The sequence below is a fragment of the Prionailurus bengalensis genome, chromosome C1, assembly GCF_016509475.1.
Source record: "Prionailurus bengalensis isolate Pbe53 chromosome C1, Fcat_Pben_1.1_paternal_pri, whole genome shotgun sequence".
In the NCBI taxonomy this organism is placed as follows: Eukaryota; Metazoa; Chordata; class Mammalia; order Carnivora; family Felidae; genus Prionailurus; species Prionailurus bengalensis.
The window spans coordinates 17582325-17721146 of record NC_057345.1 but is presented as its reverse complement, the minus strand read 5'-3'; the positions used below and the strand labels follow the sequence as shown (position 1 = coordinate 17721146).

The 138822-nt window shown below is 48.5% G+C and overlaps 7 protein-coding genes, 1 non-coding gene and 1 pseudogene across 13 annotated transcripts; 5 read left to right on the top strand and 4 right to left on the bottom strand.

Annotated features, from left to right (window-relative positions):
- Positions 1-19933: 19933 nt before the first annotated feature.
- Positions 19934-29776, top strand: CNR2 (cannabinoid receptor 2). Its single transcript, XM_043578576.1, has 2 exons — positions 19934-20320; positions 27452-29776. The coding sequence occupies exon 2, from the start codon at positions 27497-27499 to the stop codon at positions 28577-28579; it is 1083 nt and encodes a 360-aa protein (XP_043434511.1). The 5' UTR covers positions 19934-20320; positions 27452-27496; the 3' UTR covers positions 28580-29776.
- A 3687-nt stretch (positions 29777-33463) lies between these two features.
- On the top strand, positions 33464-46786 carry FUCA1 (alpha-L-fucosidase 1). The gene is made up of 8 exons (XM_043578575.1): positions 33464-33908; positions 35788-35922; positions 38043-38180; positions 40096-40201; positions 42698-42898; positions 44374-44564; positions 45705-45804; positions 46027-46786. Exons 1-8 carry the CDS (start codon positions 33535-33537, stop codon positions 46165-46167), a joined length of 1386 nt encoding a protein of 461 aa, XP_043434510.1. The 5' UTR covers positions 33464-33534; the 3' UTR covers positions 46168-46786.
- A 446-nt stretch (positions 46787-47232) lies between these two features.
- LOC122482194 lies at positions 47233-47382 on the top strand (annotated as a pseudogene).
- A 15232-nt stretch (positions 47383-62614) lies between these two features.
- Positions 62615-79701, top strand: HMGCL (3-hydroxy-3-methylglutaryl-CoA lyase). The gene is made up of 9 exons (XM_043578569.1): positions 62615-62747; positions 66764-66847; positions 69257-69364; positions 70033-70128; positions 71616-71764; positions 74679-74742; positions 76157-76345; positions 77679-77804; positions 79061-79701. Exons 1-9 carry the CDS (start codon positions 62688-62690, stop codon positions 79160-79162), a joined length of 978 nt encoding a protein of 325 aa, XP_043434504.1. The 5' UTR covers positions 62615-62687; the 3' UTR covers positions 79163-79701.
- Positions 77693-85333, top strand: GALE (UDP-galactose-4-epimerase). Of its 4 annotated transcripts, none has more exons than XM_043578568.1 (11): positions 77693-77804; positions 82416-82541; positions 82736-82851; positions 82936-83049; positions 83316-83492; positions 83789-83902; positions 84000-84066; positions 84168-84253; positions 84352-84429; positions 84614-84728; positions 84979-85333. In XM_043578568.1, exons 2-11 carry the CDS (start codon positions 82421-82423, stop codon positions 85035-85037), a joined length of 1047 nt encoding a protein of 348 aa, XP_043434503.1. In that variant the 5' UTR covers positions 77693-77804; positions 82416-82420; the 3' UTR covers positions 85038-85333. The 4 variants fall into 4 exon arrangements, with proteins under 4 accessions (XP_043434503.1, XP_043434500.1, XP_043434501.1 ...); XM_043578565.1 differs by lacking the exon at positions 77693-77804 and adding an exon at positions 80642-80736; XM_043578566.1 differs by lacking the exon at positions 77693-77804 and adding an exon at positions 80809-81064.
- A 52-nt stretch (positions 85334-85385) lies between these two features.
- LYPLA2 (lysophospholipase 2) lies at positions 85386-89875 on the bottom strand. Of its 2 annotated transcripts, XM_043578570.1 has the most exons (10): positions 89741-89875; positions 88193-88296; positions 87889-87920; positions 87696-87761; positions 87195-87242; positions 87034-87104; positions 86815-86888; positions 86638-86739; positions 86362-86535; positions 85386-86277 (listed from the first exon to the last, which is right to left on the bottom strand). In XM_043578570.1, the coding sequence occupies exons 1-10, from the start codon at positions 89862-89864 to the stop codon at positions 86227-86229; spliced, it is 846 nt and encodes a 281-aa protein (XP_043434505.1). In that variant the 5' UTR covers positions 89865-89875; the 3' UTR covers positions 85386-86226. The 2 variants fall into 2 exon arrangements, with proteins under 2 accessions (XP_043434505.1, XP_043434507.1); XM_043578572.1 differs by lacking the exon at positions 86815-86888.
- A 2139-nt stretch (positions 89876-92014) lies between these two features.
- PITHD1 (PITH domain containing 1) lies at positions 92015-98690 on the bottom strand. Of its 2 annotated transcripts, XM_043578573.1 has the most exons (6): positions 98346-98690; positions 97605-97648; positions 97169-97246; positions 94517-94621; positions 93710-93818; positions 92015-92950 (listed from the first exon to the last, which is right to left on the bottom strand). In XM_043578573.1, the coding sequence occupies exons 1-6, from the start codon at positions 98541-98543 to the stop codon at positions 92849-92851; spliced, it is 636 nt and encodes a 211-aa protein (XP_043434508.1). In that variant the 5' UTR covers positions 98544-98690; the 3' UTR covers positions 92015-92848. The 2 variants fall into 2 exon arrangements, with proteins under 2 accessions (XP_043434508.1, XP_043434509.1); XM_043578574.1 differs by lacking the exon at positions 97169-97246 and having other exon boundaries at positions 98346-98613.
- Positions 98691-108114: 9424 nt separating this feature from the next.
- ELOA (elongin A) lies at positions 108115-124882 on the bottom strand. The gene is made up of 11 exons (XM_043578564.1): positions 124673-124882; positions 119827-119883; positions 118879-118985; positions 116262-117447; positions 115764-115878; positions 114850-115005; positions 114660-114757; positions 113316-113496; positions 112868-112979; positions 111979-112154; positions 108115-110728 (listed from the first exon to the last, which is right to left on the bottom strand). Exons 1-11 carry the CDS (start codon positions 124823-124825, stop codon positions 110667-110669), a joined length of 2403 nt encoding a protein of 800 aa, XP_043434499.1. The 5' UTR covers positions 124826-124882; the 3' UTR covers positions 108115-110666.
- Positions 119366-119511, bottom strand: LOC122482200. Its single transcript, XR_006297010.1, has one exon. It is a non-coding gene; the product is annotated as a U4 spliceosomal RNA (small nuclear RNA).
- Positions 124883-138822: the final 13940 nt, after the last annotated feature.

The window sequence follows — 138822 nt, the reverse complement described above, 5'->3', positions numbered from 1 at the left end:
AACCCAACGGTCTCATTTTCTAGAGGAGACCAAGACCCAGAGAGGGGAAAGGACTCGCCCAAGGTCTTGAGGAGCTTGAGGACAGCCTTGCCCAAGGATTAACATTATGCTCACTAAGTCTACCCCTGATTCCCACGTGCTTCCCAACTAACACTGGAGTGACCTCACCAAGGTCTACTCGTGCACAGATTTTTCTCGAGCGTTATGTATGTGCCAGGCACTACAGCCAGTTGCAGAGGCTACAACAGTGAATACAGTAGATGGATCTGTGATGCGATGCGGTTTATAGTCTTCAGACAGGGAAGGGCAAGAGTTATAAATATAAGAACTGCTTACAACAGTGGGGCTTAACCTTGCTTGGGTAGTCAGGGAGGGCTTCTCACGGGAGGCAATGGCATTGCGGCTGACGTCTGAACAATGAATTAGGAGGGAAGAGCTTTCTGGTTGAGGGAACAGCATTGAACGCCCTGAGGTTGGAGGACGTGTGGGATCTTTGAGAAACTAAAATAAGGACCCATGCCCCAGTGGCTCAAATGTAGAGGGGAGAGGGGTAGAGGCCGATCCCCCCACCCCCAATCCCCACCTCCAGCCCCTGCCCCTGTTGAGCACGTCGTCATATATTTAACAAGTGGATATCAGCTCATAACATCCAAGCCTTTTGCTTTTTTTTTCCTCTTAATTTATATTGTGAGCATTTTCCAAAGTCATTTGTTTTGTTTTGTTTTTTTTTTTGAAAGCTTCATTGCTGGGGCATCTGGACGGCTCAGTCGGTTAAGCGTCCGACTTCAGCTCAGGTCATGATCTCACGGTTCATGGGTTCGAGGCCCGCATCGGGCTCTGTGCTGACAGCTCAGAGCCTGGAGCCCGCTTCAGATCCTCTGTCCCCCTCTCTCTCTGCCCCTCCCCCCCCTCTCTCTCTCTCAAAAAATAAACATTAAAAAAAAAGACAGCTTCATTTCTAATAGCTGTATTACCTTCCAACGCATGGATGTACCATAATTTATTAAATAATTCCTCTATTATCAGATGTTTAGAATGCCTCCTGGTTCTCACCATCATAAATAATACCAATGTAACATCGTTGATCATGTGATTAGTTTCTTAAAATAAGTTTCCACTTGGGGCGCCTGGGTGGCGCAGTCGGTTAAGCGTCCGACTTCAGCCAGGTCACGATCTCGCGGTCCGTGAGTTCGAGCCCTGCGTCAGGCTCTGGGCTGATGGCTCAGAGCCTGGAGCCTGTTTCCGATTCTGTGTCTCCCTCTCTCTCTGCCCCTCCCCCGTTCATGCTCTGTCTCTCTCTGTCCCCCAAAAAATAAATAAACGTTGAAAAAAAAATTAAAAAAAAAATAAGTTTCCACAAGTTAATTACTGTTTCAAATGCTCTCTGTGGGCGTGTTTGAGATTCACGAGAGGAGCCACAACTTTGTGCAGGACCGCCTCACATACTACCTGCGATCACCCTTTGGAGATTCCCAGGTGAGGAAGCTAAGGCTTGCAGGGGGCTTCACCAGGGTGTCACATAGGTGACAAGGGAGCTGGTTAAGACAGGTGTACTGTCGGGCCCACTTGCACCTGTCGAAGGAGTATCTCTGTGCCTCGAACTCTTCCAGCCCTTCTGGTGATCTGATGAAGTCGGACAAACATCGGCCGGCTCCCAGTTGCTCATTTCAAAGGCTGAAGAAATTAAGAAAGTGCTTTGACCAACACAGTATGTTCCCCCCAGGCTAGAATTCCCTAGGTCTAGCCCAGGTCCAGGGCCGCGCTCAAACCTCTATTAGCCCACACTGCAAAACCCGGAGCCGGCTTCCTTCCAGGCCACACGCCCACTGTGTCTGTCTCACTGCCTGCTTGCCAGCGTCGCTATTGGTTTGGGTTTTTTCTTAGTTTGATACACGAATCACCACATTTTAAACACGCCTTATGCAGCCACCTAAAAGAGTACCTGCGGGGGCGCCTGGGTGACTCAGTCGGTTAAGCAGACGACTTCAGCTCAGGTCACGATCTCGCGGTCCGTGAGTTCGAGCCCCGCGTCGGGCTCTGTGCTGACAGCTCGGAGCCTGGAGCCTGTTTCGGATTCTGTGTCTTCCTCTCTCTCTGCCCCTCCCCTGTTCATGCTCTGTCTCTCTCTGTCTCAAAAATAAATAAAGGCTAAAAAAAAAAATTTTTTTTTTTAAATACATAAAAAAAAAAAATTAAAAAAGAGTACCTGTGGTAAAGACTCGTACAGATACACAACCCTTTCCCATATAAATATCACCAGCATTTGCACTTAGTGAATTCAGATCACTGGTGTTGGGTTTTCAGAAGCTTCGAGGCATAACAGTTTGGTGAAAACTGCTACCCCACAGACTTGCAACTGCATTTTGTTTTCATTTTCCTAGGTTAATCCAGGCTCCCACATCCATACCGGAAACTGAGTCATCTGAAGGGGTCAGAAGGCCCAGACCTGACAAAGTCTGCTTCCCTGGGGCCCGCTGGGAGATATGTCACCCCTGAATGTTCCTCCTTCAATCAGGTCCTAAATGTAGCGCCATGAGAGGCCCGGCACGGGCTAGATGCATCCAGTAGAGGGCAGAATCTCACTGTGCGCGGGCTGGTGAGGCTGGCTGTCCAGAGGGGAAAGCCAGCTGGAGAAAACCAGCTCCTGGACCCTTCCCTGCCGATGCACCTAGCCCTCTCTGGGGAAAAAAAGAGAACAGACCTCCTTAGCGGGCCCCATCAGCCCTGCCCAGGGCACCCAGGAAACTTGGGGATCCTGGACTGCCCCAGCAAGAAGGTCTCCTATCCGTCATTTCCTTCAGGCTCCCCAAAGTGTGTCCAAGGACCAACAGCATCACCTGGGAACTTGTTAAGAATGCAGATTCTCAGGCCTCCCCCCAGAATACTTCAGTCAGAAACCTGGGGTGGAAGGGACAGCAATCTGTGTTTTAACAAGCCTTCTGGGCGATTCAGATGCATGCGGAAGTTATAGAAACACCAATTAGCTCCAACTTCCTCATTTTAGGAATGGGGAAATGGATACTACACAAGGGAAGTAACGTCACGCGGCCAGGAAGTAGCCAAGACCACACTAGAACCCAGATTCCCAGTGTTCTTCCTACCTTAACCTTGAAAATTCTTTTTATATATATATTTTTTTAATGTTTGACCATTTTTGAGAGAAAGAGACAGAGCACGAGCGGGGGAGGGCAGAGAGAGAGGAAGACGCAGAATCCGAAGCAGGCTCCGGGCTCCCAGCTGTCAGCACAGAGCCTGATGCGGGGCTTGAACTCACGGAGCGTGAGATCATGACCTGAGCCGAAGTCGGACGCTCAACCGACTGAGCCACCCAGGCGCCCCGCCATCCTACATTCTTACTTGCTGAGTCCGGCACCTCTGCCTCAGGGGCACGATCTCCCTTCCTGAGAACCACCGGCCTAGATCCATCCGTTGGGGTCTGGAAAGTGGGGGTAGTAAGTAAAAATATCTAATGAGATAATCAAATGCCATTCATCTAGGAAGGCAGGAACTTTACCGCACTCATCTCTGTATCCCTAGGTAGGAGTAGATCTCATTAAATATTCTATCTGATAAGCCATAAAACAGACCCTTAACTATAGAGAACAAACTGAGGGTTGCTAGAGGCGAGGTGGGTGGGGGATGGGCCAGATAGGTGCTGGAGATTAAGGAGGGCCCTTGTTGGGATGAGCACTGGGTGTTGTATGTAAATCGGGAATCACTAAATTCTACTCCGGAAACTAATATTACACTGTATGTTAACTGGAATTTAGATTAAAACTTGAAACAATACATAAATACATAAACATTCTATCTGATAACAGGTATGAAAACACCCAGGACTGGGCATGAGGGACACAATCCCTGCCTTCAGGGAGCCCACGATCTAGCAAACGTGAGCGGAAAATGGTGTTGGTTTGACCCACAGAGCATTTCTAAAATATGTGACTTTGTGGTCAACATTCTAAAATTGGAAGCCATTACATAAAGGTCAGGATTTCTATTATCTCTTAGAAAAAGGGGAACATGTTCCAAATGTTTGGGACAGCTGGCAGCCGGGGTCTGCACTCCCATGCAGCAGGGCTTGGCTGGAGCTGAGATGCCAGCCCCCTCTGACTGGGTCATGTGTCTCCACTCCCCCACGGTCCCCGAGACTCTCTCTTGCCCCATACCAGCACCCTTCACCCATTTGTGTTATCTGGCGGGTGCCGACGGGCATTGGATTTCAAAGCTCTGATCTGACAGGCAAGAGGGATTGATTGGAACGGAATGTCCTTTGAGGTGATCTGTGTAAGGCTGGTGCATTATCTCCATTTTGCAGATGAAAAAAAAACTAAGGTTTGGGAAGGTTAAAGCGAATTGCTCAAGGTCATGAACGCGATGTTGGATTAGAACCCAAGTCCCTTGGCTCCAGGGCCTACACCCGTGCCCTACGCTGGCCCGAGTTCCTTGTGAGAAACAGCTCAGCTACAGGGACAAGAATGCTGTGGCAGTGGGGTCCCAGAGGGGAAGTGGTGACAGGGACGGAAGGCCAGGCCTCCCCACACTCACTCATCTGTGAGAAAGAGCGAAAGCAAGTGAAAGCTGTTTGGGGTGGCTGTTCAACAGGGGCTCTGACTGGGACCCAGACCCACCACCTAGACACGACTGCCAGGACTCCTCAGCGCCCAGCAGGATCAGGGAGCTCAGCCACAGATCACCGTGAGTAGCTGTCTGCAGCTGTTTTCTTTGGGGCCTCTTCCTCATTTCGGAAAACTGTGTTCTGTGGGGCGCCGGTGGCCTAGCGGTTAGTTAGTATATAGCTGCCTTCCAGAAAACCTGTGCTCTTACTTCACCCCTTCCCTCCAGGGATCTAAGGAGCTGGTAGGGGGAGGACTGCCTGGGGCCGGGAAATTGCTGCCGTGTGAGCGGGACTCCTGAGGTTTTTGAAGACCAGTCACAGGAAGGCTCAGGGCTGGTGCCGCCCTCCCCTTTGGACAGGACCACCAAGGTCAGGACAGAAGGAGACACTCACCGACACACAGAGAGCCTTACTGCATGCAGGGCTTGACTTAGTTAACCCTCGCATCTGTCTGCAGTCAGGACTGTTATCCCTCCCCGCCCCACAGATGGGGGGAAGTGACTTACCTAATGTCACATTCAGTGAGACACTGGCTTGAACTCAGACTCTCTGCTCCACAGTCACCCTTTCACCACCGGGGTGTCCTGCCTTACAAGGTCAGGCCTAATGAGCAGACAGTGGGCCCAGAAAGAACCCCAATAGATCGGCTGGAAGAGGCCTTAGAGGTCATCTGGTGAGTACAGGGCCCCTCTGCTGGACGGGGGGGCTGGGGGGGGGGCAAGGCTGAGGCTCAGGGAGCACAGCTTCCCTGTCTGGGGTAGTTCCGCAGCGTTAGAGCCACACTAGACTCAGGAGGCCAGGGGTCCGCTCCATGGAGGTTCCACTTAGCAGGACAGTCGTGTTTACGAGTGTGCCCTGGACCAGCACCCAGGTGAATCTCAGCACTGGTAGGTAACCCCACGGCCTCAGGAAAATCGGTCCCCTTCCTTCCCACGTGGCTCCCTCTTCTGCAAATGTTGGGCCCGACGCCAGCACTCGTGGGCCTGTGGTGAGGGCGGGCTGGGTGATGCTGACGCCAGGCGGGTACCTGGGTCAGCAAATGACTACAGTGGAGAGACTCTGATCTTCATCCATCGGCTCTTGCTATGGAGTAGAGATAAGGACGTCATGGCTGCAGGCTGTTTTTCTCTCCAATGGGTGGCAGGTAGATGCCTTGAGGACGCAAAGGCCAGGACTAGGGCAGAGGAGGGGCCGTGGAGGAATCCGGGGAGTCCCTGGGAGTCAGCACCCTAACGACTCTGGCCCTAGCATTAATTTCTACCAATGAAGCATGTCCTTTACCTTTGGGAGGGCTAAGACCATGTGGTTAAGGTGGGCAAAATGGGAGCACGGCCCAGCCGAGCAGAGCCCTCCAGTGTATCTCTTCTGTTCCCTCCTCATCTTGGTGCACCTGTTAATCTTACTTACCCTGTGCTCTCAAACGTGCACAGAATGTTCTTTTATTCATTCTTATTAAAGCATGTTCAGTAGGACTCTGAGCTCTCACCCTACTGAGCTGGTCAGCGATGGGGTCTCGGTGTGTAGCGAGTTTCTCTCACCTTCCAGCAATGCACATGGCGTCCTAGGGTCTCATACAGCGCACAGAACGAGGGAGGCGCCCGGCCTTGGTGCCACCCTGGTTCCTCCTGTGATAGATGCCCATTGTCCAAAGGGGTTTGATTTCCCTGAAGTCCAGCCCTGTCCACTTCCCTGGCAGGCCTGGAGTCCAGATTCTTTGCCAGGATTTGAAACCACTGTGCTTTGGATTCATCTTCAGGGTGAGCCACCCAGTAACTTCTCCCAGAGGCCCCACCATCTCCCCAAGACAGCAGAGCCCAGGATGTCAACACTCAAGGGACCCGTGACCTCTGGTCCCTTCTTAGCCCAGGGCCATCTGTCCTGTGTCCTTGGCTTTGGGTCACAGATGTAGGCTCTTCTCCCCACCCTCCTGGGACACCCACTTAACCGCACCGCACTCAGATTTTCACAAAGGACAGGAAGAAAGTCTGTCTTCAGACAGCTTCTGCTTTCTACCCCAACCCCTGCAAAAAGGCCCTGAGCCAGGAGAAACCAAGGATACTCTTTGAAGGGAGACAGGCAGCCTGTGAGACAAGGCTCACAGGCAATGGTGACTCATTCAAGGTTGACCTTGAATTCAAGGCCAAGGAAGAGTGTCAAGTCCAGCTCTCTGGGCTCCAAAGCCTGTGCTATCAATCGCTGAATCCTGTGGAAGACACAAGTCCCCCTCACCAATGAGTCAGATGGCCTCGGGGGAGTCACATCACCTTTCTAACCTACAGTTTCTCCAACTCCAAAAATGAAGCAAAGCCTTACCAATCTGCCGCAAAGGGGAGCCCCTTTCCTTAAGTTAACATTTAGTGAGATTTCACTACCTGCTGGAACTCTGCCAGCACGGCTGCCTCACCTTGTCCAGTGCTCACGACAGCCTGTGAGGGAGACACAGGCTCTCACCACCCACATCTGAGAGGTGAGAAACTAAAGCTCACCCAGGACTAAGACCTAGCCCAAGGTCACACAGCGGGTGGCACACGGCAAAGCCGGGACTCAAACCTGGGTCTGTCTGAAGCCAGAACCGGCTGCACTGTAGTGAGACCCAAAGAGAACAGGTGTGGAGAGTACCTTGCGAGCACTGAGGTGTCATGCAGGCTTGAAGAACCATCAGCCCTCTTCCAGCCGAGCTCGGAAAAGGAAATTGAAGACCATAATTCCCTCTTCCCTCCATCTCCTGAGGAATGATAGGGTCCACAGAACATGGGGTGTATCCTGCCCCACCCCCATCCAGGGGAGACCCCCCAAATGCCAAGGAAAGAAAATGGCAGAGAAAGGCAGATCATCAATAGGGTAGATCAGAAGGGGAGGAGGCCCCCAGTGTCATTAAAGCCAAGCTTGGGGGAGGGTGCCTGGGTGGCTCCGTCGGTTAAGCGCCCGACTTCGGCTCAGGTCAGGATCTGGCGGTTTGTGAGTTCGAGCCCCGTGTGGGGCTCTGTGCTGACAGCTCGGAGCCTGGAGCCTGCTTCGGATTCTGTGTCTCTCCGTCTCTCGGCCCCTCCCCTGCTCATGCTCTGTGTCTCTCTGTCTCTCAATAATAAATAAACATTAAAAAAACATTTTTTTTAAAAGCCAAGCTTGGGAAGGAAGGCTGCTGAGGTCCCATCCAAATCAGAAGAATGTTGGGGAGACCTCCGGACAGAAGTGGGTTGGGCCGAGTGTCCTATGGGCTTTGCTGCCTCCCTTCTCCTCCCCCCACCTGCTCCTACCCCTCCAGAGGAGGCCCCCAATCTTCTGCTGCACAGTGAGTCAGAGGCAGCCCCTCCCACTACAGCTACCACCCCCTCCTCCGCCCTCCTCTCCCTGGGGGGTTGGGGCCACCCCGAAGTTCCTCCGAGAACCACAGCTGCGTTCACGGTGTTGCCTCTGCTGGACAGCGAATCGTCCTCTGTGGGTCTCCGTGGATCTGCCTGGGTCCTGGGAAATCTGACGGAGCTGAGGGGGGGGGTGGGAGCCTGCTGAGAACCGGGCGGGGGTGCAGGGTGTCTCACGGACCTTCTCGAAGACGTCACACGAGTCCTATCTTAATAATATCCACTTGGCAGATGAGGTCACCAAGGCCCAGTCAGAGCGGGCAAACGGTAGAGACCAGAGTCAAGCTCAGCTCTGTGTTTTCCATTCCTTTCCACGAGGTTTTCCCAACAAGGAGGAAGGTATTCCAGAAGGTTCACACACTAGAAGTTCATGGTGCTTGGTTCCATTTTTTAAAAAAAATTAGCGAACAATTATTTTTGCTATTTAGAAGATTGTTTTTATTCAGACTGAGAGCTTCTTAAAATAAAAAGAATCAAAAGCAGAAGTCAGGTCATGAGCTCATGGTTGTGGGTTCGAGTTCTGCGTCGGGCTCTGTGCTGACAGCTCAGAGCCAGGAGCCTACTTCAGATTCTGTGTCTCCCTCGCTCTCTGCCCCTCACACTCTGTCTCTGTCTCTGTCTCCCTCAAAAATAAACATCAAGAAAGTAATAAAATTTTAAAAAATAACAAAATAAAGCCATGAGGGATTTAAAAAAATTTTTTTAAGTACAAATTGGCTATTTAAGCATTGAATGCAAGAATTCAAACCCTCAGGGTACTTGGGTGGCTCAGTCGTTAAGCATCCAACTTCAAACTCAGGTTATGATCTCCCTGTTCTTGAGTTGAAGCCCCGTGTCGGACCCTGTGCTAACAGCTCAGAGCCTGGAGCTCTGGATTCTGTGTGTGTGTGCTCTCTCTCTGCCCCTGTTTCCCCCCCTCCTCAAAAATAAATCAACATTAGAAAAAAAAAAAAAAAAGAATTCAAACCCTCAGGTCATGAAAGTGATTCCCATCCTCTTGTTACATTGCAGCCTATTGTAATGTCCATTTGGTCCCAATATATATATATTTTTTTAAAGGACGGTGTTATTGGAACCTGGGACTTTTCAACGTTTTTTATTTTATTTTTGGGACAGAGAGAGACAGAGCATGAACGGGGGAGGGGCAGAGAGAGAGGGAGACACAGAATCGGAAATAGGCTCCAGGCTCTGAGCCATCAGCCCAGAGCCCGACGCGGGGCTCGAACTCCTGGACCACGAGATCATGACCTGGCTGAAGTCGGACGCTTAACCGACTGCGCCACCCAGGCGCCCCATTTGGTCCCAATATTAACATTCCCTCAAAATGTGTTCACTAACCAGGCATCTTCTTCTGTTGTGACTGCAAAGCAGAAAGGAGCATACATGCCCCTTGGAAGGTGGGGAGAAGTCAAAAGTTATCTTCACACATCATGCATATAATTTAAAGGGTTTAAAATAAACCTTAGGGAAAATTCTGAAATGATACACGTATTGAAAATACTACGTTTAACTTAAAATCGCTTCCTTTTTCACAAGCCATACACGATTACAAAATGGCTCAAATAATTCCTATTGGGGTTTCTAACATTATATATTACAGTGAAACAGCTCCCAAGTCGGAAGAGATTGGAGATTATTCTAGTCTGACGCCCTCACTCTGTTTTATTTTACTCTTTCAGTTTTGGCCATGACCCTTAGATAACCTGGCACACAGACAGACGACCTTAATTGAGGGTAGAGTAAGGTACTGAGCTATGCATCCGCTACATGCCCCCTGCCCCATATACTCCTCACAACAGCCCTGAGTACTTTCATTATCCCCATTTTACAGATGAGGACACTGAGGCTCAGGGAGGTGAGGCAATCTGCCCAAGACACAACGGACCTAATAAGAGGCAGAATCAGAACTCACAACCGTGACTTGGGGCGGCCTCTTAAACCTCTGTCTGTAGGGGCGCCTGGGTGGCTCAGTGGGTTAAGCGTCTGACTCTTGATGTCGGCTCAGGTCATGATCTCACGGTTTGTGAGATCGAGGCCCATGTTGGGCTCTGTGCTGACAGCACAGAGCTTGCTTGTAAATTTCCTTCTTATTCTCAGTCGATCCTTTTCTGTTGACCACCTCTCCTTCCGGAAGCAGGAGATGGAACTCCAGGCCTCCTTGCGAGTTGGTGTACGGAGGGAATCAGTGTGCTAGGTCTGATCCCAAATTCTAGGCCAGAAGTGGTGACATGCTTTCGTCCTCACTGCCCCAGGGCCCAAAGCAAACAGCGCCACCGGGGCACATTAATTCGCTCTGTAGAAAGCAGTGGGTGGAGTGTGCGTGAGGGTCACCTCCCCAGATGTCTGGCCCATCTCTGGCTTCTCCGCATCTCTCCATGGCCTGACTGCCCACAGCAGGTTTCATTCATTCATCAGCCTGCATCCAGCTGTCCCCGCGGCCCTCTAGCCACTTTGTCACCCCAGATGTTAGGGGCCCAAAGTCTTATGAATCAGCCCCTCTGCTGATGCCAGTTTCCTCGATTATGAAATGGGAATGCTACCAGTCCCCTCGTTGGCTTGTCGTGCAGAATATATGAATTACTGCGCAAAGGGCATAGAATGGTCTGGCACACAGTATACAGTAAGCGCTCATTCAGTGTTACTTTCCATTATTGTCGTGATCACCACTGTGTTCCATGGCTCTGTCGCCCCACCGCTCCCAGCTCCGTCTGGAGAACTGGTCTGAATTGCAACCCCCACGGTGCAACTAGAAACAACCAGAATCAAGGTTAGAGCAGGGACCACACCCTTTGGGATCTGGGCAAGCCAGGAAGAAGCAGAGGAACCTGGGGGAAGCTGCAGGTGATTCAGAATATCCACCACTTAATTAGCCCTTGCCTACTCTCTGCTGTATACAGAAGCCACCACGAAAAGTCCCCATCATCACACCTCTCTGCCCCCTGGTTATAAGGCCTTGTTTGCCCTATAAGCACTTCATGGTCAGAAGGGGTGACCAGCCGCTATACACACACGCACACACACACACACACACACTTCCCAATGACCAATGACCAAGCTTCGCCCTCAGGGTCAGGGAGATCCATGCACTGTTATCAGTCATGCAGACTTTAACGTGACTGAGTTTCCAAAATTTTCTGTAGCAGGTTTTCTTTGAAAGAGAGGTATAGGCCTTTTGTAAATCCCTGTTACAGAGATAAAGGTAAAAGGCAGGGAATCAGAGCAACGGGCCCTGAATCACAGGGGGGCTCCCTGCTAGGGCAAAACTAAGACACCTGTCATCAGACACCCCATCCTGAGACCCTGAACCCTGGGATCTGGTAAAGCAGGAAACAGGGGACCTTATGCTACTTCCAGAATATCAAGAAGCGCCCCCGCCCCCTCCTCAGAAAGGACAGAGGTCCTCAGGAGAAAGCTGCAGGGACCCACTGAGCAACTGGGAGGAGAGGTCCCATGATTACGGGCCAAGCCTGGGTTTGAATTGGGCTCTGCCCTTTCGTATGACCTCAGGCAAGTCACCTCGTGTCCGTCTGCAAAAGGGAACCGATGATAATAGTACCGTCCTTCCCTGATTATCGTGCAGATTAACTGAGTTCGCACGCGAAGCCAAGCTTGGCGCACAGGAAGCTGTTAGCATTTAGGTTCGATCCCCTAAGACCCCACCCTCTCCTGCACATTTCAGCAGGGCAGGGGAATCTCCTAAAGGCTTGTCCTAAGTGCTCTTGTCGAAGATCCTTTGAGAATCACTTCTGAAACGTCAAGCCCGGCATGTTCTTCCTGCTGATATACATTCCATCAGCCCCTTTTCCCTCCCTATACATTTTTTAAAAATGTTTTTACTTATTTTTGAGAGAAAGAGAGATAGAGTGTGAATGGAGGAGGGGCAGAGAGAGAGGGAGACACAGAATCCGAAGCAGGCTCCAAGCTCTGAGCCGTCAGCACAGAGCCCGACGTGGGGCTCGAACTCACAAACCTGAGATCAGGACCTGAGCCGAAGTCGGCCCCTTAACTGAGCTACCCAGGCGCCCCTCTGTAAATAGATCAGTTGTGTCCCCTTTGAAAATCACCCTCCTTGAGGATTTTCACAAGTGTCAGAGAGAAGCCCTTCAGCCGATTCATTCGGAAAACATATAATTGGGCAGCTCCCGTGTGCCAGGCACTTGAGACACAGCAGTGAACAAAACAGACGATGAACACCTGCTCTCTTGGAGCTGAGATTCTACCGCCCTCGCAGCTAAGGGTGGTGCTAGAGGCCCTGGTTGGAGCAAAGAGTCCAAAGAGGAAAGGATGAAAAGGAAAGGGAAGAGATTGTCGCCCCGAGTGCGTCCCTCCCGCGGACAGGGTCCGCCACGCGCGTAGCCACCCAAACCCGAGTTCTGACTCTGCCACCTGCAAGTCGTGTGACCTGGGGCAGATCCATCCAGCTGGGCCCCAGCACCGTCATCTTAAAATAGGGAAAATAAGACAATCCACCCACAAGTGCGGTTCGCAGGATAAAGGAAACAATGCAGGTAAAAAGCCTCTCGGAGAGCCTGCCACAAAGGAAGTAGTAAACGGTGGTGACAAATTCATTTTCCTCACATACTTTAACCACAATGACCTATGACAATAGGCTGAATGCAGAAGCAGAGATGAGAATCCGGCTGCCAGATAATTAAGAGACTTCCTTTCGCCCAAAACTATTTTCATTAAAAATAGGCTATTTCTGGGGCGCCTGGGTGGCGCAGTCGGTTAAGCGTCCGACTTCGGCTCAGGTCATGAGCTCACGGTCTGTGAGTTCGAGCCCCGGGTCGGCCTCTGTGCTGACAGCTCGGAGCCTGGAGCCTGCTTCGGATTCTGTGTCTCCCTCTCTCTCTGACCCTCCCCTGTTCATGCTCTGTCTCTCTCTGTCTCAAAAATAAATAAACGTTAAAAAATTAAAAAAAAAAATAGGCTATTTCTAGGGGCACCTGGGTGGCTCAGTCAGTTGAGCGTCCAACTTTGGCAGAGATCATGACCTCGTAGTTTGTGGGTTCGAGCCCCACATCTGGCTCGCTGCTATCAGCCTGTCAGCGCAGAGCCTGCTTCAGATCCCCTGTCCCCCGCCTCTTAGGTCCCCTCCCCGCTTATGCTCTCCCCCAAATAAATAAATATTTTTAAAAAATAGGTTATTGCTATTAACATGTAATATAGTTTCACTAAACATATTTTTTAAGTTGCCAGGTTTATTTTCTAATACAGTAAAGAGTGAGAGATGTAACCTACATCAATGAAAGCCCTCTAGGGTCTGGTGATTTTTTAAGATAGTAAAGGGGTGCAGAGAGCCCAGAGTTTGAGATCTGCTGCTCCAGGCTTTCCTAAGCTGACTTTCTCATGCCCAGCTCTTCTGCAAGTGAACAACAACCCCCCTGCCCCATGTGGTTAATTGCACAACTTCAAGTTGGAAAGAAGGACCCTTTGAGATGTCATCGAAAACCCCTTCCTGGTACAGATGGGCACACTGAGAAGAAGACTGTTTTGCCTGAGGTTACCCGGCCATCATTTCCACCCCAAGCTGGAACCAGAAACCTGTCTCCTTGGCCCAGGGCTCTTGTCCCAGTTGCAGGCTGGCAGGTGCTGACTGCTTTACCCCAGCCTGGTTAATAATCCATCAGGCTCCCGGCACATCCTCAGCTTCCGGTTCACTCAATTCCTAACATCCTGAATGGAAACAGGATCTTCTCCCTCTGCAACCCTAACACTGTCCCACTCTCCATCCTGCCTCTCAACTGCTCTGTTCTCCTAGACCCCCCTCCACCAGCCCAAGGGCAAGACAGAAATGACATTGTCACTCGGTGTCACTTAGCAAAGAATTTGGGGAAGTGAGGAGAAAACTGTAATATGTACACATATTGTGTATGTGTGTACATATATATATAGTCTCTACAATATATATATATATTATAGATAGATAGATAGATAGATAGAATCTGCCATCCACGGAGGGCTTACTGTGTGCCAGGCACTGTATTAAGCATGATGCTGTCTCAATTAATTCTCATGCTTCACCACCACCGGTGAAGTATGTACTATTTGTTATTCCCATTTTATGGATGAGGAAACAGAGGAAAAGAAGTGAATGAAGCGACATTTTTAGTGTTTATTTTTGAGAAAGACAGCGTGAGGGGGGAGGGGCAGAGACTGGGAGTGGGTTGGGGGGGGACAAAGAATCCGAAGCGAGCTCTGCCTTGACAGCTCAAAAACCCATGAACCGGGAGATCATGACCTAAGCCAAAGTCGGACCCTGAACCGACTGAGACACCCGAGCACCCCCAGAAGTGACTTTATCTGAGGGCACAAAGCTAACACTTGGCTGTGCCAGTTCTGGAAGTCGGGTCTGTCTGACTCCAAAGCCCCAAGAGCCTGACTGGCAAATCCTTGGGGGTGAGGAGGTCAGGACTCCATCCGGTTGGCGGGGATAAGACTAAAATCTAGATCAGTTAATGTAAGCAAGGGAGGCATTGCTGAGTGAAATTGGTCCAAAAAGGAAAAAGCCAGAAAGAGAAACGATGCAATTTGCCCCTGGGGCTAAAGGACAAAGATCGCCTATTTGCTGTTGTTAGGGCCCCTCGCCCCCGGGGCAAGGTCATGCATTGGATCCTGTCCCTTTACCAACCTGACTTTGTCGGAGCACTGGGGCTCAAGTCCTAGCTTTGCCTGGCACTTGCTGTGAACTTTGGGTAAGTGACTTGCCCTCTCTGCATCCATTTGCTCAAGACATGCTACCTGCCTCAGATACGATCGTGAGCCCTCCCCACTGTGCAAACTGTCAAATATGATATGGATGTGGGCACCATTGGTTCATTCTCTGAAAGGGAAGTTGCAGGAACATAAGGTAGTTGAAAAAAAGGAAGAAAAGATCTGAAAAGACTCAACCATCCTGTCCCGTGGGAAGATTTCAGATCAGTCAGTTAATTACCAAGAATTAAGGAACAGAAACCAACAGGACGGGACCCTGCGTCTTCAGAGGAATGAACGCGTGCCCGGTGCCCCCAGCACGTTTCTTACATCCATCCCTGGACCCCGCTTTCCTCATCTGGAAAATGTGGAAAATGTACACCAGCCTTGCAGGGTTGTTTTGAGGTTTCAGTGAGATAATGTGTGGAGGGCGCTAGTACAATGCCAAGCCCTGGTCATCATGATCCTTCGATCTTCTCCTCAGATGGCAGCACTGGGGACAGGGAGGGAAAGTGACTTCTCCATAGCACCAACTGGTGCCAGAGCCAGGCTCAAACCCTGAGCATCCGCGGCTCAGCGTGAGACCCTTTTCTTTCCGCCACATCACACACCAACACGCTATAGTCCATTCAGGCCCCCACGCGACTGCTTGTTTTAAATCGTTACTTAATCTGCACGTCAAGAATGCAGGTAGTAGGGGCGCCTGGGTGGCGCAGTCGGTTAAGCGTCCGACTTCAGCTCAGGTCACGATCTCGCGGTCCGGGAGTTCGAGCCCCGCGTCGGGCTCTGGGCTGATGGCTCGGAGCCTGGAGCCTGTTTCCGATTCTGTGTCTCCCTCTCTCTCTGCCCCTCCCCCGTTCATGCTCTGTCTCTCTCTGTCCCAAAAATAAATAAACGTTGGAAAAAAAAAATTAAAAAAAAAAAAAAAAAAAGAATGCAGGTAGTAATAGTTTCCCCAGTCACAGATGAAGAAACTGAGGCTCGGAGAGTTTGAGTAACTCGCCCTCAGGTCACACAGCCCACCAATGGCAGAGCTGGGATTTGAAGCCGGCAATGTTTCATTCCAAAGCTTTGGCCCTTTAACCTTTGCTACGGTGGAGAGAGGCCTCAGACACCGTTTAGCTTAATTCCTCCCAGGAGGGAGGCTGGAGACGATACAGAAAGACGAGGAAGGAAGGTCCAGGGAGAACAAGTGTCCAGACAGCAGGTAGTGATCCCACAGGCCCCTGGTGGGAGCGATGAGCAGCGAGTGGACAGCAGACAGGACGGAAACTTCCAGCCCCACAGGGCAGACTCATGGGGAGTGAGATTTTTTTGCCAACCGTTAGATGTTTGAGAAAGGCCTTCATGGTGATCCTTTGCGCCAATTCTATAAATTAAAAATCCTTCCCTTAAAGAACTGGAGGAGGTCTATCTTATTATGAATTAGGGCAGTGGAAATAAAAGCAAAGCATTAGAAACCACTAAAAGAGAGAAGAAATGAATCAGGAACCAACCTTGAACGAACCAGGACTGCAGGCTTGCATCGTGTTTAGCTCTGAACCTCCTGGCAGCGGAGGGAAAAGAAAATACAAAGTCTCTCTGAAGAAGCCTGCTTTTTTCCCAATAGGACATTTGTTCGTTCGTTCATTCAACGTGTTGATTTTAAAATATTTAAGTGCCTACTTTATGCCAGGCCTTGTGCTCAAGTGCTGGAAATCCCAGGAAAAGTGTATGAAAGAAATCAGTTTGAGGCGCCTGGGTGGCTCAGTCAGTCAAGCGTCGGACTCCTGATTTCAGCTCAGGCCATGATCCCAGGGTTGGGGGACCCAGTCCGGCTTCAGGCTCTGCTCTGAGTATGCAGCCTGCTTGGGCTTCTTTCTATCTCTTCCTCTGTCCCTCTCCCCTCTTGCTCGTTCTCTCTCTCCCTCTCAAATAAAAAAAAAAATTAATTAAAAAAAATAGAAGAAATCGGTCTGCTCAGCCCTTTGTATCCCTTCCCTAGGACAATTTCCATATTTTGCCTCACATCCATAAGCTTCTCCTAGGGCTTATATCACTGGAGAGATTTCTTTTTAGTTTTTTTTAATGTTTATTTATTTTTGAGAGAGAGAGAGAGAGACAGAGCACAAGCAGGGGAGGGGAAGAGAGAGAGCAAGACACAGAATCCAAAGCAGGCTCCAGGCTCTGAGCTGTCAACACAGAGCCCGATGCAGGGCTCAAACTCACAGATCGTGAGATCATGACCTGAGCCAAAGTCAGACGCTTAACCCACTGAGCCACCCAGGCGTCCACATCACTGGAGAGATTTTTAAGTTCCTTCACTCACAATCTGTCCCACCTCCTCTGGGATGACTACCGTAGCGGTCTATTTACAAGGTCAAAAAGAGCCTGGACAGTTGGCAACCTTTTAGTTCACTTTCTGCCTTAGACCTGCTGTTTGTGGTTCCCATCTCTTTCTAGAAGGCTGGTTCCCTGGATAAAGGGCACTAGGGTGAGGCTCAGGATGAGGGGGAATCGGGGCCGATGGGCACTGTCTGTCATGGCTTGGGAACAGGGGGTGGTGGCTCGGGGCCACCTAATTGTCTTGCTTACCTGGGCTGAGTTCCACCTCCATGAGGGCTGCTGAGCCTAGCTCAGAACCCCTCATTACAAGAACTTCGTTTCATTGTAAAGGGAACTAAAATACAGAGATGTCTTCCCTCCCTGACCCCCAGATTCAACTCTCAAAACTAGAAGCTCACAATCCAGGAAGCAAGAGGAGACAAATATTACTGATACAAATAACAGAAGGTAGATGGGGATCCATACAGCAGGACTCAATGAGTTTCAACCACCTGGAAGGGTTACGGGAAACCAGAGAATGCTTCCTGGAGAAGGTGGCCTTGCTACAGGACCTGAAAAAAATAGATAAGATTTGGGTAAAGGACAATAGCCTACAGCCCCAAATCCCAGAGAACTTCCTTGCAACTTGTAGCCAAGGGCTATCAAGCACAGAAGGGAAGTGGGAGAAGAAATGTGGAAGGAAGGCCCCGTGACTCCCTTCCTACAGCTGGACATAGCGCCAAGAGCCCAGACTGCTGGGAAGCAGGCCAAGAAGGTCATGTGGGTCAAACAGGGTTTTAAAAATGTGATGGTTTGGCCTTCATGGTGATAAAGTGTCAGCTAAGAACGAGCAGAGATCTTTCTATTTGCCTCAGCTCTCAGAGGAAGGTCAGACAAGCCTTGAGCACAGAATCCTGTAAGAATTCTAACTCAACTGAGTTCTTTCCTGCCTTTTATTGGACACGTACTGTCAGCCAGGCACAGCACCACGAATTTAGGAAACGTCGGTTACTTAATCGGTACAGCAATGCCATGTGGGTGGTATTTCTCACCGGGTCACAGCTGGATGAGACACAGGGGAGGTAACTTGCCCAGTGTCACACAGCCCGCGAAATGGAGAGCTGGGTTCGAATCCAAGGAGGTCTGGGATTCAACATGGTGAATTTCCAGGAGGAGACCTAAGAAATCACCCACTCTACCCACCTGCTTTAAAGATGCAAAAAGAAAGACCCAGAAAGGAGAAGGGAGCTGCCCAATGACGATCAGTAGCAGAACAGGGACTAGAACCCAGGCCTCCGCACTCCCAGTCAGAGAGACTTGCAATTGTCTCTTGACCGCTCTTGACCTCCAATCTCAGCTTTTCACTTGCAGGTGTAGCAGCGACATTCAAAGGGTTACGATCCTCGTCCCTGGTGCCCTCAGGCTTTAACGTGGGGGCAGCTGTGACCGTGGAGCTCATTCTTTCACTTCACACTTTCAGTTCAGGTAGGAAACCCCCCCAGAGGCACCCACCCGCCACCACCGCCCCCCCACATCCCCCTGCCTGAAGGTTCCCCTCCCAGACACTCAGCATGGGGGCTCTGGGACTGCAGGCCCTGCCAACCCACCACAGCACGGACATGCGTCTGAGAAGAGTATCAGGCAGTTTGAGGACTTTGACATGTTTCTTAGGTGGGGATAGCACTTGCCTGGTTCTTTTTTGTTTTGTTTTGTTTTGTTTTGTTTTGTTTTGTTTTGTTTTGTTTAGAGAGAGAGACAGGGAGGTGGGGAGAGGGGCAGAGGGAGAGAGGGAGAGGGAGAATCTCAAGCAGGCTCCACGCTCAGCACAGAGCCCCATGCAGGGCTCGATCCCATGACCCTGGAATCCTGACCGGAGCCAAAATCGAGAGTCAGAGGCTCAACCAACTGAGCCACCCAGGTGTCCCTGGTTGGTTCTCTTTTTTAAAAAAAATTTTTTTTTAACGTTTATTCATTTTTAAGAGACAGAGAGAGACAGAGTATGAGCGGGGAAGGGGCAGAGAGAGAGGGAGACACAGAATCCGAAGCAGGCTCCAGGCTCCGAGCTGTCGGCACAGAGCCCGACGCGGGGCTCGAACTCACGAACCGTGAGATCATGCCCTGAGCCAAAGCAGGCCACTTAACCGACTGAGCCACCCAGGAGCCCCAAGGTTGGTTCCCTTTTCATCCTGCATTGTACAGAGTCGGCCACAAAATGGTTTTGTATGACTTGGTGCTTCTTACTATTGGGAACTTCATTGACACAGTGATATATATATATATATATATATATATATATATGGGGGCGCCTGGGTAGCTCAGTCGGTTGAGCATCCGACTTCAGCTCAGGTCATGATCTCACAGTTTGTGGGTTCGAGCCCCGCGTCGGGCTCTCTGCCGACAGCTCGGAGCCTGGAGCCTGCTCCGGATTCTGTGTCTCCCTCTCTCTCTGCCCCTCCCCTGCTCCTGCTGTCTCTCTCTGTCTCTCAAAAATAAATAAATGCAAAAAAATAAATTTTTTTTTAAATATGAACACTTTCCCCTAAAAAATGTACAGACATAAAGTCTTACACACACTTTGAAAAGATGGCTACCCCCATCACAGCTCACTGGCTTCAACAGCCATGGTGGAGGTCATCAACCAATTGGTTTTTCCAAGGAGAATGGGACAGGTATTGTCACTGCCGTTTCATAAATGAGAAAAGGGGATGGGGGCGCCTGGGAGACTCAGTCGGTGGAGCGGCCGACTCTTGATGACGGCTCAGGTCATGGTCTCACGGGCTCGTGGGCTCGAGCTCTGCACTGACATCGCAGAGCCTGCTTGGGATTCTCTCTCTTCCTCTCTCTCTCTGCCCCTTCCCCTGCCCTCTGTCTCGCTCGCTCTCTCTCAAAATAAGTAAGTAAACATTCAAGAAAATAAGTAACTGAGAAAAGGGGCTCAGAAAGTCGAAGGGACTTGCCCGGAGTCACATGATGAGACAAGGCAGAGGTGGAACGTTTCCACCTCTGTCGCGCAGCGCATGCTGGGTCTCTCCCCGTGCCGGGCATTCAGACCAGTCCTCGCCCTGGAAGCAGGCCCGTCCGGGAGCCAGATGCTCTGACTCCAGAAGGTATTTCTATCCGCCCACAGGGAAACCAGACAGGGAGCTGGGCTTCCTGTTGCTTTGTGCATCCTGTTGCCGTCGGATGTTGTCTTGTCAGGCCCTCCCTCCAAGGGCCTGCGTTTCCTGACCTTGCCGAATTTGGACACCACCACAGGTCAGTGGCCACGCCAGACCTGGGGGCAGCACAGAATGCCGGCAGCCACCTCTCTGGCATCCCTCTTCTAGGCTGGACGCTGCGTGGGGTAAGCCATGCTCTGGTGGGAAGGGGACCGTTTTCCCAGGGAAATTCAGGGAGAGGGGAGTTTGGCTGGGGCCGCAGGGTGCAGGGAGGAAGCTTCCAGAAGTGACAGGGTGGGGACGTGGGAACCGAGAAAGGTTTGCACTGTCTGTCACTCATTCATGACCAGGGCTGAGAACTCGGCCGGCACCATTTCCTGTCTCAGCTCAGATGTGACTTTGGCGACATTCAGCAAACCGTACGTCTCAGGGAAACACTTCTGTCGGTAGGGTCACCTCTGTGCCTACAGAACAAGAGTCTTGTCTTGTGATTGGGGGGGATGTGAGGTCTAGTTTCCGACGTTCCTCGGGTTGCCTTGAAGAGAGGCTACCAGTGACGTGAGCTCAGATTTTACCTGACTTACGAATAGGGGTTCCATCAATTGTAAAAATTATTCTGCCGTCTTAAAATTTTCGAAGCCCTGGCGGCGCCTGGGTGGCTCAGTCAGATGAGCGTCTGACTTCGGCTCAGGTCATGATCTCAGAGTTCACGAGTTCAAGTCCCGTGTCCGGCTCTGTGCTGACAGCTCAGAGCCCGAAACTGTTTCAGATTCTGTGTCTCCCTCTCTCTCTGCTTTCTTCATCTCGCGCTCTGTCTCTCTCTCAAAAATAAATACAAATTAAAAAAAAATTTTTTAACCTGGATTATGATAAGGGTTAGCGTTTATCACGCTCTCGTGATGTGCCAAGCATGTTATTATTTTTTTTTAAGTTTATTTATTTATTTTGGAGAGAGAGAGACGTGGGAAGGGCGGAGAGAGAGAGGGAGAGAGAGAGAATCCCAAGCAGGCTCTGCACCATCGGCACAGAGCCCGATGCAGGGCTCGAACTCATGAACTGTGAGATCATGACTTGAGCGGAAACCAAGAGTCCGACGCTCAACTAACTGACTGAGCCACCCAGGCGCCCCCTGGCATGTTATTCTTAAGAACCTCATGGAGTAGGTGAGTTATCCCCATTGGAAGATGCTCATCATCATCAGCAGCAGCAGCAGCACTTTCAGATAGTATATTAATGTACTTAAAGCCTCACAAAACCCATTTTACAGATGAGAAATGGGAAGACTGAGGCATTCGGTATCTTCAACAAGGCCACCCTGCTGGAATTTTAACCTACAGGATGTGCTCCCCTCCCCCTCACATTCTTACTTGGGGTCCACTGCACTTGAGGCAAATGGGGTTCATTCATTAGGGAGTTTTTGAGCACCTACTGTGTAGATGGCAGGCGTTGTGCAAGGCACTAAAAGACCCAGAAATAACGAAAGCCCAGTCCCTGACCTTGCCAAGCTGTGGGACCTCCGCCAAGTGGTTTAACATCTCTGAGCCCACGTTATCTATGCAAGAACAATAGCCATAATCTTTATATTGTCAAGTTGTATGAAGTAGACGGTGGCAAATTACTTTGTAGAATTTCAGTCCCGTACAAATGTTGGTTAGTGAGGTTATTCCTCCGGTGGGAGAAAAGCCTAGTGCAGAACTGGTTACAACATAAGCAGAGTAAGACTGGGAGCTTCCAGGGTAACGGGGGATCGAGGAAGCCTTCACTGGGCGAAAGATGAGTCCAGAAGGAAGGAAAAGAAGGAAGGTGAGCCAGAAAAAGGAACCCTGGGGCGAAGGTATGGGCAGAGGTGCAAGAAAGCAGAGCTATCTGGGAACCAGTGGGGCATCTGGTGGAGCAGCTGAGCCCGATAGGACTGCCAGCCGTGGCTTCTGGGCGCTGTGCCCTGCCCTGCCTGGCCGTCCACACGCAGCACAGCATGCTGGCGTGGGCCAGCGCCATCCCGCGAAGGCTTCATGTGAGCCACATGTCATTTAAAAAATAAGTAAGGGGGCTCCTGGATGGCTCAGTGGGTGGAGCATCCAACTTTGGCTCATGATCTCACAGCTCGTGAGTTCGAGCCCTGCCTCGGGCTCTGTGCTGACAGCTCGGAGCCTGGAACCTGCTTCAGATTCTGTGTTTCCCCCTCTCTCTGCCCCTCCCCTGCTTGCTCTCTCCCTCTCTCTCTCTGTCTCTCTCAAAAACAAACATTAACATTTTTTTTAAATAAATAAATAAATAGAAACAGGAGAGTTAAGTAAACAACCTTGTTGCTGTCTCCTCGGTCACACGTGTCGGTGTCCCTCAGGAGCATATTCCCGGGAGAGAAACTGGTGCATTCAAGGGCAGGGGCACATCAACTTTGCCAGATTTTGCCAAACTGCTCTCCACAGTGGTTGTGTCAACTTACACCCCCGTCGCAGTGCTGAAAATTCTTGTTGGTCTGCGCCTTCTCCAACGCTCAGTATCATCAGGTTTAATGTTTTTTTAAGTTTATTTATTTATTTTGAGAGAGAGCGATAGACAGAGAGAGCATGCAAGTGGGGGAAGGGCAGAGAGAGAAAGAGAGAGAGAGAGAGAATCCCAAGCTGGCTCCGCACTGTCAGTGCAGAGCAAGTTTCAGGACTCGATCTCACGAACTGGGGTCGTGACCTGAGCCACCCAGGCGCCCCTCTCAGGTTTAAGTTTTTACCAACCTGATTGGAGCGAAACTGACATTTCTGTGGACGTTATCGAGGTTAAACATCTTTTCAAAGGATCATTGACCAAAAACAATAGCAACAACGTCAACAACAAAGGATCATTGACCATTTCTCTTTCACACCATTATTTTTCTCTCCTTTTTTCTTCAGAAATCTTTCCTGAAGGGGCACCTGGGTGGCTCAGGCAAGGTTAAGTGTCTGACTTCGCCTCAGGTCACGATCTCACAGTTCGTGAGTTTGCGCCCCATATAGGGCTCTGTGCTGTCAGCACGGAGCTCACTTGGGATCTTCCTCCCCCTTCTTTCTCTGCCCCTTCCCCACTTGTGCTCTCTCTCTCTCAAAAATAAAAAAATAAAATAAACATTAAAAAAAAAATCTTTCCTGAGGGTTGCCTATTTTATCACCTTTTCAAAAAACTAGCCTCAGTCTTTTCCAGTCTCCATTAGTTTCCTATGTAATTAATTTCTGCTCTTCTGATTTCTGTCTTCTGCCTTCTTTGTATTTATGCTGTTGTCCCTTTTCTAATTTTGTGATGGTTAGCACATTTTTTTCCCTTTTCCGCTATGAGCATGTGGGGCTATAGATTTCCTTTTCGGTGCTGCTCAGATGCATCCGACGAATTTTAATGTTACAATTCTAAGTATTTTCGGACTCCCTTTATGATTTCTTGACCCAAGAATTATTCAGAAGTGGGTTTTTTTTTAACATTTATTTATTTTTGAGACAGAGAGAGACAGAGCATGAACGGGGGAGGGTCAGAGAGAGAGGGAGACACAGAATCTGAAACAGGCCCCAGGTTCTGAGCTGTCAGCACAGAGCCCGACGCGGGGCTTGAACTCACTAACCGCAAGATCATGACCTGAGCCAAAGTTGGACGCTTAACCGACTGAGCCACCCAGGCGCCCCTTCAGAAGTGTTTTTAAAGCTTCGTACTATGAAGTTTGTTGGTTATATTTTTTTAAGTTCTTAATAAATTGCACTATGGTCAGAGAACATGGTTTGTATGTTACAGATTATTTTAAATTTGTTAAAATTTACTTTTCACCTAAGACTTATCCAGTTTTGGTAAATTGCTTGAGAACAGTGTGTATTCTCTAATTCTTGGGTGCTGAGTTTCATATATGACTATTTTTTAAATTTTATTTTTAAGTAATCTCTACACCCAAAGTGGGGCTTGAACTCACAACCCTGAGATCAAGAGTCGCATGTACTACCAACTGAGACAGCCGGGTGCCCATCCATATTAACTATTGGATCAAGGTTGTTCATTGAATGTTCAAATATTATACATTCTATTAATTACTATGTTGTCAACTTAATCTATCAATTTCTGAGAAAGGAATGCTAAAGTCAGTCATTATTCAATTTCACTTCACTTCAAGTCCACAATATTTATTCAGTTCCTATTATGTACCAGATACTATTCTAAGACCTTATATGAGTGAACAAAATAGCTCCTTGACCTCATGGAGCTTAAATTCTAGTGGAACAACAGACAATAAAAAATAAAACATAATACATAGATAAGTTATGTAGGGTAAAGTGTATGTTAGAAAGTGATAAGTGATATGGGAAAAAATAAAACATAGAGCAGAGGGAGGGGGACCAGAAGAGCAGGAGGTTGGTGTGAGTTACAGTATTAAATAGAGTGGTAAGAAAGATGTCGCTGAAAAGGTAAAACTCGAGCCAAGACTTGAAGAAGGTGAGCGACTAAGTCAAGCATATATCTAGGGAAAGTGTGCTCAGATAGAGGGAACGGCCAGTGCAAACGTCCTGTGGCAGGAGGTTAGACACCTCAGGCATCCAGTGTGGCTAAAGCTGGTTGACCAAGGAAAGCATGATATTAGAGATAATAGGGCCAGAACACATAAAGCCCTTTAGGCCATTGTAAGTACCTTGGCTCTTACACCAAATGGAATGGGTCCTTATACAAAGTTTCAGACAATGAGTAGCACCCTCTGACATATTTTAAAAGGATCACTCCAGAAGCCCAGTTAGTAAACTATCAAAGTCAACCAGGTAGGAGATGATGCTTGATTTTTAAAATCCTGAAGTAGATCAATGCCTTTACTCACTTCCTAAATAAAGCTTCCACTCTTTCTCTTTCTTGGCTTGTGTTACTGTCATTCACAATTTTGCTTCCATTTTTTTCTTTATGCCCTCCAAACTGATCATCAGCATTCTTATTAGTGTCGTACACAAACTGTTGTTTTTATTTACATATACATTTAGCGATTTCTTTGTTCACAGTTCCTTCTTGCCTTCCTATTCTTTCCTCTATGAAAAATTTCTTTCTGGTGATGGCACATCGTTTAAATGTTCTTTCGGTAAAGGTCTGTTACTAGATACGTCTACTTCTATTTATTTATTTTGAGTTGTACTTTAGTTACCTCCCTCCCACCTCTTTCTTCTGGCATCTACTGTTGCTTTTGGAAAATCAGCTTTTAAACTTAATTATGATTCATTTGCAGGTAGTGTGTCCTTTCCCTCTGATTGCTTTTAATTTTTTCTCTGTCTTTGGTGTTCGGAAGTTTAATTATGGTATATGTGAACGTTCAATTAGTTTGTTTTTAAAATTATGCTGGGGGGGGGGTGCAGGGGAACCTGGGTGGCTCAGTCAGTTAAGCATCCAATTTCGGCTCAGGTGATGACCTCATGGTTTGTGAGTTTGAGCCTAGGGCTCAGTGCTGACAGTGCAGAGCCTGCCTGGGGTTCTCTCTCTCCCTCTCTCTGCCCCTCTCCCACCTGCATGCACGCGCAAAGTCTCTCTCTCTCTCAACATAAATAAATAAACGTTAAAAAAAATACTTATAGCCTGGGTGGCGCAGTCGGTTAAGCATCCGACTTCAGCCAGGTCACGATCTCGCGGTCCGTGAGTTCGAGCCCCGCGTCGGGCTCTGGGCTGATGGCTCAGAGCCTGGAGCCTGTTTCCGATTCTGTGTCTCCCTCTCTCTCTGACCCTCCCCCATTCATGCTCTGTCTCTCTCTGTCCCAAAAATAAATAAACGTTGAAAAAAAATTTTTCAAAAAAAAAAAAATACTTATAAAATAAAATAAATAAAATAAAATTCTGCTCAGAGTTCACTGTGATTTCTGAATCTGAGGAGAATTCTGGACAATTCTCCACCATCCGCCTCCCTCTTTGGCCTCCCCAATGCCTACCCTCAATTCTATTTTTCCCTTCTGAAACTCCAATTAGATATATTATAGGACTTTTCATTCAATCCTTCATGCCTCTTAACCTCCCTTTTATCTGTCCCATCTCTTTGTCTCTTTGTGCTACGTTTCAAGAAATCTCTTCAGCTCTACCTTCGGGGTTCAGTGCTTTCCAACGAATCTGTTCTGGTGTTTTTTTTTTTTTTTTTAATGTTTTTTATTTATTTTTGAGACAGAGAGAGACAGAGCATGAACGGGGGAGGGTCAGAGAGAGAGGGAGACACAGAATCGGAAGCAGGCTCTAGGCTCTGAGCCATCAGCCCAGAGCCCGACGCGGGGCTCGAACTCACGGACCGCGAGATCGTGACCTGAGCCGAAGTCGGACGCTTAACCGACTGAGCCACCCAGGCGCCCCTGTTCTGTTTTTTTAACCTGCCTTTAAGAGTTTCTTTTTTCAAAGACTTTATTTTTCAGTTCCAGAAATTCTACTTGATTCGTTTTTAAATCTGCCTAGACAGTCTCCCATTATGTACTCATGTTTTTGAGCCCTTATTGTTTAATTATAGTAAACATATTCCCAAGAATGACACAAAGTCCTGGGAAGTCTCATTCCACTGTCTGACATTTCTGTTAACTCTTGTCCATAGATTCTTAAGTATTTTGTAATTTTGCATTGTGAGCTCAAATACCATGGGCTTCTCCATGTGGGAATCTTGGATTACCTGGCTAGAAAGTGCATCTCTCTAGAGAAATTTCCAGTCTGCTTTCTAATAATATCTAATGATGTCCCCTATAATATTTGGGAGCCCTGGTTCGGTTTTCCTCAATATTTAGAATACTTACACTAAAAAATGATTCATTATCTGACATTCAGGTTTATCTGGATTCCTATATTTTATCTGGCAACCCTACTGGCGTGAGGCCAAAGACTCATCTTTGTTGTTAAAACTTCAGCATCTTATTTACCGAAACCGACAAACAAAACAAAACCCAACAAAACGCCGATGGAAAAAATCCCCTCCCGCCTTACCACTCTGGATTCCATTTTTTTCTTGGTTTTGATTTCCTCTCAGTTTTTGACGCTTGGAGATTTCTTTTACTTTCAAAGGGAAGTCTCAGGATTGGTCTTTTTGAAAACAAAAGACCCAAAACCTTGCAGGCCCCTTCTGCTTCTTGAATTCCCACATACCTCTCCTAAAGCAAAGCGACCAGTACAGACCTAGTGACCCAGTGGGATGGAGCCAGGGCAAAATACAGGGGAACAAAACACAAATTTTTTTCAAAAGCTGAAAGGTCTAAATCGCTATGGCAACGCAAGACCCATCCACACAGGTAAAGGGTGTGGCTAGAGCCGGTGATTGTGTGAAGTCGTTATTGTGCTAATTGAAAAAAGACTCATTTCTTCCCCTCATTATACTACAGCAAAGGCTTCTTGGCAAGCCCGGCAGGAGCCAAGGGACCCACCTCATGGAGAGACGCTGGGTGATGGAGGCGGCCAATGGCTGCAAGGACGGCTTGGATTTCAACCCCATGAAAGAGTACATGGTCCTGAACGCTTCCCAGAGGATCGCTATCGCGGTGCTGTGCACCTCCCTGGCCCTGCTAAGCGCCCTGGAGAACCTGGCCGTGCTCTACCTGATCCTGTCCTCCCACCGGCTCCGCAGGAAGCCTTCGTATCTGTTCATTAGCAGCTTGGCTGTGGCTGACTTCCTGGCCAGCGTGATCTTTGCTTGCAACTTTGTCAATTTCCACGTCTTCCACGGCGTGGACTCTCAGGCTGTCTTCCTGCTGAAGATTGGCAGCGTGACCATTACCTTCACAGCCTCTGTAGGCAGCCTACTGCTGACCGCCATTGACCGCTACCTCTGTCTGTGCTACCCACCCACATACAAAGCCCTACTCACCCGTGGGAGGGCGCTGGCAACCCTGGGCATCATGTGGGTCCTCTCAGCATTTGTCTCCTACCTGCCCCTTATGGGATGGACCTGCTGTCCCAGTCCCTGCTCTGAGCTTTTCCCCCTGATTCCCAATAACTATCTGCTGGGCTGGCTCCTGTTCATTGCCTTCCTCTTCTTTGGCATCATCTACACTTACGGGCATGTCCTCTGGAAGGCCCATCAGCATGTAGCCAGCTTGGCTGAACACCAGGACAGGCAGGTGCCAGGAATGGCACGGATGAGGCTGGATGTGAGGTTGGCCAAGACCCTGGGGGTGGTGCTGGCTGTGCTTTTCATCTGCTGGTTCCCGGTGCTGGCCCTCATGGTCTACAGCCTGACCGCCACCCTAAGCGACCAGGTCAAGAAGGTCTTCGCCTTCTGCTCCTTGCTCTGCCTTGTCAACTCCATGGTCAACCCCATTATCTATGCCCTGAGGAGTGGGGAGATCCGCTCCTCTGCCCACCGCTGCCTGGCCCACTGGAGGAAGCATCTGAGGAGACGTGGGCTTGAAGGAAGCAAAGAAGTCCCGAGGTCCTCAGTTACTGAGACAGAGGCTGATGTGAAAATCACCCCGTGGCCAGATTCCAGAGGACTATACTGCTCTGATTGCTGATGAGGCCTCTCACAGTTCAACAAGCTGAGCCAATCATTTCACTCCCTGGAGGAGAGAGAGCGACCTTGACCCTATTGTCTTACTTGAGCCAGCCCCAGGGGCCTGGACACTTACCCCTTTTCACTGATGACTGATGGCACCCACCCTTGGCAGGTAGCCTGGCCACGCCTATTTGCACACAGACTGTTGGAGAGCTGGGCCCTGTGAGGAGTGGCAACGTGGGCAAGAGGCCTGGGCAGGCTCAGTGCTCGTCAGGTTAGGAGAACCTCCCCAACAAGATGGCTTAGTGCTTGCGTCCTCCAGAGACCACAGAGACCGCAGCCAGATGGAGCCTTCAGGCTCAGCAACAAGGGACTTGGAGGACATCTGGGAAGAAGAATGGATTCTTTTCCTGGGATCTCAAAAGTATCGGATGGGATGGCTGGCCAACCCTGTCCTTGCTTAATTGTCAGGGCCTCCTTGGCTCTAAGGCTATGAAAGACCCCACTTTCTGGTCATCCTTTCCTATTGAGGACGAAAAACTTTGATATGATGAGGCTCAAGGGGGTTGATCCACCTCTTTCATAGGTAATTGACAAGCCTCCAGCTCAGGGAATCTTGCTATTAGTGCAATGGCCCCACTTGACATCCTGAGAATCTCCACTCACAGCCACTGTGACCTAGGTCCCGGGGATACAGGGAGGGCTGGCACTGTGCAAGACACAGAATTTTCAGAGCATTTTATTGACCCTGTGAAGTCCTATTTGATGCTTTGGTTCCCCTGGAGGCAAGCAGTGCCCCAATCTAATACAGCTCCAAGAAAAAGAAAGACATTCGCTAGGATTTCATAAACTCCCAAATTGCTCTCCGCTGTCCCTCAATTCAGCCCCTTTGTCTCTTCCACACCCCTACGGCAAAAAATAAACAGGGCAAGTGAGAGGAGGGGGAAATTCCCTTCCTATGTGCCAGGCATGGGACTGACATCCCCCAGTCTGTTATCGCCAGCAAGAACACAGCCCCATGCTTCCGAAGATTCCAGGACACCCATATCTTACATATCAGGGAAGCTGCGTTCCTACCAAAGAAGCTTAAAACAGGCAAGAGAAATTGTTGTTGGTGGGGAAGATTACAGAGGCATTCTAATGCAGTTATGTGGGACCACAGACAGAGTAAAAGGCAAGATATTGTTCAAACATGTCTTCGTTTAATGTTTACAAGACAAGGTGTCCACTATTCATTCATTCATTCATTCATTCATGCACCCATCTCACAAACACTTGCCAGGCTTCATGCTAGGTCCCGTGTGCAGCCATAAATGAGACTCTGCCCCCACCTAAAAGGACTTACATTTTACATTCTGGTGGGAAAGACAGCCACTAACGAAGATAAGTACTGGTGGTACAATAAAGGAACTCATTAGTCACGGGAAAGGGACTAACTGAGACAACTTTAGGTTGGTCATAAATGTCAGCTGGTTTTTATTGAGGCTTTACTATGTGCCACACACCAGGATGAGTGCTTTCAAATGAGGTATTTCATGTAGTCCTCATAATAACCTGACCACGAGGGTCTTAAGATCCTTGTTTTACGGATAAGGAACTATCGAAGAGGCAAAATCACTTGCCTGAGGTCACATTGGCGATACGTACCCCAAACTGGGGTTTCCAACCCTTTCCCACTAACCTTTTGGCTTAGTTCAGCCAAATTCTGTCAATGAGGAATAATACTCGATTTCTTTTTTTTTTTCTTTTTTTTTTTTTTTTTCAACGTTTATTTATTTTTGGGACAGAGAGAGACAGAGCGTGAATGGGGGAGGGGCAGAGAGAGAGGGAGACACAGAATCGGAAACAGGCTCCAGGCTCTGAGCCATCAGCCCAGAGCCCAACGCGGGGCTCGAACTCGCCAACCACGAGATCGTGACCTGGCTGAAGCCGGACGCTTAACCGACTGCGCCACCCAGGCGCCCCAATACTCGATTTCTGTAACATCAGATTGTTGCTCTCTTAACTCACCACTATTTCTCACTGCACTTCATTGTATGTCCTGTGTTAATTTCCGGTAACAATTTTCCACAAACTGAGTGGCTTAAAACAACAGAAATTCATTATTTCACAGTTCCGGAAGCTACAGTCCAAAATCAAGGCGTCAGCAGGGCCATGTTCCTTCCAGAGGTTCAAGGACAGTATCCTTCCTGGCTTCTTCCCACTTCTGGGAGTTCCTGATGTTCTTTGGCTTGTGGCAACAGAACTCCAGTCTCTGCCTCCGTCTTCATATGGCCCTCCCCTCCCCACCTCTCCTGGCATCTTCTTTTAAGGACACCAATCACTGAATTAAAGGCACATCCTAATCCAGTATGACTTCATCATAATTTAACAAATGACATCTACAAAGGCTATTTTCAAATAAGGAAACATTCACTGGTTCCGAGTGTACATGAAGTTTGGGGGTGACCATTATTCATTTCAGTACAACCCCCAAGGACAAATCCTACCCCTCTGTTACAGCCCAGATATAATGGGCTGTGTTAAATGGCAGTCACTGGCTAGTCTCCCCCCATGAGATGAGCTACACGTTCACCTCCTGGTCCCCAGTGCTCCCTGACAACCCAGCATAGAGTCTTAAGAGGGCTGGTCAATACTTGTGGAACTAAACTGCTCCTGAAAACCATTTTGGAAAATCAAACTTTCTTTTAACCCAGATGCCTATCTTTTTGTAAGGCAAAGACATGGAATGATTTTTTTTTAATTTTTAAAAAATGTTTATTTATTTTTGAGAGAGAGAGAGACAGAGCACGAGTGGGGGAGGGGCAGAGAGAGTGAGAGAGAGAGAGAGAGGGGGGGGGGAAGAATCCAAAGCAGGCTCCAGGCTCTGAGCCAGCAGCACAGAGCCCAAGGTGGGGCTCGAACTCACGAACTGTGAGCTCATGACCTGAGCTGAAGTCAGATGCTTAACCGACTGAACCATCCAGGCATCCTGGCATGATTTTTTTAAGGTGAACTTGTGATTCCTTAAGGTTTGGGCATGCCTTTCTTTAATCATTCGTGGGGTCTGCTCTCATTTTAGCAAAGAAAATGCCCCAAGTGCCTGGCATAAATTGACACTCAGCAAATATTTATTGTTTAACAAATGAAACTGGAGTTTAAAAATCATTTGCACGTCCACACTTCCTACCTCTCTCTTTTCACATTCACACTCAATTTCTGCTCTAAGTAAAGAACTCGAGTTTATGGAGGAGGAGAGCAAGTGGGGAAAGCGGTCCGTGGATTTCACTGAGAACTCTCCTTATTATTTAGATGAGGGAACGGACCTAGACAGTGGACGAGACTTGCCCAGGAAGAGCCAACAAGGTGATACCCAGTGCCAAAAATGCTGGTCTCCCAACTTCCGGTTTTATCCACACCGTCATCATGCCTCTCACCTACCTGTCCCTGCAGATTTACATTTTGGTGAGGAGAATAAGGAGACGTGAAGGTCACAGTGTTCCATTTTACCTTCCCCAAGATAAGTTCCATAACGTCAGAGCCCATTACTCACTCTGATCACTAGAAGATGTGTGCAAATGGGTTGGGTTAGGTTTTTCGAGGTGGTCCATGCTTACTGTTCTGGGCACTATGTTAACATAATCTTGCAGAGAAAGAAACACAGAAGATAAACTAGCCGTTCAATCAGCAACACCACTGTATTTCCTTATCAGTCCTTGAATGAGGAAGTGCTTGGTTTTGTCAACATAGGCTCCAACCCCTCCCAGAAAGATGCAGCCTGTAGAGGAGAGGCACAGATTCCACATCTGGAGACCTGGATTCTGGTCCCACCTCCGGCTCAAACTAGCCTCGTGATCCGAGGGCAACTCCAATCCCCTCTCTGGCTCTCAGTTTCCTCCTCCATAAGTAGGGAAGCGGATAGTGTCCAGGATCTCCAAAGTCCCTTCAAACTCTGATGTGCCTCAGCTCTCTCACTGATACGTGGGGACTGGCTGTGCCACATGGGGTCATTGGGCTTCCCCCACCTGATGGCCTCACCTGTTTGAGCACACAGCGTGTAAAAGGGTAGAGGAGCTGGTGACATCCCTGAGAGACAAAGTTGACACAGGCACTCCTTGGGCCTGGGGCTCTCAATTTGCTCACTCTGCTCTTCTAAAAACGTTCCATAGTGGCGGCCTGTGCCCGGGTCTTGTTTTTTTGTTTGGTTTTGTTTCATTTGTTTATTTTTAATTTACATCCAAGTTAGTTAGCATATAGAGCAATAATGATTTCAGGGGTAGATTCCAGTGACTCATCCCCTATGTATAACACCCAGTGCTCATCCCAACAAATGTCTTCCTCAATGCCCCTTGACCGTTTAGCCCATCCCCCCCACCCACAGCCCCTCCAGCCACCCTCGGTTTGTTCTCTAGGGTCTCATTTTTCCAATTAGATATTACACTCTTTGAATTGCCTCAGCATGCCCAAAGCAAGTTCAGTAAATATTAGACGGGCACAGTGACCACAGAGGCTCTTCCTCTCTCGGTGCCCACTCTTCCCCCTCTTCTTCCCTGGCAATGCCTCCACCATCCCTCTAGCCCGCATTTCTGCCTGGGCCGTCACTATGCCCTTCCATCTGGTATTCCTGCCTCCAGCCTGGCTCTTCTCTACTAACGTTCGAAAAGTCCTCTATGGCTCCCAATGACAAAATGCACTAGTCCCAGCTCTCAGCACTCGCCAGGCCTTCCTCACCCCCACGATTTAACCCAGCTGTGACTTCCTCATCCCTCAGGGATCACGGTCAACGACCCTTTGCGTTTTTCCCCTTTTGAGCGCCAGAGGGCGCTGCAGGAAAAGCCGCGGCGGAGAGGAACACAGTCGCCAAGCCGCCTAGGTTGACACGCCCCTTTTCCCCTCCGAGCCAATCATTAGTTAGAGTAGGCGGAACCGGGCGGCCCGCACCTGCGCGTTAAGAAGCGGAGAGGAGGCTCGGAGTCCGCCACTCGGTTCTCCGAGATGAAGTCGCGGGCGGTGGGCGCCGGGCTGGTGCTGCTGCTGCTGGTGCTGCTCCGAGCCGCATACGTGCGCGGGTTCCGGCCTCAGCCCCGTTATACCCCGGACTGGCAGAGTCTGGACTCCCGGCCGCTGCCGGAGTGGTTCGACAAGGCCAAGTTCGGGGTGTTCGTGCACTGGGGCGTGTTCTCGGTGCCGGCCTGGGGCAGCGAGTGGTTCTGGTGGCACTGGAAGGGCGAGGGGCTGCCGCAGTACGAGCAGTTCATGAGGGACAACTACCCGCCCGGCTTCAGCTACGCCGACTTCGGGCCGCAATTCACCGCGCGCTTCTTCAACCCGGACAGCTGGGCCGATCTCTTCCAGGCGGCCGGGGCCAAGTGAGTGTCGCCGCGGGGACCGGCGGAGCTCGCGTTCCCGGCTCGGGCTGACGTTGGGCAGGTGGGAACGGAGTAGGGGCGGGGCGGGGGGGGTGGGGGTGGGAGGCGAGGCCGCTGTCCCCGGGTCGCACGGCTGCCCGGCTGACTTAAGGTCCCCCCGGAGCCTGTGATTTGCCTCCTGAAGGATGCAGAACTGAATGTAGCACTCCTGATCAGGAGAAGGCGCGTCTGCTGGGGGGTTCGAAGAAAATAAAGCTTTCAGGGAGGTGGTGGGCTGGAAAGCCCCCTTGTCTACACCTGTTGATCGAGACGATTGAGCTCTGATACTTAATGTCCTTCCAGGTCAACAAGACAATCAGGATTCCACAATTTTAATCCAGTGGTCTGGAGTTTTGTTACCTCCCTGCAGCCTCCTTCCATGGTGATGGAAAGGGGTGTATTTAGTTCGTTTCAGCCTGAATATCTCCCAGGGGAAGAGGGAGGGGAGGGGAGTTCTGGTGTGCAGTCCATTTGGACAACAGTACCAGTTCTCACTCACCTGCTCTTCTCAGTGCCCTGCACACAGAATGTGCTCAAGAAATGTCTGAACTGTTTTGATAACTGTTGGAGCTTGAGTGTGGTCGGTGCAGAGAACTGAGAGTGTGGCATGCTGAAATGGGGAAGGGAGAGGCTGTTAAAGGCTGGGGCCGATCCTGAAGGACCAATCCATGAGGGCAGTGTGTGAAGTCAGGTGTGAAGTGAGGGGACGGTTCCCTTCAGCTTCTGGAAGAATCAGCTTGGCGGCCGGGAGGGAAGCAGGTTGGAAGAGGGTAAGAATGGAGGCAGGGAGGTTTCTGGGCTCCTGGCTTAGAGTGGCCTTCCACCCTTACCTTGTCTTCTCAGTCATTTTCTGGGTTTTAGTTTCTCTAGGATAAGTTCTTTTGTCCTAAAAAAAAAAAAATTACAGCTGACTCTTACTAGTGTTTGCCAATAAATATGTGGGAACATAAGGCTTGACCAAATGGAGGTGGTGGTCACTGTCTAATGGGAGCCTTAGAGATCCATACGTTACAAATGGCAAAAAAATTAAAATCTGGGAGACATCCTTTGTCCAGACCCCTTATGTTGTAGCCCAGGTGACTAGCCCAGACAGAGGAAGGGAACTAATGTCCTGCATCCAAATCTCATGACTCCAAGGCGAAGGTTCTTTCCACCACACCAGGGGTCTGCATACTGTGGCCCGAGAGATGGGTCCCCTCCGCCTGTTTCTATAAGTTCCATGAGATGAGAATGGTTTTTACATTTTAAAGGGTTTAAAAAAGAAAAAGGATATGCTACGGGGAGGAGTGGGGGCCACAAAGGCTGAAGTACTATCTATCTGGCCTTTCAAGTCTTAGAGCTCCCTGCTACAGCCAGTGATTAAATTATCACGCGCAGGCTTCCTCTGTTTTTCTGCCATTAAAGCAAATGAGATGTTGAGTGATTTGGTTGTTATTTCGACGTTTTTCTCCCCAGTTCTTTTGGTCTTTTGTCACCTCTGTAAGTGAGAGGCAATCCAGGTGACCTTTGCCTTTACTTTTCTATCATCTGCTGTTTCCAGAACCGGAGAGCTGAGGTGCACTTCTTTTCCCTTATCTACTCCTCCCTTCCCTCTGGGCGTCCTCCTTGGCTGGGGACTAAAGAATTGTCCTCCTTAAGTTTGCTTCCATTCCTAAAACTCCCCATGGGGGTTTGTGACTGCAGCAGCTCCCTGGGTGTCGCTAATGCAGTTACCCATGCAAGTACGGTTTCTGTAATCAAGTTCTCCGGACCATTTTTAAAACCCTCAGGCATGCTGGGTAAGTTCACGCTTGTGGCCCGCCGCCTGCTTCCTTTGCTCATGTAGTTTTGATGTCCACAGATACGTAGTCCTGACAACAAAGCATCACGAAGGCTTCACAAACTGGCCAAGTCCTGTGTCTTGGAACTGGAACTCCAAGGATGTGGGTCCCCATCGCGATTTGGTTGGTGAGTTGGGAAAAGCTGTTCAGAAGAGGTAGGTATCTACAGATGGTTACTCTCTCATGTCTTTTGATGCACCATTTCTCTCCGATCTTACGGGTCGTCTAAGTTTACGTTCAGCGAGTAGCCTGGCCTCTGAATTAGCGGGCTCTGATGCCCAGCACTTTTCATGCCTGAACTTTTCACGATACCGTGAGAGAAGGTCATGGCCTTGTTTAGGTGAAGGATACCCAGAGTAGCCCACAATGCCTCATTTGCACTCTGTGAAGGATTCTTTCTGGAAGGCCTTGCAACCCAAGGCCTTTTCTAGTGGCTGATGAAGGACTGGGTCTGTCCTTTTTGTGTCCCCCTTAGCTGTCAACATACAGCTTTGCAGGCATTCGGAGAAAGTTTGGATGAATGGTAGATCCAGAGGGAACTGAAAAGGGCAGTTAGAGCAGCCCAAAAGTGAGGTAAGGAGCCGCTTGGTTGATTCTAATTAATGCTTCCTAATGTTTATCGACTTAATAAGAAGTAACTTTCCCAAGGGGCGCCTGGGGGGCTCAGTCAGTTAAGCATCGGACTCTCGATTTTCGGCTCAGGTCATGCTCTCACTGTTCCTGGGATGGAGCCCCCCCCAACATCAGGCTCTGTGCCGAGAGCTCGGAGCCTACTTGGGATTTTCTCTCCTTCTCTCTGCTGGTGCGCTCGCTCGCTCTCTCTCTCTCTCTCAAATAAACGTTAAACATTAAAAAAAAAAAAAAAAGTAACTTCCCAAGATCAAAGAGCTAGGAAATGGTAGAAGTGGGCTTTGAACCCCATTATCCTGGTTTTGTGCCCTACAATTCTAGGTATGTTTGCCTGTGGAGAGGAAAAGTAGTATTTGTCCCCTGCCCAATCCCGCTCTTTTGTGATTTGGTAAACTTGCTGCCCTGTTTCAGGGATAGGCCAGCTGCCTGTTTGTATAAATAAAGTTTGATTGGAACACAGTTACGTCCACTCATTTATAGGTTATGTCTGGGGCTGCTTCAGGCTGCAACTTCAGAGTTGTGATAGAGACCGTGAGGCCCACAAAGTCTAAAATGCTATGTGGCCATAAAGAAAGCATTTACTGACTCTGGTCACCTGTTCAATATTCAGTCTCCCAATGCTGTGCTTGGCTCACAGTCCTGCTGTAAAACTCTGAGATGTCGATGAGATCTGGATTTTACCATCCTCGATTTTTACCTTCTTTGTACCTGGTTAGGCCCCAGGTCTATGATGAAACACTTAACTCTAATGCTTTCTGCCTTATCTGTGTGGTTGCAATGTTATCCTTACTTCTTACTGAGTGTAGCATTTCTGTGACACTCACCACTTAGAACTCAAAACAAGTTTTATTGTGTACAAAAATAGGTCACTTTGACCCTTTTTCATTTTGGCTAAGAATTCTTAACATTTCAATGTTAAGAACTATTAGTAAATCTTAGGTAAATGAAACAATAAACCTGTATTCATAAATTTCAACTAAATAGAAAATGTTACTAATGATCACTTCTGAGAGATAAGATTTTGGATATTCTTTATATTTTTTTCTATTTCCCAGTATCTTTACAATATGTATTCTTTCTTATGACTGACAGAGAAAAACAGTTCTTTTTTTTTTTTTAATGTTTTTTTTTAATGTTTATTTGTTTTTGAGACAGAGAGAGACAGAGCATGAACAGGGGAGGGTCAGAGAGAGGGAGACACAGAATCTGAAACAGGCTCCAGGCTCTGAGCTGTCAGCACAGAACCCGACGCCGGGCTCGAACTCACGGACCGCGAGATCATGACCTGAGCCGAAGTCGGCTGCTTAACCGACTGAGCCACCCAGGCGCCCCGAAAAACAGTTCATAAAAAAGAACTATGTGTCATTACTGAGATAATGGACATAGATAAAATATGGTTTAAATAACATTTGGTGTTAAGATAGTTATGTATAAAAAGTAGTCATGTGTATTATCAAAAACCCAATCATCTTGTTTAAGTTAATGATAAGACATAATTTAAGGAAATGGTTTGGGATCCCACTGCCCTGCATACCCTTACGGGTGAGTTTCACTGAGATGTAACATGCTGTCACTGATTTTTCTTAAACTAAGTTATTTTTTTCTTTGCTTACTGGACAGGTACTGTTCTGTTTTTCTTTTTCAGGAACATGCGTTATGGACTCTATCACTCACTGTTAGAATGGTTCCACCCACTCTACCAACTTGATAAGAAAAATGGCTTCAAAACACAGCATTTTGTCCATGCAAAAACAATGCCAGAACTGTACGACCTTGTTTACAGGTAAAAAAAAAAAAAAAAAAAAAATTCTTTTTGGTCTTACGACTTTTACCAGTGAAATTAGAGCTTCCTATAGAATACTGTTAAGTTGGGGGGAAGGGGAAAGGAAGGACTATGGAAAAAAATCTACAAGACATCAAAATAAGAATGGTGGTTTGTATTAAGACAGAATATATTTTTTTCCTCCTCTCCTTCTCAAAACTCCCATAATGTGGTCATAATTGTCTTTATAGGTTAAAATGAACAAAACCAAGGATGGTGGTTAAGTCAAAACTTCAGTCCCTCTTTTCATGTAGTTTTCTCTGTCGGGACCTTGCAGAGGGGCAGCAAGGCCCAAAGAACCCTGCGTAGGATTTGGCATCCGGCAGATTTGCGTTTGAACCCTGGCTCTTGTTACAAGCCTTAAATGAGTACCCTTCTGAGCCTCAGATTCTCACCGTGTAAAGTAGGGAAATAATGCCTTTTACATAGGGCTCAGAACGATATGTGAGAAGTATCTGTCACCTGGCCTGTACAGAAAAAGGGTGGCGTTATCATTATTATCATTAAAGCGATCACTTTCGCATTGGGGTTCATCACTAGTCTTCACCATGTTTTATTTCTAGTTAGCCCTTCTCGCACCTGGGCGTGCCACCTCGTGGAGGATGGTGAACCTTTAAGACTCTAGCGGCAGCCATCTCTGCCCGGACTCTCATTTTAGACCAAAACAAAAACAAAACTCCTTGCGTCCAGATGCCTTCCCTAAGGAAATAGTACGGTTGTAAGAGACCCGCAGAGGTTCGGAGTCCCGACAGAACTGGATCTGAAACCCGGTTCTTTTTCTTGCTGGCTGTATGGCCTTGAACAAACTCCTTAGTCTGTCTAGATCTCAGTTTCTTTACCTGAGAAAGGAGGTTAATAGACACTGCAGGGCTGTTGTGAAAACTAATGAGGTAATGATGAGTATAAAGTGCCTAGTACAGTTTCTCATACACGGTACCACACAGGCCACCTGCGTTATATCTTGCCTCAGACAGGCAATCTTTTTCCTGAAGTCCACTTGCTGTCCTGCTTACAGAGCACAGCACAGGGTCAGGATCGGGTAAATTTGCACATGAGTTTCAGCTCCTATTACTTACAGGCTTTGCCACCTAAAACACACTGCCCTGCTGAGCATCAGGTTCTTGCTCTCTAAATGGGAATAATCGTGCTTACCTCATAGGTGCGTGTGCTCACGCCGCATAGAGCTCAGAGTGTCAATATGTGAAAGGTGCAGCTGTGGCTCAAGTGGACTCAGAAGATCCTTCATAGTTGAAGCTATGGCAGTTGTCCAAAAACAGTGCATTTGGTGGAATAGTTGAAGCTTTTTTTTTTTTTAACAGTCATTTTTGAGAGACCGTGTGAGTGGGGGAGGGGCAGAGAGAGAGGGAGACACAGAATCCGAAGCGGGCTCCAGGCTCTGAGCTGTCAGCACAGAGCCTGATGCGGGACTAGAACTCACAGACCAGGAGATCATGACCTGAGCTGAAGTCAGACGCTTAACCGACTGAGCCACCCAGGTGCCCCGAAGCGCTTAATACATCCTAAAAGCAGACACCTTAATCCTACAGTTCTGGAGCACCACTCTTGATCAGAAGCAGTTGCTGGAAGGAAATCAAATTGTATATATACTGATTACGACTCTTTTTTCGGAAGACATTGAAAAAAGATTAGGAGGGAATGTACCAAAATATTGTGTATTAAACAGCGGTTATATGAGGAACCATAACAGTTAACAGCTGTTGTTTTTGTCTCTTTAGTTTTCCACATTCTCTGCACCATGTAATTTTTTGGTACTTTCAAAACGGGAGAAATTTTTATATTTGTTGCAAAATAGATCCGTAAGACCTTACTGCGAACAGATTCAGATGATAAACTTTCCTAATTGTGTATCTTTCAGGTATGAACCTGACTTGATTTGGTCTGATGGAGAGTGGGAATGTCCTGATACTTACTGGAACTCTACAGAGTTTCTTTCTTGGCTCTACAATGATAGCCCAGTCAAGGCATGTGATTGTATGACTTCTCTCTTATTTGTCTGTTATGAGAAAAGAAAGAGTAAGGAGCCAAGATCTGGAGTAATAACAGTGACAACAGCAACAATAATAAATACTAATAGCAATTTGGAGGTGGTAGGGACCAGGGGACTTCATGGATAGTAAGGGTTTCTCCTTTTCCCCCCTTCCTTAGAGTATAAGCTTTTCTTTTTCTTCTTTAATTCTTGATTTAATTTTTTTTTTTTTTTTTAATATTTACTTGTTCTTGAGAGACAGAGCATGAATGGGAGAGGAGCAGAGAGAGAGGGAGACAGAATCCGAAGCAGGCTCCAGGCCCTGAGCTGTCAGCACAGAGCCCGACGCGGGGCTCGAACTCACAGATCGTGAGATCATGACCTGAGCTGAAGTTGGACGCTCAATGGACTGAGCCACCTTTGATTCTTTTTTTTTTTTTTTTTTAATATATGAAATTTATTGTCAAATTGGTTTCCATACAACACCCAGTGCTCATCCCAAAAGGCCACCTTTGATTCTTGACTTTGACAACAGAGGTTTATATCTTGTTAAATTTAAGGAGTATAATAGAAGCAGTATGTAGAAATCCCAGAGACTTAGAGAAAGTAAAATATACTATTAAGCACATGAACATTATAAATGAAAAAAAAAAACAAAAACAAAACACCAGCCCTCCCCCCCAAATTAATAGACAAAACGTAAAAATTAAATGATGGGAATGAGATGTACATATTTATGACTGTACCTAATCTGTGTTGGTCATGTGGTTTAACTCTCGAGGAAATTTCCTTTCCCTTCTATCCAAATTCTTGACGGAACTTTGCCTCCTTCCCCTCCCCCTCCTCCTCCCCCCTGCTACATACTCAGCACTATGACACTGTATAGCTGCCCATTTCTGGTTTGTATTTCCGTACGCTTACAAAGTCACAGAAGCCTGGGTCTTCACCGCACAAAAATTTGACAATTCTGCATATTCTGGATTTGTTGTGGATTTTCAAGAAAAACCCAAGTATGGCACCAGGTTGTACTGAGCTATCTTGGTAGATTCATAAACCTCCTAAGGAGCTTATTGGGTAACTGTTACTAAATTCAGGAAGTAAAAAGGGAAAAACCGATGTGACAACTAGAAATTAAGAGTGGTTTTCTGGGATTTGCCAAGTGTGGAGGGACTCGGGGGCACAGCTTAAAACAGGCTTTCCCCAAGGTGCTCACCCTGGACCGGCTCCGATGTGCACCCTCGGGTGGGACGCTGCAGGTGCTGTTCTGCACGCTCTTGTTCTATGCTTTCTCGTGCGTTAGGAAGGAGGGTTATTTCGGAGCTATGCTCATCTTGGGAAAGTGCTTTTAGGAGAAGTCCCTTTTCCTTACTGTTCCTTCTGTCCGTAATTCCCACATGGCTCCCTCCTGTGCTTCCTCCAGTCTTCCCCCAGAGCTCATCTGGTTCGTGCAGCCTTCCTAGTCCCCCTGTCTGAAACTGCAGCATGCCCCTGTCTCCCTGCTGGCTTTTTCCCTTAGCACTACCTGGCTTAACATTTTTCAGATGTCACTTGCCTTGTTTCTTAACTCTCTCTCACTAAAGGGTCAGCTTTCTGAGGGCAAGGTTTTGGGTCTATTCATTGCTACATCCCCAACCCCAAGAACAGTACTTAGCCAGTTAGGCACCTAATAAGTATTAGTTAAATGTTAACTAAATCTGGCTCCTGACAATTCATATTCTTTGCCAGAATTAAGAAACACTCCCGGATTAGTGTTTCCCTTTAAGTTAGGTGATTAACTCTGCTGTGCTGTCATATTGTCCACACGTCTGTCTCCTCAGCCAGTCTCTGCTGGATCTCGAAGGACAAAAACTGTTTTATTCACCTTAGATATGCCAGCACGAGCATAATGGTAGTATTAATCATTAACATTGAGATAATCTGCGTAATTTCTCAGAGTTCAGCAAAGATTTGAAGGAAGGAAAAGAATATTTGCTGACTTTTCTTTACCTAGGAAAAGGAAGTCAGGGCTATATGGTGGAAAGCATCTTGGGCTGGGTTCACCTACCAGCTTCACAATCCCAGCTTCCTGAAACTCTGCCCAGGGATGTGACCTTGGGCAAGGCTTCTCTCCATTCCTCCTTTATAGAAGAAGTGGTTTACCAGGTGGTCTTTAAAACAGGCTCTCCCAGCTCTGACGTCACCTATGGGCCTAGCAGGGTTTCTCAGCCTAGCACTGTAGACATTTGGGGCTGGATGTTTTGTTGTGAGACATTTAACAGCATCCCTGGCCTCTACCCATAGATAACAATAGCACCACCCCAACTGTGGCAACCAAAAATGTCTCTAGACTTTGCCAAAAGTCTCCAGAGTAAAACAGCCCCCAAATGAGAACCACTGTTGTAGACCAAGTCTGTTCCTTCTGTCCAGATACATGCTTAATTTACCAAACAGCATTACATAAGGAAGCTAGGTGGTTTTACCTCTGGTGACCCAGTATTCTTTCTTCCTTTAGGACAAGGTAGTGGTAAATGACCGATGGGGTCAGAACTGTTCCTGTCACCATGGAGGATACTACAACTGTCAGGATAAATTCAAGCCAGAGAGCTTGCCAACTCACAAGTGGGAAATGTGTAGCTCCATAGACAAGGTCTCCTGGGGCTATCGTCGCAACATGGTGCTATCTGACGTCGCAACTGAGTGTGAAATCATTTCGGTAAGAACGCTTACGAGTTAGGTGTTTGTTAACTACTATCTCCAACTAGCTTTCTAACTAAGAGTGGTGGGAGCATTCTGGGATGGAAGTGCAGGTCGACCTATCGACCCACTGGGGTCGTTGAACATACCCACAGAAACCTGTCCTAAGGAAATCATTGTAATTACAGAAGAAGGTTTTACATACAGAGATGTTCTTCCCAGGATTATCTGCAGTTGGACATGTGGGTTGTGTTCATTTCTGGCAGCCATAAGGGGATATTTAAGTAGATTTGGGGATTTTCCTTGACTATTAAAAAGTTTATGAATGTAATATTGGGTCAGTGCCTGGGGATTGCGTGAAAAAATAAGTTATGAATTACCACAGCTATATAAAATCTATTTCCACTGCATTGGAAAAAGACCAGAAGGGAGTATCAAAAGTTGGTGGTGTAGTGTCTTTGGGATACTGTAACAAATTCTCCTTTTTAAAATTTTATGAGTGTAACCATAATTTTTCTGGGCCTCCTTGAAGTGCACCTGTTTGAGGTCATAGTAAATACACACACACACACACACACACACACACACACACCCCACTCCAGAAGCCTTGAAGAATATATTTCTTTACAGCATCTTTTCCCAGAGAGGCAGCATATACATTTATGTAACCCATTTCTTTTTTTTTTTTTTAATGTTTATTTATTTATTTTTGAGAGAGGGAGAGAGAGCACGAGTGGGGGAGGGGCAGAGAGAGAGGGAGACATAGAATCCCAAGCAGGCTCCAGGCTCCGAGCTGTCAGCACAGAGCCCGACGCGGGGCTCGAACCCACAAACTATAAGATCGCGACCTGAGCCAAAGGCAGACGGACACTTAACCGACTGAGCCACCCAGGCTACATAGCCCATTTCATACAGAGCGTCCCTAATTCTGCAGATCTCGTCCATGTCCCCAAAGTGCCCCTAGCACCCCCCTCAAAATCTCTCTTGTCTTATCCCCATATTCTCTCTATGTGGCTCCATGGGATTACATCACAGCAAAGTGTTTTGTCCTCCCCTTCCCTGCTTACCCTTTCCTCTTCTGACACATGACCTTCCCAGTGCGTGCCACACCGTGGGAAGTGCAGGCTGACACGGAAGCACCCATGATCACTTCCTGGAATTCAAGTTAATCTATTTCTCCACTCTGTGGCAGGATTTTTTCAGTTTTCTCATATAGGCCCGTCCTGCTTTCATAATGACAAAAAATATATGGCATTTTCAAAAGGGTAAAGGCTATTCACCAAAGGAGATTCTTTTTCGTAATACCTATGTGTTTCAGATTCTGTGTCTCCCTCTCTCTCTGACCCTCCCCCGTTCATGCTCGCTCTGTCTCAAAAATAAATAAACGTTAAAAAAAAAATTTTTTTTTTTTAATAAAAAAAATACCTATGTGTTCTCAGCATCATGCTGGGCTTGGCACTCGTAGCTATGGTTTCACTGTTCTGCTCTCTCCAGGAACTGGTTCAGACAGTGAGCTTGGGAGGCAACTACCTTCTCAACATTGGACCAACTAAAGACGGGCTGATAGTTCCCATCTTCCAAGAAAGGCTTCTTGCTGTTGGGAAGTGGCTGAGCATCAATGGGGAGGCCATCTATTCCTCTAAACCGTGGAGGAAGCAACTGGAGAAGAACATGACGTCTGTGTGGTGAGCTTGTCCTTCGTTGCGGGCGGGAGCAGGACGGCGGCCCGTCCCAAACTGGCGTCTCCTCGGGTCCGCAGTGTTAGCAGCCAGGCTGGAAGCCATCTTGATTGAGGAAACCCGGAGCCGTTCTTTTGCCGTTAAATTTGTACCCCAATTTATGTCTGAAGCCACCAGGATATCTTTGACTCGTGAGAGGGGTGGTGGGCTTCGTGGAGGAAGGAGCCACGAGGCATCTGTTAACATACTTGACCTTGTTACCCTATCTCTAAAAATAGTAATAGCCAATACTTGCACAGCACCTACAGTGTGTTAGGCTCCAATCCAAATTCTTCCCATTCACGTAATCCCTTCAGTAGCCCCACCAAGCGGACACTGTTATCATCCCCATGTTGCAAGTGAGAAGGGGACCCAGGGCAGTTCTATACAGTTCCTAACCCTAGGACCACAAAGCTAACTAGTGGAGAAGTTGTGATCGAAACTTGGAATTTCGAATCTAGTTATTTGACCCGGGGCCTGTGTTTTTCAAGTGCGAAGCAGGGCACAGATACTTAACTTCCCGGAGTCGTTGTGATGGTTAAGTGCGATAACTTAGGTAAAGCGCCCGAGAGCATGCCCAGCGTATACAAAGTGCTCAGTGAAAGGTATCTGCAGGTGTTACACCATAGCACATAGGTCTTTGGATCAGGGGAAACCCGTTCATCCTTCCGTTTCGAGTGAATTTCTATTTAGTGATTTTCGTCCTCTTCTCTAAGCCTGGTGAACTCTCAGAACAAATGCGTCTTTATTGTACATCTTGCCCTTGTTAGATCCTCTGCTGTTCTCCCACGGATTTGGGGTTGAAAAAAGATTTGAATAATAAGGGAAGTGGCTTCAATGTGAAATAACTAGTATAAGTGTTAAAATTTTTTAAAGAAAATTTCTAGCCCAGTAGAGCAGGAAAATGGAAGAGATCACCAAAAAGAGCCTTCCAAGGCTGTTTTCTTTCCTTCCTGCAGACCTGGTATCCAAGTAAGCATCACTTCCTAGCAGCAGTGACAGACTCAAGGTCTTGGAGTTGGTAGATAACTGAAAGGGAGATGTATAAGGTTATGTGTCAGGGTCACAAGCCAGGTATTTCTGACAACGGTGTTTCTTTTTTCCCAGGTATACCTCAAGGGAAACAACTGTGTATGCCATTTTCCTGCAGTGGCCAGAAAATGGAGTCTTAAGCCTCGGATCCCCCATAACTACCTCGACTACACAGGTAAGGAGCCTCTCAGTCTGTCCTTTCTGAGAGGTAACTTTTTTTAAAGGAATGGGAGGTCATCTCTGTTTCTTCCCTTTGGCCCCAGTTTTTCCCCCGTTTTGATTCCCCTTTTAGACTGTCTGCCTTGCCCTGGCCCGGTGTGGCTGTGTCCCATCATGTTCAAGCCGTATTCTGTACTCAGTGCACTGATGTGTGATCATTCCCTTTTACTTTCTGCAGATAACGATGCTGGGGGTCCAAAAAGATCTGAAATGGTCTGCAGATCCAGAAGGAGGTCTACTCATTTATCTGCCCCAGTTACCACTCCTTACTCTCCCAGTTGACTTTGGTTGGACTATAAAGCTGGTAGGAGTGGAGTGACCACTGGAGCTCAGGCAGAACTGTCTTCTCTTTGCTGTTTTGATTTTCCTCTTATAGCACCATCGTTGTAATAAACTACTTCTCTACTTGGAGCTGGATTTTCCAACACATTTTAATCAAAGGAACTGAGTGTCTGTACTGATGTCTCTGTGGATCAGCGATCTGAGATCCATGGCTAGCATGTCTCTCTCTGAGCAGAAGGAACTAATCGGTCAAGCTCTGAGTTCACCCTTCTCTTCCTAACTCGGGAAATTCTCTACCCTGGAAACGCCCCTCCATTCTCTGTGTTCGAAACCTGTTTCCTTACTCAGTGACTTCAGGTAAAGAATAAGCCAGTCACCCTATTGCCTCTGGAAGGAGGCGAAAAAGGTTTAGCAAGCTCAACCACATGCTGTTTACCTAGTGTCATTTGTCATCCCCACCCTTCCAAGAGGTGGAGAGCCTGGAAGGGAAAGAAGAGGCTTGCTAGGCTGCTGGTGGTCAGCTCTTTGAAAGTTTCCAAAGCAAACTAGGGACTCAGAAGTCCAGTTTGTTTCCAGAGATATTATGAAGGAAATGAATGTGATTCTGCCTTGCTTTTGAAAATACGATCAAATGAATAAATTTTTATGTCAAATCATTTCTACCAAAAAGCATGTTGTAGTCTTCTTCTCCCAGTTTCTATATGGACTGCTTATAAAAAGCTTTATATTTCTGTAAAAAGAAAAAAAAAAAAAAGACTCGCCAAGTCTCCTTAATGCAGAACAGAGAACATAATTCCTTGGTTTTTTTGCTTCTCTAATACTGCTTCTTTTGAGTTGGCTACCAGTTCAGCCCCCACCCCCCTTTAATTATAGATCTAATCAGATTTTCCATTTCTTTTTTATTTGGTAGATATATTTAGACATCTTAACACGACGTTTAAGGAATCTTTGTTTTCTCAAGCACACGGAATATTTATAAATATAAATACCAAAAGAGCACTATCATACAGATGCCTGCAACGTAATTAAAGGACCATAAAAAAATAAAAACCTGGAGGAAAAAAGCCTATAGGTTTGGAAATTTTAAAACATACTTTAAAATAGCTTTGCACAGTGGCAGTATCATAGCCAATGAGGTTTATCCGAGGCATGATTATTGCTAATTAAAACATACTTTAAAATAACTCACTGATCAAAGAAGGCACCATACAGGGAATGAGAAAATGCTTAGAATAATATTGAGAACACTATGTACTGAACCTTGTGAGATGGAATGAAGTCTTTAGAGAGGATGCTGGGAAGATGGCAGAGAGGAGGCACCAGGAATCTATCTCCAGACCTGGACAACAATTGCACTGGCAGAATTTGATGCAACTTTTGTAGAACTGTGGAGTCTACCAAGGCTCCAACTTCCAGAGGAAGATTTGGATGGTAAATTGTGGTTAATGTTGGTCAACTTAGCTGCCTATCCCCCACCCCCAGCCACGGAACAGGCAGCTATGAATGTGTTCCTAGAACAACTTGCACACAGCTCATGGGAGCCCAAGAGGGCAAAAAGGACCCTGCCCTCCAAATACCTGGGATTTGAGCTTGGATCTCTGATGGCTGCTTCTGGTCGCAGAGGTGGGCAGCCATTGTTGTGCCTCCCCCAGTGTTGCAAGCCCCTCCTCCTCGGGCTAAAGTGACTTCCAGTGGATTTAAAGGGCTAGTGCCCTCCCCTCTCCCATTCAAATATTACCCATTTGGAGAGCCAGACATTAAAAACTAGGATATTCAAAAGCAACTGCATGTATGAGGAAAATTAGAAAGTGGCCGTGCATGCCCAGGGAAAGGCTCAGAAAAGACCTGAGGAGACCTTAAGTTTATACCTCTGGATTATCCTCAGCATAGAAACAGCCTACAATAATCAAAATACAAAAACAATAACAACAAAACCCCAGCAAACCCAGGAGGGTAGTAACTAATTTCCAGAGTTAATGACATTATTAGATTCCAACGTCCAGTTTTAAACAAATCACCAGGCATGCAAAGAGACAGGGAAACATGTCCCTTCAAAAGAAAAAAGTGAATCAACAGAAACTTAAAAAAAAAGTCTCTGTAAAAGACCTGATGGCAGATAAATTAGACCTTAAAACAGCTGCCTTAAAGACACTCAAAAAACTAAAGGAAGCTGTGGGAGAAATTCGAGAAAATGATGTATGAATGAAACACATGTCAATAGATAGCTAGATAACGTAAGAAACCACACACGCACAAAATTCTGGAGCTGAAAAGTACAATAACTAAAATGAGAAATTCACCAGAGGGATTCAAAGGCAGATTTGACTAAGCAGAAGAAAGGATACCGCACTTGAAGACAGGACAATGGAAATTATTGAGCCTGAGGAACTGAAAGAACAAAGATTGAAGAAAAGACCATATGTTAGAGCAGAGATCAACAGAATAGAGAACCAAAAACAATAGAGAAGATAAATGAAACAATTGTTTTTTCAGGGCGCTTGGGTGGCTCAGTCAGTTGAGCATCCAACTCTTGATTTCACCTCAGGTCATGATCCCAGGGTTATGGGATTGAGCCCTGTGTCAGGCTCTGCACTGAGTGTGGAGCCTGCTTAAGATTTTCTCTCTCTGAGCCAAAGCATAAGAGACTCTTAAAAACTGAGGGTTGATGGGGGGTGGGAGGGAGGGGAGGGTGGGTGATGGGTATTGAGGAGGGCATCTTTTGGGATGAGCACTGGGTGTTGTATGGAAACCAATTTGACAATAAACATATATTGAAAAAAAATTTTTTTTAATTAAAAAAAAAAAGATTTTCTCTCTCCGCCCCCCTCTCCTACTTGCATGTGAGCTGTCTCTCTCTAAAAAAACCTTTTTTTAAAGTTCATTTTTTGAAAAGATCAGCAAAATGACAAGCCCGTAGCTATGATGAAAAAAGATTCAAATTACTAAAATAAAAATGAAAATGGGGACATTAGTACTAATTCTATAGAAATAAAAAGGACTATAAGAGAAAACTAATGAGCAGTTGTACTCCAACAAACTGGATAACCTAGATGAAGTGGGAAATTTCCTAAAAACAAAACCTACCAAGACTGCATCACAAAGAAATAGAAAACCTGAATAGACTTATAACTAGTAAGGAGATTGAATCAATAGTTTTAAAATCTCCTGTCAAAGAAAATCCCTGGACCCAATAGCTTCTTGACAAATTCTACCGTTTAAAGAACTAACTTTTCCAAAAAATTAAAGAGAGAAAACTTCCTAACTTACTCTGCGAGACCAGCATTAAACTCATATCATACCCAGACAAAGACACTACCAGAAGACTACAGACCAATATCCCTATGATCATTGATGCAAAACTCTTCAACAAAATACTAGCAAACCCAAATCAGTAAAATATTCAAAGTATCACACACCATCACCAAGTGGAATTTATTCATGGAATGCAAGGATGGTTCAAGATACAGAAATCAATCATTATAATACACCACATTAACAAAGTGAAGGGGAAAAAACATCATCTCAACTGATGAAAGCATTTGACAAAATCCAACACTTTTTTGTGAAAAATACACTCGAGAAACTAGGACTAAAAGCAAACTACCTCGACATAATAAAAGCCATATAAAAAACCTATACCAAACATCATAATGGTGAAAGACTGAAAGCTTTTCCTCTAGGACCGCGCACAAGACATGGATTCCTGCGTTTACCACTTCTATTTGGAAGTCCTAGCCAGAGCAGCTAGTCAAGAAAAAGAAATAAAAGGTATCCAAATTAAAAAGGAATAAGTAAAATACTCTGTTTGCAGATGATATAATCTGATATTAGAAAACCCTGAAGATTACACACACACACACACACACACACACACACTGTTAGTTACTAAGTAACCAAACAGCATGGTACTGGCATAAAGCAGACATAAAGTAGATAAATGGATTAGAATAGAGAAACTCAAATCCTTGCACATGTGGTCAAATTATTTTTGAAAACGGTGCCAAGACATTCACTGGGGGAAAAAAACAGTCTTTTCGACAAATGGTGCTGGGAAAACTAGATATCTATGTACAAAAGAATGAAGTTAGACCCTTATCTGATATCATACAAAGTTAACTCAAAATGGATCAAATACCTACACGTAAGGCCCAAAAACAATAAAACTCTTGGAAGACAGATGACATAGGACAAGAGTTCATGATACTGGATTTGGTAGTGATTTTGTGGGTACACCAAAGGCACAGAAAACAAAAAGAAATAGACAAATGGACTTAATGAAAATTTTTAAAATTTGTGCATCCAAAGGCACCATCAACAGGATTTATAGAGCAAACCTCAGTTAAAAAAAAAAAAAAAAAAGAATGCGGGGCGCCTGGGTGGCTCAGTCGGTTAAGCATCCAACTTCGGCTCAGGTCATGATCTCGCGGTTTGTGAGTTCAAGCCCCGTGTCGGGCTCTGTGCTGACAGCTCAGAGCCTGGAGCCTGTTTCCGATTCTGTGTGTATCTCTCTCTCTCTCTGACCCTCCCCCGTTTATGCTCTGTCTCTCTCTGTCTCAAAAATAAATGAACATTTAAAAAAAATAAAAAAAAAAAGAATGCATACCTCAGAATGGGAGAAAATATTTGCAAATAATATATCTGATAATATTAAATATTTAATATTATTTTTAATATTAATAAAATATTGATTTTATTTAATATTCTGATTAAAATCCAGAATATAAAGTAGTAGACTCCTAAAACTCAACTAACGAAGGACAGCCCAATTTAAAAATGGAAAAAGACTTCAACATATATTTTTCCAAAGAAAATATACAAATGGACATTAAGAATAAAAAGATGATCAGAATCACTAATCACTAGGGAAGTAGAAATCAAAACCCCGAGACGCCACTTTACAACCATCAGAATAGCTTTATCAAAAAACAAAAAGACAAACCAGAAAATAAGTGTTGGCAAGGATGAGGAGAAATTGGAACCCTTGTGCATTGCTGGTGGGAATGTAAAATGGTGCAACTTTTGTGAAAAACAATGTAGCACTTCCTGAAAAAAATTAGACGTAGACTTACCATATGGTCCAGCAATTCCACTTTGGGGTGTATACCCCAAAGAACTGAAAACAGAGTCTCAAAAAGAGTATTTGTACACCTATGTTGATACCAGCATTGTTCACAATCATCGAAACATGGAAGTAACCCAAGTGTCTGTTGACAGATGAATGGATAAGCAAACTGAAATATACTTACATACGTGTTTGCTTTTCAATTTATTTCACCTGTATATTGCACAGTTTGCTTAGCCACATATATGTTACTCAATGTCAAAAAGGAAGGAAATTCTGGGGCGCCTGGGTGGCTCAGTCAGTTGAGCATCCGACTTCGGCTCAGGTCATGATCTCACAGTCTGTGAGTTCGAGCCCCGCATCGGGCTCTGTGCTGATGGCTCAGAGCCTGGAGCCTGCTTCCGATTCTGTGTCTCCCTCTCTCTCTGCCCCTTCCCTGCTCATGCTCTGTCTCTCTCTGTCTCAAAAATAAGTATAAAACATTAATAAAAATTTTTTTAAAAAAAGGAAGGAAATTCTGCAATATGATACAACATGGATAACCCTTGAGAACATTAAATGAAATCAGCCAGTCACAAGAAGATTCCACTTCTCTGAGATACTTAGCACAGTTCAAATCACAGAGACATAAAGTAGAGTGGTGGGTACCGGCTGTAGAATTTCAGTTTTACAAGATGAAATCAGTTATGGTGATGGATGACAGTGATGGTTGTACATTATGAATATTTCATACCACTGAACTGTACACTGAAAAATGATTAAGATGATAAATCGTATGTTATATGTATTTTACCACAATAAAAAATGGGAAAAAATGGAAAAGTGTACTTAAAGGAAATGTATAGCCTTAAATTTATATTGGGAAAAATGAAAGGCTGAGATTTAATAAGTTATGGAATATCATTGTAAAAAAATCAGGAAGCAGGGTTGGGGGGTGGAAACGGAGTACCAACTCAAAGAAAATAATATTTAAGTGATGAAATTGAAAGCAGAAACTCGGGGCGCCTGGGTGGCTCAGTCGGTTAAGCGTCTGACTTCGGCTCAGGTCATGATCTCACGGTCTGTGGGTTCGAGCCCCGTGTCGGGCTCTGTGCTGACAGCTCAGAGCCTGGAGCCCGTTTCAGATTCTGTGTCTCCTCTCTCTCTCTGCCCCTCCCCTGTTCATGCTCTGTCTCTGTCTCAAAAATAAAAAAAATAAACAGTAAAAAAATTTTTAAAAAAATTTAAAAATAAAAGCAGAAACTCAAGAAGCAGAATACAATAATGATCAATAGGGCCAATAGTTTATTCTTTGAAATACTAACAATAAACAGAAAAAAGAAAAGAAAAGGCACAAATAAACAATCTTAGGAATGAAAACACACTACACAGCAAGATTAAAAAGAGAATAGGGGTGCCTGGGTGGCTCGGTCATTAAGTGTACGACTCTTGATTTCAGCTCCAGTCATGATCTCAGGGTTTGTGAGATCGAGCCCCAAGTTGGGCTCTGTGCTGACAGCATGGAGCCTGCTTGGGATTCCCTCTATCCTCTCTCTCTCTCTCTCTGCCCCTCCCCTTGCTCTCTTTCTCTTAAAAATAAAAAAATAAGAAATTTAATTTTAATGTTTATTTATTTTTGAGACAGAGAGACAGAGCATGAACAGGGGAGGGTCAGAGAGGGAGACACAGAATCTGAAACAGGCTCCAGGCTCTGAGCTGTCAGCACAGAGCCGGACGCGGGGCTTGAACTCACAAACCGTGAGATCATGACCTGAGCCGAAGTCAGACATTTAACTGACTAAGCCACCCAGGTGCCCCCCAAAATTTAAATATTTTAAAGAGAATAAGATGGATGATTTTGTACCAATAAAATTTGAAACAAATAAAATGAAAACATTCCTTGAAAAAAAGCACTAAGCCAAATGACTTAAGGAGAAATAGAAACCTTGAAAGTCCTCTAACATTTAAAGAAACCGAATCAGTACTGCACGATCCTCCCGTAAAGAAAACACCAGACCCAGGTGGTTTTACAGTTGAGTCACGCAAAACTTCCAAAGAGGTTGGAAGTCTTTCTGTTTTTCAGACAATGGAAACAGGGAACACACCTCGTGCCATTCATAACACTACCATAATTTTGACACCATAATTAGAGGAAAATAGTAAAATATTAGGATAGCTCTATCCACTCATAAATAAAGATCCAAAAAAATCTTTTTTTAAATTTTTTTATGCTTTTATTTTTGAGACAGAAAGCATGAGCTGGGGAGAGGCAGAGAGAGAGGGAGACAGGAACCGAGCAGGCTCTGCACTGACCAAGCTGTGAGATCATGACCTGAGCAGAAATCAGACGCTTAACCAGCTGAACCACCCAGACACCCCCCAAAAATTCTTTCTAAAAAAATTTTTTAAGTTTATTTATTTTGAGAGAGAGAGAGAGAGAGAGAGAGAGAGAGAGAGCATGTGGGGGCAGGGAGAGGCAGAGAGAGAAGGAGAGAGAGAATCCCAATCAGGCTCTGCCCCGCCATTGCAGAGCCCGACTTGGGGCTCATTCACATCAACCATGAGATGATGACCTGAGCCAAAATCAAGAGTCAGACACTCAACCGACTGAGCCACCCATTCACCCCCAAAGATGCAAAAAATCCTAAGCAAAATATCACAAACTGAATCCAGGTAACAGTCATAAAAGTATGACAACACTTGTTGAAATTGGTTGTATAGCAGGAATTTAAGGTTGCCTTTAATATCAGAAAAAAATGCCAGTGAATTCAACACATTAACAGAGTAAAGCTAGATGATCTCAATAGTTTCAGAAATATTTTTTGATAAGTCACATTTGTTTTTTGTTTTTTTGTAGTTTTTTTAAGTAGGCTCCACACCCAACATTGAGCTTGAACTCATGACCCTGGGATCAAGAGTTGCATGCTCTGCCAACTGAGCCAGCCGGGTACCACCCCTGATACACCACATTTGTAATTCAGAGTAACAACAACAACAAACCTATGTGAAAAGCAGGACCAGAAGTGGGCATACGCTAACAGTTTACAGCAAACATTATACCTAAAAGGGGGTGTTGAGAAGCAAGCCTTTTAAAGCAGGAGTGAGCTGGGGTGCCCAGTATCACTGTGCTAAGTGCTATTTGGGAGGTCCTAACCCATGCAGTAAAACAGGTAAAAGAAATAAGGGACATCAGAATTCGCAAGGAAGAAACCAAGCTGTCGCTGTTCTCAGATTGTGTGATTGTCCACATACAAAACCTCAAAGAATATACAAATGAATTCTTAGGAGTAACCTGATATGTTAGCAGGTTGTTGGATCCGTAGATAAAAATCAGTTGCATTTCTACGGTCCAGAAACTAGAAAACAATGAAAAACTTCCTTCTTCTGTAACAATGAAAGATACAAGATACCTAAAACAAAATGAGAAAAAGTTGTGCCGGAGACTCAACAATTGCCACTCCCACGGCCCTAACCCCTCATCCCACTGGAAGGAGATGTGGCAGACAATGTGGCCTGCATCTGAAGGCCTCCCAGACGGTATGAAAGGTCCCCAGTAAATCCTGCTGGCTGAGTTCACTTACAGACCCAGCTCCTGGCAAAATCTTACACACCCCAGGTGTGTCCTCAGCTCTTCAGTCTTTCAGAAGATGCCAAACTGGAGTGCTTCCAGGATGGTTCTCAAGAAGAAGAGTAGATTCAGCTCCTTAAAAATGTAATCCCAAAGTGTGGTCCCAACTCTAAGATGTCATCCAATGTCTGGAGTAAATCATCGCTGTTGGTCATTATTGGAGAATGGCTGCTATGAAAACCGGCAGGTCCAACTTCTTACAAGATTGAGTTGTCCCTAACTCTTAAGTCTTAAATATTGCATCAAATGTCTGGAGTATGGAGCACCTGGGTGGCTCAGTTGGTTAAGCATCTGATTTCGGCTTAGGTCATGATCTCACGGTTCATGAGTTCGAGCCCTGCATGAGGCTCTGTGCCGACAGCTCAGAGCCTGGAACCTGCTTTGGATTCTGTTTCTCCCTCTCTCTCTGACCCTCCCCCCTCTCAAAAATTAATAAATGTTTAAAATTTTTTCAAATGTCTGGAGTAAATCCATGCTGTTTTGGATTTGATTCCAGATGACGGTTATGATGGAAATAAGTAGATCCAACTTCTTACGAAACGGAGGTCAGAGGTCTGTCATATCCTTTCAGCCTCCCTGCTCATGTGGAGGGTCACAGGTCCAGGATGGTTTGCTGCTGGGACAAAGATGGAACCCCTTACAAAATGTTGGCTCAAGGTGTGTCCCAGGATCTTTCTCAACGGAGACAAGCAAATCAAACACCTTGCATCAACTCAAATGTCTCAAGTAATTGCATGTTGGAATTACCAGCCCAGGGCGGGATAGTTTGTAGGCAAGACTTGATTGGATCTCTTACGAAATTGAAGCCTAAGTTTCTGGACTCTTCAGCTGAGGACTTTGGCAGGCCACGTCCTCTCATCTGCCAGCAAATCCTAAGCTGACAAATTATATTTTCACTGTAGTTACCTTAGGAAACTGACAAAAGTGACTCTCATAGTCTGTTAATGGGCTGAGAATTTTCCAAAGGTAGACAACCCCGCCACAGTGGCCCCTCTGGGGACATGGGTTGCAGATGAGAAGACCTTGACCAGGCCCAAGATACTATACTTGTGGGGGCTAGAGTTGTCCAAACATCACTACAATCCATTTTAGAACATTTTTATCACCCCCAAAAGAAACTCCATACCTTTACAAAAATTCTTTTTTACATTTATGTATTGTTGGTAGAGAGAGACAGAGCACAAGTGGGGGAGGGGCAGAGAGAGGAGACACAGAATCCAAAGCAGGCTCCAGGCTCCGAGCTGTCAGCACAGAGCCCCAAGCAGGGCTCAAACTCACAAACTGTGAGATCATGACCTAACACTCAGGCACACCTCCATACCTTTTTTTTTTTTTTTTATAATGTTTATTTATTTTTGAGAGAGAGAGACAGAGTGTGAGCAGGGGAGGAGCAGAGAGAGAGGGAGACACAGAATTCGAAGCAGGCTCCAGGCTCTGAGCTGTCAGCACAGAGCCCGATGCAGGGCTGGAACTCATGGACAGTGAGATCATGACCTGAGCTGAAGTCGGACGCTCAACCGACTGAGCCACCCAGGCACCCCACCTCTCCATACCTTTTAAAAGTTGGCACTCCCATATCCCTTCAGTACTCTCCCAGCCCTAGGTAACCACTAACCTACTTTCTCTCTATGAATTGACCTATTCTAGGTACCTCGTATAAATGAAACCATACAATATGTGGTCTTTTGGGTCTGGCTTCTTTCACTTAGCCTAGTTTTTTCAGGGTTGACCCATGTTATAACACATATCAGAACTTTCTTTTTATGGCTGAATAATACTCTGTTGTCTTCGTGCCCCTCCCCCACATTTGTTTATCTATTTATCACTTAATGGGCATTTGGGTTACTTTCACTTTTTGGCTAATTATGAATAGGCTGCTTCGTACAGTTATGCACAACTTTTTTTAATGGACATATGGTTTTTAAAGAAAAATTTTTTAATGTTTATTTTTGAGAGAGAGAGAGAGAGAGAGAGACAGAATGTGAGGAGGAGAGGGGCGGAGAGAGAGGGAGACACAGAATCTGAAGCAGGCTCCAGGCTCTGAGCTGTCAGCACAGAGCCCGACGCGGGGCTCGAACTCACAAGCTGTGAGATCATGACCTGAGCCGAAGTTGGACGCTTAACCGACTGAGCCACCCAGGCGCCCTGGACATATGTTTTTATTTCTCTTGCATATATACCTAGAGTGGAATTGTTGGTTCATATGGTAACTCTTTTTTTAACTTTTTTTTATTATGAATATATATATATAACATAAAATTCATCATTTCAACCATTTTTTTAATATGAAATTTATTTTCAAATTGGTTTCCATACAACACCCAGTGCTCATCCCAACAGGTGCCCTCCTCAATACCCATCACCCACCCTCCCCTCCCTCCCACCCCCCATCAACCCTCAGTTTGTTCTCAGTTTTTAAGGGTCTCCTATGTTTTGGCTTCCTCCCTCTCTAACCTTTTTTTGTTCTTCCCTCCCCCACAATCTTCTGTTAAGTTTCTCAGGATCCACATAAGAGTGAAAACATATGGTATCTGTCTTTGTCTGTATGACTTATTTCAGTGACCATAATACTCTCCAGTTCCATCCACGTTGCTACAAAGGGCCATATTTCGTTCTTTCTCATTGCCACGTAGTATTCCGTCAACCATTTTTAAGCGTATAATTCTCAGTGACTTTTAGTACTTCCTCAGTGTTGTGCAACTACTATTTCTAAGATTTTTATTATTCCAAACAGAAACTCTGAAACCTTGAAGCAATAAGTCCCCATCCCTCTCATCCCCACTCCTCCAGCCCCTGGTTTTGTTTTTTTTTTTTTAATGTTTACTTATTTGAGAGGGGGGGGGGGCCATAAATAGGAGAGGGGCAGAGAGAGAGGAAGAGAGAGAGAGAATTCCAAGCAGGCTTCTCGCTGTCAGCGCAGAGCCCAAGGGGGGGCCCGATGCTACAAACTGTGAGATCATGACCTGAGCCAAAATAGAGTCTGAAAGTCAACTGACTGAGCCACTCAGGTGCCCCCAGTCCCTGGTTATCTCTATTCTCCTTTCAGTCTCTGTGAATTTCCTAGATACTTCATACAAGTAGAATCATATTTGTCTTCGGTTACTGGCTTATTTCACTTGGCATAGTATTTCAAGGTTTATTCATAGTACAGCCTATATCAAAACTTCATTCCTTTTTAAGGTTGGAAAATGTCCCACTGTATGTGTATACCACATTCTTTTTATCCATTCACCAATTGATGGACATTTGGATTGCTTAGACCTTTTGACTACAGTGAATATGCTGCTATGAACATTGACATGCAAGTTATCTCTTTGACTTCCTGTGTTTCATTCATTTTGGATGCGTAACTAGGAGTGGAATTGCTGGATCATATAGTAATTCTGTGTTTAGCTTTTAGAGGAACAGACAAACTTTTCCAGGGTGCTTTGTACCATTCTGCATTCCCACGGGCCATCTACGAAAGCTCCAGTTTCTTCCTGTCCTCATCAACACTTGCTATTATCTGTCTTTTTTTTTTCTGTATTTTTGATTATAGCCATTCTATTTTATTTGAAAAAAAATTTTTTTTACATTTCTTTATTTTTGAGAAACAGAGTGAGACAAAGCGTGAGCGGGGGAGGGACAGAGAGAGAAGGAAACATAGAATCTGAAGCAGGCTCCAGGCTCTGAGCAAGAGGTCAGCACAGAGCCTGATGTGGGGCTCGAACCCACGAACTGTGAGATCATGACCTGAGCCGAAGTCAGACGCTCAACCGACTGAGCCACCCAGGGGTCCCGCTTACAGCCATTCTATGGATGTGAAGATGATTTTATTTTTGAGCCACTTTTGAAAGTTATAATTTTCTAGGAAATCCATTTCAACCAAGTTTTCAGATTTATTGTCCATAAATTTGTAAACTCAACAGTGCAGTGTCTTTAATTCTGTCCTCTTGTTTTATTCGTGTTTCTTTTTTTTTTTTAATCAGTGTGGTCATATGGCATTGGCACTGTTTTTAGTCTCAAAGAGCCAGTTTCCTTTTTTTTTTTTTTTTTTTTTAATTTTTTTTTTTTCAACATTTTTAATTTATTTTTGGGACAGAGAGAGACAGAGCATGAACGGGGGAGGGGCAGAGAGGGAGACACAGAATCGGAAACAGGCTCCAGGCTCTGAGCCATCAGCCCAGAGCCCGACGCGGGGCTCGAACTCCCGGACCGCGAGATCGTGACCTGGCTGAAGTCGGACGCTTAACCGACTGCGCCACCCAGGCGCCCCTTTTTTTTTTTTTTTTGATTGGATGATCCTCTCAGTTGTAACTTCTTCCCTCTTTCATTCAAATTTGTACCTTTTATTTTATTCTTCACTCTACTTACTTGGTGTTTTTTTTCTGTTGTTTTTTTTTTTTTCCTCTCTCATATTTGAGTTAAAATACGATTCCAACTGAGAGTGACCCTGAGCAGACTCAAGTACATTTGCTAGTATTACTCATTCAGTAAGTATTTAGTGCCAGCCATGTACCTAGTATTGTGGACACCACAGTGAGCAATCAAAGTCTCTGCCCTTTAGGCATTCAACTAAGAGCTGGGCTTGTAAGTAATTTACATTTGCAGAATTTACTAACAAGTGCTTTCAGGAAACAGACAGGGAATGAGTGAATCAGACCATCTGTGATAATAATTAGGAGGGGTGGGGACAGGAACTGGCAATGGCATGCTTTGCCTAAGAACAGTCATCGTATGGTGAACGTGTGTGCACTTTTTTATTAAGGTAAAATGTACACAACATAAAATTTACTATTTTAACCCTTTTGAGTATACAGTTCAGAGGCATTAAGGCACATTGTTGTGCAATCATCTCCACTATTCATCTTCAGAATGTTTTCATCTTCTCAAACTGGGACTCTGTACCCATTAAACAATAATGCCTCATATCCTTCTCCCCTCAGCTTCTGGTAACCACTCTACTTTGGCAAACACCATCTTCCTAGGAGGAATGTCTATTCACATTCTTGCCATTTTTTTTTTCAACGTTTATTTATTTTTGGGACAGAGAGAGACAGAGCATGAACGGGGAGGGGCAGAGAGAGAGGGAGACACAGAATCAGAAACAGGCTCCAGGCTCCCAGCCATCAGCCCAGAGCCCGACGCGGGGCTCAAACTCACGGACCGTGAGATCGTGACCTGGCTGAAGTCGGACGCTTAACCGACTGCACCACCCAGGCGCCCCACATTCTTGCCATTTTTGAGATGTTTATTTGTTCTTGAATTTTAGGAGTTCTTTGAATATTCTGGATATTAAGCACTTATCAGATATATGATTTTCAAATATTTTCTCCCATTTTGTGGGTTATTATTTCATTCTTGATGGTATTCTTTGATGCACAAAAGTGATGAAGTCCAATTTCTCTGTTTTTGCTTTTGCTGCCTATGATTTTGGTGCCATACTCAAGAAATCATTGCCAACTCAAATGTCATGAAGCTTTTCCTCTATGTTTTCTTCAAAGAGTTTTGTAGTTTTAGCTCTTACGTGTAGATTTTTGATCCATTTTGAGTTAATTTTTGTATATGGTGTGAAGTAAGGGTCCAATTTCGTTCTTTCCGATGTGGATATCCAATTTTCCCAGCATCATTTATTGAAAAGACTGTCCTTTTCCCCACTGAATGATCTTGGCATCCTTGTTGAAAATTATATGACCATATATACAAGGGTTTCTTTCTTGGTTCTCTATTCTATTCTACTGATCTATATGTCTTCCTTTATGCCAGTAGCACACTGTTTTTATTAATATAGTAAGTTTTGAAATCAGAAAGTGTCAGTCTTCCAACTTTGTGCTTTTTTTTTCCAAGATTGTTTTGGCTATTCGGGGCCCCTGGAGGTTCCACATGAATTTTAGGATGAATGTTTCTATTTCTTCAAAAAACATCGTTGAGATTTTAATAGGGATTGCACGGAATCTGCAGATCACTTTGGATAATACTGACATCTTAACAATATTGTCTTCCAATTCATGTACGTGAGATACCTTTCCATCTATTTCTGTCTTCTTTAATTTCAGGAATTGTTTACAGTTTGTTTATAGTTTTCAGTGCACAATTCCTGAAAGTCAAAAATAAATATGTCATAACAGTCATGAAAATCATAAATAAATATTTTATTTTATTTTTATTTTTATTTAAAAACATTTTTTTAACGTTTTATTTATTTTTGAGACAGAAAGAGACAGAGCATGAACGGGGGAGGGTCAGAGAGGGAGGGAGACACAGAATCTGAAACAGGCTCTGGGCTCTGAGCAGTCAGCACAGAGCTCCACGCGGGGCTCAAACTCATGGACAGTGAGATCGTGACCTGAGCCGAAGTTGGATGCTTAACCAACTGAGCCACCCAGGCGCCCCTAAATAAATATTTTAAAATAAATTAAATGCCGTGCTAGTATTTTGAGGTCTGATTCTGTCCGTTAGCTGCAGGTTTGAGAACTCTGGGAGTAGTTTTTGGTGCTGAGGAAATTTTTGGTACTATGGAAGCATAACCGAACACTTATCAGGTCATGTTCTTTCCCTAGCTAAAATCTGAGCCCCCTGATGGCAGGGACAGTGCCTTCTCTGACTCCCGTAGGAATGCCAGTTAATGCATTTACCAGCTGGATACCACCCACCCAAGTAGCCACAGTGACTTTTCACTAAATGGAAATTTGATCATCTCTCTCTGCTTAAAACCCATCAAATGCATTGTTATTAGGATAGCTGTTAATGTGTTCTCCAAAGCCAGTGGTATGGTCCCTGTCAATCTCTCCCATCTTAGTAGAAAGTCCCATCCTTGCTCTGGTCATTCTGGCCTTCTTATCTCTCTAAAACAGTGTTTTTCAAACATTTCTAAATTACAGCCTACAGTAAGAAATTTAATTTACATTGTAACCTAGTTGACATATGTAACAACAAACAAAAGATTTGCAAAGCAGTACTTAGCTTTACTACTATTTTCTCCAATTTTTTCTATTTTTTAAAAAAGTTGAAGGGGCGCCTGGGTGGCGCAGTCGGTTAAGCGTCCGACTTCAGCCAGGTCACGATCTCGCGGTCCGTGAGTTTGAGTCCCGCGTCCGGCTCTGTGCTGACAGCTCGGAGCCCGGAGCCTGTTTCAGATTCTGTGTCTCCCTCTCTCTGACCCTCCCCCGTTCATCTCTGTCTCTCTCTGTCTCAAAAATAAATAAACGTTAAAAAAAAATTAAAAAAAAAAAAAAAAGTTGGCACCTGCTAGATTAACGTTATGACCCATTAATGGGGTACAACATGCGTTTTGGAAAACACTGCTCTAAGCATTCAATTTCTTTGCCCCAGGGCCTTTGCATATGGTTTGCTCTCTGGAAAGCTTTTCTTGTGTCCTCTTTACCTGGATAAATCTTACTCATTCTCAAGGTATGAAATCAAAGGATGTTTCATGCTCACGCGCACTCTGTCTCTCTCATTGACTGGCTGCATTTGAGTCCGGGAGGTCGTGATGAAAGAGTTAATACGTGCAAAGAACTCAGACCTGAGCATGGCAAATAGTAATGCTTCATCTTATTACTTTCCACTCGGAACTGGAAGGGTATTCGTGCTAAAGGTAGTAATTATGCAACTATTTATGTGATTATTAATGTCTTCCTACAGCTCCCAGACTCCAAACCCCTTGATTAATTTTTGTTCATCTTTATAGTCCTAGCCTCACTTCGCCATGGCAAGTAGAAGGCACTCAGAAAACGTAATGGATAAGGAACAGCAGGCCAGAAGAAAGAAAAACAAACTGGAAACAGGGTCAGCTGAGGGTGTCATTCCGCCGCACCCGAAGCCCCGCCCCAAAGGCAGGGGCACGCCCACCTGGCGGCTGGCGGTCACGTGAGACTCAGCCGAGGTCCGCGAGGGAAGCTGGGCCAAGATGGCGACGATGAGGAAGGTCCTGCCGCGGAGACTGATGGTTTTGGCGTCTCTCCGGGCTGTAAGTGCCCCGGCCCGCCGAGGGGTGGCCCTGCAGGCACCGTGACGGTCGGGTTCGGGGCCCTGGCCCGTGGCGGCTGCTCTTTGAGAGCCGAAGCCGGACAGCTCCTCAGGCCACCGTCGGGAGGAGGGTCTTGGAGTCATGGATCCTCTTTGTCCCGCCCAAGTCCCTTGAGGGGCACAGGGAAACTGAGGCCCGGAGATAGGGAACGATTTGCCCGGGTCAATGGAGATCTGGGCCTCTTCCCGGCGACCCTAGCACCTCGTCCCTCCGAGCTTCCGACCTTGCCAGGCTTCTCAGTAGCGAAAATCACGAATACCCTTCCAGTTCCGAGCGGAGAAAGCAAGACCCTCGCCCTCCCTCCGCCGGCATTGCCAGCTCTGGTTGCGCTTGGGGACGCTTGGAGAGCCATCCTAGCGTGCCAAGTAGGACTGGGATCGCGTAAGACTATTTGTGATTCCCTTGGAATCGTACTTTGGGCATATTCGAGCCTGATGTTCCTGCTCAGTGAGTGGAGGGAAAGTGTCGGAGACCTAGTTGAATAAGGGGTTGAATACATTGTTTTGGTTAGGGTTAGAGCTCTGGTGCCCAGTGGTTCTGCCCCTTTCTAAATTGAGTGACAATTATTTACTCTCTAAACCTCCGTTTTCTCGTCTATAACTTGGGTAAACATTACCTCAGGGTTCTTTGGAGTGGAAGGAAAATGTAGGTAAAGCATTTGACATTGTTTTAGGTCATAGTAAGGGATAAGTCAGTTGTGTTATTTTTGCCTTAGATTGTTTAGGAAGAGTTAGAAGAGTAAGGTGGGGAAATTACACTGTCTTGGCAGTGGGCCCCTGGGAAAACCACTCTAATGTCTGCTAGGCCACCCATCCCTACCAATTATTAATGCGTAGAGATGGTACTTCCAACTTGAAAAATAAAATTAGGGGCGCCTGGGTGGCGCAGTCGGTTAAGCGTCCGACTTCAGCCAGGTCACGATCTCGCGGTCCGGGAGTTCGAGCCCCGCGTGGGGCTCTGGGCTGATGGCTGGGAGCCTGGAGCCTGTTTCCGATTCTGTGTCTCCCTCTCTCTCTGCCCCTCCCCCGTTCATGCTCTGTCTCTCTCTGTCCCAAAAATAAATAAAACGTTGAAAAAAAAAATTTTTTTTTTAAGAAAAATAAAATTAAATGAGATGGTGGGTATCAACGTGCTGTGAAAAAAAAACTCCTGGTGTGATGACGTGGTGGTAATAGGCCCTTCGTGGGGTTACTAGCATAGGGTTGATAGCAGAAGCAGATGGTTCAAGGTCAGACTTCTTCACTTGCTAGCTGTGTGATTTTGGCTAATCTTTCTGAGGCTGCTTCTTCCTGTACGGAGTTGAGATGATGATAGTCCCAGCCATGGAGGTACTCAATGCGGTACTGATCCTGAAGTTAGCGTTGGACTTTAGTTGTTATTAACTGTTGGTATCGGTATGCTGTAGCTCGGGAGGCTTGGCCCAGGACTTCTGTGGTTAGAGGAGATCATCTCTGGGTAGAGCTGTACAGAGGGAATGAACTGGGTGATTAACCAAGACAAGTAGAAGACTGGCGGGGTGGGGGACAGAAAAGTGGCAAAGAGGCAATGTGGCCTAGGGGTTAAGAGCAAGCGTTGTACGTCTACATTGCCAGGGTCAGATATCGATCAGTGGGTCAGCTAACCATATGACCTTGGGAGAGTTATTTAATCTCTGGGCTTCACCTTTTTCACAGGAAAAAGGAGACTGTAATAGGCCGACCTAATGAGGTTGAGAGGATGGTATGGGTTAATGTGTAAAAGGCGCTGATGAGTGCCTGGCAAATATTAAATGCTTAATAAATGTGAATTATTATTTTATTATGTGAAGAGTTGTTATGGGGAAGGAAGTGGAATTGAGTCTGTTCTTTTCTAGTAAAAGGACATTGGAAGCGGGTCTTGCGTGCTTTCAACAACATCCAGCAGTTATTTGTCAAACCCGTATATGTCCCAGGGCCTTGGAAATACGGCAATGGATAAAGCCAAGTCCCTGCCTCATGCAGCTTACATTCCAATGGGATCAATTTAGGGCAATGGACTAGCATAGGCTGAACATCCCTGTGGTAGTGGCATTCAACTTGCAGAGACCTTCCAACCTAGCCTGTTGACTTCATGAAATTCAATGGCTCATCGCCTTAGTCTCTGACTAAAAGCAAGGCCAGTTCGGGGCGCCTGGGTGGCGCAATCGGTTAAGCGTCCGACTTCAGCCAGACTTCAGCCAGGTCACGATCTCGCGGTCCGGGAGTTCGAGCCCCGTGTCAGGCTCTGGGCTGATGGCTCAGAGCCTGGAGCCTGTTTCTGATTCTGTGTCTCCCTCTCTCTCTGCCCCTCCCCCGTTCATGCTCTGTTTCTCTCTGTCCCAAAAATAAATAAATGTTGAAAAAATAAATAAATAAATAAATAAAAGCAAGGCCAGTTCAGGTGAGTTGTTCAAGTTCTAGCTGATTCATAGCAGGGAATGTTTCCTTCCTTAAGGGTTTCAGGAGTTGGCGATCCTCAGCAGATTACCCAATGCACTTCTCTCCCGTGGCCTCATTGCAGTATGTTTATCCAGATTAATTATGGTAACACGAAGTTAATTTGAAGAGTTGTAGTATTAAGAAGAACAGAGGAGAGAGGCGCCTGGGTGGCTCAGTTGGTTGAGCGTCCGACTTCAGCCAGGTCATGATCTCGCGGTCCAGGAGTTCAAGCCCCGCGTCGGGCTCTGGGCTGATGGCTCGGAGCCTGGAGCCTGCTTCCAATTCTGAGTCTCCCTCCCTCTCTGCCCCTCCCCCATTCATGCTCTGTCTCTCTCTGTCTCAAAAATAAATAAACATTAAAAAAAAATTAAAAAAAAAAAAGAAGAAGAAGAACAGAGAAGAGAGGGGAGAAAAGCCTCCTATTACTTGGTGGTAAGGAGAGGAAGATTTGGGGCAGACTTTAAATGGAGGAGACTCAAGGACTTTTTTTAATGTGTTCAGCTGTTGGTGTCCTCTCCCTCAAGACCCTTCCTTGTCATCACCCAGCCTATGACTAACACAACAAGTCCTCCTCTATCCCCCAACCCCACGAAGTCTAAGACTAACTACTCCCCATACCTAGTAATTGCCCTCCTCTGGGGCAGCTATGCCCCTTCATGCATTTATTTGTTGTTTCAGTAACTTTTTAATCAGTGCCTGCTTTGTGTGCCAAGCGCAGTGCCAAACACAAGGGATGGAGTGGAGGTCGAGACTGAGCCTCATAGAGCTTATATTTCTACTGGGGGAAACATTGAGTGGGCATTATTTGCAGTGCTCTGAAGGAATCACTGTTTTGATACGGAAAATGATGAGGGTGAGGGGATTGGCAGCTTTACAAAGAGTGGTCAGAAATGGCTCATCTGGCTGAAAGGTGAGAAGGAGCCAGATGTGGACGAGCATTCTGGGCAGAGGGAACAGTAACCCTCGAGGCCCTGCTGTGGGAGGAAGGCCATTGGGACTGCAGTGTAGTTACCCCACTGGGGAAGGTGGGACAGTAGAAACAAGTAATGAGTTCACTGGGATTAGCAGGAGCCAAATGATAACCTTCTAGCCCACGGTGAGCGGGGTCAGGGGATGAGTCAAATTTCTGGCTTAAGCAGTAGAATGTATGTGATGATTTTTACTGAGAAAGCGTGAAGTCAGATGGGGCTTCAGGAGAATTTAAACAGTTCTGTTTGGGGACTTCTGAGTTTAGGAGGGGCAAATAGGTTTGCGTAAGAAACAACCTAAATGCTCCGCTGACAGACCGTTGGAAACGGACTTTTACTAGGAGCATGAATCTCTTGCCCATTCCTCAGTGAAACATTTTTGTTCTTCTTATTCTCAATTCCAAAATGAACCAAATGTGAGAAATATTTACTGTTCAGTGAGAAATACTGCTTCTTGTCTCAGTGAAGGTGGATCCATTCTTTTAGCTCTGTCCCCCCGGGGACTTGGGACAATCTCTTCTGGTTACTTTTTGTTTCCTCTTTTAAACCAAAGGTCAGCACCTCTTCTGCGGATACTTTCCCAAAGCAAGTGAAAATTGTGGAAGTTGGTGCCCGAGACGGACTACAAAATGAAAAGGTAAAGATGGAAATCATCCAAAAGAGGTTTTTCTTTTTTTTTTAATTTTTTTTTTCAACGTTTATTTATTTTTGGGACAGAGAGAGACAGAGCATGAACGGGGGAGGGGCAGAGAGAGAGGGAGACTCAGAATCGGAAACAGGCTCCAGGCTCCGAGCCATCAGCCCAGAGCCTGACGCGGGGCTCGAACTCACAGACCGCGAGATCGTGACCTGGCTGAAGTCGGACACTTAACCGACTGCGCCACCCAGGCGCCCCTAAAAGAGGTTTTTCAAGCAGTAAGAGTTCCCTGTGGTGGGCACGGCCGGGACGGACAGAGCTATGCAAGACACGATTGTCCCAGCCAAAGTCCAGGAGGCCGGGCGGGCACCTGTGACGGTAAAGCAATCTAAATTGGTGGAGCGACAGGTGTGGTGTCCCCAGGGGGAACATCTCAAGGCCCAGTGGGGCAGACCACAGGAGAGTAGAGTGAAGGTGAGAGCATGCCTTTTATCCAGCAATTCCACGCAAGGGGACTTATTCAAAGGAAGTCATGAAGGCCACATGCAAAGATTTAGCCTTAGACATGTTCCTTCCAACCCCCTTGTAACAACAGGACAGTTGGAAACCACCTAAATGCTCAGTGTGGGGAATGTTAGATCAAGTACTTAAATGACTTCATAAAATGGATTATGAAGTTGTTACTAACATAGGTGTATATTAAGTGACTCAAACTGATGATAAGATAATATGTATATTCTTTAATCTTACACTTTTACGTAAGAACCAAAAAAGTTTATATGTGTGTGGGAACATCTACCTAGAAAAGAGTCTAGAACTGTCCTGTCCAGTACAACTTTCTGTGAAGATGGAAACGTCGTAGATGTGAGCTGTGCTGGACATGTGGCTGTCGAGCACTTGAAATGTGTGCTGTGGTGGCTCAGTCAGTTAAGCGTCCGAGTTTGGCTCAGGTCATGATCTCATGGTTTGTGAGTTCACGACCCGCATCGGGCTGTCTGCTGTCAGCACAGAGCTTGCTTCAGATCCTCTGTCCCCCTCTCTCTTGGCCCCTCCCTTGCTCACACATGTGCCCCCACTCTCTCAAAAATAAGTAAACATTGAAAAGAAAGAAAGCAAGAAAGAGAGAGAGAGAGGAAGAAAAAGAAAAGAAAGAAAGAAAGAAAGAAAGAAAGAAAGAAAGAAAGAAAGAAAAAAAAGAAAAAAGAAAAGAAAGAAAAAACAAAAGTGACTAGTGTGACTGGAGAACTGAAAGTTTGTTTTTATGTAACTTGAATTAATGTCAATTTAAATAATCACATATAGCTAGTGTTTAATGTATTAGATTACATGGATCTAGAAAGCTACATTATCAGGGTGTTACCGTTGTTATCTCTGGGAGATTTTAAGGATGGTTTTCTTCTGGTTTTGGCATGTTTTTTGAAATAATCATGTATTATTTTTTCAATCAGAAATGTCTTTTTTTCCTTCTTTCTTCCTTTCCTTTCTTTCTTTCTCTTTCTTTCTTCTTTTTGAAAAGCCAAGTTTTAATAGTGAGAGCTCATTTCTGACAATAAACTGTAAGCTCTGTGAGGGCAGAATCGTTTCTGCTCTGCTCACTGCTGTCTCCCTAGCACCTAGCACAATCCCCGGAACGTGGAGGGCTCTTAAAAATTATGGAATGAAGTAAGGTAAAGCAATGGGAGAGAAATTAGGGGGTTGGGGTGGACGGGCCTGGTGAGAAGGACTGAGTTCTTGGATTTTTTACCTAAACCTGTAAGTACTAGGGAGCCACAGAAGGCTTTTGAGCAGGAGAGTGGAACAATAGAGACTGTTTTAGAAGGATTCCATGTGGGATGAATTGGTAGAGTGAGACCATGCCGTAAAATACATGGGACAATGATAGTGGGTTTGGAAAGGGGGAGCCATAGAACCTAGTGGAGCCACTGGGCGTGGTGGGGGAGGGAAAGAAAGAAGCAGCAGGCTGACCATGTGAGGATGAGGCCCTGAGCCAGTTGGCAGGTGGGAAAGGAGGCAGTGTGATACTTTAGGGGCCCCATCTCCTAGGACCCAGAGAGTTAGTCATCTCTGCCCTTTCGAGCCATCGCACATTGATCTCAATTTGTTTATGATGGGTTCATAAATTAACAGTTAAGAAAAAGCCTTTAAGGCAGAAAAATGATCATTTCCATGTAAATATTTACACCTTTTCAGGCGAGAAGTTGCCTCCACTGCAAAATGCTATCTGTAGAACTTGAAGATGTACCCCACCTACTGGCAAGGATTACGTGTGAATTCATTCATGCTTAGAAGTTGAGATAGTGAAGTGCGTGCTTTAAGCAGAGCTTTGAACTAACGGGCACTGCATTTTGAGACCACTGTATTCCCAGCTTTGCTAACCTGTCTTTTCTGGTGTTTCTGTCTCCTCTACAGAATATTGTGCCTACTCCTACAAAAATCAAGCTGATAGACATGCTTTCTGAAGCAGGACTCCCTGTTATAGAAGCCACCAGCTTTGTGTCCCCCAAGTGGGTTCCCCAGGTGAGCCCCAGCCCTCAGTAACAGGCATTTCTCAGATGAAAGAGGTGTGAAGTTTTGCATTTGCCCTGAAAGTAGGTAGAGGTTGGGAACAGAGGTCTCCTGATCTCTGGCTTGGTCTCAGGTGACTTCTAGTAGCATGGGGCAGCACAGGAACATAAGGAGGAGGCTTGCCCCTTCCTGGCATGGGGATCTTGGTGAGGTCTTCCCTTCTCCAGGTTGAGGGTGACCTCTCAGGTCTCTTCTGGCTCTGGAAGTCGAGAATCTCTAGACCTGTCTAGAGATGTGGTGTCTGTGTTTGTAAAAGGGAAAGACAACTGCTGCTTCACAGAAACAGTCAAGTGGGAAGAAAGATCCTGTTTACCTGAGTAGTAAATAACACAGAGTATGTTCTCATTAAATGGCTGGTAGCGTCATTGCTGCTTTTCCTGCTTATGTAAAGCTGACAGTATTAGCCATATGGAGAAATTGGGGGAATTACCTGCACCGAGGAGCCTTCTGGCCCACCAGTGCAAAACACATAGTAAAGCCCTGGGAAGACGCGGCTCTGCAAAAGGACTTCTTTTCCAGGGGTTCTGGACAACAAAGATCTTGTGATAAAAACGCTTTCTGTACCTGAGCTCTCTGCCTGCCTTTGGCAGTGACCTGGCATTGTCTCCTTTGGCTCCCAGATGGCTGACAATGCTGAAGTCTTGAAGGGCATCCAGAAATTTCCTGGCATCAACTACCCAGTCCTGACCCCGAATATCAAAGGCTTCCAGGCAGCGGTAAGAGACTAGCTTGATGGCGGGGGCCTCTGAAATGAGATAGACCGCATCGGTCCCTGTCTTGTCCCTGAGCCCCAGTTCCTGTTGTGGGATGTCTGTCTGAAGGGCTTTCTCCAGTAACGATGAGCACTGTCAGACAGACCGGGCCCTGCCACCCCCAGCTCTCTGATCTTGACCGGCTACTTAATCTCTCTGAGCCTCAGGTTCGGCCTGTAAAATAGGGCTAATCATAGTTACCTGATGCTGGGAGGATTTCAGAGGATAGAATGCACCTATATTGCTTAGCAAAAGCCTGGTAGAAGGTAAGTGCTTAATAAATGTTAGCTCTTGTTAATACACGTTTCCTCTTTAGAGAAAGGGAATCGTGCTCCCCACAGTGGTTGCTCGTATCTGCTAACTTTCTTACAAGTTAGGACAAAAGCATCATTGGGGATGTTGATTCTGAATTTAGGCAGAAAACTGTCCTTCAGGGTGATTTGCAGGGTGGTGATGGCAGTGATAGTGTTGGCCTTTGGGGGAAGGCCACGGGTGGTGGTGGGGGTTTTTTTTAAGCTTTTAATTCTCTATTTTTGAGAGAGAGAGAGAGTGCAAGCAGGGGAGAAGCAGAGAGAAGGACAGAATCTCAAGTAGGCTCCGTGTTGCCAGCGCAGAGTCTGATACGGGGCTCGAACTCACAAAACTGCGAGATCATGACATGAGCCGAAATCAAGAGGCAGAAGCTTAACCAACTGAGCCACCCAGGCACCCCAGATGGTGGTGTCTTTTTAAATGAAGATCTAATTCACAGTGTCAATTTCCTAGGGCTACCACAAGAGAATACCAAAAGCTAAGCAGCTTAAAACAGCAGAAATGTATTCTCCACAGCTCTGGAGGCCAAAAGTGTGAAATCAAGGTGTTAATAGGGTTGGTTCTTTCTGAGGACTGGGAGGACAACTCTGTTCTCTCTGCCTCCGTCTTCACCGGCCATTTCCTCTGTGGCCTCCATCTTAGAAGGACACCAGTCCTATTGAAGTAGGGACCGGTATGACTTCATTTTAACTGATAACTTTTGTTTTTAATTTTTTTTAATGTTTGTTTATTTTTGAAGGAGAGAGAGACAGAGTGTGGGGGGGGGGCGGGGGGAGACAGAGAGAGAGGGAGACACAGAATGCGAAGCAGGCTCCAGGCTCTGAGCTGTCAGCACAGAGCAGGACACGGGGCTCGAACCCCCAAACCGCGAGATCATGACCTGAACTGAAGTCGGGCGCTCAACCGACTGAGCCACCCAGGCGCCCCTTAACTGATTACTTATACACCCACCCTTTTCCCAAATAAAACCATGTTCTGGGGTAGTAGGGATTAGGACTTCTATAAATCTTTTGTGGGGGGACACAATTCAACCCATAATATTCATATATTATAAAATTTGCCATAAGACCAGAGTGTTTGCCACGCTGGTGTTCCTCGAAGGGAAAAAGGCTGAAAGGAGCTCACCCGGCTCTTGGCAGGTTGCTGCTGGAGCCAAGGAAGTGAGCATCTTTGGAGCTGCCTCGGAGCAGTTCACTAAGAAGAACACCAACTGCTCCATTGATGAGAGTTTACAGCGCTCTGATGAAATCTTGAGGGCGGCTCGGGCCGCTGGTATCCCTGTGCGCGGGTGAGTGAGACCACATCAGTGCCTTTCCCTCGGCACCATTCTGGAATGGGGCCAGCCTCTGACTCCACACCCTCCTCCCCACAAACTCCTTATCCTGGGTGCAGGCAGCCCACACTCCACACCTAGCCATCTTTCCTCAAGTAGATGTGGTCAGAAGAAATCCTGGCAAGTGCTTTCTCCAAACCTGGTTTTGTGGGCAGGTCACCAGAGGAATCCATCAGGACAGGACACTAACTGGGGTTTGCGGAGGCCAGATTAATCCTGGCTCCACCACCCTCTCCTCTCACATGTCGGAAGAATCCCCTCGGCCTCTAGGTCTCCAACCTCATATGTATTTTTTTAAGTTTATTTATTTTGAGAGAGAGAGCATGTGTGCGCACACAAGTAGGGGAGGGGCAGAGAGCAGGAAAGAGACAATCCTAGGCAGGCTCCTCACCATTAATGCAGAGCCCGACGTGGGGCTTGAACTCATGAACCATGAGATCATGACCTGTGCTGAAGTTGGACGTTTAACCAGCTGAGCCACCCAGGCATCCCTCCAATATCGCATCTTTTTTTTTTTTAATGTTTGTTTATTTTTGAGAGAGACACAGAGTGTGAGCGGGGAGGGGCAGAGAGAGAGGGAGACACAGACACTGAAGCAGGCTCCACGCTCTGAGCTGTCAGCACAGAACTGTGCTGTGAGATCATGACCTGAGCTGGTCAGACGCTTAAACTGACTGAGCCACCCAGGCGCCCCAACATCACATCTTTAACGGCAGGAGTGCCAGGCACTGTCCATGTGTTATCTAACTGACCTCACAGTCACTCAGCAAGGAAGATTGTCCCTATTTCCACATGACAAAACTGGCTCAGGAAGGCTGGGGAGTGCTATGAGGTCACATAACTGTCCACACTGCAGCCAGAGTGTTCTTTTTTTTTTTTTTTTTTTTAATTTTTTTTCAACGTTTATTTATTTTTGGGACAGAGAGAGACAGAGCATGAACGGGGGAGGGGCAGAGAGAGAGGGAGACACAGAATCGGAAACAGGCTCCAGGCTCCGAGCCATCAGCCCAGAGCCCGACGCGGGGCTCGAACTCCCGGGCCGCGAGATCGTGACCTGGCTGAAGTCGGACGCTTCACCGACTGCGCCACCCAGGCGCCCCCAGAGTGTTCTTTCAGAAGCGATCACTTCACTCCCTGGTTAAAACCTTTCAGTGACTCCCAACCCTGGACTTCTCAGCAGGCTTACAGGACCCTGTCTCTCCCTGCAACGTCATTGTTCACTTCCCCGTCCAGCCCTACTTCCTCTGTACGCTGCATTTCAGTCCAACTGCGGCTTCTTTCCTTGTGTCACATGCTCCCACTGTCTGGCCTCTGGCCCTTTCCATGTGCTTTCCATAGACTGAACTCTCTTGCTCCTACGTCCTAACTCCTGCTCACCCTTCACATCCCCTCTGGGAAGCCATTTCCTCCAGGAAACTTTCTCTGTCCCCCCTACTGGAGTTAGTGCCCCTCACCCAGGCTCCCATGGCCCCCCAGACATCCTCTGACATAACATTTGGCTGCGTGTTAGCTTCTCCCCGCCTCCCACCCCCGCTAGACTGTGCTCCCCGTGAGGGCAGAGCCCACATCCTGAAGTCCCTGGTGGGCTCCCTCCCACAGCCCAGGGCCAGCGCTCGGGGGTGCTCAGGAAGGAAAGGGTGGATGGGTGGATGGGTGGATGGGGAAGCAGGGCCTCGTGGGGTTTGCCTGACTCCAAGCTTGTGCTCTTTCCCCAGCATATCTTGTCTCTTCGCCTTGCTTGGCAGTGATTGGAGAACAAGGCAGGCAATGGAATTGGGAAAATGCACTGAGATCTTTGAGGCAGAAACTGTTTATCCAGCAAACATTTGTTATGCCTCTAACATGCAGAAAAGTGTGCTAGACTCTAAGGTTTTAGTGGAGCCTTAGCTCCAACAGGGCAGGTGGGAACGGAAGCCCACCAAGGTCCAGAGGCCCAGCCTCCTTCCCACAGCTTGCAAGTCGCCATGATCAGGCCTGTGCCCACCTCTCCAGCCACAGGCTGCCCTTTGCCCCTTGCTCTGTGAGCCCTGGCTGTTTTGTCCTTTGTTCTGTGGCTTGAACACCCCCATTCCTCCATCTTGGGGCCTCCACACCGCTCTTCTCTCTGTCTGGAATGCTCTTCCAGCAGCTCTCCTGCCCCACCCCCAGCTCCCACATCACGGGCCCCAGAGGTCTGCCCCCCCCCCTTCCCCCGGGCCACCCAGGCTGCCATGGACCGCCTGTAGCTGCTCCTGTCACTTTCCCCGTTCTTCCCCTCACAGCAGTCACTCAGAGATGATCGCATCCACCCCTTGGGTTGCCCTTTTATTGGCTCTCTCCCTAACTGGAAACAAACTCCGTGAGGGTAGGGACCTTGGCGTCTTGCTCACCACATGACCCAGGGCCTGGCACTTAGTGGGCAACTCAGTAGATACCAGTTGAGTAAATGAGTGTATGAATCCTCGAGCAGCTCACCGGAGCAGCTGATCCTCGGCCTTCAGGCCAGCCCAGCCCTTCTGTTCCTACTTGGGTTTCATCTGTGCTTGGCCCCCACCTGTGAGTAGGGGCCGCATACCCTGTGGCTCCGGGGCCTGTCATACTGCCCTCTCCCGGCTTCTCCCGCCTGTTCTCTGGCTTCTCTCCTCAGGCCTAAGCAGCCCCAGCTTCCTGAACAGCGCCTTTTAGTCCCCTCCCTGCATTGGCTCTCCACTGCCCCCTCCTGGCGTGACACGGCATGACCATTCTGACTCCACATCCTTGAATTCGCCTTTCACCCAGACCTGCCCCACTTCAGGGATGTATGTGAAACAGCAACCCTCGACCCTGCGTCAGCTCTGCTGGCCAAGGAGCTGAGGGGAACTGACACCATACCTCCCCTGTCCTCCCACAGGTATGTCTCCTGTGTGCTTGGATGCCCCTATGAAGGGAAGATCTCCCCGGCTAAAGTAGCTGAGGTGTGTGTGTGTATCGGGGCGGGGGTTTTCTGAGGGTCATCTCCCTTGCCTGCCCCTGGGGTTCTCCTCACCACCCTTTCCTGGTGGGTCACTGATGTCCTTCATTCACCCAGCTCCTTCCTTCATTCCCCCTGGGAGCACGGCCCAGCACTTGCTCCTGGAGGCCCGCCTCCCGGTGCAGCTGGGATTCTCTCAAGCCCCCACCTTCTGCCCCAGTCTGGTCAGTGGACTGGTGATAATTGAGGTGATCTGTGGAGAGGCTCCTCCCCCGGGGTGCCTGCGGTTCCTTGCAGCGGTTGGGGAGGCCGCGTCCCTGGCGTCCTCTGAGCAGTAACCAAGTCAGCACTGAGAAGAGCACGTGTGGGAACTGAGTCTGAGCCACCCAAGAGCTTACGCCCCTTGGCCCTCAAAGTCACCCCGAAAATTTGGTCGTGTTAGTGTTACTCCATTTTTCAGGCGAGGAAACGAAGACTAAACGACTTGCCGCACAGTCTCAGCCCCACCTGCTGTGCCCCCACTCCCGTGGGGAGCGTCGGGCGCAGGTGCCTGCTGAGGGTGGCGGCTGCACGCCGCGTCTCGGCCGCCGGTCCCGCCAGTCCTCACCGCAGCCCACAAAGGCTCGTCGCCGTTTCTCAGAAGCAGAAATGGAAGCTCCGAGAGGGTCAGCCTTTCGCCGGCGCCCTCAGCCAGGGAGCGGGCAAACTGGGACAGCCACCAGTGTCCGTCACGCCAGAGCCTGCTCCTTCGCTGCGGCCTCCGTCCCCACGGGTCGTCCTCGGCCTGCTGCTCGGGCGGCGGGGGCTCGCCCTTCCATCCCCCTGGCGCACCTCGGCCGAGCGTCCGCTGCGCCCCCTGCGTCCCCAGCCCTGTCATCCCCTCCGCCTTCTCTGCAGTGCAGGGTGGGGCAGCGTCTCAAGCGGGACACACGCTGCCCTGGATTTTCAGTGGTTTTAGGGATTTGCAAATGGGCTTCTAAAAGTTTAAACGGTTGTGTGCTTCTATTAACAGTATATAACTAGCACCTCAGACCCACGAGGTGACAGATCTTGCTGAGGATAAAGTTACATGACAGGAACCCATGGTCCTGGGTCCAGCGTTTGGCTGTGGCACAGGGTGTGGAGGTCGGAAGTGAAGGACCGAAGTCTGAGGCACGGCGGGGAGGAAGGCACAGGGTCACAGCCCCGGGGTTGCTCCAGCGGCTGGCCCTGCTCCCTCACGTCTCACCAACCTAATGAGGAGAAAGGTTATTGTCACTGCCATCCAGAAAGTCATCAGGGGCCTATGATGCGACAGGAATTTAGTGTTTCGGACGTGGAGATGTTCCGCATAGGCCAAGAATCCCTGCGTCTGAAGTCTTGGGCCCCGGACCTGGAGAATCCAGTGTCCTCCAAGTACTGCTTGCTTGCTTCTCCAGATCACCAAGAAGATGTACTCCATGGGCTGCTACGAGATCTCCCTGGGGGACACCATCGGCGTGGGCACCCCTGGGATCATGAAGGACATGCTGTCCGCTGTCATGTATGAGGTGCCCGTGGCTGCCCTGGCCGTCCACTGCCATGACACCTATGGCCAGGCCCTGGCCAACACCTTGATGGCCCTGCAGGTAAACAGGGCATGTCCTGGGAGAAAGACCTGTGTCCCTTCTCCTAAAGGGCATAGTGGCAGGCCAGCTAGGTTCATGTATTCTTTCAATAAGCTCTCACTGATTACCTGTGTGCCGGGCCCTTGCCCGGCCACCGTGGACACGACATGTGACCCTCGCCTAAAAGGGCCTTAGGGGAGACAGCCAAGGGAGTTTTGTGGTAGCCTTCATGCATTATGACAGCTCACAGGAAGAGAGGAAGCACAAGGCTGAGGAAGGCCTCCGTCCCAGCCAGGAAGGCCAGAGAGGATTTGCCAGAAGAGGCTTGAATGAGGCTCGGAGGCTGTGAAGAGGTGAGCAGTTGAAAAGGGAAGTGAAAAGCTGACTAGGCAGCCCTCCACTGTAAGGCTGAGGCGGGGTTCAGGGAGCACGCGTGCGCTGGCCCGGGGAGTGTGCACAGGGCTGCCGGGGAGCACACGAGGAGACCGGAAGTAGGGGTAGGCAAAGGTCACTCCGCTGGAGCCTTGCATGCTGTTCCCTGAAGATTGAACTGAGGCCTCAGGCTGGGTTTCCCTTGAGGTTTGCTTCTTGTGGGCTGGCCCAGAAGGATTCCCTGGACTGGCCAGCCCTAGAAGGAGAGTTCTGAGTGCCTGACTGCAAGCTACCTTGCCTTCACATTGGTCAAGGTCTGACCTATTTCTTTATGTTAGCTAAAGCAATCCTGGGCCATCTTTGGGTTGTTTTTTTTTTTTTTTTTCTTTGTTTCTCCTTTCTTTTTCTTCTTTTTTTTCTGTCTTATCTCCTAGAAGCTCACGTCTCTAAGCCACATGACTCTGTAACTTTCTGGGTCTGTTTTCTCCACTGTGGGTATCCAGGTTAAGGTCTGGGAGGTTTGAGGAGAGGGAAAGGGGCAAGTGGGCAGTACTGACTCAGGGCTGTGGGATAAGGCCTTCTGGGGCTAGAGGTCCAACCTGAAGTGAGAACAGCCTTGGGCAGGGAAGGAGGGGTGGATAAATGAATCACAGTAAACAACAGGGGTCTGAAATCTCAGCAGTGGGAGGTACTTCCTTTAGGTCTGTGTCCAGGAAGAGCATGAGGAGACCTTTCAGGGTGAGGAGTCCAGCATGAAAGGAACCAGGGATGATACCCCTGGTAGAGGAAACAGTGTCCACAAAAAAGATTCACACTGTTCCATGAACTAGGAGGAGGAACAGTAACAGAATTTTTAGCCAAAGGAAAGAATAACTCTCAGTGGAATTTCAGCCAGCAGTTGATTGGGAGGTTTGCAAAGACTGGCTTTGTAGGGCCCTGGTCCCCACAGTGACAGCCATGTTTCAACCCCTTGTGTTTCCAGATGGGAGTGAGTGTTGTGGATGCCTCTGTGGCCGGACTTGGAGGCTGTCCTTATGCACAGGGGGCATCAGGAAACTTGGCCACTGAGGACCTTGTCTACATGCTGTCTGGCTTGGGCATTCACACGGTAAGCACGCCTGCCCCCTGGTGGCGACAACCCTGAACGGACTAGAGCTCTCCCTGAAGCCAGAGGACAGAAGCTGATAGTTTTTAGGTTTTTTTTTTGTTTTTCTTTTTGGGTTTTTTTTTTGGGGGGGGGGGTGGTAGGGAGGGCAGTTAAGAGGGCAAGGCTTTCAGGGGGTTAGGGATGTTTTATTGTACTTTTTTTTCCAATATAAGATTTATTTTGAGAGAGAGTGCGCATGAGCAGGGGAGGGGCAGAGAGAGAGGGACAGAGAATCCCAAGCAGGCTCTGTGTTGTCAGCGTGGAGGCCAGTGTGGGACTTGAACCCACGAACCGTGAGATCACTACCTGAGCCAAAGCCAAGAGTCAGAAACTTAACCGACTGAGCCACCCAGGAACACCTATTGTATGTTTTTGAGGCAGCAGAGTGTGGTTGATGGAGGTCACAAGGCCAGGCTCTCAGTTGGACAGGTCAGTTGGAGGAGGCACCAAGGTGTAGGGAAGGGCCCTGAAAGGAGTCACATCCATTACCTGAGTCCTTTCCCCCCAAACCGTTGTTTCACTCCGGGCAGAATGAGGGCAGAGGTAGCCAGCCCTTCCCGGGGCTCCATCAGAGTCGGTTAAGAGCCCTCAGTGGTGGGTTGGAAGCAGTACCACGTCTGAGCTTTGGGACCAGATAGAACTCGGTTTAAAACCTACTCCTGTCACTCACGGGCTGTGTGACCTGACAATTGTTTCACCTCCCTGGGCCTAGGAAATGGTGATGATAACAGCACCTGTCTCCTAGGGCTGTTAGGATTCGATGGGAAAATGGGAGAATGTGCAGCCCAGGGCTGAGAGCATAGAATGCATCAGTGAATGAGAGCTACCGTGATGAACAGAGGTTTCCGGGGTGGCCCTTTGAGCTGGTGTTTTTGTCCTAGCTCTCCGCCTGTGGTCTTTATTACTTCAATATGGAGTTTTTGACCACTGCAGGCCAGGCCCGGTGCTGGGTGCTGGAGATGGGGTACCGAACAGGACTGACCAGATTCCTGCCCTGGTGGCAGCCCTAGAAACCATTTCCACATACAAGGAGAGTCACAGGGATAACCCCCGATGGCACAAGGATACAGTGGGCAGTCGGGGTCCCACCATAAGAGGAACAAGACCCGGTCTGTCTTCACCTTTACTTTCTCAATATCAGCTTTCTGTCCAGTCTGTTTCCCTGGGTGTTGAAGGCAGGTCATGACTTAGTGCATCGTCTCACTTGTTTCTCCAAGGGTGTGAACCTCCAGAAGCTCCTGGAAGCTGGGGCCTTTATCTGCCAAGCCTTGAACAGAAAAACCTGCTCCAAAGTGGCTCAGGCTACCTGTAAACTCTGAGCCATTTTGCTGCCTCAAGCGCTGGGGACAATGTGGGAAAGAGGGGCACACGTGAATGATTCCGGACAGGGCACATGGAAATGGGAATGAAATTCACAGGAGCAGGCACCTCCCGGGGGGTCTGCACATAGGGCTCCGGCCGGAGGGCAGGAGCTGCTTGGCCTCAGGCCTCCTTGCCAGACCCAGGTGTGAGTGAGAAGCCTTAGGGGCTGTAGGTCTCCCTGCCCCATGAACCCCCCCCCCCCCCAGGAGCTGAATGCCTGGGGTCCCCTGGAACCCATTCCCTGGTGCTCCGGCCTCATCTCTGGGTGAAATCTGTCAGCTAGCTACACTACACAGCTTGACCCTGCCATGGCCCTGGGGCCATCGCTGACTCTGTAGAGCAAAGGGGCGTGGAGTTTTTCCCCAAGCCGGCAGAGGGGGCCAGGGCTGAGCTTCTCTGGTGGCCACTGCCAACTCTGGCATCTCTGGAAAATCTCCACTCTGAGCATGATTTTCGAAAAGCGCTTATGTAATTAAAGGTTTAATGACACGAAGCATTCAGGTATTCCGTTGTGCAGATGTGTGTACGAATGGGGGAGACTGGTGGGGAATAAACCACCGTTACAACATGGCATCCTGAGAGGAAAATGGACACTTTGAGCTGGTTTACTGGCCTCTGGGTTTCCTCCGTTTCCCCACCCGGGCCCCAAATTCATAATGACTGGAAATCAGTGGCTTTGGGCTCGTTCAGGTCTGGCCAGAAACCCGCGGAGAGGTGGTTTCTGAGGCTCTTGGCCCTGAGAGCCGGGAGGCGCGGGTCCGGGCGCCTTGGGCTCCAGCTCCGGCGCTACCGTCGTCAGTCGTCCTTGCTGGACTCCAGGCCCAGGGCATTCCGGGCTGGGCACGGCTTGTTTGCTCGGGTCGTCAGGACTTCTACGCACAGTGCCCCAGCCCTGCCCCTACTTTCAGCAGAAGCACGACACCGTCTCCTAGCCCACTGTGGCAGGCACAGTGCGGACGGACCGTCCCCAGTGGTCCGTGCAGGTGCTGAGTGCAGCGAGCACTGCGGCGTCCGCCCGAGCTTCCGCTTGCCCTCCAGCTCTCTGGGTGGTTCTCGAACCAGACTTCCCAGAGCCCGCGGCCTCTGGGCGGCCGCCCCTTAGGGCCTGGGCTGCACGCCGTCGCTGGTTTCCCGCTAGGCTGGCTCGGAAGAACAGGCGTGGCACGTGCAGAGAGGCTGGCGAACGGGCGGTGAGCGGGGTGGGGGTGGTGGGAAGGGGGGGTGCCCCGCCTTCGGCCTGTGGCTCCCGCCACGGAACAGCCGCCGGGCACCCGGAGCCGAGCTCCCCGGGCCAGGCCGCGCCTCCCCTCCGCCTTCCGACACCAGACCGGACCGCGTCGCGCAGGCGCCTAGATGTCGCGGCGCCCCTGGGCCTCCCGGCGCCCCGTAGTGCGCACTCCCCGGTGACACGTTTCCTTGGGGGCGTGGAGGGGGCGGGACCAGGTGGGCCGTCTGCTCTTAAAGGGACCCGGGCGCCGAGCGCGGGAGGCGGCGCCGCTGGAAGCAGCGCGGGGCGCGAGGTTCCGAACAGGTTCGCAAGGCGAATGCCGGTGGGGGGGCGGGGGAGGGGAGGGCTAGAGGGCTCGCGAGGGGCCGGGTGGCCTGCGGGGAGCGAGGGTTGGTTTCAGGGGTCCGGGCCGCGTTCCGGGCAGAGCCCCGCTAGGGCGGGCTCGCCCGTGCCTGTGCCGCTCCCAGCTCCCGCCGCCTTGGCCGGGGCGGCCCGACTTCATTCATTCCCGACCCGGGAGCTCCGAGCTCGGCCCCCTCGGAGCCACGGCCCACATCCCAGCCCGACGCCCATCGCCTCCTCCCCTCCATTTTGCAGACTGGGAAAACCGAGGAGGCGACATCCGACCGAGGTCACTCCGTCGGTCCGGGGCGAGTTCGACCTCACCACCCTTCCTGCCTCCCGGGGCCCCTCCGCGACCACTTTTCGGGCTTCCGCGAGGCGGGGTGGGGGCGGGGGCGGTCTTGGCGTCGGGAGCAGAGTCCAGCGGGAAGCCATGGGGGGAAGGGTGAAGTGCGAGGTTGGCTGGCCGTGAACCTGGAGATCCGGATTCTAGGGCGGCTATAGTAGCTGTGTGTCCTCGGGCAAATTACTTGACCTCTCTGACCTTAGTATCCTTCTCGGTAAAGTGCCAGCACTAACACTTGCCTCATTAGGATGTTGGGGGAACACAGGGAGAAAAATGCAGAAGTGCCCGGTAGGAGCCCGCCACTCAGCAGGAGCGCAGTCAAGTGGGTGGGAGTGAATAAGCCCAGAGGGGGACTGAGGCAGCCAGGAGGAAGGCGGCTGCGGGCCAGGCCACACCGAATGAAAGGCCTCAGTGTCTGAGGTTCCCTACCCACTCCCCCTCTCTGCCCACAGAGTTTGTTCAGGGCGGAGGTGCACACCTGGCAGTGGAGTCGGGACCAGGGCCACGTCTACAGCACCCGGCTCGGTGCCGCCTAAAGTTGGGTGGCATCCTTAGCTCCAAGCGGGCAGTGACCCAGCTGGCCCTGGCATGCATTGGTAGAGGCTGAGCCAGCCTGACTGACCTGGGGCGGGTGGGGCCCACTCCGGGACTGTGGTGCTGCAGCCCCAGAGTCGGGCTCCAGTGGGCCTGGCAAAAGACCCCACCCTGTGGCCAGTTGGTATATTTCCTGCTTCCTCCCAGCTGACTCTTGTGGGAGTCAGGGGAGCTGCCTGGAGCGGGAGGTATTAATCACTGGGCCACTTTACACCTAGTGATGGCAGAGAGACTGGGAAGGCCTGAATTTGAGCAGACAGAACCTCTTCCTGGGCTCTTGGGAGTCCCAGTGCTGCTGGCTGTGTGTCCTTCGGGCCAGGACTGTCTAGTCCCCAGACACCTTGGGGGCCTTAGGTTTCTTCTTCTCAATCACCGGTAAATTGGGACCAGGATTGTGGTGCCCGTGCATCAGTCTCCCCACCTGTGCCACATTGTGGGCGTTTCAAATCACTCACGTACACCTTACACGATTGCATCATGTTTGTAGTTATAAACTCCATTTTCTAAAGATGGAAACTGAGGCAGAGAGGATAAGTGATTTCCAAGGCCTGAGGCCAGAAAGAGATGATGTCCAGACCCGGACCAGGGCTGATTCCAGATCCACCCTATTAGCTGAGACACACTACTGCCTCCCTCGGACGTTAGTCGGGGGCCCTGAGTGGGCCATCTCGACCACCTCTGACACTGTGTTCTGCGCCAGGTGCGATGGCAGAGAAGGTGCTGGTGACAGGCGGCGCTGGCTACATCGGCAGCCACACGGTGCTGGAACTGCTGGAGGCCGGCTATTTGCCTGTGGTCATTGACAATTTCCATAATGCCATCCGTGGTGAGCACAGGGTGGGGGGCTAGGGCTTTGGGCGGGGACGGAAGGAAAACCTTTTGTTCTACCTCCACCTACTAGGGGTGTGTGCGTGTGTGTGTGCGCGCATGTGTGTGCGTGCACGCGCGTGCACATCAGGCTAGTCCCTTGGGAACCCAGGACCCGTCTTCTCCTTTGACGGTCTCCATGTGTCCAACCAGGAAGGGGCTCCATGCCTGAGAGCCTACAGCGGGTTCAGGAGCTGACAGGCCGCTCTGTGGAGTTTGAGGAGATGGACATCTTGGACCAGGCAGCCCTACAGCGTCTCTTCAAGAAGGTCAGTGCTTGACAGGCAGGCAGGGGGCCCTGCCAAGGGCCAGGGCCTGTAAAGCCACCTCTGACCCTGGCTTTGCACCTGCAGCATCACTTTATGGCAGTCATCCACTTTGCGGGTCTCAAGGCGGTGGGAGAGTCCGTGCAGAAGCCTCTGGATTATTACAGAGTTAACCTGACAGGAACCATTCAGCTTCTGGAGGTGAGACGTGTGGCAAGAACACAGACACCGGGAGGCCCCGGCCAGGCAGGCCACGCCAGACATGGTAGATGAGGGCCTGGGGGGCAGAGTCAGGCAGGGCCCAAGCTGTACCACCTTGGACACGTGTCTCTTTTGACTTCTCCGCCTCAGTCTCCCCATCTATAAATGGGAGTGCCCGAACCTCAGCCCCTCTCTACCTGTAAAGGAGTAAGGGGGTGGGACTAAGTGCGGGGCAGAGGCCACTGACGCCTCTCCTCCGTGACCAGATCATGAGGGCCCACGGGGTGAAGAACCTGGTGTTCAGCAGCTCGGCTACCGTGTACGGGAATCCCCAGTACCTGCCCCTGGATGAGGCCCACCCCACAGGTGGCTGTACCAACCCCTATGGCAAGTCCAAGTTCTTCATCGAGGAAATGATCCGGGACCTGTGCCGGGCAGACAAGGTGAGGGTACCCCCTCCCCGCCCCAACACACACACACACACACACACACACGCACGCTTAACCCAGCCCTGGCTCCACTCATGGACTCAAGGTCTCCCGTGAACACCCCCAGCTAGGACTCTGGAAGCTGCAGCGATTTGCCCAAAGTCCCAGCACGGAGTGGATGGGCCTGACCCCCTGCTGCTTTCCGGGGATAGAGACTAGGCCTGGGGGCGGGGGAAGCAGCTAAAGAGCTCTGGATTGGGCTTGGGCACAGCATGCGCCTCCTTCCCCATCATCTGACCTGTGTCCCACAGACCTGGAACGCAGTGCTGCTGCGGTATTTCAACCCCATAGGCGCCCATGCCTCGGGCTGCATCGGTGAAGATCCCCAAGGCATCCCCAACAACCTCATGCCCTATGTCTCCCAGGTAAGGAAGAAGGGGAAGGTCAGGGGGGTGGCCATAGGATTGAAGGGTACGACTGGTGCCAAAGGCCTGGAAAGAGCTGACCTGACCTCCACCCCAGGTGGCAATTGGGCGACGGGAGGCACTGAATGTCTTTGGCAATGACTATGACACAGAGGATGGCACAGGTGAGCCCAGGACCAGGAGGATCCAGGAGGGGGAGCCAGGGGGAGAGGGAGGTCCGACAGAGGCTACACTTAACCCCCACACCCAACCACCTCCTCTGCAGGTGTCCGGGATTACATCCATGTCGTGGATCTGGCCAAGGGCCACATCGCGGCCTTGAGGAAGCTGAAGGAGCAGTGTGGCTGTCGGGTAGGGAGAAAAGGGAGAAGCGAATTTGGTGAGGGAGATGGGGTCCAGAGGGGTAGTTGGTCCACCCCCTCCATAACCCGTTCTCCTCTCCTGGGCAGATCTATAACCTGGGCACGGGCACGGGCTATTCGGTGCTACAGATGGTCCAGGCCATGGAAAAGGCTTCCGGGCAGAAGGTAGGCCGGAACGTCACAGTGAGCTGGGCCCTTCCCACTAGCCTCCCTGACGGGGATCCCAGCGCCGCCCGGTTCCACCACCTGCCTTAGTGCTGTTAGCGCAGGGTGCCTGAGCCTGGTCGGCAGCGGGGCGGGAGACGCCAGGGCCGGCTCAGCCAATCTCCCGCTGCCCCTTCTCTTGCAGATCCCATACAAGGTGGTGGCACGGCGGGAAGGCGACGTGGCTGCCTGTTATGCCAACCCCAGCCTGGCCCTCAAGGAGCTGGGCTGGACAGCAGCCTTAGGGCTGGACAGGATGTGTGAGTTTTAGCCCTAACCCCTGACCCTGGGTAGCTGGCCTGACCCCCGAGGCCAGGAAGGCAGGCCTGGCCAGGCCCCGGAGGCCTATGGGACGAGGACAGATCAGGGATGGTGGGGGCAGGGGCTCGACCGGCTCAGGGGCTGGGAAGGGGCTGACTGGGTCTGGGCATGCCCACCCTGGGCTGCCCGAGGTGGCGGGAACCCCGCATTCCGACGTGGACCCTGACCCCACACCTCCCCCCATCACAGGTGAGGATCTGTGGCGCTGGCAGAAGCAGAATCCTTCCGGCTTTGGGGCGCAGGCCTGAGACCGTCTCCTGCCACTCACCAGTGAAGGAAAGAAACACCTGCTTGTTCTCCAGCCTCCGGTGGGAACCCAGGGGCCTCAGCCTCCCCTACCTCAAACCCCAGACGGGCCTGCTCAGCCCACCAGGCCGGGGGCCAAGGGTTCCACTGACCAGGAGTTGGGGGTCTCTCTTTTCCACGAACCCATCAGGGCCACCAGAAGCAAATGTGGGAACGAGGGCCCTGACACAGGAACTAATTTATACTGCTCTGAAAGAGATTTCTAAAGTATTTAAAATAAAAGTTTTCTAACACTGGGGCAGATTCTTGCACATGATCACTCTCTACCCCTCGGACAGAATCATCCAGCCTGAGAGTTGAAGCAATTTAATTTTATCGGAATCCAGGATACAACAAGAAAAACACCCAAAACCACATGGAGACAGAAGACGAGACACAACTCCCCCACCTCCCCCCCTGGCCCTAGAGTGGGGACAACGTGGGAGTGGGACAGCGGGGGGAGACTTTGAGCCTCAGTCCAGCCCTGCAGGCTCCAGGCCTACGGGGGGAACAGGGCAATGGGGGGCGGGGGGGAGGCGGGGAGGGGCAGGGCCCAGCCCCCACGTTTCAGGGGCCTAAGAGAAGGCCCCCCTCAAAGGACTCTGCCCCCTCCCAACACCCCTGCCCAGGGGCAGGCAGCCCACAGCAGCACGGGGGCCGGGCCATGGACACATTCATGATTGAGAAGCAGCTGGAGAGAAGGAGGAGAGACACGATTATCTGGGCAGAGTCACTTGGGGGGGGGGGGGGTGGAGTGGTAGGTGGGGCCCGGGAGGGCCCCATGGGCCAAACCCTGAGGTCACAGGAGGGGGCCCAAAGCGGGGCTAGTGAGTGAGGTCCTGAGTGAGTGGGTCAGCGGCCGGGCCCCTTTCTCCCGCTGCCTACAGCCCCTCCAATACTGCTGCCAGGGGGGGCCCACCTCCGGGGAAACGGGAGAAGAGGGTGGCCCACCCCTGCTGCAGACAGCCAGGTGGCTGAGGCCAGGAAGGCAGGCCTGGCCAGGCCTGGGCCCGCCTGCCCCAGAGGCCTATGGGAAGAGGACGGGTCAGGGATGGTGGGGACAGGGGCTCGACCGGCTCAGATCCGAGATGGCGCCGCACGTGCTGCGTCCCCCAGGAGCTGGGGTCCTGCGCTGGGGGCCAGCGACTCTGGTTAGACAGGAGGCAGCAGCTTCTCAAGAAACTCCTTCACGGCTGCCATCTCCTGGGGGTGAGGAGGGTTCGTGAGGGGCTCCCAGCCGGAGGGAGGAAGGAGGGGTGGGGTGGGAAGTGGTCCCCCATCACCGACCTGAGGGCAGGAGCTGTGCATGACACCTGGATACGTCTTGAACTGGACCCTGGCGGGTGTGACGACGGACCGAAGCTTCTCGGCCGTCAGGGCCCCAAACCGTACTGGAACCATGGGGTCCAGCTCCCCGTGGCACTGCAAGATGGCCAGGTCCTTGGCGCTGCCATTGGCTGCCTGTGGGCCAGACGGGGCTCTGAGGGCAAAGCCAGTGTTTGGCACGGTCCCCGAGCCGCGAGGAGACCCAAAGGCCAGGAGGGGACTCGTGGAGACACTCACCTGGGGGAAGGCCCGATGCAGAGGCAGCCAGCAGCTCAATGCCACGATGCCAGCCAGGGGGTGGGGACAGGTAAGGGCCGTGTAGAGGGACAGGGCCCCACCCTGGAGGAAGGAGAGAATGACAGGTCATGAGGGCACAGCTCTCCTACCACCCCCCACCCCTCGCTCTCCCCTCACCTGTGAAAAGCCTCCCAGGACGATTCGATTGGCAGGGATCCCATTCTTCATCTCGTGCTCAATCAAGGCCTTGACTGGGGGGGAGGGGGCATGACTGGGTGGGGGGAAAGCTGCTGGAGGGGCCCAGGGAAGGGAGCCAGATACTGCCCAGTGCTCTCCTGGGAGGCCGGGGGGGGGGGGGGGGAGGAGGGGGCTGCTGAGGAGGGACCGGGGCCTTACTGTTCTCTGCTGCCTTCTTGATGCCGGCCTCGTCCTCTGGGGCATCAGGACTCAGCCCCATTAGGTCAAACCTGAGGGAGGAGAGGCGTTGGCAGCTACTGGAAGACCCTGGCCAGCCCCCTGCCGCTCTCTCAGCAGCCATCCCTGCCCCTGCAACTCACCAGGAGGGCATCACCATCTTCATGTTGAGCGTCACAGGGATCCGGGGTCTGGGGAGGGGCGGCGAGAAGGGCCATCACGCTCAGAAGGGTGAGGGAGCCACAGCAGAGAGCCGGGAGGGGGCAGAGTAGCCCCCGGGGGGGGCCCCTCCCAGCAGGCAAGGCCTGTGTTTAAGGTGTTGCCAGGCAACCTGCCACGTGGGGCCGGAGGCTGGGGTTGGGGCATCAGCAGACAAGCAGAGCCCGACACACTGCGTGACGGGGTTCCAGCTCGGTCGGTGAGTACTTGGGGAAGGGGCACAGGAGGCCCCTGGGTCTAGGAGGCCTTAGGGCTGGGGGCTGGGGCCGCAGGCTCCACGGGAGTGAAGGCTGAAAATGGCACTTCCGACTGCCCTGGGCCCGAGCCCAGGGCGCAGCTGGCAGGAGAGAACAGGCCTGGGACCACAGGACCACCCCCCAGCTTATCCCCATCCTCAGCCCCTCCCTTGCTGGGGTGACACTCACGCATGGGGACAGATGTACTTGACGTGAGGGAGCCGGATGGTGGAGAGGGCGTCAGCCCAGCTGTGCCTGTAGGAAGGAAGGGAAAAAAGGCACCGATGTGGGGAGGGAGAAAGGAGGGCACGGGCCTCTCTAATCCTGCCCACTGGGCCCTTCCCCACCTTCCCAAAGAACACCCCCTCTCCAGCTCACTTACCCTGTGTCTCCAAGTCCATGTAAAAAAATAACCTGGAAGAGGGTGAGACATGGGGAGGTGGAAAGAGGGCAGTCACCCCCCTGCTCTCATTCCCCCTCTGTCCTCCAACTTCTGGCCACCCTCTCACCCCCGAGGGCCTAGGGGGAAGTACAGGAGCAGCCAAACAGATTACTACCTCGCTGCCGCCTGGCTTCAGGCTGCTCCCTTCTCCGCACTGCACCTCCATCTTTCCCACACACCCCCTCCAGCCAGTTACCGGCAGCAGCCGGCCTGGGGGCTGCCCAGGGTGGGAGAGGACCCTTACCGCAGCCGTTTCCCGCTCAGCTCCAGACACAGTGGCAGCATCGGTGAGCAGGGGCACAGACATGGTGTTACCACACATACACTGCAGGGCTCCACGGCTGGGGCCTGTGCGAATTCGAGGGAGTGGTCAAGAGCTAGGGAGAGACTCCTGACACAGGAGAAGAGCCTCAAACCCAGGGCCCACTCAGGCCGTCAACCCCCCAAAGCACCCCGGGTTCTGTCCTGGCCACAAAGAAAAGGCAGGAAAGAAGTCTCAGGCCACAGGGGGTAGGAAGTTTGCCTCTATTCCAGGCTGAAAAGCAGAGGCGGCCACCCTAGCGTCCCCGGTTCTGGTCCACCCCTTAGCCTGAGCTTGCTGGAGAGGGGCAGAAGTGGGGCTTAGGGACCGTGCGGGAGGGGAGGGGCAGGGCATCCCCTGCTGTCGTCCCCCCTGCTTTCCAATCATCATGCCTCTAATAGAGCCCCTGGTCCCCTCCTCCCCAACTCTCAGCCCTACTGGGAAACGAAGGGGGGGGGGAATGCCAGAAAAATATGCTTTCAGCCCCTACCCTCAACCACCCCACACATTTTCTCCCACCTCTCTCCCATCCAGCCCCCACCCAGCCTTCACAAGCAGTTTCCGGCTCAGCCGTTCGCAGAGCCCCGGGGGGCTGCCCAGGTCTCCAGGAGGCGCACGAACTCCCGTCCACCAGCCGTAACTGGCGCCCCACGCCCCGCTGAACGGTGCTACCTGCTGCTACTGCCCCTGAATCCAACCGGGTCCCCCGGTTTGACCATGCTCTGGGGCTCCCAAACACATGAAAGAATGTAAGGCTGGCGGGCTCCTCCCCGTCCTTAGCATCCTCCAAAGTCCCCAGAAGCTTGTGCAACCTGTCCCTAAACGCCTGCCCTTCCCAGCGGCGCCCACCCCTCCCGCCTTCCCCACTGGCTTCAACCTTCCATCTCTGACCCTGAGTGCACCTCTCCACGTGGGATCCCTCACCTCTGACCCTGGGGTCCCTCTTCCCACATGGGAGATGCACGTTTCGTCCTAAGCTGGGATTCCCTTCCCTCCTCACTGGGAGACTTCCACCTCTCACCCCAGGGTCCCCTCTCTCAAAGTAATGCCTTCCCCGCTGACCAGGGAAGGGAGCTCCCCACGGTAACAACTTCCACTCTAATCCAGGCTCTCCCACTCCCTACCCTGGGAATGTCTGTTCTGACCAAGGGTCGCCCCCTTCTCACAGTGACATTTTCTACCTTGACCCAGGACCCTCTCTTGTCCACAAAGGATTGTTCTACTTTTGACCCTGTGGAGCCCCCGCCCCACAATGAGATCTTCCACTTCAACCCTAAGTCCCTCCCGTCATAGCCCGGCCGCCTTCTCTCCCCTCTCTCCCCCCAAAGTCCCCAGGACTGGCCAGCGCCTTTTCGCACCTCACTCCCCACCCCCATCCCTCACAACTGCGGTCCCCTCCCCACTCTCCGGGACCCCCGCGGTGCTCCGATCTCCCCCTCTCCCCCCCACCCCCGTGCCCTCCCTCCGCCGGCTGGCCCCGGACGAGGGTACCTCCACTCCCTGGGGGTTTCGAGACCTCTCGGGCGATTCTCCTCTTTCTCCTGCACAGACACACTCTCTTCCCCCTCGGCCGCCCCCGCCGGAACTTCCGTTCGAGTCCCGGGAACCCAGCCATCGCGCTGCCGGAAGTAGCCTGGCCAGCAGTACGGAACCCGGAAGTGGGCGTCGGCGATCCGCCAGATAGAAGCTGCCATGTTGGATACGGCGGGGCCACTCCCCGTAATGAAGCCACGGAGTTAACCTGCGGAATCTAGACAGCGCGTCGGTAATCCCCGCTTGCTACCGCCGCCCGTGCGCCTCCTGGAGGAAAGCTATCCGGAAGGAGAGGCATACCTCTCCTAGCAGTTTCCCACCTCCCGGTCTTCATGGGTGGCACTTCACCGTGGTCTTGGATATCCACCACTGACCTCAACGCCCTGTTTCTGGATGGAATCATACTCAGAATGATCCAGGATGTATCATACACTGGAGGGATGGAATCATACACTTGAGACAACCTTAGAGACCATCTAGTCCTCCAGTCTTACTCTAAAGATGAGGAAACTCCCACTCAGCGTGGAAGGAAACGGCGATCTCAGGACAACACTAATGCTGCCTCTCTGCACCTGCTTCCTGAGCTATAAAACACGGTGATAACCACTACCCTGCCTCCTTCACAGCTTTGCTGTTAGGCTCAAACGAGGTCGTGTGGAAATGCTTTATACACTGTAAAATTACAGTGTGAGGATGTAATGACCAAAAAGGACCCTGGGAAAACACAGGTTACATCAGGACAGCTGGACAGGCATTGGCAGCGTGGTCTTAGCTCTGCCCCCGACAAGCAATGCCATGCAGACGGTGCACAAAATACCATCAATGAGCTCCAGTTGTTAAGAACAAAAAAGGCTTCATGTTGTTCCCATTTTGCTCCTTGCTGCACTGATAAAGTGGAAATGGGTTCAGGGTCCACAGAAAAGCTGGAAAGGGAGGCAAACTGAGTCGAAGGCCACATCCCTAAGAGAACACATAGACACCTGCAAACAGGAGATGAGTGACACTGGTACCTCAGCAGCTTAGGACTCATTCTCCCAGCATAACCTACAGTTTTTCTTTGAACTGAAAGAACACTGTAAACCTGGGAACTCAAAGCACTTTTCCCAGGCTGAGAGGCAGTTTGGCCTTAGTGTTCAAAGGGCCACAAAGAGCCTAAAACACCAGGATTCTGAGCAGGAAATCTTTGAGTCCTGAGAAGTGCAACAAGCCGAAGACCCAGACTAGATGTCAGAAAGGAAGAAGTGCACGGAGACCACGTAACTGCCCCCCACATAGGATCCCTGCTAGGTCTGCTTATGGAAGAGTAAACAATTCCTCCTATACTACACCCCCAATCGCCTGAGATCCTGGGGCCCTTCTTCACATCCTGGAACAGATTCTTCAGAGTGAAACTTCATATTCAGAAACCCAGTCCCAGGGGCTACCTGTGATTAGATTTTAATTAGTGGAATTAATGAAGGGATAGTCTGCTCTAAGATTTCTAACTTTGCTCTTCCCCCTACTCCAAATTTAAAGACATAGCTTATATTTTTATCTCCAAAATGATCCAACTGAAATAAAGAGGCTGTGGCTGACGAGTAGGTCCCTTAGTGCATCAATAATCGTGTTTGCACTCTGGGTGATTTCAGGATTCATTTTAGAAATCGTGAGGCTTGACAAAACGGTGGTGGCAGGCTTTCTGTTGGACAGGCTGGAGAAACAGTGTGGGCCAACACTTTCAGGAGAATTCTCTCAAGAGGATCAGGTTCAACACTGATTCCCATTATCCACTGTTCCTATTTTCTACAAAGGAGAGAATACTGATCATCTCCGATCTCATTTTAGATATTTAAATTCTCTCCAATTGCTGTCTTAACTTAACAAAATTGAAGTCCAAGGTCTTGGGTCTGCCGTGTGCTGTTCACTTACTCTCCTTGCTCTCGTTTCTTCTGGTGAGTTCCAGAATCTGTTCTCCCTTGTCTTTGTAAATGTCACTCAAGTTACTTCCTCTCATGAGAAATGGGACATCAGTTTGTAACTTCACCTTCCTCTTTACAAAGTGTGGGTGGGTGGGTGTAGGAGTGTTTTTAGTCCACTGTATCTTTCCCGGAGAAATGATCTAGTCTTGAATATATATCACTGTGGCACTTACGATCTACCTAGTACAAAACAACAAATTTCAAAGTTCCACACAGTTCCTGTGAAGTAAAATTTTCATCAGTACTGCCAAGAAATCAAAAGAATATACAAACATGAAGTCCGGCAAAGATTTATTAGGAAGCTTATTAGTTACGGTGAATAAAAAGCCATGAACAGAAAAACTGAGATCTCCAATTTCTGGCACTGCGCTTATGACACTAGTTAGAAGCTAATAAACATTAAAGATGTCCCAAGGGGAATCTTACCTAAGTCCCAACCTTATCCAACCAGGATAACTCACAAACACAGAAATGATGCCCATGCTCTCCCCAGACTGCTTACCTAGGCAGTAGAAAGACCGTCTCCTCAAGCTATCAAGCATCATCAGGACATTCCTGCTCTCCTAGCTACCATGGGACACTAGTACATGACAGACAACTCCAAGCCGGGCAACTTGACAAGAATGCTGAACGCTGACAGGAAGAAGGAGCAAGCAGGGACAAGTATTTCTAGTTGGAGACCCTCCTGATGGCTAATAGAAACGCAATGCTGAGGCTTCAGAAAGTTTACTGCAGCCCAGGAAACAGTTTCCATGTTTAAAAAAAACAAGTCACACAAAAATCCTGCCACAAAGCAACAAGACGCTTGGGATCCCATGGCCACACTGACTGGAAAGGCAGGCATCATCCAATGACTGCCAGATGCTGACCAGTCCAAGACTCAATTCCTAGGCCCTAGAGAACCACGACTGTCCCTCAGCACCCACACAACCCTCCCCGGTGGTGTGGTATCTTCCATAGGCCGGGTTTCTGCAGCAAAAGCCCCAAAGACACAGCCTGGCAGAGGCTGTGGCGCCAACTCTCTCCGGAACCCCATCTCTTTGTCCTCCCCAACAGGATGCTGCACGTCTTCACTGACACAGCGCCTCTGTGGGAGCCCTGGCCAGCCTTAGGAAATGAAGTGTGTCTGTGGGGTAACCTGATGGACCCTGTGGTCTGCTGGGTTGGCTGAGGCTTCATAATTGCAGATGGTCACCTCGTGTCGTCGAAGCTGCAAGAAAAGTGAGAGGCTGGGTCAGCTGGCCATTTCCCAGACCATACAGTGGAGTCGTCCTTACTCAGGTTCATTTCTGGAAGCCACCTCTTCCCCCTGCTGATACAATCATCCTAGGAAGACTGCAAAGACCATTATCAATGATTCACCCCATAACTTAGAAGATTCATTCCCCCACTATAATGGTGCCACCATGAGAAAAGGACCTTGTCCATCTTATCATCTTCTCTCTGGTTCCTGACACAAGAAAGGTCATCAAAAATGGTGGATAAAGAAAAGAACCTTAAAGTGAAAAAAATGAATTGGTGTCAATTGGGCTACTTCAACTCCCTTAAAAATACGGACAGCCTGGGGCGCCTGGGTGGCTCAGTTGGTTAAGCATCCGACTTCAGCTCAGGTCATGATCTCGCGGTCCGTGAGTTCGAGCCCCGCGTCAGGCTCTGTGCTGACAGCTCAGAGCCTGGAGCCTGTTTCAGATTCTGTGTCTCCCTCTCTCTGACCCTCCCCCGTTCATACTCTGTCTCCCTCTGTCTCAAAAATAAATAAACGTTAAAAAAAAAAAAAAGTACGGACAGCCGGCCAAAGGAGATGGACAGTGTGCAGTAACGAAACCAAGAAAAATTATAAACAGACTGGGAGCAAGCAGCGTCTCACCTGCTCTCTTTCCTTTCCCTAAAGTGCCCATATGGCAACACACAGATATACACACGCATATGCATATATACCGGGGGGCCAGGAATTCCTGCCCCTTCTTACCTCAGTCCACTCTCCTCTTAGGCCAATATACAAGACCTTTGTGGTATCAGCTCCAAAGTTTTTTGAAATATGAATTGAAAGATGATAGACATTTGAAAAACGAGAAATTCTAGAGAATGAAAGGGATGGGGAGAGAAGACACAGGTTAGAGTTCAATGAATATCTCACCACCGGCTCAGAAACAATTCTAACTCTAACTTGTGGTAACACCCGGGCAAATGTCAGAGAACACTCTGGGCTCTTAGGTCTCATTCTTCCCTTTTGGATAAGCAATCGATTCAGTACATACTGCCTGAGCATCTGCCAGATCCTGCCCAAGGCAGTAAGAATAGAAAAATGAGTCAACGCTGCCCTGCCCTCAAGGAGCGGGAATGAGAAATGATGTATGATCAAGCAGCGATTCTAATGCAAGTTCAGTGCCGATCTCACCGACCTTACCATTAGGAAAAAGAGAGCCAGTGAAGAGCTAAAGTGGTCATGTGTAACTCGGCCTGTTGTAAGCCCACTGTGCAAAGAGGAATTCTGAAAACATCTTTCCTAAGACCACCCTAGGAGCTCACTCAGATCTGTCAACTGCTTACAAGTGCAACAGGCCTATGGCTTGCACTGCATCTCTGCCAAAAATTGACCAAGCTGAGGATCAAGCTTCCCTCCACTGTTTTAACTAGTTTCTGATGTTAAGAAAGCAGGAGATGGGCCAAAATTAAACTGCAAGCTCAGTAAGTGCTAATGCATATATATGTTCGCTGCAAATGAACACCTGCTGTTCCTCAGAAGCCAGAGAATGGAAACAGGTTCAGTGCTTACTTTGTAGCATACTCTAATTCTCCCGTAAGATCCCGATTCAGACTAAAGGTCTGATCTGGCTCCCTGTCTGTATCATCAAAGGACATCTGTGGAATGTTTTTGTACCTGAGAAAGGAAAGGGGAGAAAAATCAAGAATGTGCATTATCATATTTTGCAGTTTTTCAAAACTGCCTATTGACTCAACTGCCTTCAGTTCTATCAAAAGAAGATCAAATTTTAGGAATGGCATTTTACTGGCATTTATACACAAATATCTTTAAACCAGCAGGAAAAGAGCTGAGAACTGCAACAGAAGCCAGTGGCATCTTTGAGTGGGTTAAGATCACATGAGAAGCAATATACAAAGAGAAGGCTCAAACCAGGTCACACGCAGCAAATGCATGGAGAAAATCAGCAACTCAGCACATTCACACCAAGCTGAGGAGGTTAAACAAAACAGCTTACTCATGGGAGAAAAATAGTTTGGCAGAAACACATTAAACACAGCTAAGAGATAAGAGCAGGTAACTTAACACTCAAGCAACTTTTGTGTTCAAAATTACCCTATACATAGAGTCATCTTACAGTTCTTTAAACACATAGTATCTGCGGGTTTCCAGTTTGAAAAGAGCACAAGGCTGCCAACTCACAATGGGCTTTGGAAAGTCAAGTAAAACTGCTAATGAAGAAATAAATTTTTCAAAGAAATATCTAAGAAACAGCTGTCTCCTCTATAACTCTCAGATTCTAAAGACCTGCGCCACACCCCCACCATCTCCAGAGTGTTTTATTAACACACCCACACAGAAGGGGCCTAGATATTGGCGGCAGGAAAATGCATGTAATTTAAGAAAGCAAGTGTTTGCTTCAAAGTGTTTCTAAGAATGATGCACAGAATAATAATAGTGAACATTTATGAGCAGCATTATGAGAGGCAGCGTAGCACTGTAGTTAAAAGCAGTGTCTCTGGAGCCAGACTTCCTGGGCTTAAAGCCTGGCTCTGTCACTTACCCGCTGTATAATTTTGGACAAGTGATTTAACCTCTCTGTATCTGTTTCCTCATGTATAAACTGAGGATGGCAATAGTACATATCCGATACAGTGATGAGATTAAACTGAATCACTTTTAAGATACATGTACTTAAAAATTTTTACTATGGGAAATGTCAAATTATACACAAGCAGAGAGAAAAATACAATTAATTACTCTATCTCCATTTATCACTCAGCTTCAATAATGAACATTATGCCTATTTCCTATCACCCCCATTTTGTTTGTGCTTGATAGTTTAAAGCAATCTGAAACATTTCACTTCACTCACACGTTAGTACATATTTCTAAAAAGCAAAGACTTCTTAAAATACCACTGTTAAAAAGTGATACCACTTTACAAAAATTAACAATTCCTTAACAACATCTAACACCTAGTCTGTGTTCAAATTTCATTAAGTACCAATTTAACTTTTCCGGATGTGTCAGTGGCATGTCATAGTTGAATAGGCAATATTTTTTCTTTATTAATGGTGTATCAGATAATTACATCAATGATATCTTAGATTCGATAAAGTGTAATATAGGTAAAGTGTTTAGATGGGAGGTCTTACGTAAGTATTTGTACCTGCCCTCCCAAAACTGGGCATTTATTAAGTTCCAGACTTCTTCTAAGCTCTTTACATGTTATAGATCATTTAATTCTCTCTACAATCTTACGAAGTTCCTGCTATTACTGTTGTCATTTTACATATGAGAGCACAGAGATAAAGAGAAGGTAAGTAACGCCCCACAGTCATGGAGCTAGCAAGTGGTACAGACAGAACTGGAACCCAAGCAGTTTATTCCAGAGCCCCCTCTTAACCACAATGCAACATGGATTTCTAGTTTTCTCAAGCCAATCCATCTCCCCAGTGAACAAGCCTCCAAAACCATCAACTCAAATGTACTGTTCCCTTAAAATGATTGCATATGTGGGTTTGCTTTCAAATTTATATTTCTAACATTCAAAAAGTGTGAGTTTCTTAAATTTCTCTTTAAACGTTTTCAGAAGAAATTCCTTAAAATGTAAAGTTCTTCTGGTATTTGTTTCTCCAGCACTCAAAAGTTTGCCCCTCCTTTTAGGAAGGCTATGCTGGAATAAGGCAAGCCGTCAAATAGGGGGCACCAGCCCTGGTGGCAACAGATTCCTGTACCGCAAGAGGCCTACGGAACTTTGCTCGCTAAAGGGCATGCACACTCAGATGGAGTAATTCCATGTAAACAAAACACACGCAAAGATTTTTAACTGTGTGAAATAACAAGGGTAAATTTGGAAACTAACCCCAGGAGTAGAAACCATAAAGACCATTTGAGATCTGCAGCTGGGTTACTAAGGAAACTGCAAAGTCATCAACAACTGGCATTTATAGGATGCTCTCTGGATGAATGGTTGGCACAGCAAAAGCATTTTGAAAAGACACGAGCTGTTGGCCTTCAAGACACTTAATCTAAAAAAGTCGTTAATTCAGGAAGAGATAAGTGTATTCTGATGCAGAACAAGATCAAGATTTTTAAGAGGGGGAGGAGGGGATATTTAACCCAGTAGAAAACAAAAAAAAAAAAGGGGGGATCATTCTGGAATAAAGTGCTACCAGAGAAAAGAGAACTCCGAGGCTTCTTGAAGGCCTTGCCACTTACAGTCTCATCTCAGAGGGGTGTGAGTCATCGTCCTCTCCCATTATAATGATGCCTTTGAGCTTGACATTGCCTGTAAATCTGCCAGGATGCAAAAGAAGTTGTCAACCTGGGTCTGAACTTCTGCTTAGCTGCGTGACCCCAGGCAAGACCCTTCCCCTTCCTGGGTTTCAGGTGACTCATGTGTCAGACTTGTACCAGAAAATTTCTAAGATCCTGTCTGCCTCTGGCATCCTGCAATTCTAAGAAATTTACCACGGCTTCTCAGTTATCTTTCAACCGAAACATCTTTATGCTTTCCTCCTCAAACCCACCACACTGTAATCTCCCCCATTTCTAGAAACAGATGTGTGCTCTTGACACAACCAGTGAGTGAATCCTGATAAGGATTCTGGGTACAGCCTATCTAGCCTGAGGCAAACACCAAGGAGGTACTTACGGAATATTAAACAGAAGCTCTTCATCTGCATCACTTTCAACAAACTGGAGGGGATGGGGAGTGGGGAGGAGAAAGCAACAAATATTTGCTGAGAGCCTACAATTTTAGGCATCTTCCACCCTGTTCTACAACTGGGAGTGCAATGCAAATAAATAGTCGACCTCCCTCGGTTTTTCAGCACTTACTACTTTGATGCTAACAAGAGTCTACAGGCCATCCTCTCAGAGCGTTCTTAAATGGGGAGCCCATGAACGAACCTCCAGGCTCGACGAGCCTGAAACTGTGTGCAAAAGTATGTGCCTATGGGGTCCACAGCTTTTAAATGGCTCTGTGACCCCACAACGGTAAATGCTCTAGATAGGATAACACGCTTCATCTGCCTACGCTGTCTCTGGTCTTCATCAGGTGATATGGTCAGGCAGCCACTGGGACTGGTAGTCGAACAGTAGAGAAAACGCCCTACAGCCATCCTCCCGAAAGCCCTGGAAGAGAATGTCGGCTTCGTAAAGCCAAAGCGTCCCTCTCCCTCTCCGGGCCTCAGTTCCTCTACCTGCAAAATGGGGAGACTCGACGCTGTTTCCCTCCCCAGGGGCGGGCAGGTGACAGGCACGGGAAAGCGCTTGGCAAGCGGGCTGTCGTTATTTTTAACAGCAGGACTGAGGCGGACAGAGCAGTCGGGAGGCCTGGGGCCCCGCGCGGGTCCCCGCCTCGCCCGCCCGCCCCAGGCCCCGAAAGGCCCACCTTGGAGCGGTCGGTCCGCTCCTCCCACGGCTTGAAGACGCCGCGGCCGCTGCCCTCGCGACTCTCGTTGAGGCACTGCAGCCGCTCCAGGTCGATGCGCAGGTACAGGCCGTAGGCCAGGCCGCGCTGTTCGGGCGGCTCCTCCCGCTCGGCGGCGCAGCGACAGCCGCCCCCGCCGTGGCTGTGGCCGTGCGACATGGCGACGCCGCCGTCCGCGCGTCCCCTCGGCCCTGCCGCCGCCGCCGCCGCCCGCGCCGCGCTCGCTCCGCTCCGCCGCTAAGCGCACCGCGGCCGCCGCGTCGTAAAAGGCGCCCCTGTGCGGCGCATGCGCCCGGGGCCCGGGGCGGGGGGGGGGGGGGGGAGGCGGGGGGCGGGGCTCGGCGAGGGCTTGACATTCGATAAGCGCTTCCAGGTGCAAGGGAGTTCCTGTTGACTCAGGTCTGGAGTCCGCGGTCCTGTTGCTCTCCCCGCTTCCCAGGTGTGGAAACTGAGGCGCAGAGAGATGAGGCTCGTGTTCCAGTAAATGATGGGGCTGGAATTCGAATCCTCTTCCCCATTAGGCTAAAGGCTCTTTTTCCACCAACGTTTTGGGGAGCTGGTCGCAGAAAGCGTGTACAGCGATAAGGTCCTGATGGGCTGGGAGCACAACGTTATAGCTGCTTCCCACGTGCACGTGTAGGCACTGAGAGCGCACACACTCACTTCCATAACCACTCCATAGTGGGCTTAGCGGTCGAAACCACCGGATCTGAAGACCGGTCCTGGGTCTGCTACTGACAGTGTGACTCTGAATAAGTCACTTTCCCCATCCCGAGACTTCGTTTTGTCATCTGTAAAGTGGGAATGGTGATATGTTTCATAGAATCACAGTGAGTATTACATGAAATAAGGAAGTGAAAGAACCCAGCACAGTGGCTGACACATGGTAACAGCTGAGTCAGATCTTGGTTCAAATTCAGGCACTGCCAACTTGCTAGCTACGTGGCCTTGGGCAAGTGACTTAACTTCTCTGAGTCTCCATTTACTACTTGTGAGGTGCAAGAATTGGACTAAATGACCTTTAAGAGTCCCCTTGCCGTGTGACATATCAGAGCAGGGTTTTTTGTCAAACGGCTGGTTGTGACCCATTAATAGGTGTTCAAATCCGTTTAGAGGATTGTGACCAGCATAAAAATAGAATATAATTAAAAATTCAGAATATATCACACATTTTGAGTCTCAATTTCTAGAACTTCCATTTCAGTTTGGGTTTGAGTACCCAGGTGCAATGCAAAGTGTTTTTCACGTCGTGGGTTGAAGTCAAAAGAATTGGCAGCCACTGTTTAGAGTTGAAATGATTTTTGGATTCAGGGTCAAATGCATTCTTACTGCTGGTGGGGAGAGGGAAAGACAGAGGATGTAAAGAGAGTTATGGGATACTGTGGATACCCCTTGCCCTTCATGTCTGGCTCTGGGGTGTCCAGACAAGAATGGGGGCAGGTGAAATACAAATCAAAAGATCCATCTGTTTAAGTTCCATTTGGGGCGCCTGGGTGGCGCAGTCGGTTAAGCGTCCGACTTCAGCCAGGTCACGATCTCGCGGTCCGTGAGTTCGAGCCCCGCGTCGGGCTCTGGGCTGATGGCTCAGAGCCTGGAGCCTGTTTCCGATTCTGTGTCTCCCTCTCTCTCTGCCCTTCCCCCGTTCATGCTCTGTCTCTCTCTGTCCCAAAAATAAATAAAAACGTTGAAAAAAAATTTTAAAAATAAGTTCCATTCAAACATATTTTGATGTCCTAGTTCAATTTTGTGTGAAATAGGTGAGCTGGGTTCTGGTTCAGAACCGCACAATGTCATGAATTATTCCTGCTTTCCTATCACAGTTTCAGGCCAGGGGCCTGGCACATGGTAAACACTTTAGTAAATATTTGTTTAATTGAATTGATACTCTCAGTAGCCTTTCTTTGGAAAGACCGTGGGACTAATACAGGCCTTACTTACTCAGGATATCTACTCACTTCTGGTTTCTAGCCTGTCATTTTCATCTTTGTCATCCTTTACTGATTTGATTTTTTAATTTTTTTTAATGTTTATTTATTACTGAGAGACAGAGAGACACAGCTTGGGCATGGGAGGGATGAAGAGAGGGGGAGACACAGAATCTGAAGCAGGCTCCAGGCTCTGAGCTGTCAGCACAGAGCCCAACGCAGGGCTCGAACTCCCAAACCACGAGATTATGACCTGAGCCAAAGTCGGACGCTTAACTGACTGAGCCACCCGGGCGCCCCTCCTTTACTGATCTATTGAGCACTAATGTGCCGAGAACTGTACTCATGATTTTGTAGATTACCTGGGCAATTCTTTTCTGGGCCAGTTTGGCTCGGGCTGGATAGCTTGGAATGGCCTCACTCACATGATTGGTTGAAGTTGTCTGTCAGCCGAGGTGATGGGAGCCATATGCCTCCAGTAGGCTACCTGAGCTTAGTCACATGGTAGGAGCTATAGAAGCAAGAGAGGGAAGACCCAATTGCACAGGCACTTTTTAACCCTTGCTTCCGTTATTTTTGCTAATGTGCCATCAGCCAAAACAAGTTTCGTGGCCAAATCCAAAGTCAAGGGTGGAGATACTGATGTCACCTTTTGGTGAGAAGAACTATAAAATGCTGTGGCTCCTTTCCCCCTCCTCCCCAGTATATCTGTATTAATTATATTTTGTTGTGTGAAAAACAGTTAACATGTATCTCAAAGTTTCTCTGAGCCAGGAATTTGGGAGTGGCTTAGCTGGGTGGTTCTGGCTCAGCTCTCTCAGGAGCTTAGGGTCTTTCAAGGCTTGACTGGGGCTGGAGGATCCACTTCCAAGATGGCCACTTACATGGCTGTCAGGTTGCTGCAGGCTGTTGACTGGAGGCCTCAGTTCCTTGTCATACACCCTCTCCATAGGACTGCTTGCGTGTCCTTAAGACAGGAGAGCTAGCTGTCACCAAAGCAGAGAGAGCAAGGTAGAAACCACAATGTATTTTACAAGCTAGCCTTAGGAATCACATACAGTCATTCTGGAATATCCCAGGGTTCCACAGATTTGGTCAGCCAAATTCAAAGTGTGAGGGAATTATATAAGGTTATGAATGCCAGGAGATAGAACTCATTAAAGGCTGGCTACCACACTACCATACATATTAAGTGACTGTTGACAATATCTTTACTTTTCTCTTATACTTAATTGGTAATTTTTTTTTTAAAGATTCTTTGGTTTTTTTTTAATTTTTTTTTCAATGTTTATTTATTTTTGGGACAGAGAGAGACAGAGCATGAACGGGGGAAGGGCAGAGAGAGAGGGAGACACAGAATCGGAAACAGGCTCCAGGCTCTGAGCCATCAGCCCAGAGCCCGACGCGGGGCTCGAACTCACGGACTGCGAGATCGTGACCTGGCTGAAGTCGGACGCTTAACCGACTGCGCCACCCAGGCGCCCCACTTAATTGGTAATTTGAAGATAAAATTCATTTAGAATTTTGAAGATTTTGCTGTTTTCTTCTAGCTTTGAGAAGTACAATGCCATTCTGATTCCTGATTTTTTATATGGATCCCCCCACCCCCACCCCCACCCCCACCACCGCTCCCTTTCTGGAAGCCTTTAAGATTTTCTCTCAGTCCCTAGTATTAGAAAATGTGATGATGTTGTGCTTTGTTGTGGCTTTTTGTGATCCACTGTGCTGGATATCAGATGGACCCTTTCCATTTAGAAACCTTAGAACAGGGCGCCTGGGCGGCTCAGTCGGTTAAGCGTCTGACTCTTGATTTTGGCTCAGGTCATGATCTCATGGTTGTGGGATCCAACCCCGTGTCGAACAATGCACAGAAAGCACGGAGCCTGCTTGGGATTCTCTCTCTCCCTCTCTCTGCCCTTCCCTTACTCTCTCTCTCTCTCTCAAAATAAATAAAGAAACATTAAAAAAAGAAGAAGAAAGGAAGAAAGAAAGAAACCTTAAAACAGAACCTGAGCACACAGGTTAGGACATCTGCACACATGTGCCCAAGGCCCCTTGCAGGGAAACATACTTAAAGGTATAAGGAGAAAGGTGGGGGGGTGGTGGTGAGGGTCCTGTTTCTCTCCCTTCCCCCAACTTCTAGTGCAGAGCTCTGAGAAGCCCAGAAATTTGAACGTGGCCTCCCAGGTCATTGTGAAGGTTTATTTTTGTAGGTAGCAAAACAGACTGTATTTTGTATGACAGTTCATGAACTCCATTTATAATTTTTTATTTTATTTTATTATTTTTTTTTACATTATTCATTTTTTTTTCATTTATAATTTTTTAAATATGCCTCCAGTTGTACTTTTGTCCCCATCCTACAAATATTAGGTATGGCCTGCTGGGCAAGTTGCTTAGTTTCTCTTCTCAGATTTGTCATATCTAAAATGGGGCTAATAAGAATACCTACTTTGTAGGGTTTTATTACACGGGTCATAAGAGAGCATGCATGGAAAATGTTTGGAACAACACCTGGTCAGTAGATTGGAAAAGGTTAGACAGTGACTGTTAGTCTCTACTAAGAGCAAGGTTTTTGACTCAGCGCCCCCGTGTGCTTGGATGGAGAACTGCAATTGCTTCAGCGGGCTGAATTTGGAGGGAACCAGCAGTTAACAGAGTTTTTGGCTCTGAGTTGGAAATAATGCCTCTGCTCACTGGCCTTACTCGGCCTGTCCCTTCTCCTGCACTCCTACCTTGCAGGGACGTCTGAGAACAAATGGACATCCTCACTGACTTCTAGGACTGCCTGGAGCAGGTAGGAAAAGTTTCCAATTTTTTTTCCTTCTCTCATTCCCAGGTCCCTTGTAAACTTTTCTGCGGTTCAAGAACTGCTAAATTTGTACCGGCTGTCTTAATTAGGCTGGGAGAAATGAACTGTTTTACTTCTGGATGCCTCTGTGTGGCTAAGAGTGTGGTAAAAATATAGCCAGCAGCCACACGGTGCTAATAATGCGCCAAACACTGCCCCGAGGGCCTTGCTTATATTATTTTCTAATCTTTATAACTGCAAGTGTCCTATTATTATCCTCATTTTATGGATGATGAAAATAGAGCACAGAGAGGCTAGGTAACTTGCCCAAGGTCACACAGCTGGTTAGTATTGTAACTAGGACTTAAACCCAGGCAGTGTTTATGCTCTTAACCACATTGAACCTTCTCCAAATATTAACATTACTGAGTACTTACTAACTGCCAAGGGGAGACCCCAGAGCTCAGGCCCTTAACCACCATGCTGTACTTACCAGCTAGGTGACCTTGGACAGTCATTTTCCTCAGAGCTTCAGTCATAACAACAACCCTCTACCAAATGCCCCTTCCATGTGGGGTACTTCACCGTATTCATCGTCAACATCCTAGCTAACATGTCCTGAACTCCATGTCTCAGGCACTGTTTTAAGCACGTTGCACATTTTAACTCATGAAATCATTACTTAATAGCTCTGCAAGGTTGATATATCTTCCTCCTTTTTGGAGGAAGGAGCAGAGATACAGAAGTTAAGTGACTTGCTCAAGGGCACACAGCTCAGAAGTATGGGATTTGAAGTGGGGTGGCCTTGTGGATTATCTGAGGATCTAGGCTGTTGTAATTGCTTTTGGAGTCTTTGGTGCCGTTAGCAAATATTTCCAGTTCTCTGTGTCCACGCACACGGAGGGATTGTACTTCCTTATCCCCTTGGATTTAGGTGCAGTCAGTGAAACATGATGGAAATGATGGCTGTCACTTCTGGACTTAGCTTAGTGGCCAGTGCAGCATTCTTCATTCGTCTTGGAAACCTTAGCAGCACGGGTGGGTGCCTCCCTTAGCCTGGGTCCCTGAGTGAGGATGATGTAAAGTGAAGCCCCAACAGACCCAAATTGGACATAGAGCAAAGCAGACCTTTGCTGTTTTGAGCCACCAAGACTTGGGAATTGTCACTACAGCATGCCCAAGTCCAGGGTTCCGTATCCTCAGCACTGTTGACATTTGGGGGCCAGATAATATGTTGCTTGGGCGGGGGGGGTTTGTCCTGCATGTTGTGGAATGTGTAACATTTTTGCCACGTGTCTTGGTAGGGGTAGAATCACCTCCGGTTAAGAATGACTGCCCAGCCTATCCTAATAGTCTGAATATCCTGCCAGTCCTAAGTAAACCCCATTTAGGTATGATTTCCGTTTTATTTTTAAATTATATTTATTTCTCTTTGAAAGAGAAAGAGAGAGGGAGGCAGAGGGAGAGGGAGAGGGAGAGAGAGCAGGCTCCCCGCCCAGCACAGAGCCCAACACGGGGCTTGATCCCGTGACAGTGACATCATGACCTGAGTCGAAATCAAGAGTCAGACGCTCAACCGACTGACTGAGCCACCCAAGAGCCCCTGTTTCATTGTTTCGATATGCTGTTAGATTCTGCTAATATTTAGGGTAATCACGCCAATATTCATAAATAAGATTCGTCTGTAATTTTTCTTTTTTTTGGTTCAGTCTTTATCCATTTTCCATGTCTGCATTATCCTAATTTCAATAGCACTCTCCTTCCTTTTCTTTGCTTCGGAATAGTTTAAGTGGCGTTGGTATTACCTGACTTTAAGGTTGAAAGAATTTCCCTATGAAACCATCTAGAGAAGAGGCTCTACAACCGGTTTGTCTATTTCTTCTGTGGTAAGGAGGCTGTTTAGACTCTAGAGGAGTCAGCCTTGGTAAGTTGCTTTTGTCTGGGAAGTTATCCACCCCGTACAGGTTTCCTGATCTGTTTCATACAGTTGTGGCTCAGGGTTTTAAAACCAGGGAAATTTTACAAAGAAGTCTAGATTTCTGTCTTGTCTTTAAAATTCCAAAGACATAGCTGCAGGTGGAGCTATAAATAGCTTTCGTTTCCTGTTTCCCCACCCCCCCTCCTACCATCTTATGCCAAATTCCTGGCATGTGAGTTGTGATTCCTGAGACAAGAAGGAATTAGGTAGAGTCTGCCTTTTTCGTGGCTGTTAGGGGCTATATAGCATAAGGGCCTGAAAGAATAGACGGGAGTCCAAAAAGAGAAAAGTTGAAAAACCCTGTCTGAGGCAGCATCGACTAGGATTTGGGTGATGAGGAAGGACTTGCTGACCTCTAAGTGGTTCTCAGCTCGTGACCCTAAAGCTTCAGTTCCCATCAATAGGAAATAAAGCTTTTCCTTTCATTCTAAATTTAGAGGGAATGAAGGAAGGACATTAAAACGTATTGAGCTCCCTTTCTCTCATTGGATCCTTACAAGAATTCCTATGGGGTGTGATCATTCCCATTTTATAGGTGAGGAAACTGAGTCAAAGAGGTGTCACAAAGCTAAAGGATAGTGGAGCCAGGATTTGAACCTGGACCTAACTCCCTTTAAAGCTCATGCATTGTTTTTCCATTACACTAGGCATTCCCAAACCAGGCTGTTCATCAAACTCACTGGGGAAGGCCTATGAAAAGTATTTATCTCCAGATCCTACCTCTGACCTATTTGAACAGATTTCTGCCGTGGGGCCCAGAAATCTGTATTTAAAAAAAATTTTTTTTAAGTTTATTTATTTTTAAGAGATGGAGAGACAGAGTGTGAGTGGGAAACGGGCAGAGATAGAGAGGGAGACACAGAGTCTGAAGCAGGCTCCAGGCTCTGAGCTGTCAGCACAGAGCCTGATGCGGGGCTCGAACCCACCAGCCATGAGATCGTGACCTGAGCCGAAGTCCGACTGAGCCACCCAGCGCCCTGAGAAATCTGTATTTTAAACAATGATTTGTACAGTTATCTGGTTACTGTTTTCCTCTACTAGATGGAAGCTCCAGGAAGGTAAGGGCTGTGTCTGTCTGACTCAAGGACACGGAGCGGGGGCAAAGTGTACTGCGTGACCAGATGTGTAAGCTTCCCAGCTCTGACCGGTGGGCCAGCTGCAAAGAGCTTGTGGCAAATTAGCCAGGGCAGTTCTCAAACTTTTTAATAATGTGCATTTTAAGAATTACTTATTGTTTGGGGAGCCTGGGTGGCTCAGTCAGGTAAGCATCTGACTTCAGCTCAGGTCATGATCCCATGGTTCGTGGGTTTCAGCTCTGCATCAGGCTCTGTGGTGACAGCTTGGAGCCTGGAGCCTGCTTTGGATTCTGTCTCCCTCTCTCTCTGTCCCTCCCCCGCTCACGCTCTGTCTCTCTCTCTCAAAAATAAATAAACATTTTTTAAAAATTTAAGAATTACTTTTTTTTCTTTTAATGCACACTCTGGGGCCCCAACCCCAGAGATTTGAGAGTTGAGAAACAGAGGTGTAGCTATATTAAATTCTGATGTCTGAACTTTCCACCCAAGTTTTTGAAAGGGGTAAAAAGAGTAGGCATCACAGAAAGGGAAGTCCAGGAGCCTGTGAGGACAAACTGCCTGTTTCACCAGTTAGCCAAATAATCTGAGAGAGACTCAAGTGGATGCAGAACCCTAGTGGAGATAGGCTGTGAAGGGGACATCTGTCAAGGTGATAAGCCAGCGAGAGGGTTCTTTTGGGCATTAATTACATGCAGCCAAGAGAAGAAATCATTCTTAGCAACAGTTAGGGGATCTTTTTGCATCGGAGGTCAGCTTTGCTCCAAGGGCCCAACCTGGGGACGTGTGATTATATAGGAGATGGGTAAATGTCACTGACAACACGTGCTTGGGACAAAGGCCGACACACAGTGCTGCTCACTCGCTCATGCTTGGGTCAGCTTGCACACCTTCTCTGTGCTTCAGTCTTCTCATTTTAAAAATGGGGCCCTGACCACCTACCATGAAAGATCATTGTGGTAACCGAGCGAGTGTATAGGAGTCAGAGCAGGGCCTGCCCCCCGTGGCAGGTGCATCCCCAGTGGGCCCGGTGACTCTTACCGGACTGCGCGTGCCAGACTTCTGTGCCACTGTGTATCCCAGGGTCCAATCCGGGTGCTGGCTCCGCAAATGCTGAATTAATGAGTAAAGGACAAAGGGCTAACTTACAAACTCCGCGTCGTCATCCATCAGATCCCATGTTCCATCGTTGAACGTACAGAACTTCTTACAGTGAGAATTCGATCCAGTAAAGGCTGGGAAGAGGTAAGCCCACACGCCAACAACGCCTTCTTCAGGAGAGAAGGGTAACAACAGTGTGCCGCTGGGGGATTGTAGGTTTGATGCAAGATCCAGCCCCATGTCTGCAGGGGCCGCAAGCTGCAAGCACCCGAGCCCTGGCTCCTGACGCTGGGTAGTGATGGGTAGTGATGTCCGGACGCTGAGGCTCCTGCAGCTCAGCCAGGGCCAAGGCGTGGGTGCTTATCAGGTCTTTGCTGACACGACCCTTCTGCACAAGTTGTCATCATGCTCCTGTTAGGAAGTCAGTGGAAGATGGAGGAGACGAACCCGGTCCTTCCCACCCGGCAGTGACCGACTGACAGGTAGGGTGGCACACACTTTACAGTCAGAGAATCTGGGTTTCAAATCCTTTCCTTGGCTGCGTTATTTCATCCTTGAGCCTCAGTTTCTGGCTGTAATAAGGGGTTAATCTCTCAGTCTCAGGATGACAAGGGACAGTGTCTGGTACCTGCAAGGTGCTTGTTTTCATCCGAGTTTCCTCCCTCTGCTCAGGGGTTCTTTACCCTCAATTCCCATCCCCCAGTCCTGCTTTGCTACAGACCTAAAACCCAACATCCTTGACGCAGCCCAGGCCAGGGATTAAGCTCTCTGCCTCACAGCCTGGGAACCACACACTCTGTGACCAGCTGCCATTCCGGGACACGGTAAGGGAGAAAGGAAAAAAGACCACAGCGCGTGGAGATGTTTCATTTTTTATTTAGACATGGAATTGTCCTTCCTTTTCATATAACTTATCTAATTAAAATATTCATCTTGGTAGTTACCACAAAAAAGTAACATAGAAAATTGTATTTACATTTTGGGACCAAAATACAAAGGAAGAGCAGGCAGATACCTTGCTCTGTTCCCTCCCACTTCCCAGAAAGAGAAAGCCCGAAGAAACTGCTCATTACACCAAGGATCACAAAGGGCTCATTTGTAATTTGGTGATTCGATTCGTATGTAGTGTAGCACAGGAGAAACAAAATTGCACACGTTTTCACAAATGAGACCAAAGGTTCGACATCATCCTGTTTTGTGTCTGCTCTGCAGCCATTTCAATAACCCAGGTGAGAAGGTTGTTCAGAAATTCGGCTTTTTCTCTTCCCTCCTTACGCTTCTCACCAAGTCACATCCCTGATGCAGACACTCTTGGAGGAGGAGGAGGGAAAGATCTGGCTCTACGCAAACAGGGCCGATCAAAAGTCTTTATGTGCTAAAAATGGGTAGTGACGTCGGCGTGAACAAACAGATGTCCTTTCCTTCCTCCCTGCCTAAAGACTCCTAACAGAGGAAATTAAAATCACACACAACCGAATCTGCAGTGTGAAATACCGGTTTCAATGACAAAGACTTGAACACGCGGCTAAGAGACAAATTCAAGCCGGTGGACACCTACGGGAAGCTACTCCAGGCCAACAGATGTCTGGCACCTGGCCCAGATGTTCACTTGGCATTCGGTAAGAGGCTTCCTAATACCAGATTTGGGGAGCAGGCCCAGGCTGGGGGTGGAATGCAATACAAGCGATCAAGAGAAATCATGTTTTCCCCAATTCAAAAACACAGCAAATTAAAACAGGGCAACCCTTGTGTCCTGTTGCAACAGGCACCCTGCACAGCAACGCACACTGAACAATGCAGCTTCTGCTGCACAGATTCTCTGCCGGCTCCGGAATCTTCAAAGTTAGCCTGAGGTCTCCGGGATGGTTAAAAGCAGTGGACCCCATATTCTGGGCTCTGAGGGGGCTTGTCAAGAGGGAGCCTGCCAATCTCCCGACGCTGTCCTACTAACCACGCCTTCAGTCTACCCCTTGGGTGTCTGGAGGGCAGGCACCTCAAACTTACAGCATCTGCTTCCCCTGGGTCACAACCAAGCGGGTTCCTACTAGACCAGCGCTCTCCAGCAGCCAGGAAGAGCGCTGACACTGGCCTCCTAAGTGATGTCGTTCCTCTGTCAGCTTGCAAGTGAGATCCTCCCTTCTCAGACCTGATGGGTGTCCCCCGCGTTCTCCCCCATCCTGACACTAACAGCTCAGACACTTTGCCTAAGTGGGCCGTTCCCTCCAAATTCTGGCTTAAACACCCTAGAAGTAGAGAGTGCTTCAGCTGCAGAGTTCTCTGCAAAACAGCAAATTCCTGTGCTCTCCCAATCACATGATCTTACCTTTTAAAAGAAAGGCAAAAACAAAACCCATTTCCAACACAGCATTACAACCTTTAAAACCACTCACTTCTGTTAGCAGTTCACAGGGAACACGAGATTAAAGTGCTGGCTTTTCAACCTCTGAAGTTGTGGCGGGTGGGGGCGAGGGGGGGGGCACAAAAAGCCCTGCCGTGTGTTCGTGTCTCCCCCCTGCAAGCGGGGAGGAGGGAAGATAGGGGAGGGAAAAAAGCCCTAAAGTTTTGAATCAGAAATTGTAAAAATGTTGGGGTTCTGTGCAAATTGATCCCCCAAGTTTGTGTCCTCTAGTGAGCCTCAAAAAAGTGGGAACTGGCAAAAAGGCTGGGGAAAAGACTCGAGACCTTTACAAATAACCTCCTTTAATAAATACTATTTAATGAGGAAGAAAGAGATGCACCTGCATAGGAACTCAAGCAACACTGAGAAGGGCCTCCGAGGTGGAGCGAGAACACTCCACGTCGAGGCGGCCCTCTAGGGCGGGCAGCCCAGGACCCGTTCCTCACCCTCCGTGCAGCAGGCAGCACACAGGCTCTGAGGATGCCCAGCCCTCCCTCTGGACCAGCGTCCACTCAGGAGAGCTGAACTGGGACAGGGGAATGGCTTTTACTAGGTTTTTATCTAACTGTAATAAAGAACCCTGAAAATAAAAGGCTAAGTGTTTGATAGAGGACCTAAAAAAAAAAAAAAAAAAAAAAAAAAAAAGTAAAGGAAAAAAAGAAAAAAAATACTGGGGGTAATATAAATACAATCTGGGGGCAATATTTATTAATTAAAACTATGTCTTATGGTTTACAAAGAAGCTAATTAACAACAAAAGTATAATTGACCTTAAAATCCTCAGTAAGACTGAGGCTTCACATCTTCTCCAGAATTCTGAAGTGTTCTCCAGGCAGGGAGGCAGTGGCTGCGGCACACGGGTTCACAGGTGCCCACACCTGCAGACTGTGCAGGATTCGGAGACCAAAAGGTTCCTCGGAGCAGAGGATTCTGGTCTCCTCTGGAAGTTCCATTCCCTAACCCCCATTGTCCTTGTACTCCTCCCCCAGATTTCATCTCCAAGGTGAGTCCTCAGTTTATCGTCGGGAAAACCTGTTCTTGAAAGCTTTAATCGTCTTGGCCATCATTGGGGCGATTTCTGTGGGAAGAGAAACAAGGCGGTGGTTTCAGATTGTGGCAGTTCAGACACACACTGTGAGTGGTTCACAATCAAGGCCAAGCCTTGCTGCTCTTGGCTCTGCACTACCAGAGGAATGGGTACAGCGGAAACCATTTCTGATTTCCAGCACCACAACAGCTCCACTTCCTGAGCACCTGCCGGGCCCTTGCCGATCCCCGGCTCTAATTCCAACCACGTCCCCAACCTCCCAAGAGACTGGCCGACCTGCCCCTGGTTGTGCAGTAAGCGGAAGGACTGGAATTTAACACCTAAAGGCCAGCCTGGGCCATAATTTCACTCTGTCCCACCACCCCCCGCCGCCAGTATCCAAACCAGCAAAAAGCAGCCCCTCTCACTCCCATCTGTCCAGTGCAGCAACAGGTCTAAGATGTGCTCAGTGCAGACATCACCTGTGGATGGCTGGCCTGCCCTCTTGGATGCTTAACCTGAGCACAGAAGCTTCTGCCAACACTTCTACCTGCCCGTGGGTCTTGAAGTGAATCCAGAAGCATGCTTTTTTAAATGTTTATTTTTGAGAGAGACAGAGAAAGAGAATAAGAGAGGGACAGAGAGAGGGAGACAGAAGATCTGAGTGGGCTGTGCATTTTAAATTTATTTTTGAGAGAGAGAAAGCGTGAGCAGGACAGTTGTAGAGAGAGAGGGCGACAGAGGATCTGAAGCGGGCTCCGAGCTGACAGCGACGAGCCCAATGTGGGGCTTGAACTCACGAACCAGGAGATCGTGACCTGAGCTTCTGAAGTCAGATGCTCAACCAACTGAGCCACCCAGGTGCCCCTCACAGAAGCATGGTTTTAACAGGCAGACACCCCCTTAGAATACTGGGGACAGTCTATGGTAAAACTTAATAAAATATAAAATATGCACAACTAGATATGAAAACACAAAACTCAGAAGCTGGAATGATAGGTCGTAAACCCTCGATAAGATGGACTACAAGCGGTTAATAACCGTCACGAACCCCTGGAGAAACAGGTTTACACGTAGGTAAACGAAGCGGCGTGCCAAAATGAGTATTCCCCGCAATCGTTATTTGCAAGAGAACTCGTGCACTGCAATCAAAGCAGGGGACGGAGGCACCCACATCGAGCCCAGCCATGCGCAGAGTACGTGTGCCTCGTCTGGCACGCACGGCGTAATACGACGATAAAGACGCTACAGAGCTCAAATGCCGTTTTGAAATATCTGGGCGTGAACCCCAAGTCACTTACTCTTCACAGTCGGTTTCCTAGGATCATAGGAAACAGTGCTGAGCACGGGAGCCAAGTGGGCACCGCTGGTGCTCGGACCATCATAGGCGGGCTCCTCGGGGCTGGCGCTGAAGCTGTTGCTGCCACTGCCGGAGGGAGTGTGGCTGTTTCCGGTGGGGTATGGGGCCGGCTTAATCCTGCAACACAGAGCAGGCTAGTTAGTCCTGAGTGTGACGGATCTGCCCTCAGCACCGACAGCCTGAAGCTGGCCTCTCTGAGGAAGACCCAGTTTTGTGGCTCTGACCAGTGGACGCGAGCACCCGAGATCCTGGTGATGACACAGAGACGACAGAGTTTAGCCCTTCAGAATGAATGATCATCTCAACTCAATTTTCACCCTTTAGGTGTGAATCCGTATTTTTCAAATGCTAATGTGACTTAGATTATATAGTCATCACAGCAGCATGGTTTACTTATTTATTTATTTTTTTAGTTTTTAAAAAAGCAATCTCTACCCTCAACATGGGGCTCAAACAACCCCAAGGTCAAGAGTTGCATGCCCCACTGACTGACCCAGCGAGGCGTCCCAGCCGCCGTTGGTTTCAATGGGGAAAGGGGAAAGCACGAGGGAGTATCTCCCAGAAGCCAGGTCCTGTTCTCCATTGACTCTTGACCCCTTGAGAGGCAGGAATAATTGTCCACCTACGCTGCAGCCACGGAAGTGGTGGCTCGGGGAGGGCACGTGCTGAGCTGGTCAAGGTCGGCCTCCAGAACCCTTGACCTGCACTGCCATGCTCTCACCCCAAAAGTGAACTGCTTCCTGCCCCTGGGCTGCCTCAGAGGGTTGGGTAACAAGCTCCCGGGGTTCTTTTCCGCGGGCGCAAGGAGACCCTGGAGGTGCAGAGCTCACCTAATTTTCTCAGGCACAGCTGCTCCTCCGGTCCCAAACTTCTCCTGTCTCCGCCGAACATCACGAGGGGGCTTGGCCACAGAGTTGACAAAGGCCATCTTTGCCTGCCGGCCTGTAGAGAAATAGGGAGATCGACACCTGCCTTTTCGAGCAGAGACGCTACTGTTCTTTTAATAATGTACACTGGTAAGAGACAAAACCTTCCCAGGTGCTCCCAAAGCTAGGAGATTCTCAACGCTGAAAACCCCTGTAGGCAGTAAGTGTACTGACCGAAGACACGCTCCATCCCTGCACCCCTTCTGCGAAAGCAGGCCAGATACAGGAGCCAGAGGCTACATGAGCCCAGCCCACCAAGGCCCTGCTGTCGATCAGAGCACAGGGCTCACTGTTTCGCCAGATCACCTCATCCTGCTCGGCTCCCCACTGCCACCCCCTCGCCCCCCTCTACCTTTGGGCTTATTGGCATGTGCAGATCGGATATTCTTTGTCAGTACTCGTAGCCGCTGCTCCCGGGCATCCTGAAGCCGCAGGTACATCTCCCGCCACGACTCATACTCTTCCGGCCTTTCTTCCTTAAAGTCTCGGTGACAATGAACTTTCCATAATTGATCTGTTTCCTCAATTAATACCTAAAATCAGAACCAGGGCATCATTTATATGTAAGCACTCTGACAGATTCTTTTCCATCCTTCATCACCTCAGGCTGACCACTTTCCTCCTAATGATTTTTTTTGGTCCTTGTAGTAGTAGTATATTAAAATACCACAATTCTAGAAAAAAAAAAATCACTATATTAAAAACACGTTAAGGGGGCATCTGGGTTAACCCAGGTTGGTTAAGCGTCTGTGCTGACAGCACAGAGCCTGCCTAGGATTCTCTCCCCCCTTCTCTCTGCCCAACCCCCACCCCCCTCAAATAAACTTAAAAATGTTAAGTGCAAGGCACTGTACTAGCTGCTTTTGGGGGGTTGTGGGACTAGGAGAGAAGACAACACAGAAACTAGCTTAAGATCAGTCTTTCTCTGGGGCTCCTGGGTGGCTCAGTCGCTTAAGCATCTGACTCTTGATTTTGGCTCAGGTCAGAAGCTCATGGTTTGTGGGTTTGAGCCCCATGTTGGGCTCTGCGCTGACAGTGTGGAGCCAGCCTGGAACTCTCTTTCCCCCTCTGCCCCTCCCCAGCTCGTGCTCAAGCTCATGCTCTCTCTCAAAATAACTAAATGAACTTTAAAAAGGAAAAAAAAGGTTAGTCTTTTCCTTTAAGGAAACCAGTGACAGGTAGACCTGGCATGAAGTCACATCCAGGCACTTTCCCGGCACTCCCTGCAACTGTCACCCGCAAGGGTTCAGAATTAGAGACAGCCAGCTAATGTGATCGAATGACCTTTATGTCCCGGCATTACAGGAAAGATATTTGGACAGACCTGGATGCCTCTGGGACACACCCAGCCGACCTGTGCTCTTCTATATTCACCAGACACCGAGTGTCGAAAACAAAGCTCTGTCCCTGCCCTGGATCCCAGAGGCCGAGCTGCCAGAATTCTCCCTTGACCTGTGACCAGGCGAGCTAAGGAGAAGGGTCGGTAACGTTTTCCCGGTCCTTTTGAAGCTCACTTTGAAGCCAGAGCAGGTGCTAAAAACACGCACGTTTACAGGCCCACGGGCAAACCAACAGGCCCACAACAGTGAACCGACCCGTGCCACCGCCCTTCACCCACTACGGATTCAGAGACAAAGCTACTTCTGGAGACGCGAGCCCGACGAGGGCCCTCTCTGCACCCAAACAGGATACTCACGTGATTGCATTCCTCTATGCGGTACAGTTGATCAGGCGTACACCTCTCCAAAACGGGTTCGAGGACAGAATACGGGACGCCTCCCACTTCAAAGATCGCTGCAGAGAATCAAAGGTGGAAGTGTCGAATATTGGCCGGCCCCGCCAAGGCCACAACGGGGTTAAGAGCAAGAGAAAAGCGTGGGACTTACAATCGATGTTGTTTTTAAGTACCCGGATGCACTGCTGGTGCAAGGTCATCATTTTGGGGAGATAGGCACACTTGGAGCCAGAATACACCTGCATCTTGGAATTCATTCTCCGTCCGGTGAATCCAGCTTCTTCCTCTTCCTGGGGTGAAGACAGTGCTGCAGGGCAAGGACAGCAGGACCGTGCGTCACACAGGGCACTAAGCTGTGCAGGGAAAGCTCTCCTTCTCTCCCCCCTCCTCAGCCTCCCACTGCCCTTTCCCAAAGGCCACCAGGGCTACCGGTTTCTTGTGTGTATTCTTCTAGCGAGTCTATGCAAAAATAAGTAAATATGTATTTCATTCCTTTTTCACCGATTAAAAAACCCCCACTATCAACTTTTTTCATTTGCCACATTTTAGAAATCATCCTATGTCAGACACAGACCTTCCCACATTTTTCTACAGCTGTACAGGAGGCCACTGTGTGCGTGACCACGGTTCATGTGATTGGTCTCTTGCTGAGCGACCCTTATGTGGCTTCTAATTCTTCTGCTATTAAAACTAGACCTTTTTTTTTTTTTTTTTTAAAGATAAAAAGCTCACGTACAACATACGAAGGGTAGCTAGTAACCGCAGCAAAGATTTACTGAACATTCACCCTGTGGAAAAACCCAGAGTTAAGAGCTTTACCAGCATTATCATTTTTAATCCACTTAGTAAGTCAGACACCATTATCAGGTCCACTTATGGAGCATGAGACTGAAATCCAAGGAAATGATTACCCAAGTTCATAGAACGTGAAGCCAGAGCTGGGATTCACACCCAAGCCGTCAAACTCCAGAGCCCAGGACACTAGAAAGCTCACCCAAATCTTATGACATCGTGAACAAATTTTTAAAATCTTTGTTCCATTCAGAAAAGAACGCAGAAAATTACCTTTTCGCTTTGGTGGGAAGGAGGACATCAATTCCAGGGTAGGAAGCGGCCGGTAATTGGCCTGGATCACGGGTAACGGGAGGTCTGGCAACACGGGCAATGCATCAGCGGGGACCTGCGGTGAGAACACCAGTAACCGGACAGCCCGCTGGGCAAGCACAGCTCCCCGCCCTCGGCCGACTGCCAGCCGCGGTGACCAGGCAGGCGACTTCACGAGCAGACCCAGGCTGGAGGAGGGCCGTCGGTCAGGTCTGACACCACCGAGGGCAGGAGATACACCGGGATGGGCCCAGCACAGCGGGACACCTCCGAAAACACTCGTCTTGGGTACTAGCTACACCCTGGCAGCACCTCCAAAGGCCTGGAGGCGATGACTTCAAACTGAAACGGCAGGCCACGAAAAAGCCAGCCAAGCACGACAGCGGCAAGACAAGTCCTGGGAGCTGTGCGGGGCCAGATGCTCTGACTGGGAAGCCACCAAGGGGCTGAAGGGCTTACCTTTTTCAGCTTGGCTGAATTGGCTCCAGCTGGCTGAAGCTTCTCGGACTTGTTTTCATTTACCTTAGGTAATTTCTGAACGGAGTCCAAGTTTTTATTAGTGCTTTTCGAATCAGTTTTTTTAAGTCCTTTTTCTCCAAGAGTCGTGGCTGAGGCTTTCACAATCTTTTTCTTTTTCTTCCGGGGCTGGTCGTAGCTGAGGTAGGACTCAAAAGACATAGTGGGCTGCTCAAATTCATCATCCATATCTGCCTCCTCAACCTTAGGGAGGGAGCCCACTGACTTTCTATCTGAATGAGAAGTTTTTACCTTCCCTTCTGAAGTTTTTAGGTTGTTGGAACCCCTCTCTTTCACCTTGGGCAGCGGGTCTCCCGCCCCCTTTCCTACATCTAAGCTGTCTAGACTCTGCTTGTTTTTGTCCGATTTGGTTTTCTCTGGGTCTCTGTGCTTTGGCTTGTTTTTAAGGTGGTTGTCTGAAGCAACTTCCAAGGGGGGTAAAAACTTCTTCTTGGTGCTGCCCTCTTTCTCCTTCTCTTTCTTGACACTAGAGGGTGGTTTCTCCTTCGTGCTATCCCCTGAGAGCGGCCTTCGGTTTTCCTCTTTGGAGACAGACTTGTGTGATTTCTCTCTGCTCAAAGACGCCTTCCCGTCTCCCCTGGCATCCACTGGACGTTTTTCCTTGTAAGAAGATCTGTGCTCCTTGTTCTGACTCACAACCCCTTTCCCCTGGGGATCCCCCAGGTGTCGGTCCTGACTGACCCCCAGTCTGTCCTGAAAGGCATTACTGTGGCCTTTCCCAGGCTTCTGATGTGGGACAAAGGGCTCATGATCTTCCTCCGGGGATCTGTAATGGTCTGTGGACATTTGATGGGGACTGGCAGATGACGGAGGGGACTGAACATGGCCGTAATCAGAAGATTCGTGGTCTGAAGAGTAAACGGGGGAAACTCTATGGCACCTCTTTCTCTCGTCTCTCCTCTCTTGAACGTGAGACACTTTGTGAGTTCTCTCAGGTTCCGAGAGTTTCCTGTGTTTTTTCTGCCTGTGATCAGGACTATAGGATTGGCTACTGGAGGCTTTCCAGTTTTCCTGGTAGTCCCCCTCCGTCTCCTCCTTCTGAACAGCATCCCTGGGGCGCTTCCGGGAATTGCTCTTGTCAAAGTCCTGTTCATCAGGCTCGGAGTTTCTAGAATAAAAGAAAAAGCAGATAAAGCAGATATAAATCTCAGTGTAATCTTTGTTCAGAGGACAAAGTCATAGAACCTGAACTCACAAAAATAGATGGAAACAGATGCAGAGTTAGACACAAGGTCTTGGGAAGAGGGTGAATGGATTCTGCTCTATGATGCTCCACTGTTGTGAGACTGGGAAAACTCAAATATTCAACCGATGGAAAATGATACGTTTAAGTACAGGATACAAAGATCAAATATCTTGGGGACATGAAAAATGCTTTGAAGTTTTTCAAAACAGGGACAATTTAACTTGTTATGTTAAAAAGGGGGCTGGGGGGGGGGCGCCTGGGTGGCGCAGTCGGTTAAGCGTCCGACTTCAGCCAGGTCACGATCTCGCGGTCCGTGAGTTCGAGCCCCGCATCGGGCTCTGGGCTGATGGCTCAGAGCCTGGAGGCTGTTTCTGATTCTGTGTCTCCCGCTCTCTCTGCCCCTCCCCTGTTCATGCTCTGTCTCTCTCTGTCCCAAAAATAAATAAAAAACGTTGAAAAAAAAAAATAAATAAAAAAAAAAAAAAAAGGGGGCTGGGGCGTCTGGGTAGCTCCACAGGTTAAGGGTCTGACTCTTGATTTTGGCTCAGATCATGATCTTGTGGTTCATGGAATCGAGCCCCACATTGGGCTCTGGGCTGACAGTACAGAGCCTGCTTGGGACTCTCTCTCTCTCTCTCTCTCTCTCTCTTTCTCTCTGCCCCTCCCCTGCTCACCTGTGCAGAAGTACGCAAAATAAATAAACCAACCTTTAAAAAAAAAAAAAAAAAGACGGGGGTAGGTGCTATTGCAACACCTGGCTGGTTGGAGGATGCCACTCTTGATCTCAGGGTTTGTGAGTTCAGGCCCCATGACAGGTGTAGATTACTTAAAAATGAAATCTTAAAAAAAATGGAGGGGAGCAGGCCATTATTTATATAGTTTGTTCCCAGCTGTATACAAACATTTTTTAAAAAGAGGGAGAGGAATGTCTGGCTCTTAATTTCAACTCAGGTCATGATCTCACAGTTCTGAGATCAAGCCCTGTGTTGGGCTCTTCAATGAGTGTGAAGTGAAGCCTGCTTGAGATTCTCTCCCTCCCTCTCACTCTGCCCCTCTCCCCTGTGTGCATCACACACTCTCTCTCTAAAAATAAAAAAGAGTAGAAAGAAACATATCAAAATACTAATAATGCTTATGTTCGGATGGTAGAATTACAAAAAATTTTCATTCTTATTTCCATTTTTTAATATTTTCTAAAATCCTATAATGATTATTTTTATAATCAAGGCCAAATAAATGTTTTAAATAAGAAGGCAGAGAAGGAATAATAAAACGTATCCTGTCTGTAAACATTCTAGGTACCATACTGAAGCATGAGGTTGAGCAAACCTACAGAGTAATCAACGTTCTTACCGCTCCACAGGAACCAGCTTCTTCCACTGGGCCACTAGGTCCCTGGCAAAGCTTCCGACATGCTCATGTTTTCGTAAGCTATTTACTGTTTTCCCAACCCCGGTCTCCTACAAATTTGACAGAAGAATTGTTAGGGGGTTGTGGAACTAGGCTCACAACTTTCCGAAGAAATAAGGCCTCTTGCTTTGAGAAACTCCTTCCTTAAACATATGTTGCAAGTCTCAACACAAAATTACTTTGTGTCTATACCTCAAAGCTCTAATGACACACAGTAGCAAAGCACACGACTCCAAAGAGGAAAAACAATATATTAAAATACTTCCAGTACTTTAACGATAAATAACAAGAGTGATTATGGCAGGTGGCAGGCATTGAGCTAAGAGCTTCGCATACAATGTCTCAATGAGTCCTTAAAACAACTCTGTGAGGCAGGAATCTGTCCAGTTATTAGCCAGAAGTCCTAGAATGTGGATCTGAATCCAAGACTAACTGATGCCAAAGTCAAAGTTCTTTTAATTTTTTGTTTTAATTCTAAGGTAAAATTCACCATTTTATTATTATTTTTTTCAATTAGCAATAATCGTACCTTGGGTAAACCTCATTGGCCATGATAATGCCACACTGCGCAAAGCTCATTTTAACCATTTTAAAGTGTATGGTCTGTTGGTTTCCAGAACACTCACAATACTGCACAACCATCACCACTGATTCCAGAACATTTCCGTAAACCTACAGAGAAACCCCATTCCTCCCAACTTCCTCCACCTCCCTACTTTCGGGCCTATGGATCTGCCTGTTCTGGACATTTCACATAAATAGAACCATACATTATGTGGCCTTGTGTCTGGCTTCTTTCACTTTCAAAGCCCATGCTTTTAACCTTACTGTACAATCCCTCCCAGTGGGAAGGGGATGGAATATAGTTATATAATATCTAACAGTTCTTACCGCAAGAATGTCTACTGTAATAGGCAAGGTGGAGAGTTTCTTCAAATATTTCAAGAGCTGTAGAGAGAATAAAAAAAAAAACATCAATTTCTATAAAATCAGAATCACTCACTGGAAGATAATATCGGACAGTTAAGTGCTTATTGAGTTCTAAGTGTTATACAGTAATAAGTATGGTTATTACCTCTATTTTACAAGTGTGAAAACAGGCTCAGGAAAGTGAAGTTACTTGCCCCAGGACGCAACAAGGGCCAGATACACGCGGGTCTGTGGCTTTAGATTGCCTGCTTTCAATTACTGTGCAACACCAAGGTGAGAGAACACTTAAAGAGAACCAGACCTACCAACTCTAACAAAAATCAACAACTATCACTGCCCCAGTTTTGAGAGAGAATTTCTGAGAAAGGTACCAATTTAGGGAAATTACCCGTGAACCCAGCACAAAGGAAAGTAAGGAGGAGAAGAGGTTTCTCCAGGAAAAGGGTATCGTGTTTCCAGGAAGAGTCACAGTTTAACAGAATTGTTTTTTTGATACAAGTGGGAATTTCAAGACCTGCGTCAAGTTGCCAGAATCAGAGCTTTGCTGGTGCAAATGGTGAACACGAAATGTCTGGGTAGATTAGAAAACTGATCTGGGTTTGGCCACATTTCCTTTCTGTAGTCCTAAAACTAGGTCAAAATCAGGAGAGCAGAGCTGTTGAGACAGAGTTCCGGAGTTGGGGACACGCTTCAGTTTGGCCCCGTCATCACCCTGCTGGGCGATCTTGTGCAAGTCATTAACCTTCTTGAACCTCAGTTACTTCATCTGCAAAAAAGGAACTGATCCTGTCTCTTTACGACGTTACAAGCTGTGAGGATTCTCAGAGACAAACCATGTGCAGTCCTGGGCCACAGTGCCTGGAATAGTAACAGTGACTACCCCTTACATTTCAGCATCAGATAACAAGATCTGCCCCCTTTCCACCATAAGAGCTCCATAAATGTTTTGTTTTTTTTTAATGCTTATCATTAATCATTTCATTCATCAACTGACAGCTCTTTCAATGTCTCCCCTTGATCGTCAACCAGAGAGTCCCCAGCTAATTCCTACTTACTCCATTTGTACCCTAAGTTATGATTGGCTACCTCTTTCTAGGACACGTGTATATGGATATAAAACACACTTAGCCTTCAAGGGGTGCTGCAATGTACAAAAAATAGTAACTGTGACTACCTTCACATTTCAGCATCAGGTAAGATCTGCCCTTTTCCATGTGTAAACCAGTCTGTGATTGGTATGCCATATCGCTATTAGGTGTAGGAGAAAGTATGTTCTTCTGGTCATTCTACTTCAATAATTACTCAACTCAGTCTCTAGGCAGAGCAACTGGATCACCAGTGATAATCTTGTTTGGCTGGGAATAAATGAGAAGCCAAGGGATGTATCTAGGGAGTTTCACCTTCATAGCTGAATGAAAATTATTCTCCACTTCAAATTTGATTACCACCATCATCCATCCAACTCAGGATAAAGTTTACGTGTGTTTCTGGTCACCCAAGCTATGGGTGCAAAGATTAATGCTAATTCCATTTCTTAAAGGGAAATTCAGGGTCATCGTAGAGGTTAAAAATGGGTTGTCTCCCCTAATGCCATTCCCTGGAAGATATTTATAGGCCATCTATTGTGTGTCCGCTACTATGCTAGTAAGTTCTTACATGTGTTACTGCATTTCATCTTCGTTAACCAACTCTATGAAGTGGATACTTTTCTCCCCATTTTAGATACTGAAGCAGTCCAGTAAGGTTAGGTCCCTTGCCTAATGAGCTAGTAAGTCAAGTGTGTCTACAAAAGCATGAACTACAAAGACAGGAGAAACATCCAACACAATGACACTGTCCTTAGAAAATAAGAAAATAGAACAGGAGCTTATGTGCCTGGAAACAAAGCTGAAGAGCTCGTCCTCAGTATTACCTTGTCAGACAGTTTAAAGTTCACAGAGTAAAGGAGGTCACCACAGGGAGTCCCAGGACCTCTACAAAGCCAACATATACAGATGGGGCCAGAAGTCATTGAGGGAGTGTTCATCTCAAAGCCTAACACTAATTGTGAAGTATAAATGCTGCCTTTCTGCTTTGCTTTGGGTTAGCAGGGGTGACTTGAGAGCAGACAAAACTAAAACCCTGGGATTTTCAAAGTGACTGCGTGCACCATAAGAGAAAAAGGGCTCCAGAGCCCTTCTATTTTCAATGAGGTTCAAGAAAGAACAAAGCAGTACCAAGGTAAAAAGCACTTTGGGCATCGTCAGGTAGGTGGAAACTCGCTGTTATCAAGCCAAGGGACCAACTGCAGAGTTTGCAAGAACTGATAATAGCTCATTGAGAAACGCCAAACATTTGCACAGTACACGCTTAGGAATCTCAGCTGTCCTTTGCACACCCCCTTCAACCCAAAGAGCAAGAAGATGTTCCTGATGTTGACCCCGTGTTCTCCACTTGCTATCTGTGTTCTAGGTAGTTTTCACATTCAAAATGTAACACAGGACAGGTAACTTTACCACCCCTGAAAACTTGTTTCCAATTAAACGGTAGGGGCCAAGTGACCCTGACCCGATACCTTTTCCTCAAGTGAGCCCACATCGCTGACAGACTTAAAGCAGAAAACAAAGTTACAGTTAAACACCTACGTTTAATAGGAGTAAATCCATGAACATAGGTCTGGAATCAACCCTTTGGCTAATAATGGTTTGAAAATGCGAGTTAGCTGCAAAGTCAATACTGCTGTATAATCATCTTGCAATTTCAAGAACAACCTGTGGGAGCTTGTTGGGTTAACAGAAGGCTGAGAAGGCCAGTGTGCCAGCTTGCAGTTTTCCCCTCTGCAGTTAGCTCATTTCTGAATGCCAACTATTGTGTCCTTTGCAAAAAGGATCTCCCAACATTTTCTCATCTTCATAATGCAAAACCAGGAGTTCTGGATGATCTGCGATCTGGGAAGTGAAAGCCCAAATACTCACCATAATCACTAATAACTCAAGTAGGACGAGACACCAACAAACCTTTTCCTAATTTGAAATTTCATGCACACCGACTACTAGAAGAGCTACTTCAAAATTTAAATTCCAGTGGAAAAGGACTATGGATACTACCTGGCACTTTCTTTTTTTTTTTTTTTTTTTTTTTTTTTTAAACCTTATAGTAATAAAGACCAAACTGGCAGGGAGGGGGTAGAACATAATACTGCTTTAAGGTTTTAAACATCAGTCACAAACCTACAGTGTTCAGGAAAACCAGCTAGTGCTCGGAAATAACGACCACTTATTAGATGTCCACAAAGGGTTATTGTAAAAAGAAACTTGTAAATACGTCTGGCCACTAGGAACTGAAGCTGCAATATACCATAAACTGAAAGCATTTACGTTTTCACAGATTCAAAACTAAGATGGCTTCCTGAGCCATACCTCTTTGAGCCAGGTATGCATAAGAAGTTAAAGAGTGGCCTGATGGTGAGCTACAGCGTACAGCTTTCAGAAGTGGAGAAAAAAAGCCACCTCGGCCAGGCGCCAGGCTCGAAACAAGGCGAAGAGAAAGGAGTCCTTCAAAAACAATCAATCTGTAGAGTGGTGACTAAGATCTACGGAGCACTTCCTATAAGACTGGCCTTCCCCCCCTGAGTGGAGTCCTAGGAAGCAGGTGAGCAAACAGACTCAGCAAAGAAGTCCCCAGTGTCCATGGCTGGGAAATGGATTAGAACCCACACGTTAGGGCCCCTTCATCTCCACTCCTTTCCTCCATTAGTCGGTCTTCAAAAGGCACTCTGGGGCTCAGAGATCCAACGCAGGACCTGCACACTCCAGCCAGAGTGCTCAGGGGGAACGTCTGACGCCTAAGTGTTTTCATCAGTGTAGTTCGGTTTTCAAAAAACTCTAACATCCAGACACTGTCCCAGACTCTGAGAAGCGGGATAAAGTCGAGAGAGTGGGAGGAATGCATTTAACTTAAGAAAACTGTCTAAAAAACAAAACAAACCCCTGAAAACTCGCTGAGTGCAATTAAAAATGGTTGCCCATCGTGCACAGCAACGAGGAAAGGTGGCTCTTACCTTTCCATCAAGGCCAGAAGGAAACGAGCTGCTAACTCCTAACCTCTTTTTTTTTTTTTTTTTTTTTGTTTGTTCCAATTGCAACCAAGTTCTTAGGCGTACCTGCAGCTAGGGGACGCGAGGTTTATTTTGTTTTGTTCTGAAAGGATTTACCGAGAAAGCGAAAAGGTCCGCGTTCTCGCATCAAGCCGGAGAGCCGTACGAACGTCTCTGAGAGACGCAGGACCCCACACCGAGCCCAGACGCCACGGGAGCCCAGGCAGAACCGGCTCCTTCTCCCTCCGGACAAACGTCCGAAGACACCGAGCCATCGCACACATTTCGCAGCGAGAGGGCCAGCTCCAGCGAGCTCGCCCCGCGGGGAAAGCTGGCCCGGGCCGCCTCCGGAGCGGCCCCGGCCGGCTCGCCGCGTCCGCCAGGAGCGCGCCCCTGCCGCCCGGAGCCCGCGGGCGCCCCCGTCCCGGGCCCGGGAGGCGGGGACGCCGGGAGCGGGGGGGGGGGGGGAGGGGGGGAGCGGGGGTGGGGTGGGGAGGGAGCCCCGGCCGGCCGAGGCCCCGCGCCCTCCGTGCGCCCCCCGCCCTCCGCGTGGGCAGCGGCCAATGGCCGCGAACTTCCCGACCCAGGCCGCAGCCCCCGGCGGGGCCTGGCCCCGGGTCCGAGCCCCCGCGGCCCCGGCCGATCGGGAAGGGGCCGCGCCCGGGCCCGCGACCGTTACCGGGCCGCGCCGCGCCCAGCGCCCGCCCCGCTCCGCGCTGCCCGCTCGCTCACCTTCTTCGGGTCCGGGTTCGCGGCCAGGCGCGCCTGCAGCTTCTCCACAACTTGGAGCGCCGACTCCGCCGCCATCGCTGTCACTGGCGCGGCCTCCTCGCCGGAACTGGGCTCGCGTCGCGTCCTCGGGCCGCAGCTCCGCCCTCCGTGCATCCCCGGCGGAGACGGAAGCGACTGGCCCCTTCCGGGCCTCGGCGGCGGCGGCGGCGGCGGCGGCGAGGCGGGGGGGGGGGGGGGGGGGGGCGCGCGGGGCGCGGGGGGCCGGCCGGCTGCAGGCCCCGCCCCCAGGGCCGGGGGCCGGGTCCCCGGTCCCCAGCTCCGGCTCGGCGGCCGCGTGCGGGCAGCTGGGCCGCGTGGGCCCGGTAACGCCGCTCGGGTCCTCGGCGCGCGGAGCCCACGGCCGGCCGACCTCTCCGCCGTCCGGGCACCGCGGAACGCAGCCCCCCGCGCCGACCCTGCCTTTAAGGGCCACCCTCGCCACGCCCCCGGGCCGTGAGCCACGCCCTGATTCACACCTGTCAGCGGTTCCGGGCCGGCCCACCGGGAGTGCGCCGAGCCGAAGCGCAGCCACTCCGGGTGGAGCGCGCTGGGCGCCAGTGCTCCGTCGGGCTACCTTAATTTCACCCTCAGCGCAGCCCCATTTTACAGATGAGGGAACAGGCTCAGGGAAACCAAATTAACCCGCATGTGGTCACACAACAGGCAAGAGATGAAGCTGGAATGTAACCTGAATGGTTTGGGTCAACCGTGAGGGCGCGTCTCTGAGTAGATCGAGGAATTGAGGGCCACAGGGAGAAAGGGATGTGTGAAGTCAAACAACTCAGCTACTTGAGGTCCTATAGGCACCACGTAAATACATCCTGAATGAATGGATGAAAGGCTGTTTCCTCTGAAGCAGTGGGGCCTGAATCAGACCCGCCCAAGACACCATCCTAGAAGCACTAAATTATAATCACTAACAAAAGAACAAAGACGGGCGCCTGGGTGGCTCAGTCGGTTAAGCGTCCGACTTCAGCTTAGATCATGATCTCGTGGCTTGTGGGCTGGAGCCCCCCGTTGGGCTCTGTGCTGACAGCTCAGAGCCTGGAGCCTGCTTCGGATTCTGTCTCTCTCTCTCTCTCTCTCTCTCTCTCTCTCTCTCTCTCTCCCCTTCCCCCACTCGTGCTCTCTCTCTCTCTCTCTCTCTCTCTCTCTCTCTCTCAAAAGTAAACATTAAATTTTTTTTAAAAAAAGAACAAGGAAACAGCTGAAAACTAAAAATATCAGCATTGATTACATCTTGTTTAATTAGATCAGATTAGTCCCTAATCCAATCTCCAATAGTAACTTGGCAATGTACTTAGTCTGACCTCTCACCCAGTGTGGGAAAGCCTGGAGATTCTTCCAGATCTCTCAGCTCTGGACAAAGGGGTAAAATTATATACATGTATATAAAAAATACATATAAAATACATATAAAAATACAATATAAAAATATGTATATAAAAATATATATGTGTATTTTTTTTCATTCTAAATTCTGAAAATGAGCTTTCATTCACTCACTATGCTGAGAAGCCCTCCCTACTGTGTTCTCACCACTTAGCTTGGTGTCCCTCCCTCTACAACTGATTCTTTTCAGGGTGTAGATAGATTGTCAATTTATTCTTCTATCTTGCCACTGGGATATTTATCAAGCACAGTAACCCACCTGTCCAACTTTAAATCTCTGCTGCCCAGCACAATACAGGTGATATAATCAGCACTGTATAAAAAGTCCATACAAGGGGCTCCTGGGTGGCTCAGTCGGTTGAGCGTCTGACTTCGGCTCAGGTCATGATCTCACGGTTCGTGAGTTTGGGCCCCGCGTGGGGCTCTGTGCTGACAAGCTTGGAGCCTGGAGCCTACTTTGTATTCTGTGTCTCCCTCTCTCTCTGCCCCTCCCCCACTCAGGCTCTGTCTCTGTCTCTCAAAAATAAATAAACATAAAAAGAAAAAAAAGTCCATACAAGATTAATGACCACCCACTTGGTGCCCTAGGACTCAACCGTGGATTGTAACAGAAAAGGCATTAAACTGGTGAGGAGACTTGGATTCTGGTCCTGGCCCTAGAGTCTCCCTCCTCACCACAGCAAATGCTTTTACATTTTAAATTCCTTCCATTTTGAATGTAATGGTGTAATGGAAAACAGGCCGATTCTTGAAGCAGAATTGCTGACTAACCGACCTGGCACATACTCGGGGCACATGGAACATACTGCGCATGTTACCTAGGGAGATCTCAACAACTAGACAGAAAAGAAACAAGACATGCCGCTAAGGATTGCTGGAGAGGGTGCATCCCACTCTCTGCCCCCTCTGTGTCTAGGTCAGCCCGAGTCAGGCTTACCTGCACAGTAAAGAACTCTCACACTTGGCTAAATGAACCCTTCTCTGATCAGTCAATTCTGTGTCGTTCGGATCTAAAAGACAGTTTTTAACCGGCTCTAAAAATGGGATTCTCTGTATGTTCACTATAATCCTTGGTTTACAACAGGGTGTTTAACACCAGAAGGAGTTCCCTAAGGTCAGAGGCTATTTTGTCCATTTTGGATCAGCGACACCTAGCACACAGGTGACATCCCATAAAGGGTCTGTTGAAAACTGGACCACTTATTAATAAACTTCAGGCCAGCCCAGATTATCATCTGAAAACTTGAGGGGGAGTTCCTAGCTTTCTTATCTCTTATCTGCGCCCCCTGTGAAAGCAATTAAAAGATCCATCTCCTTCTGGTCAGAAGGTAATTTTAAGGCTCTGCTGAGAGAGAAAGATGGGAGTCTTCTGCTAGGCACACTTTTGAGTTTTTACAACAAGTATGGTCTATTTTTATAATGAAAATAACTTCTGATTTTAAAGATTTTATTGTTTTTAAGTAACCTCTACACCCAACGTGGGGCTTGAACTTACAACCCCGCGATCCAGAGTCGCACACTCTACTGGCTGAGCCGGGCTGGTGCCCCGCTCGCAAAAATAGCTTAAAGATATTTTAATTTTGGAAAGGGGCAATCTCAGGCTGATTGGTACTCCAGTCACTTAACACACTGGAAAACAAGCAAAAGAATAAAAAACGACCAACCATCTTGTCCTCAAGAGCAGAAAGGAGTCCTTGCCTTCCGTGGAATGATCAGGTGAGGTTCCACGGGCTGAACAGTGTGCTGAGAAGGAATACTGGTGGATGGAGGGCTTCCGTCTTGGACCTCTCCTGGCCTGTGCTCTGTCACTTCTCTATCTCACTAAGTAGGTGGCATCTGAGGTTGGTTGGATGGCGGGTGTAAAGGACGCAGGGTTGAGACTCAGTGACCACCTGAGTCCCACCCCAGCTGTCCCAATGCTAATGGAGGCTCCTGACCCAGTTACTTACACTGGCTGAAATCTACTTTACAGATTTCTTGCGAAGCTTATTAATATGTTAAGCAACTGACATAAAGTAGGGCTTTTTTCCTTTCTTTTTTTTTTTTTTTTTTTTAGCAGCAATTATTAGGAAAAATTCATTGCCTTGGTAAAGAGAATATTGTGTTCTGCTGTAAAGGAGAATATAAAACCCTCCATCTGGGCAGTTTCGTTCTGCACAGCTGTAGCCACTGTTCTCTTCCCCAATGGGCTCATTTTTTCTGAATTGACTACATTCATCTTTGTTTCACATCCTTCAAACATGCTCAGTTGGTTATTTACTTAGGGATGGCATCTTCTTGGTTTCGCAGGCTGGGTTCACCCTCCTCAAATATCGCAATGCAAGCAGAGACTCCTAGATCCAGGGAATGGTCTGAGATTCGAAATCCACACCTCTCATAGACTGCCGTGAAGGTGGATTAAACTCTCCACTAACAATTTAAGAATACCGGGCCTAGAAAATCGGAGGCCCTTTGTCTAACGAGAGCTGACTGCAGCATTCTCTAATGCCCATGGACAGCAGCCCACTGAGAATCTGTATTTACCAGGAAAAGAAGCTACCATAAAAAATTTCTAAGTAACAAGTTTATACTTTGGTATGTTTACATTATATGAATTTGTATACATTGTATCTAGGTAGTGACCTAAACGCCCTCTCTTAGCCCTTTATTTTATTTTTGCTGTAGCTTTTATCACAATCTGAAATGACCTTATTTAGTGGTTCATGTTTTTATAATCTCTTCCCATTATGTAAGCTCCATGAGGCACCACTGTGGATAAAACAGTATCTAGAACGTAGCAGGCACTTAATAAATATCGGCAGAATTGAATGAAAGATCTGCCTGGCAACACCGTTGTGTGGATTAAATGAGATTGTGCGTGAACACACCTGGCAGAGTGCTATCAACCAATAATGTTATCTTAATTAATCCTCACTATACCTTTCACAAGATGAGGACATTGATACCCTATGCCCCCAGCCCCCAAAACTTAGAATGTGGTTGTGGTCTTCGCTGAGAACGCCCTTCAAAGGAAGTTGTTTGAAAACCTGTGAGCCAAGGGCAGTGAGCCTGGAACTGACAGTACTAGACAGTAACGAGAGAGAAAAGGAAGGAGGGAGGATAAGAGATACACTGATTGGATTAAGTCCAGATTGATTAAATTATAAATAAATAAAACCCACTGGGTTAAGTAGAGATTAAGAAGGCAGCACCACACAGGGCTGGAAGAAAGGCTCCTTACCTTCTAGGTGGGTGACCCAGCTCTGCCACTCTTACATGTGTCGCCTCTCCACCCTCAACAATCTCGTGAGGCTTTGTAAGGAGGGAGAACCCAAGGCTCAAGGAGGTTGAGCAACTAGCCCGAATGTGGTTACGTGACAAACCCAAAAGGTGCTCTGCTCAGCTCCAAAGCCCACACTGGCCTGCGCACATGTCTAAATGCCTAGTGCTGGTCACCTCTCCTCCATCCCTGACTTACTACCTGACTCTGTCCAGCCCGGCTTCCCCATCTGTTAACTGAGGAGGGCTGATCAAAATAATAGTGATAATAACAATCCCAATTCTGGGCACTTCCAACATGCCAGGCATTATGCTAAGCAATTTGCATTAACTATCAACTTTATCCTTAATCCTGCAATATAGATCTCATGTAATCTCCATTTCACAGATGAGGGTACTAAGGATTTGGACCTAACAGAATGTGTGAGCAGCACAGTCAAAGCCATGTTTGGCTGGCCCCAAAGCTCAAGATTTCTTGATTCCATCTTCTCGAAATCCCTACTGCCACGGACATTCTTGGGCTCTTAAATGATGTCCCCTCTGTCAAACTTTCCAGCTGCAAACTTCTCTTAGAGTTGCTGAGACCCCTTTTATTTGTGGACGGTTTTTAGGCAGAACATGATGGGCAACAAGATCTAGTTTCGTTTTCAGAACTTCTTTTTATGTCAAATGATTTTCCCCCCATTTTCACATAAATAAATTTAAGTAAAAAAGTGATTCTCTTCATAAAAAAATCAATAGGAGGGATGTCTGGGTGGCTCAGTCGGCTAAGCATCCAACTCTTGGTTTTGGCTCAGGTCATGATCTCACAGTTTGTGAGATCAAGCCCCGTGTGGGGCTCTGTGCTGATAGCTCAGAGCCTGCTTGGGATTCTCTCTTTCCCTCTTTCTGCCCCTTTCCTGCTCATGTGGCAAGCATACACGCTCTTTTGAAAGAAAGAAAGAAAGAAAGAAAGAAAGAAAGAAAGAAAGAAAGAAAGAAAGAAAGAAAGAAAGAAAGAAATAGGATACTTAGGTAGGAACTCCTGGAAGGTTAAAATCATGAAGGTGATTCAAGAATGACAGAAGTTTGAGGGTGTCTGGGTGGCTCAGACTGTTAAGCATCTGACTTTGACTGAGGTCAGGATCTCACAGTTCATGACTTCAACTTCCACATCGGGTGAGCACAAGCCCCGCCTTGGGAGAGCTCGAGTACTGGTTCAGGTGAGCTAAAGCCCCACTTCAGGCAAAACACGAGCCCCGGGTGAGCCCCACTTCTCTCTCTCTCTCCCTCTCTGCCCCTTGTGGGATTCTCTCTCCCTCTCTCTACCCCTCATTCACTTGTGCCCTCTCTCTCTCAAAAGAAGAAGAGGAAGAAGAAGAAGAAGAGTGAGAAACACTAAGACTCAAGACCCTTAGGGTAACATACTTACTTGAACCATATGAAATTGATGATATCTGACTATTTTTGTTTTGACCTACAGAAATGACAATTTCATATGGTTCTAGAAAGTCCTGCATTTTCTGGCCCCTGCCTATGTTCCAGCAAAACCAACTGCTTGCCTTTGTCCTGCACACACCACATTATTTCTTTCCTCTGTGCCTTTGCCTGAGCCTGTCCCTCCACTTGGACATTCACACACTCTTGAGACTCGGGTCACCACCTTCGGGAAACTTCCCCATCATCTGTCCCCCGAGGCTAGTATGGTGCTCCCCCTTCAGCGCTTCCCTAACACAGTCAGCTTGTCCGTCTGCATGTTTGCCTGTGAACTTCATTGCGGCAAGGACTTCTTTAAAAAAAAAAATTTTTAGGGGCGCCTGGGTGGCGCAGTCGGTTAAGCGTCCGACTTCAGCCAGGTCACGATCTCGCGGTCCGGGAGTTTGAGCCCCGCGTCAGGCTCTGGGCTGATGGCTCGGAGCCTGGAGCCTGTTTCCGATTCTGTGTCTCCCTCTCTCTCTGCCCCTCCCCCGTTCATGCTTTGTCTCTCTCCGTCCCAAAAAAAATAAATAAAACGTTGAAAAAAAATTAAAAAAAAAAAATTTTTATTAAGGAATTTTTTTAATGTTTATTTATTTTTGAGAGAGAGAGAGAGAGAGAGAGAGAGAGAGAGCAAGCAAGGGGGGAGGGGCAGAGACCGAAGGAGACCCAGAATCCGAAGCAGGATCCAGGCTCTGAGCTGTCAGCACAGAGCCCGATGTGGGGCTTGAACTCACGAAGCCAAAGTCGGATGCCTAACCGGCTGAGCCACCCAGGAGCCCCTAGGCCTTTTTCTTTTTTTTTCACGACCCCAATAGCCTCTGCCTGGTACACAACAGGCCTTGAATTAAACTGTAGCTGACCAAGTGAGTGAGTGAATGAATATGTACCAAGAAGAGAGGCCTAACTTCCTGGAGGGCCCGAGGAGGCTTCAGAGAGGGATCATCTGAAGGATGAGAAGGAAGGAATTTGCCCGGAATGAAGTAAGTGAGCAGCAGAACACTCCAGGGTGAGACGACAGCAGGTGTAAAGGGACTAGAGGTCTGACAATCTGCAGGACTGGAGGAAACGGAAGTGTGCCTTGAGCCGAGGGTAAATGAAAGACAGCCGAGGGAAAAGGCAGTGCTCACAGTGTGTTCCCCCTTCCCCCCAGTCTTGGTCAAGACACCCTGAAACTGATAAACATATCCACAAAGGCTTCCAGTGGGTACTGATTACAAGGGTCGTGAGACTGGCCTCTTCTACCTTGAAAACAAAAAGCTGGTCATCTGAGCGCAGGTGCAAAATCAGCCATACAGAACCACCGTGTTCAAACCACTGTGACCTCCCTGCAGCCCTCAAGGAACTTACTCTCTAGAGAAGTTGCTGTGAAACCAAGAATCCGAGAAACTGCCGCCACACACAAAGACCAAGACCAGGCTTGGTCAGCAAATCCACTGAAGACCACTGATGGGAGCAGAGTGGCCTGAGACAGGCAGATGGATTCTAAGTCAAATAGCGCGTTACATCCTCCCCGCCAGAGAAGAGGCCCGCCCCTCTGACCTGGCATGAAGGAATGCTAGTCACGGAAATAGTAAGAGCAAAGCTTAAACAGGAGACTTGGTATTATTAACAGAAGTGGGTGCTTTCCATGTTTTCTCATTCAAAGAACAGCCTTATGAGTCGGGTTACTACTGTCCCCATTTTACAGAAAAAGAAACTGAGGCTTGCTGGGTTAACAGAAACCACTGGCAGTGGAACCCAGGTCTCTGGCTGTGAAAACAATGTTCTTTCTACTTCACCAAGGAAGAGGCTGCACTTTGGGATCCAGCAGTGAAGGAGGGAGGACCCTCTATGTCATGGGGAAAAAGGCACATTCAATTAATTACAGGGATTAATGGGATGCACCAACTACCAAGGGAGCACGCACCTCTCGAGGCTTTTTATCCTCAGCCTCGTGTTAGGATAATTTCTCTGCCGGTGATTATCAGCGTTCCAATCTTGCCCTCTCTCAAGCTTCAGTGCTCCATTCAAAAGACACTTCCCTAATCACCTAAAAGAATCACAGGTCCCTGAAGGCCAGCCAGTTCCTCTTTTTACTCTCTGGTTTTAGCAGGCAAGACACAGAAAGTCTCCCTCGGTCTGTTTTCTCAGCAAAGTGGGGGAGCTCTGCTTGTCGGATAAGCGGATAGCTAAATCAAACAAAAGCTCTGTTGAGGAAGAGGAAACGTCTACAGATACACAAAAAGATGATCAATCTTGGTAGTGATTCGGGAAATGCAAACCGAAGCCGCGATGAAATACCAATTTAGGCCCAGCTGACTGAATTAGTACCTGCTGGCAATACCGGGCCAGCAGACCCGAGGTGACGGGACAGTAAACATGACCGGGCACTGAAGGAGCACGGGTTCAGCAGGCACTCGGTAAATATTTGCTAAGCCGAACACAGAAAAGCTGGAGTGGAGATAGCAAACTGGCAGCCGGTGGGCTACATATAACTGGCTTCCATGTTTTGATTGCAATCATGGTGTTTACAAAATTGAACTCTGCCAAGAGTAAAAATCAGGAGATTTCACAACTTCTCTTGAAAAATGGTAGGATCCGGCAGCTCTTGGCCGGGTCTCCACCGGATACCAGGTGCTGGGGCTGAGTAGCGGCAGAACCCTGCCTCTGGCCACATCCGCTCTCCCGCCCTCTGGCACTGGGGCTGCTCTACCCACTTCAATGACCTCTGGCTCCCACAGCACTGAAGTATGCTCCCCCTCAGTTGGAGATATAATGGGACCCACTCTCAGGGACAGACTCCGGAGACTGGTTTACCAACTCTGCCATGGGGCCAGGAACTGGAGCCAGAGACCATGTCTTCAGCGAGTTATTGACATATTATGATCCCAAATCCTGACACCCTTGCAGGGAACCCAGGCTCAGAGGAGTGAAGAAATCTGCTCAATGAATGGCAAAGCTGGAACGCGAACTCAGGATCTGATGTAGCTAATATCGGGCAAGCGCATTCACAGTCTGAAGCCCTGTGAAGTGCCGTGCGTGAATTCAATCATTTTCACTTCAGCCCCGTGAGACAGGAACAGGCATGAGCTCCCCTTTGAGAAAAGGAAGGCACAGAAAGGCAACGACTTGTCAAAGGTCACACTGCTGGTTATAGAAGCAGCACTGGGGGGGCGCCTGGGTGGCTCAGTCAGTTGAGCGTCCGACTTCAGCTCAGGTCACGATCTCATGGTCCATGAGTTCGAGCCCCGCGTCAGGCTCTGGGCTGATGGCTCAGAGCCTGGAGCCTGCTTCCGATTCTGTGTCTCCCTCTCTCTCTGCCCCTCCCCCATTCATGCTCTGTCTCTCTCTGTCTCAAAAATAAACATTAAAAAAAAAATTTAAAAAAAAAGCAGCACTGGGACTGAACCCCATGGCCTCGAGGTAGAGCCTGAACCTCGGGGCGATGCCGGCAGGCCTGTGGAGCTTCCGGGGGTCAAGTCCCTACCTCCCCAATCTCACCAGTTTACTCTTTGTGGCCACCACTGTTCACAGGTTAGCGGCTCCCTCTCAAAACACAAACATTTTGTGTTTGCCTTTAATACGAAAAGGGAACACACGTGCCATCCTGCAACGCGCTGTCTGCCTTCTAACAACTCACCATGGAGCACTTTCCTTATCAGTGTGGTGGTCCATTTCTGTGGACTTAACTGTAATTTATTTAACTTAGCTCCTTACAGACATTTTGGTTGTCTCCAGTTTCTCCTTGTTTTATTAAAAACGAACGTATTAAGCACCTTGTTCACCTAAATGTGTGCACTTGAATATTTCTGTAGGATAATTCTTTTATTAAACAATTTTTTTTAACGTTTATTTATTTTTGAGAGAGAGAGAGAGAGAGAGAGAGAGCGCGTGCACAAGCAGGGGAGAGGCAGAGAGACAGAGGAAGACACAGAATCCGAAGCAGGCTCCAGGCTCTGAGCGGCCAGCGCAGAGCCTGACGTGGGGCTGGAACTCACGAACCGTGAGATCATGACCTGAGCCAAAGTCGGACGCTCAACCGACTGAGCCACCCAGGCGCCCCTATTTCTGTAGGATAATTCTAAGTAGAATTATGGGGTAAAGGTCATGTATACATAAGTTTTTGGTAGATGTTGTCACATTGCCCCCCAGAAAGGCTGAGTGTACCCAGAATGTACCAACGTATGTTCATTCCCACCAACGCTGTATGAGACCCCACGCTGCACACCCTGGTCTGCACCGGGTATAGTTTCCTGCTGCTTTCTCTGCACCACCCTCAAAAGCTGCCTCCCCGAAGGTGCCCTCTCATTTTTATAATCAGTGCAGTTTCACTAATATGATTACAGCTATAAAAGGAACAAAACAGAATCACCTATCTCTAGTGAAATGGGGAAGGAGGGCAGGAAACACACCAGAATGATGGTGGCGACTGCGTGCATGTGGGCACGAATCGATTAAACTTTTTCAGCATTTTCCAAATGTTCTTACATGAGTGTTGCTTAGATAACAGTAGGGGAAAACTTCTCCTTGACGCCCCTTATTCCTGTACCCCTTTTATTATTATTATTATTATTATTTTAAGAAAACAGGCTCAGAGTGTGTTTTGGGGACAGCATGGAGGAGTGGAGCTACAGACCGCTACCAGTGAGTCAGATTCTGTGGAAGAAGTGTCATTCCCCCCCCCGCCCCGCCCCCACCCTGCCCCAATGGGACAGAATGGGTGGTGAAGACCCGTGAAGAAGAAAAGAATTTAGCTGGAGCTATACTCAGGGCCTGAGGCAAGGTGAAGGAGATTAGGGAGAGCCCGGTGAAGAAGAAAAGAATTTAGCTGGAGCTATACTCAGGGCCTGAGGCAAGGTGAAGGAGATTAGGGAGAGCCCGGGGCTTAACAGCCACTCAACTAATGTTAAGTCACACTTAACATTCACTAAATTGCCCAAGCCTGAGGTGAGGGGGCCCATCCTAGATTCTTATCCATCCACCCCCAGCCACCAGAACCTCCTGACTCTATCTTCCTCAACTCTCTCCAAATCCGCTAGCTTTTCCATTTCCTTGAGTCGAGGCTCTCATCCTCTCACACCCGGGTCATCAAAATAACCTCTAAACGACCAGCAGGTCGGCACCCAGCCCCATTCATTTTCTGTAGAGCTGTCACTTCAGAGCATTTCTAACATGCAAATCTGATTTTGGGTAAAACCCTTCCATGGCTTCCTGTGGCCTGCAGCCCCGATTCTCAGCCCTGGCTGCACTTTAGAATCACCTAGGGAGTTTTTAAGATGGTCCCAAGAAACCAAGTCCCCATTACGCTGAGATTCACACTAACCTGGTTTGGGGTGGGCCCAGATGGTTAGTTTTTAAAACCTCCCCCAGGTGATTCTAACATGCGGCCAGGGTGGAGAACCACTGGGCTCCAGGATATAGGGTGCAGGTTCCTCTGTATGGCGTTGGGGAACTCCAGGTCACTCGATCTTTCGGTAAATCTTTATTAACTACCTGCTATATACCAGACACCTTGCTGGCACGGAGGTTAAGCGAAGAATAGCGCTTAAGCCCTTCATGAAGCCTATGGCCTATCAGGGTCAATCCAGCTCTTAGTATTTTAAGCCTTATTTCTGCCTCCTCCTACCTCCCACTCTGTTCTATTAGCACCACCCGAAACTTGCCCCTTTGTGGCTTACGAACATGCCACTCTCGCAACCCAAATTCCAGCCCTCAGCCTTCTGGCCTAGTTAAGACTCAGCTTGTGAACCACTTTCTCTGAAAAGGCTCGACCTAACCCCAGCCCTGGATCTGCCCTGACGGTCATCACCACTGCCACTGCAGCTATTGTCACTGTCCATTTCATTGTCTGGCGCCCTCACTGGACTGGGAGCCCCTTGAGGGCAGGGTTGGTGCCTAAACCATCTCCGTATCCCCAGTGAAGGTGCCAGTTGTTTGGTGAATCCATAAATGAATGGATGTGAATGACCCAGAGGAGAGTCTGTATAAGAGATACTCACATAGGGTGATAAATGGTATGAGCGAGGTATGAGCAGACTGGACACCCATTAGAGGAGAACCGCAGCTTTGGAAGCTTCATGAAGCCAAGTTCTGGATGGGAGATTAAAACCAGGCAGCCCTGTCATCACCAGGTGGGCAGAGAGATAAACACAGTATCAAAACTGAGTGAAATGGTGGTGGGGGGCCGCTGTCTTCCTACTCTTTGTGCGATGGAAATAACTGAGGATCTGTGTTCTAACTCGAACACTCGCGACGTGATTTTGGGTCAGGTCTCCCCCTAATCTATGCAGGGCTGGTGGCAGGAGTGCAAACGGAGGCCCATACATGGTACGTCTGAAGGGCTCAAAGTTATAGACTAACAAACCATCACCTATAGTTTCTATTCCACTCTCCTACTTTAATAAATACACCTTCATAATGACCTGGAAGCCTAGGTTTGAATTTGGAATTCTGGAGTTGTTGGGATTATGGCAGCACAAGGAAAATCAGCCCCTGAACTACCCGCTTCTCTTCCCACCCGTGGTAGGCAGGATAATGCCCCCTTCGCTCAAGACATCCACAGCCAAATCCCTGCAGCCTGTGAATATATTATTTCACACAGCAAAGGGGAATTAAGATTGCTAATCACCTGACCTTGAAATAGGGAGATTATCCTGGATTATCCGGGTGGGCCCGATACAATCTCAAAGATCCTAACAAGTGAAAGAGGGAGGCAGAAGAATCAAAGATGTGACACACAGGCAGAGGTTTGAGTCATATGATTACTGCTTTGAGGAAAGGGGCCACAAGCCAAGAAACACAGGTGGCCTCTAGACCCTGGAAAAGGCAAGTAAATGGATTCTCCTGTAAAGCCTCCAGAAAGGAGCTCAGCCTGGCCAACACCTGGATTATAGCCCACTGAGACCCATTTCAGGCTTCTGACCTCCAGAAATGTAAGAGAATACGTTTGTGATAATTTTTTGTAATAGCATTAGGAAACGAGTGCACTGCCCTGGGCTCCGCCCTGCACCACGAGGGCCTCTGGTTCACCTGTGGGGCCAGGTCAGCCACAAATCCAAAGTCACACTCCCACAAACAACTGTCCCTTTGCCACCCCTTGGGCCTGAGGGTACACATACCAGTGTTCTTGGGGGAGGGACCCATGGAAGAGGCTCTGGAAGAGAGTAGGGGCTATCTGAGCAAGGAAATGTGGCGTTTGGGCACTTACTGTATGGTCTGGAAGAGGTACGGGCTCTGGGTTGGCACAATTTCTGGACCCCATGGCCTTCTCACCCTGTGAGGAGGTGCACAGCTCCTAGAGGAGGTCCAGGGAAGGACCCTTTCATGCACAGAGCCCAGGATCCCACACGCAGCACAGACTGTCATGGGTCAAATGACTTTACTTCCCCAAGCCTCATCTGTAAAGTCAACCACTTGGATCATCTCCACTGGGCCGAGTGTTACTCGTAGTGAAAGCTGAACGGTAGGTAAAGCAGCTAGCTGATACAGAGTAATCCCTCAGTAACATTAATTTCCTTCCTTCCTACTTAATCTCAATGGAGTCGATGGGCTTGCCAATTAGAAATAAAAATCCCTTGCTCGGACTTTTTGGTGGACTCCATTTGCTCCTGGGAGGAACCTAAAATCCTTTGCAAGGCCCTGCAAACCCAACCTGCCCGCCGCCCCCACTCTGTCTCCTCCTGTGCTCTTCTGCACAGGCCCTGTGGATCCTCAACTGCCCCAAGGGCTTTTCCTGCTCCTGGCCTTCTGCAGTGTTGTGTCCTCCACACTTACCCACCCCACTTTCACTAAGCTAACTCTTTTCAGGGCTGATGTTACTTTGATTTTTTTTTTTTTTAATGTTTATTTTTTGAGAGAGAGAGAGAGAGAGACGGAGTGCGAGCAGGGGAGGGGAAGAGACAGAGAGAGGGAGAGGGAGACACAGAATCTGAAACAGGATCCAGGCTCCAAGCTGTCAGCACAAAGCCCGACTCAGGGCTTGAACGGACCTGAGCCGGAAGTTGGGACACTCAACCAACTGAACC

What these genes read in the sequence shown, in the direction of transcription:
- CNR2 (XM_043578576.1), top strand. Translation starts at nt 27,497, where the DNA reads ATGGAGAGACGCTGGGTGATGGAGGCGGCCAATGGCTGCAAGGACGGC.
- FUCA1 (XM_043578575.1), top strand. Translation starts at nt 33,535, where the DNA reads ATGAAGTCGCGGGCGGTGGGCGCCGGGCTGGTGCTGCTGCTGCTGGTG. An exon ending in TTCCAGGCGGCCGGGGCCAA is followed by an intron (nt 33,909 to 35,787) that starts GTGAGTGTCGCC and finishes TGATGTCCACAG; the next exon opens with ATACGTAGTCCTGACAACAA. An exon ending in ACAATGATAGCCCAGTCAAG is followed by an intron (nt 40,202 to 42,697) that starts GCATGTGATTGT and finishes TTCTTCCTTTAG; the next exon opens with GACAAGGTAGTGGTAAATGA.
- HMGCL (XM_043578569.1), top strand. Translation starts at nt 62,688, where the DNA reads ATGGCGACGATGAGGAAGGTCCTGCCGCGGAGACTGATGGTTTTGGCG. An exon ending in CCCCCAAGTGGGTTCCCCAG is followed by an intron (nt 69,365 to 70,032) that starts GTGAGCCCCAGC and finishes TTTGGCTCCCAG; the next exon opens with ATGGCTGACAATGCTGAAGT. An exon ending in GCTGGTATCCCTGTGCGCGG is followed by an intron (nt 71,765 to 74,678) that starts GTGAGTGAGACC and finishes GTCCTCCCACAG; the next exon opens with GTATGTCTCCTGTGTGCTTG.
- GALE (XM_043578568.1), top strand. Translation starts at nt 82,421, where the DNA reads ATGGCAGAGAAGGTGCTGGTGACAGGCGGCGCTGGCTACATCGGCAGC. An exon ending in TGACACAGAGGATGGCACAG is followed by an intron (nt 84,067 to 84,167) that starts GTGAGCCCAGGA and finishes CCTCCTCTGCAG; the next exon opens with GTGTCCGGGATTACATCCAT. An exon ending in AGGAGCAGTGTGGCTGTCGG is followed by an intron (nt 84,254 to 84,351) that starts GTAGGGAGAAAA and finishes TCTCCTGGGCAG; the next exon opens with ATCTATAACCTGGGCACGGG.
- LYPLA2 (XM_043578570.1), bottom strand. Translation starts at nt 89,864, where the DNA reads ATGGCTGGGTTCCCGGGACTCGAACGGAAGTTCCGGCGGGGGCGGCCG. An exon ending in CAAGAAGGCAGCAGAGAACA is followed by an intron (nt 86,889 to 87,033) that starts GTAAGGCCCCGG and finishes CCTCCCCCCCAG; the next exon opens with TCAAGGCCTTGATTGAGCAC. An exon ending in TCCTGGGAGGCTTTTCACAG is followed by an intron (nt 86,740 to 86,814) that starts GTGAGGGGAGAG and finishes TCCTTCCTCCAG; the next exon opens with GGTGGGGCCCTGTCCCTCTA.
- PITHD1 (XM_043578573.1), bottom strand. Translation starts at nt 98,543, where the DNA reads ATGTCGCACGGCCACAGCCACGGCGGGGGCGGCTGTCGCTGCGCCGCC. An exon ending in CACCCCTCTGAGATGAGACT is followed by an intron (nt 94,622 to 97,168) that starts GTAAGTGGCAAG and finishes TTCCTTTCTCAG; the next exon opens with GTACAAAAACATTCCACAGA. An exon ending in GAATTAGAGTATGCTACAAA is followed by an intron (nt 93,819 to 94,516) that starts GTAAGCACTGAA and finishes TTCATTCTCTAG; the next exon opens with AATTTCTCGTTTTTCAAATG.
- ELOA (XM_043578564.1), bottom strand. Translation starts at nt 124,825, where the DNA reads ATGCACGGAGGGCGGAGCTGCGGCCCGAGGACGCGACGCGAGCCCAGT. An exon ending in CGAACCCGGACCCGAAGAAG is followed by an intron (nt 119,884 to 124,672) that starts GTGAGCGAGCGG and finishes TTCTCTCTACAG; the next exon opens with CTCTTGAAATATTTGAAGAA. An exon ending in TAGGAAACCGACTGTGAAGA is followed by an intron (nt 110,729 to 111,978) that starts GTAAGTGACTTG and finishes CTCTTCCCACAG; the next exon opens with AAATCGCCCCAATGATGGCC.